General features: G+C 44.1%; 6 protein-coding genes across 6 annotated transcripts in view; 3 read left to right on the top strand and 3 right to left on the bottom strand.

Annotated features, from left to right (window-relative positions):
* Positions 1-19,734: 19,734 nt before the first annotated feature.
* On the top strand, positions 19,735-20,175 carry LOC311245316 (histone H2A, embryonic-like; the record flags this gene model as incomplete). The annotated part of the gene is made up of 1 exon (XM_084335152.1): positions 19,735-20,175. The coding sequence occupies one exon, from the start codon at positions 19,735-19,737 to the stop codon at positions 20,173-20,175; it is 441 nt and encodes a 146-aa protein (XP_084191278.1).
* An 11,471-nt stretch (positions 20,176-31,646) lies between these two features.
* On the top strand, positions 31,647-32,084 carry LOC311245315 (histone H2A, embryonic-like; the record flags this gene model as incomplete). The annotated part of the gene is made up of 1 exon (XM_084335151.1): positions 31,647-32,084. One exon carries the CDS (start codon positions 31,647-31,649, stop codon positions 32,082-32,084), a length of 438 nt encoding a protein of 145 aa, XP_084191277.1.
* Positions 32,085-43,113: 11,029 nt separating this feature from the next.
* On the top strand, positions 43,114-43,554 carry LOC311245314 (histone H2A, embryonic-like; the record flags this gene model as incomplete). Its single annotated transcript, XM_084335150.1, has 1 exon — positions 43,114-43,554. The coding sequence occupies one exon, from the start codon at positions 43,114-43,116 to the stop codon at positions 43,552-43,554; it is 441 nt and encodes a 146-aa protein (XP_084191276.1).
* A 10,091-nt stretch (positions 43,555-53,645) lies between these two features.
* Positions 53,646-89,536, bottom strand: trabd (TraB domain containing). Its single transcript, XM_084334868.1, has 10 exons — positions 89,511-89,536; positions 87,599-87,644; positions 82,901-82,967; positions 79,020-79,186; positions 76,584-76,724; positions 70,566-70,676; positions 67,567-67,706; positions 66,219-66,391; positions 59,424-59,520; positions 53,646-58,748 (listed from the first exon to the last, which is right to left on the bottom strand). Exons 2-10 carry the CDS (start codon positions 87,623-87,625, stop codon positions 58,574-58,576), a joined length of 1,098 nt encoding a protein of 365 aa, XP_084190994.1. The 5' UTR covers positions 87,626-87,644; positions 89,511-89,536; the 3' UTR covers positions 53,646-58,573.
* Positions 89,537-92,023: 2,487 nt separating this feature from the next.
* panx2 (pannexin 2) lies at positions 92,024-108,364 on the bottom strand (the record flags this gene model as incomplete). The annotated part of the gene is made up of 5 exons (XM_084334952.1): positions 92,024-92,343; positions 94,805-94,990; positions 95,987-96,122; positions 96,733-97,847; positions 108,136-108,364. The coding sequence occupies 5 exons, from the start codon at positions 108,362-108,364 to the stop codon at positions 92,024-92,026; spliced, it is 1,986 nt and encodes a 661-aa protein (XP_084191078.1).
* Positions 108,365-116,432: 8,068 nt separating this feature from the next.
* mlc1 (modulator of VRAC current 1) overlaps positions 116,433-131,941 on the bottom strand; it is a gene marked incomplete at its 5' end in the record, with an annotated part of 27,064 nt that continues 11,555 nt past the window's right edge. Inside the window, 6 exons of the mRNA XM_084334917.1 lie at positions 116,433-116,545; positions 125,454-125,612; positions 128,580-128,702; positions 129,897-129,953; positions 130,378-130,494; positions 131,901-131,941. The exon at positions 131,901-131,941 is cut by the window's right edge and continues 31 nt beyond it. Coding sequence (XP_084191043.1) covers positions 116,465-116,545; positions 125,454-125,612; positions 128,580-128,702; positions 129,897-129,953; positions 130,378-130,494; positions 131,901-131,941 — 578 coding nt within the window. The 3' untranslated portion in view covers positions 116,433-116,464. The remainder of the gene's footprint in view (positions 116,546-125,453; positions 125,613-128,579; positions 128,703-129,896; positions 129,954-130,377; positions 130,495-131,900) is intronic.

The following is a 131,941-nucleotide window of genomic DNA, read 5'->3' as shown; positions in this document are numbered from 1 at the left end:
GAGGAGATACACTTGGGTCCAAGCTGTTCCCTCGCAGTGTAAAGGTCTATATGACATGAGAGGAGATACACTTGGGTCCAAGCTGTTCCCTCGCAGTGTAAAGGTCTATATGACATGAGAGGAGATACACTTGGGTCCAAGCTGTTCCCTCACAGTGTAAAGGTCTATATGACATGAGAGGAGATACACTTGGGTCCAAGCTGTTCCCTCACAGTGTAATTCCGGTGAAAAGGTCTATATGTCAGGATTTCAACGAACCCATATGTTATGTAGTACGTACGTAGTATTTTGTATGTAGGTAGAGGTGTAGTAATAAGACTCAGGAAGCAGGTTACTCGTTATCCTTTTAGTTAAGCAGATTAGGTACAAGCATGGTATAGCAGGGTACAGCCTGTTCTAGCAAGGAAGGACTCTTCTTCTTCTCTCATCATCAAGCAACGTGTGCTCTTCTTCTCACTTCCTGTAAGCATAACATGGCATTGTATCAACTACGCCCCATAGTGGAGACTCTTGGGAAGTACAGCTTTCACATGCATTACAGAACACAACACCATACCCATTAGGGTTAGACATTTAGAATGCATTTCGATTATTAGAGAGAAAACAAGATTGTTTATAAAAAAAAAATACAACTTAGAGAGTGACAGGAAAAATTTGATGAAGATCAACAATCCTCCTGAACAATATTTGAGCGCATAACGTTGCGATATTTAACATGTGACAATGCTGACCTTAAACCCCCTGAACCACAACCAAAACGTTTGTGCTTAATTCAACCAATATATCTTGTAATGTGCATCCACCTCAAACACACAGTCACCCAGAACATGTAGCTCAATTCACACTAAAGGTTACTGATCTACTTGAAAACAAGCACCTTTTTTTTCTGGTGCTTGGAAGGGTTGCAGTTGTGTTGATGATGAATCTAGCATTGCAGCCTGACCTACTGTGTGACTGAGGAAGCCATCAAGCGTACCTACGCATGTACTACTGTATGCACGCTCACACCCACCAAGCAACCGACAGATGGACAGAGTGCAGTAATCATAGAGGGGCTCTTTCGGGGGCATCTAATACATAAGTAAACAGTACTATAAATAAATAGGACCATAGCCAATCTGTGAGCGAGGGATAATGACACTGAATCCTCCTTCAAGGACATCTTGGGGGCGCGTGGATTGATGTGGTTGCTGGCTAACTGACCCATCCTCTCCTCAAGCTCCCAGCTTTCTTGATTCCTCGCAGGCCGTGTCATTACCTCTGTTGTGGCGTTCGCTTTGTTGTGGTCATGTCAAAGAGGCTGGATATAGGTGATATACTGTAGGTGATCTTTTTTTACATGATATCTTGGACCCACCAACATCTTTTAAATTATACATTTATAATACAAAAAAATTGGGGGGAAAGCAATAATGTTATTCTGCACCTTTATTTATTATAATTTTTGTTTATTATCTTTTTCCTCCTTCTTTTTTTCCATTTTTCTCCCCTCCTAATGTTAGTCGTTATGCCAATTCTTAATCCCCTTCCTGGTCATTGCGCACTCTACCCCCTACCATCGGTCTGGGAGGGCGGAGACTATCACATGTGTGTGTACCCAGCCCACCGCTTCTTTTCACCTGGCAGCGCGGACTCTCACTGAGAGAGTGTAACGTGTGGAAGGTCACACTACCTCTCTTAGATCCTTCCCTCGCTGTGCAGGCGCCCCGACCGAACTGTAGGAGTCGCTGTCCACAACGACCCAGACCCACCCACCGGCTTCCCTCCCGCTGACTCTGCCAATCGAGCCAGTATGATGGCTGGCCAAGCCGGAAGCAACGCTGACAGCTGGATTCGATACCAGTGTCTCTTGCGTTGGTGACGAGCGCCTTGTCCGCTGCGCCACCCAGCCGCACCTATTCTGCACCTTTCTAAACGCTCTGTGGATGTATTATTATTATTATTATTTTTTTAGCGTTTATCGCTTTTTACTACTGGGCAGTCCAGTAGAGAGAGAGAGGAGGAACGGGAGACAGAGTGGGGGGAAGACATTCGGCAAATAACGACGGGTCCGGGAATCGAACCCGGGTCGGCCGTGCCGCGACTCAGCGCGTTATGTGGTTCGCCACTGAGGCGCCCATATTATTATTTTTAAAGTATTACTCTACATAAACATTGTATCTATAGCAAGTGGTGGGGCTGATCTCGGACAACGACGAGAAGGCCTACCGGGAGGAGGTTGAGGTACTGGAACGCTGGTGCCAGGCCAACAGCCTGCTCCTGAACATTGGTAAAACCAAGGAGCTGATCGTGGATTTTAGGAGAAGACAGCAGGGGACACACACACCACTGAGGATAAACGGGGCTACCGTGGACAGGGTGAGCAGCTTCAAGTACCTTGGGGTCCACATCTCAGAGGATCTGACATGGACAACACACATAGACTCAGTAGTAAAAAAAAGCAGCGCCTCTACCACCTGAGACAGTTAAGGAAGTTCAGAGTATCTGGGAAGATACTCCAGTCCTTCTACTCCGGAGCTGTAGAGAGCATCTTGACTGGAAACATCACTGCCTGGTATGGAAACAGCACGGCACAGGACAAGAAGGCCCTACAGAGAGTGGTGCGCTCAGCCGAGCGTACCACGGGTATTGCACTACCACCCCTGCAGGTCCTATATAACAAGAGGTGCAAATCCAGAGCCTGCAGAATAATGAAAAACCCTCAACACCCCAACAACAGCCTGTTCAAGCTGTTGCGGTCAGGCAAACGCCTGCGAACACCAGCAACTAGGACAGAGAGACTTCGACTCAGCTTCTTCCCCCAGGCCATCAGAGCCTTGAACACTGAACTCTCCACACACAAGCACACATGACCACACACAACAACAACAACACACACACAATGTACACGCTCACACACTAGCAGCCACTTTAACATGAGCACACACACACTCATGCTGCACACACTCACACTTATGGTCACTTTACAAAAGGAAAGGTCACTTTAAGAATATTATAGTATAACTTGAGATTGTATAATATAGCATTGTATAGCAGTGTAGTGTACATAAAGACCCAGTGCCTCATCCGTAGCTAACAGTGTATTGCACTATCACAGGACCTAGCATGTCCTACCATGCTCTGTAAAAACTCATGTACATATACCGATATGCCCTACTTTGATTACTGGTATTATTGCACAATGTCGTTCTATTGGATTCTTATTATATTCTTATTATTATTGTACTATGCACAATCGTTGCGGGCAAGACCCCCCGCATTTCATTGTATACTTGTATGCCGTGACAAATAAAACTCTTGACTTGACTTGATAAGAAAAAGTTAGTTAATTCTGTAACTAGGTTACCTACTTAAGTATGCTTTCTCTCTCGCTGTTTCTCCGATGTGCATCATCCTGTTCTCATACACACGCATACGCACATGCACACGCACATGCACACACACACACACACACACAACTGGAACATTGGCCTGTGCATCACATCTGTAGTGGGAGGAATTGTGGGACTATCTGGACTAAGATGCAAGATATTCAATCAATAATCATTATGGCCTCATCCAGGATTCATCTGTCCATCAGTTCATATGTCAGCTGTGCTGTCCAGCCATCACACGCCTTTCAACTGCATCTCCATCATCCATGTCATCTGCATTGGTCACAGTCTTGCATAGAGAATTTAAACTCTTACAGTAATTCTTTCAATCTTATACTAATGGTTTATTTCTGTTGTTTTCAAATTCCGTCGACTACATGATACATGATACACAGCATAAATATTCATATCATCTGTCCATCCCAGATCAAAATGTTTAATGTTGCATCACAGAAAACCAGGTCTAGACACAATGACAAAAACGATCATGTTTCCATGACAACCACACGGAAGATCTGTGATCATAGGACCAACACTATAGGAGCAGAATTCAGTTTGGACCACGCAGGCATGTTGGTGCTGTAGAAGGTCTTATGACAGCTATGAGTTGTTCATATCAGTTCAGTCACTAAACCTCTAGGCTATAAGGGTCTCCCTAAAAGCCTGGCATCTCGTGTTAGCCCCATACAGAGCCTTCTAAAAACATTATAAGGCTCTGGCCCCATAGAAATAGAATAATGTAACCTAACCCAAACCCATTATTCTATAACTATGGCCCGCCCCTTACTTTAACCTCATTGGACGTCACACCCCACCTTAACCACCCATTGGACATGATACATGAGATACTTGGTTTTTAGGGAATCCCTATAGGCTATAAACCATGGGTTGTCTAAATTACCACAAGATTAGACATGGGGACCAAAATATGTACTGCTGCGAGCATATGAACTAGGGATGTTCAATATTGGCTTTTTTACTGATATCCGTTATACCGATATTGTCCAACTCTTAATTTCCGATACCAACCGATGCGGCTGAGATAAATGTTTTGCAAAATTCAAAATATCTCATGTTTTCAGCAGTGAGGAGGAGGAGCCATGGAATGTTTGTTTCTTACAATGTGCATATTCAGTTCTACTTTGCTATAGATGAAAATGAGTGGACTGCAGCGGGAGTGCCTTCCTAATACCTGACGGATACAGGATAGACGTGTGTTACAGTGATTGTGATACTCAGGAACCTAAATTTGTTATGGTTTGACACCGACCCCAAACGCACGACACAAGAGAGTAGGAATTCAGAGTTGCCAAAAACAAGGGCTTGTTTATTGAGACTAAATAATGAGCACAGAATAGGCAAGTCAAACAAGACAGGTACACAAGCAAGGGGGAAAATGTTCTGTTGCTCTGCAGCTTCTCCCGTGGTGGTAGTAGGGGGTAGCAGATGCTGACGTCTGAGCCGCTCTGCAGACTTCTCTCGGCAGAATCTCCGAAGTGTTGCGGGACCGAGAGAGAGAGAGAGGGAGCGAGTCAACAAGGGTGCAGGTGGAACGAGCAGGAGAACAGGAGAGGTGACTTGTACCCAAATACAAAAGTTATCCAAGTGAACTAATCTTCGTGTAAATACACACAGTGAGCAAAGTTCCAAAACACAATCCCAAGTGAATATCTTCGTGTAAATACACACAGTGAGCACTGTTCCAAAACACAATCCCAAGTGAATATCTTCGGTGCAAAAATAGACACAGAGAGTGAAGTCCAAAAAACAATCCAATGTGAATAATATCTTCGGTGTGAAACAACACACAGTGGGAGATGTAAAGTCCCAAAAATTATCCCAGTGAGAACAACAAAAAGGCGATCGCTGGGTGAGTGACTGTCTGATAAAAAAGGTGGTAATCTTCAGTGTTATAGAAACACACGAAAACGGAATTTGATCAAGACAGTCAGTAAAAAACTCACCCAGACGTAGTGCGTAATGGTGCTGGAACAGCAGCGGAGCGAGCGCGTCGCCACGGGGAAAAGGTGTCCAAGAGGAAGGCTTCTTGGAATATCCTGGAGGTAAAGCACAGAGAGCAAACAGCAGCAGCAGCAGGAACGGAGAATGCAAACAGAGAAATATCAAAACGATCCAACAAAACTAGAGTGGAGAAGCGGGGTATAAATAATACGGGATTGATTGATTGACAAGCAGTGACAGCTGGGGAATGTGATTGAAAAGCGTGCGGACGGGAGAGAACCAATCAACGACGTCTCTGACGACGTCACTGGGAAGAAGCGTGTGAATGGGGGAATTGAAATGATTAACAGAAACAAATGAAAACAGAGCGAGGTGGTTTAAAGGAACAGAACGAGTGAGTGAGCAAGGACAGAAACCTCACAAAATTAATATGAAGTTATGTTTATGTGTGGTCTTCTGAATGGTTCTGTGTGTTTCTCTCCATATAGTAAGAAGCTATACTCTCAGAGTGAAGATGATGAAGAGACTCTCCCGTCAGAGGCTCAGAGCATGGAGCCAGTTCAGCCTCTACGGCACTGATGATGCGTGAGTGGACACATTATGCACACAAACATACATTACACACACACACACACAAACAAATACACACAGACATACATTACACACACAGACATTACACACACACACAAACATACATACATTACACACACAAACACTACATTACACCAGGCGCGGCTGGTTTGATTGATTGATTGATTGATTGATTGATTGATTGATTGATTGATTGATTGATTGATTGAAAACTTTATTAACAGATTGCAGAATGGGTACAGTACAGTACAGCTCAATACATACAATTGTTAAGGGGATGCAGACCAGAGAAAGACTTTCATCTTGTTTACATCAGGGTCCCCCATTTTCAATTCATCATAACATATATGACATACACGACATACAGATAGTCAGTACTGCTACATCTATACATTTATGACATACCACACAAAAGTGAAAGACGGCTGGCTTGACCGCAGTGGAATACTGCTCCGTCCAGTTATCAGCTTTCGCATGGAAGTTTTGCATGTTTTATGTGAGAAGACGCAATTGTGGGACTTGACTTTTGACAACCATGCACAGAGTTGACGGACCTATAGCCCTAGAATGACAAATATTATACAACGGCATGCAAATTTCTCGATTCTGATTGGCTGAAACAGTCATTTTACACGTGTTTATTGCGAACAGTCCACGCTGGCTGGTCCTAGGACCCGCCCACAACCGAATCACTTCACATCACTCCGCCGGATCACAAGAGGACGGACAATAATCTTTACAAATGGATATGTTGATAGCGACTAAACGACTAAATATCAAGCGATTCTGTCACAGCGAATGTCTTAGTCCTTTAAACAATGTTGGATGATGTAATTGATGGGTCTTGAACAGGGGTGCAGTGCTGGGCAAACGCGGTCAAACGACGTTTGGGCTTCGTCACTGAGGCCGAAGTGCGCGCATCCTATTATTATGCAAAGTCTAGGTGATAAGTGCCGCGTATACCCCGGCCCCGGCCGCTGGCTCAGTCTCCACCCACCCCCCCACACACACCCCCACACACACACACACACACACACACACACACACACACACACACACACACACACTCAGTGGCGGACTCAGGCTGTTTGAAGGGCAGGGGCGAAAATAAAAAAGGGCACCTACAGCACAACATGGGACCCCATCAGTAAGCAAAAAGCTATGATGCGTCATGTATGATGAAATAGTCTTCATCCGATTAACATTAGAATAACATAGACAATCCAGATTAATAGTATAACCACACCTCTATGATAAAAACACACAGGGAACAATACACCTTTAACATTTTTATTTCATAAAACAGTTTAACAGTTAAAGTTAATTCGAGTGCCGTTGAGCTTCTTACTTTCTCTCTCCTCCCCTTCTCTCCTCATGTCCTCTCCTCCTGTACTCCCCCTCTCCTCTCATTCTCTCCTCCTGTCCTCTCCTCCCCTTCTATCCTCCTATACTCCCCTACAAAATTACAAACATCTCAAAACAAACTGGTCAGACTACTGCTTGACCTTACTCCTAGAACCCACCTCACCCCTGCCCACTTTGACAACCTAGGATGGCTTAGAGTAGACGACAGAGTACAGCAACTTGCAATGGGCCTGGTCTACAAGATACACTACACGACCAAGGTACCCATGTACATGTCAAAATACTTCCCAAAGGTCAGTGAATACCACGATCACAACACCAGAGGGAGCTCCACAAATCATGTTAAACCCAGATTCGGCTCAAACAAGGCACTAAACACGTTTCGCAATTATGCCACATCAATGTGGAACGCCCTACCCAAAGCTGTAAAGGAATGTGAATCACTACCCACTTTCAAAAACACTCTCAAAAAACACCTAAGGGAGACTGCAACTCGAAACTGGCCCCTGTAAATGTCCGAACACAACCCCCTCCAATGTACAGTAAATTACCAAGTATGGTCTTGTCAATATTTCAATGTACAGTTTTGTTTGTACAGTTGTCAACAACAAAGCAGTCGGGGCAAGCCGAAAACGGTGGAAAGTGTGGTTATTTGAAGTTTGGATTTCTTTTTTTCACAACTGAGGGGTAGATTCAATTTTTAGAGACTAAAGTACAGAAAAAAGGTACCGTTGGGTACCGGTATCAATTCACAGGTACCGGTACCGTATCGGTTCAAATGTGAACAGTACCCATCCCTACTGAACACACAACTGCAGGGCAAGGGCATTTTTGCTCATGAAATGCATAGCCATGTGAAAGCCTTCATGACAAAGTTGCAATTAATTTCAAGGCAACTAGGCAGCAACAATCTCAAACACATGAAAACCCTGAAAGAAGTCAAACCATCAGCTGATCACCGGCACAGGTACTCATCCATGTTGGGAGCACTGCATGATGAATTTTCAAGGCGTTTTCAAGATTTCAAAAAGGTTGAGGATGAAATGCAGCTGGTTTCCTCTCCCTTTACCTGCAGTGTTGAGAGTGCACCCACTGATGTTCAGCTTGAACTCATTGACCTGCAGTCTGATTCACTACTGAAAGAGCACTTTAAGTCAGCATCACTGCTAGAGTTCTACTCTGCTTTCAAGGAGGAGAACTTTCCAAACATGAGGAGACATGCTCAGAAGATGTTGGTTCTCTTTGGATCCACCTATATGTGAACAGACATTCTCAGTCATGACGTTTACCAAGTCCAGGTACAGATCCTCTCTCACTGATGAACATCTGGCAGCTGTGCTTCGCATCTCCACCTCAGACATGCAACCTGACTTTGATGGACTTGTTAAAGCTCAACAGAGACTGGATTTATCACACTGAATGAAAAAAAAAAAAGAGCTGAAGAACACTAAAATGTGGAAATATAACAAGTGAAATGGGACACTTGATCTTTTTTTTTCTTTTTTTTGCACAGTTCTGAAAACATTAAATGCATTAATAGGCATGTAAAGTAAAAAAAGGCTACTGGGACACTTTTCTTTACACAGTTCAGTGACATGTCTTGTTTATTTTGGCTATAAGATGATGTGATGTCTTTAGAAAGCTAAGAAAATCCTTGTTTCAATAGTATATGAAACTCAAAATAATAACTTTATTTGTATAGCACTTTTTCATACATGCCCTTTGTTATTAATGTTTGACATTTTCTTTATCATTTTGGAAATAAATTCTATTTGAATAAATGATATTTTTGAAAGCTAACCTCACCTTTTAATTGCCAAATAATAACATACACTCTTACCAGGGGTCAAAACAAGGCCATTTACTGCTTTTTATATAGAAATAAAATGTATATTATGCATAATTGAGTTTGGAATTTTGGCCCGGCCCTCCAACGTATTTTCAGTTGCTCATTCGGCCCCCCGGGAAAAATAATTGCCCACCCCTGGTCTATCTGTATGTCATGTATGTCATATATGTTACGATGAATTGAAAATGGGGGACCCTGATGTAAACAAGACGAAAGTCTTTCTCTGGTCTGCATCCCCTTAACAATTGTATGTATTGAGCTGTACTGTACTGTACCCATTCTTCAATCTGTTAATAAAGTTTCTCTCCTCCTGTCCACTCCTTCTCTCCTGCTGTCCACTCCTTCTCTCCTCCTGTCCACTCCTTCTCTCCTCCTGTCCACTCCTTCTCTCCTGTCCACTCCTTCTCTCCTCCTGTCCACTCCTTCTCTCCTCCTGTCCTCTCCTCTCCTTCTCTCCTCCTGTCCTTTACTCTCCTTCTCTCATCCTGTCCTCTCCTCCTGTCCTCTCCTTCTCTTCCTCTCTTTCTCTCCCTCCCCCTCCCCATCTTCAGAATAGAGCAACAAAACTCAACAACAAAACTCAACAAATCTATCAGAGTGGTGGTCTATGCTGTGCTTCTGAACATGGGCTGGATCAGTGGGATATTTTAATGGCAACAGGAGAGCATTCAAGTTATTTGTTGTTGTGTCACCATCATCTCTCTCCATAGCATTATCAGCATTCTCTCTTTCCTCCACTTCTTCATAGTTTCTCTCCATACAATCATCTGCATTTTCTCCTTCCTCCACTTCTTCACCATTTCCTGTGTGAATATCTCCATCTTCATTGTCTGTACTGTCTTTATCTAAGGTGGAGCAAATAATATTAGTTTTATAATAGTAATATAATTGTACTGTATATAATATTTGTACTGTAGCCTACAATGTTCTATTATAAAATAATATGTCATATAGCACTACCACTAGCCTTCTTGCCTTGATTGGAATAAAAACGGTCTATGGTTGGTCAATTTAAATGTTTAAGACACATTTTTCTGTCCAAAATAAGCATTATTGACCATGTTAGCACCAGATTCTCAGTTATAATCCAAACTATGGCTCTGTGAGACAAGCAGCTTGTACATGTAGCTAGTAGTGAGGACTTACAAATACATAGGCTACCTGTATCCTTATCTCCTCCCTTACTATTATTGCTTTGGACCCAATTCTTCAAGGAGAAGCTGCGTCTCGCAGCATTTCTCAGATGCTTTTTAACATTCTTCCGATTTCTCTCTCTCCTTGGCATTCTGTAATCATAGAATATAGGCCAATGCTAAACCCACTTTTAAGTTTACTACCACTCTTAAATTAACTTTAAAAAGCAATCCACACTGAACTTTAAAGTGCTATGGGTATATTTTGTGCAAACTATCCTAAAGTAATGTGTACATTTTATTTCTAAATTGAGAACACAGGTTAGCATTATAGCATATAATCAGCTAAGCAAGGTACCTGTTTAGTTAGCTAGCTACAGTAGTAATAAAGCTAGCCTACACTAGCCTAGGCTAAAACATACTGCCATCAATAAAAACACTTGCAGTGTAGGCCTACATACATTAGTATTTAGTAATGCATAATTGGTAAAACAAACTCAATCTTTGCAACTTCAAAGAAAGCTTGCTGTATTACCTACCTACCTCACACAGCAGTAGGATGCAGGGTTACAGCCATCTGGCATCTGAACATTCAAGAGGGGGTGTGTCTAAAACTTAACCCTCCAGTCACCCTTGTCGCAATTCTCTGCAAATAGCCCTTTTTTCATGTGTGTTTGTGGATAGCGTTGGCTATATTTTATGTATATGCCAGGAAAGTATCTCAGTATCACATCTTTGACTCACGTTACAATAATCCATATTTAATTTTTTTTTCAAAAATCACTAAGCGTGTGGCATAAAATGGTCACGCCATCCACTAGGGCTGGGCAATTAATCGAAATAAAACCGCGATCTCGATTCATAGACCTATGCAATCTCATTTCTAAATTATGAAGATATTTTTTATTAAAAAAGATTAAAAAAAGTTAAGTGTTAACTAAAAGTTAACTTTTTTAAATGATGACGATTCTGACTTGAGTTATTTTGTATGTTACAATAGACTTTTAAGTTTAAACCAAGCACTTTCATATATGTTATGTTTAAGTTTAAGTCAAGCACTTTGATATGTTATGTTGTCTGTTTAAGAAAGAGTGCAATTAATTATTTGATTGAAAAAATAAGAATCGTGTGAGAGAATCGTGATCTCAATTCTTAGAGAGAAAAATCGTGATTCACATTTGAGCAAGAATCGCCCAGCCCTACAGTACCATCCACCCTAGTTGCAGAAATGAACAGGTTAATGCATGCGTGCGTGCGTGTGTGTGTCTGGCTTTGACCCCAGCCTGGCTGACTATTCTGCCCAGAGACCCAGATGCAGGTGCAGATGCAAGTTTCAAGTTTGTTTATTTGTTTATGCACCTGAAGTGAAACAAAACCCCCCACACTAAGCACTCCCTGGGCCATGCTCTAGGGCAGGGGTCAGCAACCTTTACTATCAAAAGAGCCATTAAAAGAACTATCAAAAGAGCCCCCCCCCCCCCCCTCCCACAAACTAAAATTCATCTGGAGCCGCAAAACCAATTTACCCTTAAAATGAAGATAACAGTGTATAACGTTTTATATATAGTTATCCCCAAGCATACCCCATATTTAGCATAAATGTTCACGTTTAACCATTAGAGGGGCACCAATAGGGCATGTCCTCTAATTTTCTCCACTCAAAAGGGCACTTTTGCGTGACATTATTTAACCGTCGGGGCACATGGTCAAGTTTAGACCATTGGAAGGGCACCAATGGGCACGTCCTCTAATTTCTTTCACTCAAAAGGGCACTTTTGCGTGATATTATTTAACCGTGGGGTACATGGTCAAGTTTAGACCATTGGAAGAGCACCAATAGGGCACACCTTCTAATTTTTCGCCACTCAAAAGGGCACTTTAGCGCGCATTTTTCAACCGTGGGGGCACCAATAGGGCACATCCTCTCATTTCTTTCACTCAAAAGGGCACTTAAGTGCGCGTTTTTCAACCGTGGGGGCACCAATACACATCGTCTAATTTCTTTCACTCAAAAGGGCACTTAAGCGCGCGTTTTTCAACTGTGGGGGCACAAATAGGGCACATCCTCTAATTTCTTTCACTCAAAAGGGCACTTAAGCGCGCGTTTTTCGACCGTAGGGGCATGAAGTAGATTCCCAAGCTAATACGGTTCTGCTCTGTACCAGAACCGGGAGCTGATGTACTCTGCGTTGTGTTTCAATAACTCTAAGGCTCTGGGAACTACTTATTAACTTCTCAGCGGTGCAGGCAGAAGAAAATCAGGAGGAAAAGGTTATATAACAACAGCTGTTTTAATCAAAGTTAAGCGTGTATACAAATTACAATAAAGAATGCTATAATTGTGATCAAAGACACTATGCCGTCTTGATCACAACCAGACTAATATTACAGTAGATAAAGAATGATAGTTGTTGATGAGCTTTGTTCTCTGGCTGAATGAACAAAGTATAGTTCTGTTTTCCCTCCAAAAGCGATGTCCTTTGTCCTTCCTTTGTCCTGCTGCCCTGCCCGCCTTGGTGTGTAGAGATGGTAGGTGTCGTTCCTGGTGAGTTGGGTTTTCAGAGTGTCTCTCGTTCCCACACCCAGATCTTTTAACCAAGGCCTAGCGTCCCTTTGTGATGACATCATAAGGCTGTGGTTATCCAATCACAGCCTCTCTACGTTTGAATGCAAACCGGAGCTGTCCTTACTCAGACAACCATATATACTTTCATTTGTTTAATTCAAGGTGCAACCATCATCTAACAATCTACCTAATACATTGCATTTATTCATTTCCTAATATCTATTTTTGATTACCATTAATTACATGAACCCAGAGATATCATATTTAAACACATTACTTGTACACATTCTGTTATTTTTAAGACTAGTTTCACCTTAAGTGAAACTAACCTTCTTTACCACAAAGTCGGCTGACTTTCAATAATTTGCTACCAAGTCTAATCATTCTGTTAGCTTACATCAATATTTTATACCGTTTTAGTATATCTTCAAAATTATTACCACAATGTAAACAGGCCTAATTATTCTTTCATATCAAAACTAATCTAAATGGGTTATCAGACCTTTGAAAATGTACTTAGTTTTTAGGGTACCAGGTGGCCACATCTGTGTCTCCTAAAAGGAGACACATATGTTTATTTAGGGCTTCCTGTCCTTTGTTCTTACCACCCCCTAAGGGGAAGTAAGTTACCTTCCTGATTAGCCACCGAACCATTGTTCCTTCAGCTGCCACTAGCTGCCACTATATGCAAATGACCTCCTGGAGTGAACCCAAGGTCTTGGTAAACACACACACTCTATGAAACTATATTTGATTGCCAATGGTTCCAGAACCCCCGTTATGATGATCTATGTTCAAAATCTACCACAGGCACCAATAGGGCACATCCTCTAATTTCTTTCACTCAAAAGGGCACTTAAGCGCGCGTTTTTCAACCGTGGGGGCACCAATAGGGCACATCCTCTAATTTCTTTCACTCAAAAGGGCACTTAAGCGCGCGTTTTTCAACCGTGGGGGCACCAATAGGGCACATCCTCTAATTTCTTTCACTCAAAAGGGCACTTTAGCGCACGTTTTTCAACCGTGGGGGCACCAATAGGGCACATCCTCTAATTTCTTTCACTCAAAAGGGCACTTAAGCGCGCATTTTTCGACCGTGGAGGCACCAGGGGGGCCCCCCCCTGAGTCCGCCAGTGCACACACTCCTGTCTGCAACGCGGGGGATAGTCAGACTGAGAGAGAGCTGGGTGCTGCGCTGTTCTAAGTGAGCATGGCCTATTGAGTTGATTGATTGATTGATTGATTGCTAATTTTATTACTGTACGCTTGGTTTCCAACTGGTTAAGTTTAGGCCCTCTACAGTAGGTTTAAAAAAATAAATAAAAAATAGGGCGAAGAAAACGTTTTTTTCCTATAGGGCAAAGAAAACGTTTTAATTTGTTTTACCTACTTTCCATAGAAGCATCTAAGAATGAAGTTCTATAGAAAGTAGGTCTGCATCCCCTTAACAATTGTGTGTATTGAGCCGTACTGTATTGTACCCATTCTGCATCTGGTAATAAAATTTTCAATCAATCATTCCAATAATACACAGTTGGATGTGTTAGTTGGTTGGATGCACTTCAAGCTGCTTCCACATGAGGCAACTTCTCTCAATCATTCCAATAATACACAGTTGGATGTGTTAGTTGGTTGGATGCACTTCCGATCTGCTTCCACATGGAGGCAAATTGTCTTTTTTGTAGTTGTGGGAACTACTTTTTCTGGCGGATGGTTTTTTCAATAAATCTTCGATTAATGTGTGTGTATTGTATAGCAATAAGGTTGGATGAATGTGGCAGTTGTATAAAAGCTTTACACCACTTGCAGTCGTGATTTGTGAACAATAAACCATGCCTAGGGGGGTCTAACAACCCCTAGGCATGGTTTATTGTTCACAAACCACTCCTGCGCGTGATGTAATGCTTAAATAATCCATTCTTTTTTGGAGTCCTTCAGCATTTTCATTTGTCGCGCTCTGTGTGAACTAATTAATTGCTGCGACTGGCGGTCAGCTCTTGTCATAGAATCAAAATCCTTTGAAAGTTCTGGCAGAAAATGTTTATTTTGTAAAATATCTGCTTATGCCTATCTTTTCCACAAGATTCACACGGACCACATTCTGTGTACGTTAACGGGGTTTTCCTCTCACTGGGCAAGCCTGTAGCAGCCATGAACCTGCAGCGTGTGTTATTGGATTGATTGATTGATTGATTGAAAATTTTATTAATGTCCGCCTTGTTTCGAACTGGTTATGCTTAGGCCCTCTTTCGAAGTCGGTTATGCTTAGAGTTTATCTTTAGAGCAGGGCGATAGACCACCAGCCCTTATTCCAAACTCTAAGCATAATCGACTTCGAAAGAGGGTGACTTCGAAAGAGGGCCTAAGCATAACCAGTTCGAAACAAGGCGGACATTAATAAAATGTTCAATCAATCAATCAATCAATCAATCCAATAACACACGCTCACTTAAAACAGTGCAGGTTCGTGGCTGCTACAGGCTTGCCCAGTGAGAGGATTCTCCGGCGCTGCAGCTGGACCCAATTGAGGCTGTGGGCAGAACAGGTGTCACAAATTAGACCATTACTACCTGCTTCTCATTAAGGCAGAGCACGAGGTACAAAAACAGGTGTCGTCACAAATTAGACAATTACTACCTGCTTTTCACAAAGGCAGAACACGGAGGTCTCTCTGCTTTTACTTTTTTTAAAGAAGAACCTATTTGGTGAGTGACAACTGTGTTTCTTGTAATGTTGTCTCAAGAATTATGTTTTTGTGTTGCCAAGTTATGACAAAATAAGAAATCGCCAAAATGGACTACGACACGCACATCCTATAATGCTTGATAAAAAAAAGTGGCAGAGTTGGAAGAGCGATATCCGCACAACCATTTCGTACATCATAATTGCTTGAAGGGGAATAGAATCAATTTGACAACTCGTGGATTAGCCTTTTCGGATGTGCTGTTTAATTTCCATTTCAGTGTTACCTTTAGAATGATTTTAAGTCTTTGTGTCGCTAAGGTTATGATACTACCATGTTAAAGTCATTGTAACAATTGTACCCTGTTTGAAACTGCTTATGGGTATTTACATATCTATGTTTGGTGGTGACTAAAGAATTCAAATGCCTAGCTGGCAGACCCCCTCGTTAAAATCTAGAGATGGTTCAGCCTGGTTTGCAGGGGTGTAAAGTACTTTGTTACAATACTTGAGTACTGTTTTGGGGAATTTGTACTTTACTCAAGAAGTATTAGGTTTGTGTACTTGTACTTTTACTCAATTACATTTCAGAGAAACACTTTACTCATTTAAAATGCAGACCTACAAAGTACAAATCTCGCAGGTCCAACTATTTTAATGAGTATTTGTTTCTCTGGCTGAACTAACGTTATTTATTTAAAAACAGCCAATCAAATCTCCATCAATGGAAAATGAACCCGCCCACATTGGCTGTCGAATCTACGTTCCATTACTTGTAAATCGTGTTGGGAGGACAATTGCCCTCTTTACTGTCTGGATATGATGAAACACCCATATTGATTCACACTGATGCACTTTGTTTTAATTTCTGATCCAGACTATGCAGACTCCTCTACTAGCTTATAGACTGGTAGGCCTACTGCCTGTGATCTCATCCACTCGTATCTGGACGTCTATTCTTTGCCCGTCTATCTAATTTGCTGACACAGCTGTCGGAGGCTGTACCCTCTCTATCTCTCTATGACTCTGGCTGTACCGTGCTCATTTTTAACCCATAAGGACCCACGGTGACACAGGTGTCACATGTTCTGGACATTTTCATATAAAGCTTTATCCTGGTGGGTCATGTGAAAGATCGAGTAGCCTCCAGCTGCAACGCGGAGTGAGCCCCTCACTAGACTCTGTGGCAGGCGCGCGCTGATTGGCGGAGAGTACGGAAGTTAGCGCTAGCGTCACTCCACATTGGGCCTAGCCCCTCCCCCTTGACCAAGCTCGGTGTGTATCTCGGGCGTACTGGGCCAATTATTTAAAAACCCATGCTGATTGGTGCTTGTGCAAGACTAGAACACAGGGATCTTTGCTTAACCTCCTGCTATTAGAAGAATAGACAGTCAGGAAAAGTACATTTACAAGTAGAAACTTTTTTACTTTTACTTACTCAAGTGTTTTTAGCCAGATACTCTGACTTTTACTTGAAGTATAATTTCTGGGTACTTTTTACACTCCTGCTGGTTTGTCACAAACCTGGAGTCCTTAGTACAAAAACCACTGACACCAGGTAAGGGGTTCGGTTCTTTAGATGCTGGGAAGCAGAAAATGTGGTCGCATTTGTGTAAGTCGATGGGCATGACTTAATATAATGACGAAATATTGACGAAATATTTTTTTATTTCAGTGTCACAGTATGACCTCAATCTCCAAAATAAGATATGTAAAATAAAAAGAATACTAAATTCAAAAGAAATTAACATTTTTTATTTTAAGTAATGGGGAGCCACAGCAGAGTGGCTAAGAGCTGCATGCGGTTTCGGAGCTGCAGGTGTCTGGCCCCTGTTCTAGCTAATACAACTGGAAGTAGTGTAAAGTGTGGCTGTTGACTTTGACAGGATAGATGAGGCATTACTGAGATTCACGTGTTGCCAGGCAGCAAAGCAACACTGTCAGCAGTAGAGAGAGTTCTGTTTTAGTTGCTAATTTCCTCTCTACTTGACTAACTGGATCGTTGTCTTTCTTTCAGCGGTGAAGGATTGTCAGCCATGCCTATGCTACCTGTCGTACCCGAGACCCACAGTCATGTACTGGCAGAATTTGACTGCCTTGATCCTCTTATCTCTGCTCTCCGCTTGGACTCTGGCAGACTCAAGGTGGGGTTAATTCTCACACGTTCATAATGATCTAAGGCAGTCTTCCATCATACTTTATAGACCTGCAATCTCACTCACTCATTCAGTCAGTCAATCACCTTTGACTGGTGTTTAGAGAATCTGCCCCGATGCCTCTGACACTGGGTGTCCTTGTTTCTAGTTTGACTGGTAGTTGGCTTGTATAAATATTGAGGTAAGGTGCCAGGTTGTATAAGTAAACACAGTAAAATATCTGTGAACACTTCATTCTCCCTTATTGGCAGTGTTGTCAAGATAAGATATTCCTTATTCCTTGGGGAAATTCGGAGCGTCATAGCAGCATGGGGGAGGGGAGGTACAGGTATGGGCAGAAAGAAAATAATAATAAACAGCGTAAACAAAGGTGCAGATGAGGGTCTGTATGCCCTATCGTTTATGATTTACGTTACAATACATTGATAATAAAAACAATCTAATCTGAATATATATATTATGAGTAACAGTAAACACAAGTATACACAAGGTGTAGGTGAGGGTCTGTACCCTAACTGGCATGATCTACATCATACGTTGTAGTCCGTGCAGGTTTTGGTGGTTAAGAGTCAGACACACTTAATGGTCAAACATTCCTAATAGTTCTCAAGTTCCAAAAAACATTCCATCACTCCCCATTGTCTTTGTATTACATGATGGTGCCTCCTTGTCGTTTCGGTCTGCGTCAGAACAATGTGTAAAAGCTGCCGTGTGGTGCCGTGGGATCTTTCTCAAACCAATCACGTCTAGGACGCCACTCAAACCAATCTCGTCTAGGACGCCACTGAGCACAAAAAGCACCTTGCAAAATAGCGTCTTGGGAGAAATGCATGTCTCTTCATCAAAGTTTTCCATCATGAGAGCGTAGCTTGCTGCTAGCTACAGTAGCTGACAGGATTATCGTTATTCACCCTAAAGTCAGAGATTTTGAAAATGTTAAGCACTATGCTGATTTTGAAGTACGCACCGTAAACATCCTATTGAGTTTATGGATGGGCGTGAGTACTCGCTGTTTCAACTGAACTCAAGTAGTTTATGAGGGTGCTTGTCTTTCTTTGGTTACCACTCAGATCAGTTCAGGCATTTTTAAGTTGAGTCACACGGCAAACATCCAGCGCCGTTATCATGCTGTACTGAAGATCACTTTACTTGTGTGTTGCAGTGTACCTGCTTGGCGGTGTCCAGGAAGTGGCTTGCATTAGGAACATCAGCAGGAGGACTACACCTCATTCAGATGGAGGGCTGGAAACAACGACTCATCCTAACTCACAAGGTACAACCTAAGTGTTTAATTCTGAAATACTGTACTCGTTACCAGTGTTAATTTGGTCAACTAAAATGATGACGAAAGATGTTCGTCAACGAAGGTTTTTTTCATGACGACAACGAGACGTGACGTCACGTTATTGAAGACCGTGTGACGCTAACGAGACTAAATAGTTTATTAAATATCGTTGACCACAACTGAGGACACAAAAATGTAATTTACAAAAACCAGGACGAAATTTCTCTTCATGTATGTTGATATTGTTGACTAAAACAAGACGAGACAAAATAATTATAACTTTTCTTAATGCCATCGTCCCGAGTCAGAGCAGTGTGACGGGGAGCTCTGTATTAGCATTAGCTGAAGAGCTATTTGAAAAGCTAGTTTTAGCTTAACGTTACCTTGGCTAAAGTTGGGACTATTCATAATCCAGCTGCAGACCTGCAAGCAAAGTACAGCAAGTTGGCAAAGGAGTATTCCAAGGTATCACTTTTTCACCAGTAACGTTACATTGTTTGTATTTCCATCTAGCTTGTGTTAACTAGTGGCTAACCTAGCTCACGCTAATGTGGCTAACTGATCGACCTCTCGCACACAATTAGGAAGTACTTTATTAATCCCAAGGGAAATTCGGCATCACAGATCGCTCACAATAAACATTTGATTTAGATACAGTCAAAGATGAATTCTAAAATATACATTAAAATTGAATGTGTGATATAGGCATATTTTTCAACTGCCAGAACTGAGATTTCCCCCCTTGTTTTTCACCTTTCCCAGAGACTGAAGATGTCTGGCCGTGGGAAGAAAACAGTCATCCAGACCAAAACCTCGACCAGCCGTTCTAAAAGGGCAGGACTTCAGTTCCCCGTGGGCCGCATCCACAGACTGCTCAAGAAGGGCAACTACGCTCAGCGTGTGGGAAATGGCGCTGCCATTTACATGGCCGCCGTCTTAGAGTACCTGACCGCGGAGATCCTGGAGCTGGCTGGGAACGCGTGCCGGGACAACAAGAAGAAGCGCATCGGTCCCCGACACATCCTGTTGGCGGTGAAGAACGACGAGGAGCTCAACAGACTTTTGAGCGGGGTCACATTCTCCGAGGGCGGCGTGATTCCTAACATCCAAGCTGCCCTCCTCCCCAAGAAGACGAAAAAGGGCTCGAGGGAGAATGCTGATGATGATGATGATGACGCTTCAGCCAAAGGCGCCCAGTCTCAAGAGTTCTAGCCTAATGATGATAATTTTTTAAACTTTTACAATAAAATTGAGTTTTATATGCAGCTTTGCTTCCTCCCTAATGATTTAGCCGTGTCCCTTTTCCAAAATGCCTGGGTATAATTGTTAAATTGGTTAAAATATTAACTTTATTCAGTTATAGGCTACTCGTAGCCCCTTTCGTGACTGCTGATGCACGTCTTGCTGTGAGGCGTGCATCAGCAGTCACGAAAGGGGCTAGGCTACTTGTAATGCATAACATCTAATATTGTACATCCTCCCCATCGCTTAAAGTAGAATTACCCTCTGGATCTCTTGTAGGGAAAATTGCTTTACTACAGTGTAGAAGGAGCTCACAGCCAGCTCTGCCAATATCGTCTGGCCAGAGAGGCATTATAGACCACTGCACTTCCGTGTTACATGGAGCTTGTGGGGATAAAATGATGACGTTGATTAGAGCCTTGACGTAAGTGGTTGTAGCTACACGTCTAGGCTCTAATCAACATTAATTCACGCGCTACCTCCCCATGGATGTAGGATGAATGAAGCCTTTAAACATGAATTTGATTTACTTGATGTCACTTATTAGATACAGTTTACAATTTCTCTCAACAACTAAACGCATCACTTCAGTAATATGTCAGAGAATACACGTGGCAGCGCTGGTGGACGGGGGGCAGCACAGTTTGCGGCCACCCTGCCCCAAATAAAACGCACAATTACTCTGTAGTATTTATATATTTTATACCCAGTTTAATCACCTCTGCATTGTATGTTACTATTGCACTTTACTGTTACATTTGCACTCAGGATGTTGGATGTTGTATTGTACTTATTGTTACATGCTGTGTAATAAGTGTTTTCACGGCACGTCATCAAACCGGAAGTCGGCCATTTTGGAGATACTGAACCTAAACAACGCAACCAAACTCTCAACTGTTCCTGGTCATTGTTGCTCAAAATGGTCAATTATTGCCGTGTTTTTGGCTGTATCGGTCGGACCGGGAAAAGCATTTGGAGTACTTCAGATTGCCAAAAGCTATTACAAATCAGGGATAAGAGTGGAAAAACTGAGGCAAACACCCCCTCCTCTGTCATCGATGAGCTGATACTGTGCATCGCTCACCCATCCACACACCATCTGGTTGTAGGCATCCAAACCTTTGTAAGATACCTCTTAACCTGCGCCCCCAAAAGTGGCAATTTTAGTTTTCATTTTTGAGGACTGCATACTTTTTTTGCAAACCAAAACAACATACTTATAGCACATGCATGAGCCTGGTCTATTTTTTTGAAAGATGACATTCTGAAGTTCCAGAAAGAAAATTCACTTTTAGTGCTAATGAAATAGAGTAACATAGGTCTGAACTTGAGTTGTAGAAAAACTTGTTATTCTGTAGTAGTTAGTAGTCCAGAGGTAGTATTTCCCCAGAAGGTGGTATGGCTTAGATCCATAGCCTGAAGCCTTATGTAGTACATGTCCAAATTTCATAAAGATCCATTCAGAAATGAGTGATTAGGAGTGATTTTGGTAAACTGTGTACAAAAGAAAAACTCAGTTTTCTCAGACTTCAATTCATTCTGCTGTTTTTCTCTTCCTGTTTTCGCTCGTTAGTTTTTCACCTAGATCCATGATTCATACATCCCCAGGTGTGGTATCATTGGAAAGCCACACTCATTGGCTACAACCCTCCACAATCATTTTCAAGATTGCCAAATGATTGACGGAACTAGAGCCCCAAGAGTCGGGAGGGGTATTTTGCACAATACTGTGTACTTTGCACAAGCCTTAAATACCGGCATGTAACTCGAGAACCGCCGAACGGATTTTGTCGGATTTCGTTGCTATCGACAGGTAACAAATAATTAAATTCAATGTTTTATTACAAAATATGCACACCCGAGCCAGTAGGGGTCGCCAAAGTGCCGGTGGGCAAATCGTCCTATGTTAAGAGGTGTCTTCATCTGTGTATGGGCTTGGTGAAAAAACTAGGTAGTTCACAATGTCAGGATAGGCAATAGAAGGCAGAATTGTCGGGTTGTAACTCCAAAATGAAGGAGCCAGCTCGTACGGATCTTCACCACCTATTAGTCTAAATGTATCAGAATATTGCGCCCTTTCCTGCCGACTAAGTTCTTCTCTGTAGGTTCTAGCAGCTTTCCTGAACTTTTCAGTGGTTTAGACATCCTAAAAATCTACTTAAATCAAACATTCAGCGTGCAATCCATTCTGATGTTTAAATCCCAGTATCTCCACAATGTCCACGCATCCGGGTTACTGACCAAATAGTGACGTTGGTGCAAACACTATACATTTGAATCTAATCTCATTTTGAGGTCAGTCGCAATTTCATGTTACCTGTTGAATGGGTCAGCAGGGTGCAGATGCAATGCTGACCCTCTCGCTGTTTTGCACACGCCTTCTAAGGAGCTGGCGGGCATGTATGCAAATTCAGGTGTACGAGGACGTGCTAGTAAGAATGAGTGACGTTCTTCATTCATGGGAACCCAGCTGCGATGATTTTGGGCACTTACAGAAACAGGATTTTTGTACATTTGTTACTACAAACTTTTTACCAAGATAATTACAAAGGTACTTAGGAACATGTTCGAGAATGAGGACCAATGTTAGGAAGATGAGTATGTGTTGAAGGCAGAGGTTCTGTGTAGGATTGTTAGTAACTGTCTAACTGCATATATAACTGTTTACACTAGTAACTGTCTAACTGCATATATAACTGTTTACACTAGTAACTGTCTGACTGCATATATAACTGTTTCCACTAGAGGGCACTCTAGGCGGAGACACTCAGGAACACCGCCAGGTGGCGAGTATAAATAGTGGTGTCTCCTCCCCCTTCTTTCTCTTTCCCCCAGTCTCTCAGTGAGAGAAGACCTGTAGTGTTACTGCTCTGCCATGTGAATAATAAACCACGCCAGTTAAGGCTCAAGATAGAAACCATGCCTCTTGACCACATTATTGTCGCCCTATAGCCGAATTCTGTTAACAGTATGACTGGTCATAACAGGTGTTATTTTTAAACATACAGTATATTAGATTAATAAGCACAGAAAAGACACATCATTAAATGGAGCCCATCTTGAAATAATACTGGTGATGATGAAAATAAAAGTTTGTGAACTGAAAAAAGTTGGCAATATAACTACATGTTTGTGTATTTGGAGGCATGATATTACAGAATTAACTGAATATAACAGTTATGTGTGAGTTTTGATGTTATAACAGAATTTGACGTTGATGTTTTTCCAGTACAAATTACAATGTGATATGATTTGTATCTGTATCTTTTTATCTCGTCCTTTTTTTTTTTTTTTTTAAGGAAGTAGGGATCAGAGGACAGGCCCAACGAAAGGCAATCAAAGAACTTGCCACTGCAGCAGAACGGAGCAGTCACTGGTTGTGGCTGAAACGTAGAGACGCATCATGGGCTGCTAAATGAACACGTGGTGCCACTGTGCGACACACACCCAGGCCTGATCAGCCTGTGGTGGGCCAACCTCGGCAGAGGGTGTATTGTGATAAATGGCCGAAACACCCAATGAGGTCGGGGAACACAACTGAAGATGTGTCGTACTGGTGATCATCACGTGATCATTGCCAAATTCCACCCCACTCCAACCTCATTCAATTGTTGTGCTGAATATTTAGGGATCTTTAACAACTAGTCCTATTAAGAATCCTGATGTCTGGTGTCAAAACCAGTGACCGCTGCGAAAGGGCAGCTGACAACCTGGGAAAGACCTGGTGACGGCCTGAAGAGACAGCTGACAGGAGGGAACAGACCCCAACGGGGCTGGCACGGGTTAGCTCCCTGTGTTGGCAGGAGCCTTTCACTACACAGTGATTTGGATCCACCCAACTATGGCTACGAAAAGTTTAAAACGAAAAACACCCCTTGAGTCTGCGAGAGCGGGGGCGGAAGATGACTCACCGGCGGACCACACGGTAACAGACCCTGGAACGGAAACGACAACGAATCAAATGATCAGCACAGTAGTTGACGGAGTAACCGCACTGGCAGGACACAAGCTACAAAGCTGCATCTGTGGCTGGAAAAAGATAACATCAGAGAGGGGTCTCAAGATCCACCAGGGCAGGAAAAAGTGCCTGAGAGAGCTTAGCGAGGGGCCTCGCATTGACCACTACTTCCTCAGAGGTAGGCCAAATCAGTCGAGTGAAGCCCAGCGGCAGGATATTCACCACAGTCCACAGGGTATCAGAACCCCAGACGAAGCTCAATCAGGCACAGATCCACCAACGGACATGAGTCCAGAGCCCATCCAGCCACAGACAGCAGTAGAGAGGAAGATGAACGGACGAAAGCCTCAAATCTTGTGGCCTAAATCCTGCCAGAAAAAGGAGTGGGAAACCACCGACACAGACCTTATCCATATTCTACAAGGTCTGAAAGGGTGCGTGGAAAGAAAGCTGGACAAGATTGGAGAAATTATTTACAGCTATGGAGCAGAGAGATTTGGGGTGAAAAGTCAGAACCTTAGGACACAGAAGGAACCATCAGCTCATCTCAAGTCCAGGAGACAACAAGAGATTGAAAGACTTGTGAAAGAAAGAAGGTGCCTGAGAAAGCAGTGGAAGAAGGCCACAGAAGTGGAAAGGAAAGGACTTGAGGCTCTACATGGGGACATCAAGCAGCGTCTTGCAACACTGCGAAGAGCAGAATGCTTGAGAAAGCAACACAAGAAGAAAGAGCGAATGAGGACCACCTTCTACAGAGATCCCTACAAGTTTGTCAAAGATCTCTTTGTCAAGGAGAAAACTGGGACCCTCAAAGTACCCATAAGGGAACTAGAGGATCACCTGAGGAAGACCTACTCTGACAATCAGAGGCATGTGCCAGCCAGCATTCCGAATGACATGCCACCAATACAACCACCTGAGCACCAGCTGGAAACAAGGCCCCCCAAATGGAGCGAAGTTGAGAGCACAGTAAAGCGGGCAAGAACAGCCTCAGCCCCTGGGCCCAACAGCGTTCCATATAAGCTCTATAAGAACACTCCGGGCGTCTTGAAGTACCTCTGGAAGCTAATGAAAGTGGCATGGGAAAAAGGAATTATACCAAAGGCATGGCGAAGGGCAGGAGGGATCCTGATTCCCAAAGAGAAGAACTCCTCAACCATCGACCAGTTCCGCCAGATCAGTCTTCTGAATGTGGAAGGAAAGATATTCTTCAGTGTTGTGGCCCAGAGGCTCTCAGTATTCTTGCAGAAGAACAACTTTGTCGACACCTCAGTGCAGAAGGCAGGGATAAGTGGTTTCTCAGGATGCCTGGAACACACAAGTGTCATCTGGCACCAGCTGCAGACGGCCAAGAAGGAGAAGAAAGACCTGCATGTGGTTTTCTTAGATCTTGCCAATGCCTTCGGATCAGTGCCTCATGAGATTTTGTGGACAGCGTTCAACTTCTTCCAAGTCCCAGAGGGCATCACAAGGCTGGTCAAAGCCTACTTCCAAGACCTCCAGTTTTGTGTTACAGCACAGGCCAGTACAACTGCCTGGCAGCACCTCGAGATAGGCATAATGGCGGGCTGCACCATCTCTCCACTGGCGTTTACCATGGCAATGGAGCTCATTATTCGAGCATCCCGATGGGTGGTTGGAGGGGAACGGTTGAAGAGCGGGCTGCGTCTTCCTCCAATCAGGGCGTACATGGATGACATGACGACAATAACAACAACAAAGGCATGCACCAAACGCCTGCTGGATAAACTCCAGGAAAACATCAAATGGGCACGAATGGAGATTAAACCAAGCAAATCCCGCAGTATCTCGATTGTCAAAGGCAAGCTCGCCAATGAGAGGTTCCACATTAACAACGAGCCAATACCAACTGTTCTGGAAAAGCCTATCAAAAGCCTTGGCCGCTGGTATAGCGCAGAACTCAAAGACTCGAAGCAGGTGGAACAACTCAGGCAGGATACAATCAGTGGCCTCAAGCAGATCAACAACACTGCTCTCCCTGGGAAGCTGAAGCTGTGGTGCTTTCAGTTTGGACTGCTGCCCCCCGTCTCATGTGGCCAATTGCCATCTATGAGGTCACTCTATCCCATGCCAATCGGCTGGAGAGACTGGTGAATGCACATGTGAGGAAGTGGCTTGGACTGCCGAGAGGCCTTAGCAGCATAGGCCTGTATGGCAACGGAGCCCTCTCCCTACCAATCTCAAGCCTGGTGGAGGAGTACAAATGTGCCAAATCAAGGCTGGAAATGACTCTCACAGAATCCCGGGATCCATTCGTCAGAGGTGCTGCTCCAACCCTAGCAACGGGGAGGAAATGGAAGCCATCTGCAGCAGTTGCAGTGGCAAAGACCGCCCTCAGACACCGGGATATAGTGGGGCATGTCCAACATGGCAGAGGGGGCCTTGGATTGGAAGCAACTACACCCACATGGCAAAAGGCTACTCCAACCGAACGGCGGCACATGGTGGTGGAGGAAGTGCGCCACCAGGAGGAAGCAGCCAGGTGTGCCAAGGCAGTCTCTCAAGCCCAGCAAGGCCGGTGAATGAAGTGGGAGGGCGTGGAGAGGAGGAAAATCACGTGGAACGAACTGTGGAGCATGGAGTCTAATAGGCTAAGCTTCATCATCAGAGCCACATATGATGTCCTGCCCTCACCAACCAACCTACATCTCTGGTATGGAGAGGACCCAGCCTGTCTCCAGTGTGCAGCCCCAGCAACCCTCAAACACATCTTAGTGGGTTGCAAGACCAGTCTAACTCAAGGAAGATACACCTGGCGCCATAACCAGGTACTGAAGTGCTTGGCTGCCGAACTTGAGAACAAGAGAGTAACCACCAACGCCATGCCTCTAAATGCCCAAACTACCTTCCCACGGAAAACAACCTTCATCCGGGAAGGGGAGAAACGGCGGACCAAGCCGTCACCTCCGAACTCAGGCCCACTGAACGCAGCCCGGGATTGGGAAATGCGGGTAGACCTCAGCCAGAGGCTTACCTTCCCATCTGAAATTGCAGTGACCAACCTGCGCCCAGACCTGGTCCTCTGGTCCAAATCTTGCCGGCGTATCTTCATCGTTGAGCTGACGGTCCCATGGGAGGAAGCCATCGATGAGGCATTTGAACGGAAGAGGCTGCGATATGACAACTTAGCAGCTGAAGCAGAGGGGCGGGGCTGGAACGTGAAGGTGTGGCCGGTGGAGTTGGGCTGCAGAGGCTTTGTAGCCAGATCCACCACAAGGCTCCTGAAGGAAGTAGGGATCAGAGGACAGGCCCAACGAAAGGCAATCAAATAACTTGCCACTGCAGCAGAACGGAGCAGTCACTGGTTGTGGCTGAAACGTAGAGACGTATCATGGGCTGCTAAATGAACACGTGGTGCCACTGTGCGACACACACCCAGGCCTGATCAGCCTGTGGTGGGCCAACCTCGGCAGAGGGTGTATTGTGATAAATGGCCGAAACACCCAATGAGGTCGGGGAACACAACTGAAGATGTGTCGTACTGGTGATCATCACGTGATCATTGCCAAACTCCACCCCACTCCAACCTCATTCAATTGTTGTGCTGAATATTTAGGGATCTTTAACAACTAGTCCTATTAAGAATCCTTAAAATGGCCATGGAACTATTTCATTCAAAATGTATGTATTTTATTTGACTTTTTTATTACCACTGCAATGATTCTTTTGATTAACTTAAAATAATGTATATATTGTGGACGGCGGTATAGTAAAAATCCATACCTTTGCATGGATGGTAAACCCTCATATTCGGTATACCTTCCAGCCCTAAAAGTAATGTTATTCAGTAATTGACTATTCACTTCACTGTGCCCTCACCCTTCTGTCAGATTACTTATAGCTGATTTCAGACAAATGATCACAGAAAAAAAATATATATTAGAAGAAATTAAACAATAAAATGTTAATTAATTACACATTATGACTTTTCAGTTGGTGGGTTTTATTTTCTTGAACTTCACTCATAATTTGTTATCTGTCAGATATGTTCTTCCAAACTCTAGTGTTAAACAATCAAGCACAGGCACACACACAGGTATGCACAGCACACAAAGATCAGCTCTTCTAAACTAAGAAAAAATCTACACCTACTGTACTACTACACCTGTTCCTCTTTATGTTAAAACTATAGTGTTCTTTACTACACCTGTTCCTCTTTATGTTAAAACTACCCTAGTGTTCTTTACTACACCTGTTCCTCTCATGTTAAAACTACCATGGTGTTATTTACACCTGTTCCTCTCATGTTAAAACTACCAGTGTTCTTTACTACACCTGTTCCTCGTTATGTTAAAACTACCCTAGTGTTCTTTACTACACCTGTTCCTCTCATGTTAAAACTACCCCAGTGTTCTTTACTACACCTGTTCCTCTCATGTTAAAACTACCATAGTGTTCTTTACTACACCTGTTCCTCTCATGTTAAAACTACCCTATAGTGTTCTTTACTACACCTGTTCCTCTCATGTTAAAACTATAGTGTTCTTTACTACACATGTTCCTCGTTATGTTAAAACTACCCTAGTGTTCTTTACTACACCTGTTCCTCTTTATGTTAAAACGACCCTAGTGTTCTTTACTACACCTGTTCCTCTCATGTTAAAACTATAGTGCTCCTTACTACACATGTTCCATGTTATGTTAAAATAATATAACTGCTCCGTCCAGTTATCAGCTTTCGCATGGAAGTTTTGCATGTTTTATGTGAGAAGACGCAATTGTGGGACTTGACTTTTGACAACCCTGCACAGAGTTGACGGACCTATAGCCCTAGAATGACTAATAATAATCCATTCTTTTTTGGAGTCCTTCAGCATTTTCATTTGTCGCGCTCTGTGTGAACTAATTAATTGCTGCGACTGGCGGTCAGCTCTTGTCATAGAATCAAAATCCTTTGAAAGTTCTGGCAGAAAATGTTTATTTTGTAAAATATCTGCTTATGCCTATCTTTTCCACAAGATTCACACGGACCACATTCTGTGTACGTTAACGGGGTTTTCCTCTCACTGGGCAAGCCTGTAGCAGCCATGAACCTGCACTGTTTTAAGTGAGCGTGTGTTATTGGATTGATTGATTGATTGACATTTTTATTAATGTCCGCCTTGTTTCGAACTGGTTATGCTTAGGCCCTCTTTCGAAGTCGGTTATGCTTAGAGTTTATCTTTAGAGCAGGGCGATAGACCACCAGCCCTTATTCCAAACTCTAAGCATAATCGACTTCGAAAGAGGGTGACTTTCGAAAGAGGGCCTAAGCATAACCAGTTCGAAACAAGGCGGACATTAATAAAATGTTCAATCAATCAATCAATCAATCAATCAATCAATCAATCAATCAATCAATCAATCCAATAACACACGATCACTTAAAACAGTGCAGGTTCGTGGCTGCTACAGGCTTGCCCAGTGAGAGGATTCTCCGGCGCTGCAGCTGGACCCAATTGAGGCTGTGGGCAGAACAGGTGTCACAAATTAGACCATTACTACCTGCTTCTCATTAAGGCAGAGCACGAGGTACAAAAACAGGTGTCGTCACAAATTAGACAATTACTACCTGCTTTTCACAAAGGCAGAACACGGAGGTCTCTCTGCTTTTACTTTTTTTAAAGAAGAACCTATTTGGTGAGTGACAACTGTGTTTCTTGTAATGTTGTCTCAAGAATTATGTTTTTGTGTTGCCAAGTTATGACAAAATAAGAAATCGCCAAAATGGACTACGACACGCACATCCTATAATGCTTGATAAAAAAAAGTGGCAGAGTTGGAAGAGCGATATCCGCACAACCATTTCGTACATCATAATTGCTTGAAGGGGAATAGAATCAATTTGACAACTCGTGGATTAGCCTTTTCGGATGTGCTGTTTAATTTCCATTTCAGTGTTACCTTTAGAATGATTTTAAGTCTTTGTGTCGCTAAGGTTATGATACTGCCATGTTAAAGTCATTGTAACAATTGTACCCTGTTTGAAACTGCTTATGGGTATTTACATATCTATGTTTGGTGGTGACTAAAGAATTCAAATGCCTAGCTGGCAGACCCCCTCGTTAAAATCTAGAGATGGTTCAGCCTGGTTTGCAGGGGTGTAAAGTACTTTGTTACAATACTTAAGTACTGTTTTGGGGAATTTGTACTTTACTCAAGAAGTATTAGGTTTGTGTACTTTTACTCAATTACATTTCAGAGAAACACTTTACTCATTTAAAATGCAGACCTACAAAGTACAAATCTCGCAGGTCCAACTATTTTAATGAGTATTTGTTTCTCTGGCTGAACTAACGTTATTTATTTAAAAACAGCCGATCAAATCTCCATCAATGGAAAATGAACCCGCCCACATTGGCTGTCGAATCTACGTTCCATTACTTGTAAATCGCGTTGGGAGGACAATTGCCCTCTTTACTGTCTGGATATGATGAAACACCCATATTGATTCACACTGATGCACTTTGTTTTAATTTCTGATCCAGACTATGCAGACTCCTCTACTAGCTTATAGACTGGTAGGCCTACTGCCTGTGATCTCATCCACTCATATCTGGACGTCTATTCTTTGCCCCTCTATCTAATTTGCTGACACAGCTGTCGGAGGCTGTACCCTCTCTATCTCTCTATGACTCTGGCTGTACCGTGCTCATTTTTAACCCATAAGGACCCACGGTGACACAGGTGTCACATGTACTTTACATGTTCTGGACATTTTCATATAAAGCTTTATCCTGGTGGGTCATGTGAAAGATCGAGTAGCCTCCAGCTGCAACACCGAGTGAGCCCCTCACTAGACTCTGTGGCAGGCGCGCGCTGATTGGCGGAGAGTACGGAAGTTAGCGCTAGCGTCACTCCACATTGGGCCTAGCCCCTTCCCCTTGACCAAGCTCGGTGTGTATCTCTGGCGTGCTGGGCCAATTATTTAAAAACCCATGCTGATTGGTGCTTGTGCAAGACTAGAACACAGGGATCTTTGATTAAACTCCTGCTATTAGAAGAATAGACAGTCAGGAAAAGTACATTTACAAGTAGAAACTTTTTTACTTTTACTTACTCGAGTGTTTTTAGCCAGATACTCTGACTTTTACTTGAGTAAAATTTAGACTGTACCCATACTTTCACTTAAGTATAATTTCTGGGTACTTTTTACACTCCTGCTGGTTTGTCACAAACCTGGAGTCCTTAGTACAAAAACCACTGACACCAGGTAAGAGGTTCGGTTCTTTAGATGCTGGAAGCAGAAAATGTGGTCGCATTTGTGTAAGTCGATGGGCATGACTTAATATAATGGAAGTACTTTATTAATCCCAAGGGAAATTCGGCACCACAGATTGCTCACAATAAACATTTGATTTAGATACAGTCAAAGATGAATTCTAAAATATACAGTAAAATTGAATGTGTGATATAGGCATATTTTTCAACTGCCAGAACTGAGATTTCCCCCCTTGTTTTTCACCTTTCCCAGAGACTGAAGATGTCTGGCCGTGGGAAGAAAACAGTCATCCAGACCAAAACCTCGACCAGCCGTTCTAAAAGGGCAGGACTTCAGTTCCCCGTGGGCCGCATCCACAGACTGCTCAAGAAGGGCAACTACGCTCAGCGTGTGGGAAATGGCGCTGCCATTTACATGGCCGCCGTCTTAGAGTACCTGACCGCGGAGATCCTGGAGCTGGCTGGGAACGCCTGCCGGGACAACAAGAAGAAGCGCGTCGGTCCCCGACACATCCTGTTGGCGGTGAAGAACGACGAGGAGCTCAACAGACTTTTGAGCGGGGTCACATTCTCCGAGGGCGGCGTGATTCCTAACATCCAAGCTGCCCTCCTCCCCAAGAAGACGAAAAAGGGCTCGAGGGAGAATGCTGATGATGATGATGACGCTTCAGCCAAAGGCGCCCAGTCTCAAGAGTTCTAGCCTAATGATGATAATTTTTTAAACTTTTACAATAAAATTGGGTTTTATATGCAGCTTTGCTTCCTCCCTAATGATTTAGCCGTGTCCCTTTTCCAAAATGCCTGGGTATAATTGTTAAATTGGTTAAAATATTAACTTTATTCAGTTATAGGCTACTCGTAGCCCCTTTCGTGACTGCTGATGCACGCCTTGCTGTGAGGCGTGCATCAGCAGTCACGAAAGGGGCTAGGCTATTTGTAATACATAACATCTAATATTGTACATCCTCCCCATCGCTTAAAGTAGAATTACCCTCTGGATCTCTTGTAGGGAAAATTGCTTTACTACAGTGTAGAAGGAGCTCACAGCCAGCTCTGCCAATATCGTCCGGCCAGAGAGGCATTATAGACCACTGCACTTACGTGTTACATGGAGCTTGTGGGGATAAAATGATGACGTTGATTAGAGCCTTGACGTAAGTGGTTGTAGCTACACGTCTAGGCTCTAATCAACATTAATTCACGCGCTACCTCCCCATGGATGTAGGATGAATGAAGCCTTTAAACATTAATTTGATTTACTTGATGTCACTTATTAGATACAGTTTACAATTTCTCAACAACTAAACGCATCACTTCAGTAATATGTCAGAGAATACACGTGGCAGCGCTGGTGGACGGGGGGCAGCACAGTTTGCAGCCACCCTGCCCCAAATAAAACGCACAATTACTCTGTAGTATTTATATATTTTATACCCAGTTTAATCACCTCTGCATTGTATGTTACTATTGCACTTTACTGTTACATTTCCTCTCATGTTAAAACTACCATGGTGTTATTTACACCTGTTCCTCTCGTTAAAACTACCAGTGTTCTTTACTACACCTGTTCCTCGTTATGTTAAAACTACCCTAGTGTTCTTTACTACACCTGTTCCTCTCATGTTAAAACTACCCCAGTGTTCTTTACTACAACTGTTCCTCTCATGTTAAAACTACCATAGTGTTCTTTACTACACCTGTTCCTCATGTTAAAACTACCCTATAGTGTTTGTAACTGAGGGGTTACAAAACCCTGACTGTATTAAAGATTGTGATAGATTAAACCACTGCTAGTTATGTACTTAGTATTACTTGCCAGACAGTACAACTAATTATGGCAGACACTCATAATAACACGGCACGGTGACAAAGAAATATCATTGAGGGTATTTATTATTATGCAGCAAATGGTACAGATATGAGAATTAAGGTCGCGCTTGTATGGCGAAGAATATGCATAAGTCAGTCAGTAGCAAAAGTCAGTGGGAATAGAATAATTCCTACGATGGGGTACTAGGCTAACGCCGCCTGGCGTAGGATGGCAATTATAGGGGGAAACGCTGGTACCGCTGGAGACGAGGGGTTTCCTCCCAGAGATGTAAGCTCTGGAGGAGAGAAGAATGTTCGGATACTCAGTCTGATCAATTGAAGAAGGGGGTTCACGTACAGAATCCAGTCCTTGTAATCCAAAGCTCAGCCACAAGCAATAACTGTAATCCAATTGCACGATAGCAATGATGATAGCCAGCTAGCCTCGGTCCACGAAGCCAGCCCGAAGTAGGTCCTCACGGTGGTTAAATCCAAACGACAGTGGGTATTAACAATGCTCTTCTCCAAGGGTAGTACGTTCCACAATCACTATAATCCAACCAATACTGGTTCTGCAATCGCCGCCGTCGGTTCCAATATGCACATGTCCAGTAGGTTCTCCGACTAGGCCCTCCTCGTGTACTGGCACCAATGTATTTAGTCCACACACACTGGCTAAGGTTCCACTAGCTAAACGAACGAACTGCTGGGTAATGCTGCACACGAACGAACTGCTGTTGGCACGATACACAATAAATTAACGACTCTTTACTTCACATTAAGCTAAGTCGAACTTGACGTTACTGCATTAAATCTGACACTTTTACTATTCACTTCGCACGTGGTTCTCAACGCTCTGTTAGACGAACTGCTTCTCACTACATTAGACTCACACTGAACTGTCACACTCCTGCTATTCGCACCTGCCACGATATATATACTTAAGTGGCTTTCTAGTGCCAAACATAACCACTTGCCCGGAATCAATGCGCTGCCAAGGGCATGTCCCGACTTGCCCAGACTCGCCCTTGAACCTGTCTGAGGACGAGACTGCCTGGCGCTGCCGTCAGGAGCATTATCCCATAAGGAAAGTGAATATTACTAGGATTTACACGCAGGCTTAAAGGGATATAACCTGTATATATAAATAATATACAAGGTCTATAAAACAATAAATGTAGATTCTCAGCTTTTAATCTGGCCCTTCACAACAGCCGCCTCCTAATTAGTCCGCACCTAATTAGTTAAGGGAGACAGATTAATAGTCCAGTCAACTGCTCAATATTTGTTGTGAGGAGTAGGGCAATCTACAAAGTCAGTGGGTCATGGTCGTCATCAGGGAAGTCAGGGAGCTTCGGCAACTATCAGCTTCGCCACGGGTCGGGTGTAAGTCCGCCCTTGGACTATGACTTCTGCCGCTCTGACCTTCCCATCGGCACCAGTAATCACTCTGCTTACGCGGCCGGCCGGCCACGTAGCTCGGGGTAGTGACTGGTCTATGATCATAACAACTGTGTCCACCTTCAGGTTGTCCCTGTCCTTTACCCACTTCTGACGGGCTGGAAGGGATGACAGGTAGCTTAGGAGGAAGCGGGCCCAAGACTGGTCGATCTGTGCTTGGTTGTGTCTCCACGTCCTCCGTCCGTTCCTCTTGTTCTTTCGGTACACCGTCTGAGGAGGGGCCGGGTCCGGCCGCCCCATCAAGAGGTAGCTTGGGGTACTGGGTTCGAGGTCAGCTACGTCGCTTGGCGTGCAGCTGAGGGGGGTGGAGTTCGGAACTCCCTCTTCTTGAGCCCACTGTTCTCTCACAGGCCTCTCGTCTAATGTCAATAGCCTCTCAACGGGCTGTACGAGAGAGTGGCCTGTGTCACTCACCTTTGTGTAAAGGCAGCGTGTGGACGTTGGTTGGCTGGAAGGCCCGGAGAGCGGGCCTTGGAGCGTCCAGCCCAGGCGGGTCTTGACCGCGACTGGGCATCCTTTGGGTCCGATGTGGGCCGCCTCGATTGGGACAATGAGGTCCGCGTGGTCTGAGCCTATGAGCAGGGTCGGTGTGGCGCCATCGATGAGCGGTATAGGTAGTCTGCGTAGGTGTGCGTACTTTGCCATCAGCTGTGGGATGGGGTAGTTGTAGCTTGACAGACCTATGTCATGGCTTGTAAATGCCTTAGTGATGCTGTACCGCTTCTCGGGCTGCTTGACCGCTGCTATTGTGAATGAGACGTTTTCGCCCTTTATGGTCTTTAGGTCTTGCTGAATAGTACGGATTGTCATTGTTTCTTTGGTACCCCGCAGGCCCAACTGGGCTGCGGCGGAAGCGAGGAGGAGAGTCTTTTCAGACCCATCGTCGAGGACGGCGTAAGTGTCCAGGACCTTGTCCTCGTAGCTCAGGAGCACTCTGACCACTTTGATGAGCACTCGGGGGCTCCCACTATACTTGGGGTCAATGTGGAGCACTCCTGTTGGTGGGTTGTCTTGTAGGGCTAGTCTTCGCATGTTATCCTCGCACAGGAATCGGCGGTGACCGGCTTCTGGGGGGTCAGACGCAATCCACTGCTCCATTTCGGCGATGGTCAGTCTCGGGAACACGTCGCACTGTGCCAGCCAGTGTCCTCTGCGGCAGTAAGTACAGGCGATCTTCCATACCTCTTTGGCCGGGGGGTTGTGACCTGTCTGTGGTGACGCCGACTCGTGGTAGTACGAGTAGCACCGTGACTCCCAGTGTCTGCTGCAACAGTCAGGACACCAGGGGGGGGGGGGTTCAGGACTGGTTTGTGGTGACACCGCCTCGGCCTGGTACATCACCGTGACGGGCCTACTTTGGTTTCCTGGCGGACGCTTGTTGCTCTCATGCAGGACTTCTAGATGGGCGCCGTCACACTTGCCGCATCTTTTCTTCAGGCGGCACTCGGCTGCCATGTGGCCGCGCGCGCAGCGGAAGCAGCGGCGTTTGTCCTTAAGCCACTGACCTATTTCGGCGGTGGTTAGGTCTTTGAAGGCGTCGCACTGTGACAGCTGGTGTTCACTGTCACAGTACTGACAGACAGCCTTCCACTTCTCCTTGACGTGGGTGTTGTGGCTCGTCTGCCGTGACTCAGCCTCGGCTTGGTGCATCACGGTCACGGACCGGCGGTTGTCGTTGAACCTTCTCGGTCCATCTTTAGGGTCAGAGCCACCCCACACGAACGTGTCTAATCGTAGACTGCTGACCTCCCTGGCGAGGAAATCAGCCAGGTCTAGGAGGGATGGTTCTGGGCCGTGGGGGTCACAGTGGTCTTTCTGCCGCCGAAAACGCTCTTGACGGGCTGGAGGGAGCTTCTCCAGTATCCGCTCCACGTTAGAATTTGCATATAGTTCATATCTCCCCTTCTCCTTTTGTGACCCCAGCATCCCCACAAGGGATTGCACCTTGATAGAGAGGTCATCTAGGGCTCTATTGTCTTTGGCTGGGGGGAGGCGGTCGATATCTCGTATTTCTTGGATCACGTAATCCCATATGCGTCCATAGCGCGCGTCGAGGGCCACCAGAGCATCTGAGTAGGGGGTTCTTGAGTTCGAATATGCCAGCGCTATGTTATGCGCTCTGGGCACTTTAAGATGCTTGAGGAGGATGGCATATTTATAAGACTCGTCGTGTACATCGGACATTATAGTCTCTAAACACATGCGTAGTTCCGTGTACTGTGCTCTGTCCTCACGCGTAAAGTCTGGGAACGTCGGTGTTCCAAGGTAAGATGCCATGAATGGCTGGGACACCGATGCGCATAGGGGGAGAGGCCTCCTGGGCGAGTCTCCCTGTATGGGTGGTCGTGGGTTAGTGCTGGGTGGGTACCAGAGGCCGGGCCCCCAGGTGCTGCTCCTCGGTGCTGACTGTGTATTAAACTCACCCATGGGTTGGGTCGGGGGTTTGTAACGCAGTGGCTCGGGGCTGAGGTCGGGGCTGTACTGGGCCTCCTGGTCCAAAATAGGTTCGTGCTGGTGGGCTTGATGTCCTCCCTCGTCCTCCGCTAGGTCCTGGAGTCTCCTGGTTAGTTTCTCGGCGACGTAGGCGGGATCTTCCCGTTGGCTGGGTCCCGTATAGACCGGTCGGGGAGGGGGCTCGGCGACGTAGACAGGTTCTTCCTGTTGGCTGGGTCCCGTATAGACCGGTCGGGGAGGGGGCTCGGCGACGTAAGCAGGTTCTTCCTGCTGGCTGGGTCCCGTGTAGATTTGTCGGAGAGGGGAAGGTGCCCTCGACCCGTGTCGTGATGATCTCCGGGAGCTCCGGGTGGAGGAGTGGGGAGTCATCCTTTGGAGTAATTGCTCCATCATCTGCGCCTGCAGGCGGTCCCGCTCCATGTCACGCTGTGCATGGGCGGCGTCGCGCTGTGCATTGGCGGCGTCGCGCTGTGCATTGGCGCGTTCTCGCTGAATGTTTTCTTCAGCCTGGAGGCGCCTCTCTTCCAGTCTGATGGTCATCGCTGTGTCAGCCTGGAGGCGACTCTCTTCTAGTCGGATGCGTTCTCTTTCGCTCTGTTGTTGCGCTTGGAGACGTTCGCGCTCCACTGCAGACTGTTCGCGCACACTCTGCTCTTGCGCCTGGAGACGTTCTCTTTCCACTGCGGAATGTTCGCGCTCACTCTGTTGTTGCGCTTGGAGCCTTTCTCTTTCGACTGCAGAATGTTCGCGCTCACTCTGTTGTTGCGCTTGGAGCCTTTCTCTTTCGACTGCAGAATGTTCGCGCTCACTCTGTTGTTGCGCTTGGAGACGTTCTCTTTCGGTTGATGCAGTTAGTGTGGCGATCAAGGCTTGTGCTAGTCGCTGGTCAGCCTCGCTGGGGGATGACACTGATGGAGGTGATCGGGCGCTGACAGGACTTGGTGGGGACCTGTTCTCTTGGCGCGCTCCGAGGTCCATCTCTTGAGCGCTGCTTCTTGATTTCTCCCGCGCCCGAGGTCCATCTCTAAGACGCGGTACTCTTCTCTTGGGTGCGCGCCGAGGTCTATCTCGGGTGCGCGCTCTTGGGTCTCTTGCGTTCCGGGGTCTATCCCGGTGGCGCTTTCTTTATCCTTGGGCGCTCCGGGGTCTATCCCGGTGGCGCTGTCTTGGGGTATAGTCACGTCATGTCCCGCTTGTTCCCCCCGTGAGCTAAGTCAGTTTCGTTTGAACCCACTGGGGTCTCTACTGGTGGGGCCGACAAGTCGATAGGATTGGGCATGCTTAAGCTATCAGTTTTATCCGTGCTTAACGTCTTTTTAGATAAGCTAGGAGGTAAAACGAAAGCGTAGTCCTCCGGGTGTGGAGGGGGCTGACGTTTGCGCCTAGGGCGCTCTAGTTTGGGAGAGCCGTCTGGAGAGTGTCCGCCGCTGGCCATATCAATATTAATATGATATTAAGATTACTGATACCCTCCGGCTCGAAGGACCAATTGTAACTGAGGGGTTACAAAACCCTGACTGTATTAAAGATTGTGATAGATTAAACCACTGCTAGTTATGTACTTAGTATTACTTGCCAGACAGTACAACTAATTATGGCAGACACTCATAATAACACGGCACGGTGACAAAGAAATATCATTGAGGGTATTTATTATTATGCAGCAAATGGTACAGATATGAGAATTAAGGTCGCGCTTGTATGGCGAAGAATATGCATAAGTCAGTCAGTAGCAAAAGTCAGTGGGAATAGAATAATTCCTACGATGGGGTACTAGGCTAACGCCGCCTGGCGTAGGATGGCAATTATAGGGGGAAACGCTGGTACCGCTGGAGACAAGGGGTTTCCTCCCAGAGATGTAAGCTCTGGAGGAGAGAAGAATGTTCGGATACTCAGTCTGATCAATTGAAGAAGAAGGGGGTTCACGTACAGAATCCAGTCCTTGTAATCCAAAGCTCAGCCACAAGCAATAACTGTAATCCAATTGCACGATAGCAATGATGATAGCCAGCTAGCCTCGGTCCACGAAGCCAGCCCGAAGTAGGTCCTCACGGTGGTTAAATCCAAACGACAGTGGGTATTAACAATGCTCTTCTCCAAGGGTAGTACGTTCCACAATCACTATAATCCAACCAATACTGGTTCTGCAATCGCCGCCGTCGGTTCCAATATGCACATGTCCAGTAGGTTCTCCGACTAGGCCCTCCTCGTGTACTGGCACCAATGTATTTAGTCCACGCACACTGGCTAAGGTTCCACTAGCTAAACGAACGAACTGCTGGGTAATGCTGCACACGAACGAACTGCTGTTGGCACGATACACAATAAATTAACGACTCTTTACTTCACATTAAGCTAAGTCGAACTTGACGTTACTGCATTAAATCTGACACTTTTACTATTCACTTCGCACGTGGTTCTCAACGCTCTGTTAGACGAACTGCTTCTCACTACATTAGAATCACACTGAACTGTCACACTCCTGCTATTCGCACCTGCCACGATATATATACTTAAGTGGCTTTCTAGTGCCAAACCTAACCACTTGCCCGGAATCAATGCGCTGCCAAGGGCATGTCCCGACTTGCCCAGACTCGCCCTTGAACCTGTCTGAGGACGAGACTGCCTGGCGCTGCCGTCAGGAGCATTATCCCATAAGGAAAGTGAATATTACTAGGATTTACGCGCAGGCTTAAAGGGATATAACCTGTATATATAAATAATATACAAGGTCTATAAAACAATAAATGTAGATTCTCAGCTTTTAATCTGGCCCTTCACAACAGTGTTCTTTACTACACCTGTTCCTCTCATGTTAAAACTATAGTGTTCTTTACTACACATGTTCCTCGTTATGTTAAAACTACCCTAGTGTTCTTTACTACACCTGTTCCTCTTTATGTTAAAACGACCCTAGTGTTCTTTACTACACCTGTTCCTCTCATGTTAAAACTATAGTGTTCTTTACTACACATGTTCCTCGTTATGTTAAAACTACCCTAGTGTTCTTTTACTACACCTGTTCCTCTTTATGTTAAAACAACCCCCTGTTAAAAAGACTTTCATCTTGTTTACATCAGGGTCCCCCATTTTCAATTCATCATAACATATATGACATACACGACATACAGATAGTCAGTACTGCTACATCTATACATTTATGACATACCACACAAAAGTGAAAGACGGCTGGCTTGACCGCAGTGGAATACTGCTCCGTCCAGTTATCAGCTTTCGCATGGAAGTTTTGCATGTTTTATGTGGGAAGACGCAATTGTAGGACTTGACTTTTGACAACCCTGCACAGAGTTGACGGACCTATAGCCCTAGAATGACTAATAATAATCCATTCTTTTTTGGAGTCCTTCAGCATTTTCATTTGTCGCGCTCTGTGTGAACTAATTAATTGCTGCGACTGGCGGTCAGCTCTTGTCATAGAATCAAAATCCTTTGAAAGTTCTGGCAGAAAATGTTTATTTTGTAAAATATCTGCTTATGCCTATCTTTTCCACAAGATTCACACGGACCACATTCTGTGTACGTTAACAGGGTTTTCCTCCTCACTGGGCAAGCCTGTAGCAGCCATGAACCTGCACTGTTTTAAGTGAGCGTGTGTTATTGGATTGATTGATTGATTGACATTTTTATTAATGTCCGCCTTGTTTCGAACTGGTTATGCTTAGGCCCTCTTTCGAAGTCGGTTATGCTTAGAGTTTATCTTTAGAGCAGGGCGATAGACCACCAGCCCTTATTCCAAACTCTAAGCATAATCGACTTCGAAAGAGGGTGACTTCGAAAGAGGGCCTAAGCATAACCAGTTCGAAACAAGGCGGACATTAATAAAATGTTCAATCAATCAATCAATCAATCAATCCAATAACACACGCTCACTTAAAACAGTGCAGGTTCGTGGCTGCTACAGGCTTGCCCAGTGAGAGGATTCTCCGGCGCTGCAGCTGGACCCAATTGAGGCTGTGGGCAGAACAGGTGTCACAAATTAGACCATTACTACCTGCTTCTCATTAAGGCAGAGCACGAGGTACAAAAACAGGTGTTGTCACAAATTAGACAATTACTACCTGCTTTTCACAAAGGCAGAACACGGAGGTCTCTCTGCTTTTACTTTTTTTAAAGAAGAACCTATTTGGTGAGTGACAACTGTGTTTCTTGTAATGTTGTCTCAAGAATTATGTTTTTGTGTTGCCAAGTTATGACAAAATAAGAAATCGCCAAAATGGACTACGACACGCACATCCTATAATGCTTGATAAAAAAAAGTGTCTGGCAGAGTTGGAAGAGCGATATCCGCACAACCATTTCGTACATCATAATTGCTTGAAGGGGAATAGAATCAATTTGACAACTCGTGGATTAGCCTTTTCGGATGTGCCGTTTAATTTCCATTTCAGTGTTACCTTTAGAATGATTTTAAGTCTTTGTGTCGCTAAGGTTATGATACTGCCATGTTAAAGTCATTGTAACAATTGTACCCTGTTTGAAACTCCTTATGGGTATTTACATATCTGTTTGGTGGTGACTAAAGAATTCAAATGCCTAGCTGGCAGACCCCCTCGTTAAAATCTAGAGATGGTTCAGCCTGGTTTGCAGGGGTGTAAAGTACTTTGTTACAATACTTAAGTACTGTTTTGGGGAATTTGTACTTTACTCAAGAAGTATTAGGTTTGTGTACTTGTACTTTTACTCAATTACATTTCAGAGAAAAACAACTTTACTCATTTAAAATGCAGACCTACAAAGTACAAATCTCGCAGGTCTAACTATTTTAATGAGTATTTGTTTCTCTGGCTGAACTAACGTTATTTATTTATTTAAAAACAGCCGATCAAATCTCCATCAATGGAAAATGAACCCGCCCACATTGGCTGTCGAATCTACGTTCCATTACTTGTAAATCGCGTTGGGAGGACAATTGCCCTCTTTACTGTCTGGATATGATGAAACACCCATATTGATTCACACTGATGCACTTTGTTTTAATTTCTGATCCAGACTATGCAGACTCCTCTACTAGCTTATAGACTGGTAGGCCTACTGCCTGTGATCTCATCCACTCATATCTGGACGTCTATTCTTTGCCCCTCTATCTAATTTGCTGACACAGCTGTCGGAGGCTGTACCCTCTCTATCTCTCTATGACTCTGGCTGTACCGTGCTCATTTTTAACCCATAAGGACCCACGGTGACACAGGTGTCACATGTACTTTACATGTTCTGGACATTTTCATATAAAGCTTTATCCTGGTGGGTCATGTGAAAGATCGAGTAGCCTCCAGCTGCAACGCGGAGTGAGCCCCTCACTAGACTCTGTGGCAGGCGCGCGCTGATTGGCGGAGAGTACGGAAGTTAGCGCTAGCGTCACTCCACATTGGGCCTAGCCCCTTCCCCTTGACCAAGCTCGGTGTGTATCTCGGGCGTGCTGGGCCAATTATTTAAAAACCCATGCTGATTGGTGCTTGTGCAAGACTAGAACACAGGGATCTTTGATTAAACTCCTGCTATTAGAAGACTAGACAGTCAGGAAAAGTACATTTACAAGTAGAAACCTTTTTACTTTTACTTACTCGAGTGTTTTTACTGCCAGATACTCTGACTTTTACTTGAGTAAAATTGACGGTACCCATACTTTCACTTAAGTATAATTTCTGGGTACTTTTTACACTCCTGCTGGTTTGTCACAAACCTGGAGTCCTTAGTACAAAAACCACTGACACCAGGTAAGAGGTTTGGTTCTTTAGATGCTGGAAGCAGAAAATGTGGTCGCATATGTGTAAGTCGATGGGCATGACTTAATATAATGGAAGTACTTTATTAATCCCAAGGGAAATTCGGCACCACAGATCGCTCACAATAAACATTTGATTTAGATACAGTCAAAGATGAATTCTAAAATATACAGTAAAATTGAATGTGTGATATAGGCATATTTTTCATCTGCCAGAACTGAGATTTCCCCCCTTGTTTTTCACCTTTCCCAGAGACTGAAGATGTCTGGCCGTGGGAAGAAAACAGTCATCAAGACCAAAACCTCGACCAGCCGTTCTAAAAGGGCAGGACTTCAGTTCCCCGTGGGCCGCATCCACAGACTGCTCAAGAAGGGCAACTACGCTCAGCGTGTGGGAAATGGCGCTGCCATTTACATGGCCGCCGTCTTAGAGTACCTGACCGCGGAGATCCTGGAGCTGGCTGGGAACGCCTGCCGGGACAACAAGAAGAAGCGCATCGGTCCCCGACACATCCTGTTGGCGGTGAAGAACGACGAGGAGCTCAACAGACTTTTGAGCGGGGTCACATTCTCCGAGGGCGGCGTGATTCCTAACATCCAAGCTGCCCTCCTCCCCAAGAAGACGAAAAAGGGCTCGAGGGAGAATGCTGATGATGATGATGATGACGCTTCAGCCAAAGGCGCCCAGTCTCAAGAGTTCTAGCCTAATGATGATAATTTTTTTTAACTTTTACAATAAAATTGGGTTTTATATGCAGCTTTGCTTCCTCCCTAATGATTTAGCCGTGTCCCTTTTCCAAAATGCCTGGGTATAATTGTTAAATTGGTTAAAATATTAACTTTATTCAGTTATAGGCTACTCGTAGCCCCTTTCGTGACTGCTGATGCACGTCTTGCTGTGAGGCGTGCATCAGCAGTCACGAAAGGGGCTAGGCTACTTGTAATACATAACATCTAATATTGTACATCCTCCCCATCGCTTAAAGTAGAATTACCCTCTGGATCTCTTGTAGGGAAAATTGCTTTACTACAGTGTAGAAGGAGCTCACAGCCAGCTCTGCCAATATCGTCCGGCCAGAGAGGCATTATAGACCACTGCACTTCCGTGTTACATGGAGCTTGTGGGGATAAAATGATGACGTTGATTAGAGCCTTGACGTAAGTGGTTGTAGCTACATGTCTAGGCTCTAATCAACATTAATTCACGCGCTACCTCCCCATGGATGTAGGATGAATGAAGCCTTTAAACATGAATTTGATTTACTTGATGTCACTTATTAGATGCAGTTTACAATTTCTCTCAACAACTAAACGCATCACTTCAGTAATATGTCAGAGAATACACGTGGCAGCACAGTTTGCGGCCACCCTGCCCCAAATAAAATGCACAATTACTCTGTAGTATTTATATATTTTATACCCAGTTTAATCACCTCTGCATTGTATGTTACTATTGCACTTTACTGTTACATTTGCACTCAGGATGTTGTTGTTGGATGTTGTATTGTTACATGCTGTATAAGTGTTTTCACGGCACGTCATCAAACCGGAAGTCGGCCATTTTGGAGATACTGAACCTAAACAACGCAACCAAACTCAACTGTTCCTGGTCATTGTTGCCCAAAATGGTCAATTATTGCCGTGTTTTTGGCTGTACTATCGGTCGGACCGGGAAAAGCATTTGGAGTACTTCAGACTGCCAAAAGCTATTACAAATCAGGGATAAGAGTGGAAAAACTGAGGCAAACACCCCCTCCTCTGTCATCGATGAGCTGATACTGTGCATCGCTCACCCATCCACACACCATCTGGTTGTAGGCATCCAAACCTTTGTAAGATACCTCTTAACCTGCGCCCCCAAAAGTGGCAATTTTAGTTTTCATTTGAGGACTGCATACTTTTTTGCAAACCAAAACAACATACTTATAGCACATGCATGAGCCTGGTCTCTTTTTTTGAAAGATGACATTCTGAAGTTCCAGAAAGAAAATTCACTTTTAGTGCTAATGAAATAGAGTAACATAGGTCTGAACTTGAGTTGTAGAAAAACTTGTTATTCTGTAGTAGTTAGTAGTCCAGAGGTAGTATTTCCCCAGAAGGTGGTATGGCTTAGATCCATAGCCTGAAGCCTTATGTAGTACATGTCCAAATTTCATAAAGATCCATTCAGAAATTAGTGATTAGGAGTGATTTTGGTAAACTGTGTACAAAAGAAAAACTCAGTTTTCTCAGACTTCAATTAATTCTGCTGTTTTTCTCTTCCTGTTATCGCTCGTTAGTTTTTCACCTAGATCCATGATTCATACATCCCCAGGTGGGGTATCATTGGAAAGCCACACTCATTGGCTACAACCCTCCACAATCATTTTCAAGATTGCCAAATGATTGACGGAACTAGAGCCCCAAGAGTCGGGAGGGGTATTTTGCACAATACCGTGTACTTTGCACAAGCCTTAAATACCGGCATGTAACTCGAGAACCGCCGAACGGATTTTGTCGGATTTCGTTGCTATCGACAGGCAACAAATAATTAAATTCAATGTTGTATTACAAAATATGCACACCCGAGCCAGTAGGGGTCGCCAAAGTGCCGGTGGGCAAATCGTCCTATGTTAAGAGGTGTCTTCATCTGTGTATGGGCTTGGTGAAAAAACTAGGTAGTTCACAATGTCAGGATAGGCAATAGAAGGCAGAATTGTCGGGTTGTAACTCCAAAATGAAGGAGCCAGCTCGTACGGATCTTCACCACCTATTAGTCTAAATGTATCAGAATATTGCGCCCTTTCCTGCCGACTAAGTTCTTCTCTGTAGGTTCTAGCAGCTTTCCTGAACTTTTCAGTGGTTTAGACATCCTAAAAATCTACTTAAATCAAACATTCAGCGTGCAATCCATTCTGATGTTTAAATCCCAGTATCTCCACAATGTCCACGCATCCGGGTTACTGACCAAATAGTGATGTTGGTGCAAACACTATACATTTGAATCTAATCTCATTTTGAGGTCAGTCGCAATTTCATGTTACCTGTTGAATGGGTCAGCAGGGTGCAGATGCAATGCTGACCCTCTCGCTGTTTTGCACACGCCTTCTAAGGAGCTGGCGGGCATGTATGCAAATTCAGGTGTACGAGAACGTGCTAGTAAGAATGAGTGACGTTCTTCATTCATGGGAACCCAGCTGCGATGATTTTGGGCACTTACAGAAACAGGATTTTTGTACATTTGTTACTACAAACTTTTTACCAAGATAATTACAAAGGTACTTAGGAACATGTTCGAGAATGAGGACCAATGTTAGGAAGATGAGTATGTGTTGAAGGCAGAGGTTCTGTGTAGGATTGTTAGTAACTGTCTAACTGCATATATAACTGTTTACACTAGTAACTGTCTAACTGCATATATAACTGTTTACACTAGTAACTGTCTGACTGCATATATAACTGTTTCCACTAGAGGGCGCTCTAGGCGGAGACACTCAGGAACACCGCCAGGTGGCGAGTATAAATAGTGGTGTCTCCTCCCCCTTCTTTATCTTTCCCCCAGTCTCTCAGTGAGAGAAGACCTGTAGTGTTACTGCTCTGCCATGTGAATAATAAACCACGCCAGTTAAGGCTCAAGATAGAAACCATGCCTCTTGACCACATTATTGTCGCCCTATAGCCGAATTCTGTTAACAGTATGACTGGTCATAACAGGTGTTATTTTTAAACATACAGTATATTAGATTAATAAGCACAGAAAAGACACATCATTAAATGGAGCCCATCTTCAAATAATACTGGTGATGATGAAAATAAAAGTTTGTGAACTGAAAAAAGTTGGCAATATAACTACATGTTTGTGTATTTGGAGGCATGATATTACAGAATTAACTGAATATAACAGTTATGTGTGAGTTTTGATGTTATAACAGAATTTGACGTTGATGTTTTTCCAGTACAAATTACAATGTGATATGATTTGTATCTGTATCTTTTTATCTCGTCTTTATTTTTAAAATGGCCATGGAACTATTTCATTCAAAATGTATGTATTTTATTTGACTTTTTTATTACCACTGCAATGATTCTTTTGATTAACTTAAAATAATGTATATATTGTGGACGGCGGTATAGTAAAAATCCATACCTTTGCATGGATGGTAAACCCTCATATTCGGTATACCTTCCAGCCCTAAAAGTAATGTTATTCAGTAATTGACTATTCACTTCACTGTGCCCTCACCCTTCTGTCAGATTACTTATAGCTGATTTCAGACAAATGATCACAGAAAAAAAATATATATTAGAAGAAATTAAACAATAAAATGTTAATTAATTACACATTATGACTTTTCAGTGGGTTTTATTTTCTTGAATTTCACTCATAATTTGTTATCTGTCAGATATGTTCTTCCAAACTCTAGTGTTAAACAATCAAGCACAGGCACACACACAGGTCCGCACAGCACACAAAGATCAGCTCTTCTAAACTAAGAAAAAATCTACACCTACTGTACTACTACACCTGTTCCTCTTTATGTTAAAACTATAGTGTTCTTTACTACACCTGTTCCTCTTTATGTTAAAACTACCCTAGTGTTCTTTACTACACCTGTTCCTCTCATGTTAAAACTACCAGTGTTCTTTACTACACCTGTTCCTCGTTATGTTAAAACTACCAGTGTTCTTTACTACACCTGTTCCTCTCATGTTAAAACTACCCTATAGTGTTCTTTACTACACCTGTTCCTCTCATGTTAAAACTATAGTGTTCTTTACTACACATGTTCCTCTCATGTTAAAACTACCCTATAGTGTTATTTACTACACCTGTTCCTCTCATGTTAAAACTATAGTGTTCTTTACTACACATGTTCCTCTCATGTTAAAACTATAGTGTTCGTTACTACACATGTTCCTCGTTATGTTAAAACTACCCTAGTGTTCTTTACTACACCTGTTCCTCTTTATGTTAAAACTACCCAGTGTTCTTTACTACACCTGTTCCTCTCATGTTAAAACTATAGTGTTCTTTACTACACCTGTTCCTCTCATGTTAAAACTACCAGTGTTCTTTACTACACATGTTCCTCGTTATGTTAAAACTACCCTAGTGTTCTTTACTACACCTGTTCCTCTCATGTTAAAACTACCCAGTGTTCTTTACTACACCTGTTCCTCTCATGTTAAAACTACCAGTGTTCTTTACTACACATGTTCCTCGTTATGTTAAAACTACCCTAGTGTTCTTTACTACACCTGTTCCTCTCATGTTAATTCTTCTAGGTCGGCTTGAGAATCATGTTGGCATTCGGGGTCTCGCACTAGCTTGGTTTAAATCCTATCTAACCGATAGAACACACTGCGTGGTCTATAATGATTTAACATCTGAGACCCTCCCAGTGCAATGTGGTGTCCCACAAGGCTCTGTCCTGGGCCCTTTGCTATTTTCGATTTACATGCTACCCCTCGGCGATATCATACGCAAATTTGGCATAAACTTTCATTTTTACGCTGATGACACCCAATTATATATACCTATTAAGCCAAATGATTCCTCCCAACTACAAAACCTTGAGGCCTGCTTGCTTTCCGTCAAAAAATGGATGTCGCAAAACTTTCTACTCCTTAATGCAGATAAAACTGAGATGTTAATTGTTGGCCCCCCAAACCACAGAGGCCTGTTTCAGGACATCTCCCTCAACTTTGATACCTGTCATGTATCCCAGAGCTCCACCATAAAAAACCTCGGAGTCATTTTTGATTCCTCCCTCTCATTTAATGCACATATAAAAAATGTCACCAAAATTGCATTCTTCCATCTTCGTAATATCGCAAAAATACGCCCCATTTTAACTCTGGCTGATGCTGAAACCCTGATTCATGCTTTTGTCTCATCACGTCTGGACTACTGTAATGCACTTTTTTCAGGCCTACCTAATTCAAGCATAAAAAATCTTCAACTCGTGCAAAATGCGGCTGCACGGATACTAACTAGAACTAGAAAATTTGATCACATCACACCAGTTTTGTCCGCGCTACATTGGCTTCCTATCCAAGCCCGCTCTGACTTTAAAGTGCTACTCCTCACCTACAAAATTTTAAATGGGCTTGCACCGCTCTATCTATCCGATCTCATCTCCCGATACTCGCCCGCTCGTGCTCTGCGCTCACAAAATGCGGGGCTTCTATCGACCCCTAGGGTTAAAAAGAAATCCGCCGGCCACAGAGCCTTTGTCTACCGCGCTCCCTACCTGTGGAACAAATTACCTGCCGTCATCAGGGGCGCCTGCTCTGTCGAAGCTTTTAAATCCCTGCTTAAGACTCATCTTTTCTCTCTCTCCTTCAACCTACCTTGATCTCACCTGGTCGGGGACTGACCTTTAGATTAATCTGTGTAGTTTAGTTATGGTACAGGCTACTACATGGTACCACTGGGTAGTTTACTATAGGGTAGTTTAGTTAGGGTACAGGGTACTACATGGTACCACATAGCTCTACATGGCACTACATGGAACTACATGGCACTACGGGGTACTACATGGTACCACAAGGCACCACAGGGTACTACATGGCACTACAGGGTAGTACAGGATACTACGGGGTACTACATGGCACTATGGGGTACTATAGGATACTACATGGCACTACGGGGTACTACATGGCACTACAGGGTACTGCATGTCTGCTCCTTTGCAGCACCACAAACATGGGAACTCTCTAACTCTTCCTCCCCCCCCCATCTCCCTCCCCCCCCCCTCCCTCCCCCTTCTCTCTGAGTTCAAGTTCAAGTTCAAGTTCTTTAATAGTTGTCATACAGAAGTACAGAATACTTTCATACAAAATGCTTCTTACTGTTACGCTCCAGAGACTGTGCTAGACAAGATAGTATCAAATAACATAATAACATAATATAGCATGAATTTAGAAGAAGAAAATGAGGTCACAGTGTTCGGTATAGACATATGTACAATGTTCTGAGTTACCATATAATATACAATACACAATACTATGCAGTGTACTAATGTACAGTACTATCTAGTGCAAAGCAGAAATGGGATGAGGTACAATTTTAGGTACAATTTACAGTAAGGTACCCGTCTCCTGGCGCTGACTAAGGTGATGGATGCCTCGGGGTCTTGGCCAAGCTTGTAGTGACTGCTCTACATGCACCTCCGAGGCCTTGGATCAGTTATTCACCGCCGTCTGTCTGTGGTCCTGTCAACTGATTAACAGACTGTTAACAGATTAACAGTCAACGCGGTTTCATTGCTATAGTGTTCTTTACTACACCTGTTCCTCTCATGTTAAAACTATAGTGTTCTTTACTACACATGTTCCTCTCATGTTAAAACTACCCTATAGTGTTCTTTACTACACCTGTTCCTCTCATGTTAAAACTATAGTGTTCTTTACTACACATGTTCCTCTCATGTTAAAACTATAGTGTTCTTTACTACACATGTTCCTCGTTATGTTAAAACTACCACCCTAGTGTTCTTTACTACACCTGTTCCTCTTTATGTTAAAACTACCCAGTGTTCTTTACTACACCTGTTCCTCTCATGTTAAAACTATAGTGTTCTTTACTACACATGTTCCTCGTTATGTTAAAACTACCCTAGTGTTCTTTACTACACCTGTTCCTCCTTATGTTAAAACTACCAGTGTTCTTTACTACACCTGTTCCTCTCATGTTAAAACTACCCAGTGTTCTTTACTACACCTGTTCCTCTCATGTTAAAACTACCAGTGTTCTTTACACCTGTTCCTCTCATGTTAAAACTACCCTAGTGTTCTTTACTACACCTGTTCCTCTCATGTTAAAACTACCAGTGTTCTTTACACCTGTTCCTCTCATGTTAAAACTACCCTAGTGTTCTTTACTACACCTGTTCCTCTCATGTTAAAACTACCAGTGTTCTTTACACCTGTTCCTCTCATGTTAAAACTACCCTAGTGTTCTTTACTACACCTGTTCCTCATTATGTTAAAACTACCCTAGTGTTCTTTACTACACCTGTTCCTCATTATGTTAAAACTACCCTAGTGTTCTTTACTACACCTGTTCCTCATTATGTTAAAACTACCCTAGTGTTCTTTACTACACCTGTTCCTCTCATGTTAAAACTACCAGTGTTCTTTACACCTGTTCCTCTCATGTTAAAACTACCAGTGTTCTTTACACCTGTTCCTCATGTTAAAACTACCCTAGTGTTCTTTACTACACCTGTTCCCCTCATGTTAAAACTACCCTAGTGTTCCCCTCATGTTAAAACTGGAGGCGTGTTTTTGCGGACCTCCCAAACTTTCAAACTTTTTAGATGAAGGAATGGGTACAATAGGAGACACGCCTCCAGTTTTTCAAAAGTTTTTGACACGCCTCAGCTTCTGAGCTGAAGGCGTGTTTCTGCGGACCTCCCAAACTTTCAAACTTTAGACTGTTTTCTTTATGCGTTTTTCTTTTTCTTTCTTTCTACCACAAGACGCGGCCACTGATGGGTCCATGGGACTTGGATAAGTCCTGTGGACCCAACTCTGGCCACTGACCACATGAGCGAACGGGTACATACGCACACAATACACGGCCACTGATGGATCCGTGGGACTTGGTAAAGCACTATGGACCCAACTATGACCACTGATAAAAACGTAACTACACTAGCATTATAAGACCTAAACATTGCTACCTACCATACAAGTGCATTGGTTTAGTGCATTTCCGGTTGCCACTGAGCGGAAATGTTTGTGCGGACCTGTTCTCCCAAACTGGTAAGCAAATGACTGTTTTTACGTTATTTTCATTTTTACGTTACTATTATTATTATTATTATTATTATTATTTTTTTAACATTGATCTTAACTGATCACTATGACTTTATTGCTTTTATCGTTATATATGCCTATAATTGTGTACAGCACTTTGAGCTACATGACATGTATGAAAGGTGCTTTATAAATACTTACTTACTTACTTACTTACTTTACTACACCTGTTCCCCTCATGTTAAAACTACCCTAGTGTTATTTACTACACCTGTTCCTCTTATGTGACGTTTTGATGATGTGGTTAATTCTGTGGGGGTTATATGCCTTAAGTGTAGCTTGTAGCTATTATCATATCCACAACCATTTTCATAAACGGAGAGCGGCCCGACGTGACTATCCCCGTACCACCAACCCGCGGGAATATTACTGCGGTCAAGCCAGCCGTCGTTCACTTTTGCGTGATCAAACCAGCCGCCCCTGCATTACACACATACAAAAACATACATTACACACACACAAACATACATTACACACAAACAGACAGACATGCATTACACACACATTCTCACCTTTGATGGATAAAATAATCTATTACTATTACTAAATCTAAAATATATTACTCAACTCAACATCAAAACTACTTAGCCAATCATTTAATACTTGAAAACATGTAGGGCCTACACTTGATTAGGCTAAACGTCATCCCTGGATCACTGTTGTGCTGCTTGGGAAGTATAATAGACGCCTTTCACATCTGGAAGTCGTCCACTGATGACGGGCTGCAGAGAACCAGGACGGCACTGAAGCCGAATCCCATCCTAAGCCTGAGGCGTAGCTGGAACCCTCGAGAAGACAGTCACCTGCTGATCCTACAGCATCCCCTCGGTCAAAATCATTAGAAATTATAAAAATGATCTTTATGAAGATCAGCTGTGTTGATTTAAGTGAAGTGGTTTTACAGGATGAGCCGCGGCCCGCACCACATCAATGACACTGGCCTTTATCCTTTCATTTGGGGTTAGGTTACCACTGCAAAGTCAGCCATTGTTGAGTCCGTTTGTAGAGGTGAAATCTTGTCACAGCGTGAACACTGAGAAAACTAACTACCGGGTATATCGTTTATCTTTAATTAAAAAGCTGCGTAGTTCCAACACAGAATTTCAGCTTTGACTGGATGGCTGTGGAGAGAGAGAGATGTTGTGGGGGATGGCTAGGGCCGCAAAGGGAGAGCTCTCCTGTTGTGAGGGCTGTAGTAAAAAGCGCCACAGAGGAGAGGCCGGCCTGGGTGACTGAAGTGATCAGGGCCGCGTCACTACAGACTCCACGCAGAACACACCTGCTGATGGCCTGGGTGACTGAAGTGATCAGGGCGTGTCACTGCAGACGCCACGCAGAACACACTGCTGACCCCACAGCATGACGCCCCCTGTCAATATCATTCGAAATTATTAAAAAAAATATATATATATCGATGGAGCAATATAGCTTTATGAACATTAGCTGTGTTGATTTAAAGTTACACGCCAACATTTTGGGAAATTCTCTAGAGACAAGATAGATACCAGTTTCCTCTCTGTGCGATCAGTAGAAAGCTACCTGGCTGCACGTTAGCCTAGTTTAGCACAATGAATAGAAGCGGACAAGGCCGGTTAGCCTAGGCATTGTCCAACTAACACCTCTCCCGAAGGCTAACCGGCCATGTCCGCTTCCATTCATTGTGCTAAGCTAGGCTAACGTGCAGCCAGATAGCTTTCTACTGAACGCACAGAGAGAAAACTGGTATCCATCTTCTTATCTCTCTCTGGAGAAGACGGTAAGCAAATTTCCCAAAATGTTGGCGTGTTCCTTTAAGTTAAGTGGTTTTACAGGATGAGCTGCACCACATCAATGACACTGGCCGTATCCTTTCATTTGGGGTTAGGTTACCACAGTCAGCCATCGTTGAGTCCCTCCAACCCTCAGACGAGCCCGGCGATAACGCAGGAGAGCGTTTGTAGAGGTGAAATCTTGTCACAGCATGAACACTGAGAAAACTAGCTATATAGTTTATCTTTAATTAAAAAGTTGCGTAGTTCAACACAGAATTTCAGCTTTGACATTTGATTGGTTAACAATAACAATACTGTAGCGACCCCGGTATCGGGTCATTGGTCAGCCGGGCTGTCACTCTGCTCTCTACCAACCCGGGGCTTGCAGGTTTTCATGCAGACCCGCGGGTTGGTGGAAGGGCCGACCCGGGGGCGGGTTAGGAAGTTGTCTGGTAAACGACTATGAGAGGTGATGATGCACCCAGATGTTGTACTGTGCCGGGTTTTGAAATAATAAATCAGTGATGTTTGAAACGGCAACATTTGTCGGCGAGTCATCCTCGAGCCGACATTACAATACCACGACACGATTCAGGGCATACAATTAGTAAGAGACAACAAATAGAGGCATTCAAGCAGTTTTCTCATGTCAAAACACTCCAACAATTAACACTTGGTAGAAGAGAAACGAGACATATTTGACCTCTGCATTATATTATATTAGGGAGAATACATTAATCCTCCATCTCCCTCATTCAAAGAGAAGTTTCCATTCATCATTGAAGCATAAAGATTACCAGACTTTTCCAGTAGCTTAGTAAGAGCAAAACCGTCTGCATAATTGGTCAGTTTACATTCTGAAAAATGTCATTACTTCGGTCACTCAAGTTCCCCATCAACTGACTTGCCCAGTAAAAAAAAAAAAAAAAAAAAATAAGATAAGATTGATTGAATATCTCCCATAACTTCCTCTGTAGGATGACAGTACCATATGGGCCCACTGCTTCAGTTCAGCCAAATTCTGGTAGAAGACTGGGTCTAGAAGTCAATACCATTATAACAATCCATGTTGGTTTACTAACCTGCGTTGATGAACATATCCCATAAAAATACCATTGTGTCATACCGACACATCCCAAGCAATACACAAAGTGTCAGGGACATGACACAATAGAAGGGGTATTTCAAGCAAGAGGACTGCCAGTGCCTACTTAACCAGACAACTGAAAAATAATGAAATATAATTGGAGATGTTTGGAATTAAGTGAAATTAAACTCCGATATTAGTTTTTCAATATTACGATTTCTCATTATTGCTATTTTCTAGTTACTGGCTCTGGTTGAGTAATCCTGATTCCTGTAATAGCCTCCTGGGGTTATTTCCCAAAGCAGGATTACAGTTAGCCAGACAACTATCCAAAAATATCACTATACTACAGTTAGTTCAGATCTCACATACCATTGAGTGCCAAAATTGCCTGATAATAAACAACCTAGCAACACTGTTTGTTAACTGCTACAAAAAAAAAAAAAAAAAACATGTATCAATAAAACACCTGGAAAAAAAACTGTGGTATAATAGCAGTAATACATTCAAGGATGTGCTATACCATGGTTTTTACACTGCTGTGCTGATCTATGACACTCACAGTATTGCACTCCCTCTCGTGTCTTATTGCTTATTATCAATATGTATGACCAAGGCGCTATAAATAACATTTCTATGTAATCCGTTTTTTAAAATACATCCACAGAGCTTTTAGGAAGGTTTGGAATAAAAGTATTGATTAATGAATCATCAAAAAAAAAAGTTTAAAGTCCAAAATAAATGTTGTTTACATGTTGCATGTATCCCCTCCCCTCCCTACATCCCATTTCCCCATGTGGAATGCACCGGATTGGATGAATTACATGCTGGTGCTCTAGTGCGACATCTAGTGGCTGAATGTTATCTATAGCACATTTAACCCTTTCACTACCACACTACCAAAGGGTTAACCCTTTCACAACCACACTACAGAAGGTTAACCCTTTCCCTACCACACTGGTAGTGAAAGGGTTAACCTTCTGTAGTGTGGTAGTGAAAGGGTTAATATTCAAATATAGTTTTACAGATTCAAAAACCAACAGTTAAAACCTTTTCAAAGTTATCTGGCTGGCTTGCTAATCCTGCTTTGTGAAATAGTGACACCCCACCCTCCAGTTTTACAACAGGAACAACAGATATTGCACTAGTAAGGGGCACAGGTCAATGTTGGTCATGCGAAAACTCCACCTGCAGCAGAGGAGGCCATACAGGGGTCAAAGGCCGCAGCAGTGATGCTGCAGTATTAAGGCTTGTACCTCCCAACCATGACCCGGTTCAACAGGTTCAGTTTACATCAGCAGATAAAGACATCGTCCACAACTGAACCCTCCACCAGGGGAAACCTGTTTCAGGATCCAGCGTCTACGCTTCGTTTGAAGGAAACCATCAAGAGACTGGGAAGCACTAAGGATGTGCGTATCATTAAAAAAGCATTTGCTGTCCTCAATGTTCAGATGTTCTCACATTGAGGTTTTTCCCCCTCGATGGCTTTCTGTACAAAGTGCATATTTTCTTCTTTCATGTCCAGTCAACTCGGGGAGAGCCAGTCGCATTTAAAGCGTACACTTAGAAGGTGCCTCGTTGGTTAAAAATACAATCAAACCATTCAAATGCTCCCAAAGGTTGAAATACTTCTCCCGAGGAGGCGTCTTTTAAACCAATCACATTTCAGATTCCAGTTCAATGTATAGGCGATCCTAGAAGGCGGTGATACACTGGCCAACTTCCTGGTAAACATCGTTAGGGAACGCTGGACAAACAGATGTCTCAACGGGTTTGTACAGGTTGCATGGCAACCCCATGTTGCGCAGATACATTCTATTGTATATTTTCTCCCTCTCCGACTCAGTTTCCTGTCGGCAAGCACATTACACCCGCCACGTCGTCCAACGTATCGCCACCCTAACATGTACTGTAGGCAGGACAACAGAACCTGTCTGTACTGTAGGCAGGACAACAGAACCTGTCTGTACTGTAGGCAGGACAACAGAACCTGTCTGTACTGTAGGCAGGACAACAGAACCCGTCTGTACTGTAGGCAGGACAACAGAACCTGTCTGTACTGTAGGCAGGACAACAGAACCTGTCTGTACTGTAGGCAGGACAACAGAACCTGTCTGTACTGTAGGCAGGACAACAGAACCTGTCTGTACTGTAGGCAGGACAACAGAACCTGTCTGTACTGTAGGCAGGACAACAGAACCTGTCTGTACTGTAGGCAGGACAACAGAACCTGTCTGTACTGTAGGCAGGACAACAGAACCTGTCTGTACTGTAGGCAGGACAACGGAACCTGTCTGTACTGTAGGCAGGACAACAGAACCTTTCTGAAGCAAATCTAAAAGAGGGCAGACAACTTAATCCACTAGGGGTGTAACGATGCATCGATTAATCGAAATGCATAGATTCTAATGTGACGATTCAACTGCTTCGATTTGAATATGTTAAAATCAATTATAATGGGAATTAATAAAAAAAAAAAAAAAATTGTATTGTTTTTATTGACCTATAGTCCATTCATGCTGAGTGAATCAATTCCCCCAGCCACATTTGTGTATTCAATTTTTTTTGTCGAATTAACTGATAGAAAATGTATCGAAAATGTATCGAAAATGTATCTAATCTAATCGTGGTCAAATGAAGAGATTTCATGATGCATTGAATCGTTGCCTGGATAATCGTAATAGAAATTAATCGTTGTGAGGTCGCATCGTTACACCCCTATAATCCACATACAGACCAACAGCAAAAAAAATAAAAATTGCCTAAATTATGGGGAATTCACTGAAAATATCTATAAATATAATTGACTCTTATGAGCTTGCATTTGACCATTTGGTTGTAGCGATGTGTGTAAAATGCATATTTCTTTAGCCTTTTCTGGACTTTCCTCATGAAACTTCCCAACGAGCCCTTAGAAACATCATAGGAGGCACTTTTCTGTTATCGAGGGCAGCAGGACCATACATGTCCCTTTGGGGGGAAGTAGTGCTTAAACAGAGCCTTTGGGAAATTCTGTCCATCAATGAATCTAGCCTCAGTTAATATAGTTGGTAAGCCAGGGAGAAAACTGTGTTTCCAATAAGATAACTCTTCTAGGATTGTAAGGGGGTGGGGGGGGTAAGTTGATTTGATTATCAACCGTCATGCATTCTTTACATTGTATAATGCATTTTAAACAAGCTTGCATAGTCCCAGGGTCATGAAACATGCTCTACAACACACGAGGGACAATGTCAGCTACCTGTTATTGAACAACAGAAGTCCGACAACCTGGAGACTGTGACTTTTATCCGGGGGAACTGATGCTTTGTATATTTTGGTACTACTTTGTCATTCAATGTTACTTGGTTTGACTTGGTAACAGAATCATTCACACTATGCATCTCCTTCCTGTAATAGGTAGAAATCTGTACCCAATCTCTGTAAAGTGCTGGGTTTCGATGAAATGGGCAGATAACATTCTGTTGGGGCACAAGGAGTCAAGAGAAAAGAGGAGACGGTTTGTCAAGAGAGTACGTGGAGGAGACGGTTTGACACAGAGAGGTGTTCTCAGAAAACATAACGGGCAGTTAAGACCGTGTTAAGACTGTGACGACGGCGTCTCACAACTAGCCACCAGATGGCGCTCATCAGGCCTAGGTCAAGAAAAGCATGCGCCTGCCTCTGAATCAACTTAAAACGTCTCTGTTAATAAAGTCAATAAAAGCTATGGGGGAGAGGAGAGGGGGGGAGGGGGGGGGGGGGAGAGGAGGGGGGAGGGGTGCAAAAGGATATAAAAAGAAAGATTGGCATCCGTAAACCATACAAAATCTGGTTTTGTTTCACCCCCAAACGACAAAAGAATATCAAGAGTACTGTCATGGTGTCTTTGGCAGCACCGCCCCGCCACAACAGCAGGGACATCCATACGAAGGTCCGGGTCCGCCACCCCTCACAAGTCCTCGCCAGTTCAGAGGCCGGGTTGGTACTACCCCGCCTGTAGTTAAGGCCACCGATGGTAGATGCATTGTTTTCATATTTTAAAGGGTCACATGTCAACAGATGGTTGGGGGAGTCGGGGAGCCAGAGAGCCGGGGTCAAGCGGGGGGCGGCGGCCGCAGATTGGACAGCAGCGATTGGACAGCAGGCAGCGCCAGTAGGACCCTCCCCACGCTCCCTCCGGCGCGATAACAGGCGTATCCCAGCATCCCCACCACGGTGCCCTTGAGCGCGATGCGTACGACCCAGCCGAAGCGCGACGGAGGCGCGACGCTTTGGGGAAAGAGTGGAGAGAAAGACCAAGAATAATTACACTTCAAAGGCACGATATGGAGCCATAATCCAAAACGTGAACAGATGATTAGCCCCGTCATTAAAAATAGAAAAGGAAAGAAACTGTGTTGGCGTCAAAACCTGGAGCTGTTCCATTGACTATAAATTGGAGAGTGAATTCATAAAGTATTTGTTCGACCGTGTATATCTAGATAAGCATTACTACAGAAGTATGAATTTGAGAATGTGCCTAGAACCCTGTAAAATCACACAGTCAGGCTCACATTCACAGGGTTCCTGCAGGTTTCGACAAGTTACAATTAAGACCCTTTTAAGACCACTAATTGAATTGTTGGGGGGGGGGGGGGGGGGGGGGGGGCTGATTTACAACTTACTTTGCAGCCCGGACATTTCCCCCGAACAATACAGAGAAGTTATTGTAACATAGAAGTAATTTCTTAATCCAATATATATATTTTTTAGACATATCAAAATTATATTTAAGACCTTTTTAAGACCCTGCAGGAGCCCTACATTCAAAAACTGCCCAGAGATCAAAAGACATCTCAAAAGAGCAGCATGGGGATTCTGTTTAAATGGTGGATTATCCCTTTTACAGACAATTTACATTCTAAAATAAAATTATCTTTGATTAAAAACAACAACAACACATACCTCATGATTTCATGAATGTCGAGCTCCTGGTCCCAGTTCCTCTCTATGCCGGGAACGTGACCCATGCCAACCACTCCCACCACCACAGCAGGGACCTCTGCAGAAGGAGAACAAGTATGGTTTCAATAATAATCTATACATTCACTTAGTCAGGTCCAGAAATATTTGGCCATCAACACAGTTTTCATAATTTCGGCTCTGTACACCACCACCACAATGGATTTTAAATGAAACAATCAAGATGCAGACTTTCAGCTTTAATTGGAGGGTATTTATCAGGTGAACAGTGTAGGAATTACAACAATTTTAAGGGACCGAAAGTTATTGACAATTGGCTGCTCAGCTGTTCCATGGCCAGGTGTGTGTTATTCCCTCGTTATTTCATTTACAAGGAGCAGATAAAAGGTCTAGAGTTCATTACATAAGTGTGCATTTGGAATCTGTTGCCGTCAACTCTCAATGAGGTCCAAAGAGCTGTCACTATCAGTGAAGCAAGCCATCATTATGCTGAAGAATGATAACAAACCCATCAGTGAGATAGAAAAAGCATTAGGTGTGGCCAAATAAACAGTTTGGTACATTCTTAAAAAGAAAGAACGCACTGGTGAGCTCAGCAACACAAAAAGACCCGGAAGACCATGGAAACCAACTGTGGTGGATGACGGAAGATTTCTTTCCCTGGTGAATAAAAACCCCTTCACAACAGTATCTGTATCTGTGTCAAAGTCAACAATCAAAAGACTTCACCAGAGTGAATTAGAAAAATCGCACATTTAACACTTTGACTGCCGGGAACCGTCTTTAGACGTCTTTGCTGGCCATGCTAAAGTTGCCGGAGGACGCGTTACGTCGTCCTTATATCAATATTTCAAAAATCTGCGATCGGATTCATATGTCCCCTCCGCTGGCTTGAGATCCACCAGCAGGACCCACTGAGCTCTCTGGCGGTTCAGGAGCGCCATCTGGTGGCCGATCGGCGCAATCGCCAAACAGGATGTGGCATAGAGGTTGTCCTAGACGTCCGTAGTACTTCCGGGCGCTCGCTATAGGTCATGGGACTCTGGCTCGTCACGCTACACGGTGATCGATTGGCAATAACTAGATAAACAACATGATTTGGACGTATATACCATTATACAAGCTGGAGATGGACCGGGTAAAAATATATCCCATAATGATAAGATTTCTACTCTACGATGATCGCCCAACGGCGCGCGGAGACTGGGGTGAGTTTCAGCGTGTAACGTTACCGTCTTCGATACTAACTGCTATTATCAACATTTGACCCACATTAGATGATTGGTATAACGCTGCCCACGGAATTATAAACGCCCGCTCGCCCATCCGGTCAACATCAGATGACGTGTAGTAACTTCTAGAAGTACGTCTAGTTGGAATTTTTTATATCGCGCTGATTGCCATCAAACTGTATTTCATCATCAATATAATGCATTTGGGGCTATATATCACGTTCTGGAGAAAGCTGCAGAAAGAGATGAAAACATACTTATACATTAGACCATTGTGTATTGTATATTATATGGTAACTCAGAACATTGTACATATGTCTATACCGAACACTGTGACCTCATTTTCTTCTTCTAAATTCATGCTATATTATGTTATTATGTTATTTGATACTATCTTGTCTAGCACAGTCTCTGGAGCGTAACAGTAAGAAGCATTTTGTATGAAAGTATTCTGTACTTCTGTATGACAACTATTAAAGAACTTGAACTTGAACTTGACCATACTTTACTATGAATATGTGAATGAAAAAGTTTAACGTTGCTACACAATGAACAATACATATAGGACTTTGAATGGGCCCTAATAATGGCAATGTAGCAATAGAATTTAAAAAGTTATAGCCCTGCAAAGAAGGGGACTTTCTCCATAGACAAATAGCGCTGGCAATCTATGGTATATCATGAATTTAACCTTAGGCAGCCAAAGTGTTAATGAAGCTGAATGAGCAGTTTTTGTTGACATTTCCCGTATATATCCAAATGTGTGATTTTTCACCATCGTAACGTTATTATTTTCACAGCTGGTAAAAGAATAATAATGTTGTGATACTAAACAAATAGTTCACATGCATGATTCAGGTGATAGTACCCTGCAGTGTGACAGAGTCTACCCAACTATAGGTGTGAAAGCCACCTTATACTGTATACCAAGGTTGGGTGGTGCTCACTGGCAGCAAGACATGAGTTGCATTGGCATCCGTTTCTATAAAGCCAATAAGCCATAATTGGAGATTGCCCTAAATGACATCACTTCATTATTGGAATGGCCCTCTGGACACCATTGTACACAATCCAATGATCGTCTTACACTTAAAGTACCTAGAATGTCTACTGAACTTGGTAGATGTGCCTTTGGCTTCCGTGTGCCCCTGACTTGTGAAATACCCTGCAGAATACATTGAAATTAGGTGTCTTGTGTCTATGGGTCGATTTAAAACCTTGGTGACCAAACGGGTCACCATTATTTCTATATGGTGTTTATTAGTTCTATAAATTAGTTTTAATGTCTGCCGTTTCTGAAATGATTGATGCAATGTGATGATCTATGAATGTAATTATTCGACAATGCTGTAAATGATTTTAATCACTCAGTGTATTTGAGAATAAATAAAGATTTAATGAATATCTTGTTCTTTCAGGTGCTACTGCAAGCTGTATGGTGGTGGTAGCAGTGCTTCACAGAACAGAGGTTTCTACTGTACACTTAGACTTCAGGCCTGGACCTGAATTATTCTGCTATATATATAAAAAATTTATGTTTTTTCCTTTCACACGTTTTCCACAATCCATGAGCACCTGTGCCTTCACTGCCTTACACTGTAATCATACCATCATTTCCCCAAGGGGATCAATAAAGGAATATCTTATTTTATCTTAACTGCCTACCTGTCTAGTCTACCCATATAACACCGTATGATAGCCATGTACAATAACACTGTATATACCATATATATATCTATATCTGTATGCATATATTCCTGTTTAAATATCTGTATACATGCCCACTCTGTGCACTGTACACACTGTATATACTACCATCTTGCTAAGAGGACATATGCTGAGAAACTGGAGACACAAATGGCACAAAACGACACAAGAGGCTTGTGGAGGGGACTGAAGACAATAACTGACTACAAAGTCAGCGCCCCCTCAATGGGGAGCGACGACGCCTCTCTAGCGGACAAACTCAACTCCTTCTACGCTCGGTTCGGTGTAGACAGTGTCGCCGCTAGCCCTCTGGCTAGTGACGTCACTGGCGCACCGGCTGTTGTGGAGGGGGGGGGGCAACCGCGGGGGGGCGGGGGCGCTCTCTCGTTGTCGGAACACAGTGTGAGAAGAGCATTTATGCAGGTGAACACCAGGAAGGCTGCAGGCCCAGATGGTATAACAGGACGCATACTTAAGTCCTGTGCAAACCAGCTTGCCCCGGTGTTCACCGCCATATTTAATCAATCCCTGGCGGAGTCAGTAGTCCCTGCCTGCTTCAAGATGTCTACCATCATCCCTGTACCGAAGAAACCCTCCCCAACATGTCCAAATGATTACAGACCGGTGGCACTCACCTCTGTGGTCATGAAATGTTTCGAGAGGCTGGTCAAGGACCACATTTGTGCCTCTCTCCCCAGTGATATGGACCCTATGCAATTTGCATACAGGACAAACAGGTCCACTGATGACGCGGTCTCCCAGGTACTGCACAGCACTCTCTCCCACCTTGACCGTCAGAAGGGGGGCTATGTGAGACTGTTGTTCATTGACTACAGCTCAGCGTTCAACACCATAGTCCCCACCAGACTGGTGGACAAGCTGATCGAGCTAGGCCTGAGCTCCGCCCTGAGCGCCTGGGTACTGGACTTTCTGAGTGAAAGACCCCAGGCGGTCAGGGTGGGGGGTCAGACCTCCAACACCATCACCCTGAGCATCGGGTCCCCCCAGGGCTGTGTTCTAAGCCCCCTGCTGTACTCACTCTACACACACGACTGTGCGGCCAAGTTCAGCTCCAACTCCATTGTGAAGTTCGCCGACGACACGGTGGTGGTGGGGCTGATCTCGGACAACGACGAGAAGGCCTACCGAGAGGAGGTTGAGGTACTGGAACGTTGGTGCCAGGACAACAGCCTGCTCCTGAACATTGGTAAAACCAAGGAGCTGATCGTGGATTATAGGAGAGGACAGCAGGAGACACACACACCACTGACGATTAACGGGGCTACCGTGGACAGGGTGAGCAGCTTCAAGTACCTGGGGGTCCACATCTCAGAGGACCTGACATGGTCAACACACATAAACACAGTAGTAAAGAAAGCGAAGCAGCGCCTCTACCACCTGAGACAGTTAAGGAAGTTCAGAGTATCGGGGAAGATACTCCAGTCCTTCTACTCAGGAGCTGTAGAGAGCATCTTGACCGGAAACATCACTGCCTGGTATGGGAACAGCACGGCACAGGACAAGAAGGCCCTACAGAGTGTGGTGCGCTCAGCCGAGCGTACCACGGGTATTGCGCTACCTCCCCTGCAGGCTCTATACAACAAGAGGTGCAAATCCAGAGCCTGCAGGATAATGAAAGACCCCCACCACCCCAATAACAGCCTGTTCCAGCTGCTGAGGTCAGGCAGACGCCTGCGAACTCCAGCTACTAGGACGGAGAGGCTTAGGCTAAGCTTCTTCCCCCAGGCCATCAGAGCCTTGAACAATGAACATTGAGAGACACAGAAACTGAACTATCCACACACAAGCACATACACGACACGCACGCTGAGCACGCTCACACACTAGCAGCCACTTTAACACTCATGCCGCACACACGCACACTTATGGCCAGAGGAAAGGCCACTTAAAGTAGTATAGCATCAGGAACAGTGTATTGCACTACTAAAGCTACCTAGCATGTCCTATATGCTCTGTAAATACTAATGTACAGATACCGAGATGGCACACCATGTACCTGTTTATTGCACTGTTTTATTGGATTCTATTAATATGTTGTACCACTGTATTTTATTGGATTCTATTATATGTTGTACCACTGTATTGCACATCGTCGCGGGCAAGACCAGCCGCATTTCATTGTATACCTGTATGCCGTGACAATTAAAACTCTTGACTTGACTTGACTTGACTTGATCTATATCTGTTTATATCCCATACCTACACTTATTAGTTATACCCAGGGGTGCAGTCGTAATATGGGCGAAGGCCAAACGCCCGCGCAAGCGCGCTCCCGCGCACGCGCATACATGTTCCCTCTGTTGCGCACAAAACAGATGATACACCTTGTCTCATCCTTCCAGTGAAGTCGGGAGATCAAGCAACCCCCCACCACACCTACAGGGCTTGTATTTGGTTGTCGGTATCCTATTATTATGCAAAGTCTAGGTGATAAGTGGCGCGACGAGTCATTTTATCACCTAGACTTTGCATAATAATAGGATGCGCGCACTTCGGCCTCAGTGACGAAGGCCAAACACCGTTTGACCGCGTTTGCCCAGCACTGCACCCCTGGTTATACCACTGGCCAGTATGGCTTACTACCATAGTCCATATATACCTGTATCACTGTATATACATCAGATTAGCACATTTACCCAATAGCCTTGTTCTATATATTCCATTTAATCACTGTGTTACACTGTATATTGTTATGCACTTTATTCGTACCTTGTACTCTGGTTAGATACCAACTGCTTTTCATTGTACTGTAGTTGTGCAAAACACATTTGAATCTAATCTAATTTAAACCTGTGGAGTAGTGTTGAAGTCCCGATGCACTCCCTGTGCTACTGTGCTCCTTTATACACACGCATGGCATGACCAAAAGTATTGTGGACACACCCGCTCGTCCAACATCTCATTCCAAAACCATGGGGATGAATATGGAGTTGCTGCTATACTCCTCTGGGGACGGCCTTCCACATGATGTTGGAAAACACTGCCATGGGAATTTGCTTCCATTCAGCCACAAGAGCATTACTGAGGTCAGGCAGGGATTTTGGGGGGCGATTATTCTCCCAGCGGGGTTGGGTGAGGTTGAGGTCAGCGAAGGGCCTTTTCCCCCCAAACTGTTGCCACGATGTTTGAAAGTGCAGCATGGTTTAGAACGTCACTGTAAGGTCTATAGTGAAGAGTTCCCTTCACTGGAACTAAGGGTTCTGCTCCCAAAACCATGAAAAACAGCCACAGACCATTAGGTGTCATGTAGAGTGCTTGGCATGATAAATAACACTTTCCCTGCCTACCACCGCAGAGACTCTGGGATCGAATCCAGCTGTCAGCGGCACCTCCGGCTTGATCAGTCGTCCCTACTAAACACAATTGGCAGTGTTAGCGGGTGGGAAGCCGGCTGGGGTATGTGTCCTGGTCGTTGTAAACTGCGACTCCTACTGTTCAGCAGGGAGGGGCTCTGGGGGAAATAGCGTGAGCCTCCCACGCGTTACGTTCCGACAGTGGGGCAATGTGCGCAATGACGAGGAAGGGAATTGGCATAACAACTAAATTGGGGAAGGGTGACAAATACAGAAAGCCCCCCCCCCCAACAAAAGACAATTTTCCCTTTGGTGGTGCTGGCTGGGAACCGTTGATTCTAAACAGAATATAAACTGCCTCTTTCTGGCTCACGAATAGCCATATTAAAAACCATAGGCATGGTCAACTAGGAAATGCTAGCAAAGGCAAACACGAAAACAAGAAACTCAGAGATGGCTTGGGTGTCGTTGAGGGGGGGGGGATATAATCAAGATTTGCAGCTGGATGGAGCTGCAATACCTACTCTGGGCATTAGGGGGCGCCTCCACACTGCGTGCGGCCTGGCGGAGTGTGTGCGTGAGGTAGATGTCTCTCTCGGCCACGATGGTCCGGTGGAGAGCGGGGAACTCGCCGATCATCTCCGACATGGTCTGCTCCAACAGGTCCTTCTGCTTGCACTTCTCCACGTCCTCTTTACTGTAACGCACAAGACGACCAACACGTTCAATCAGCACTCAAAGACCAACACGTTCAATCAGCACTCAAAGACCAACACGTTCAATCAACACTCAAAGACCAACACGTCCAATCAGCACGCAAAAACCAACACGTCCAATCAGCACTCAAAGACCAACATGTCCAATCAGCACTCAAAGACCAACACGTTCAATCAGCACTCAAAGACCAACACGTTCAATCAGCACTCAAAGACCAACACGTTCAATCAACACCCGGTTCACCTACCTCACCCATTTACTAAATGTAATTTCTTTTTAATTTCCCTTCAACCTTGATCCCTTGACAAACTTGTCATCAAAGAGAATCAAGCCTGCATTTTATATTCATTAATGAATATTGATCTCCTGACAGCGAGATATTGAGGAGTAAGTGAGGCAATGCAATGCATCAATACAAATTATTTAGCAGTTTGCACTGAATTCGGAAAATCTGCTTTTAGCTTCTGTGCCGCCGACACGTGGAACGTTTTGCAAAGCCCCTTAAAACCCAATACTTTAGTATCCAGTGGTCACTTTAAATCTATAATAGCCAACCATTTCAACTCTGTAATTATTTTAATTAATTTAAATAGTTTAATTGAATGACCTTTCCGTTTCTACATAGTTTTTTTTTATATTGGTGTCAAAGCTTGACATCATTGAGAGCTTGCTCTGAATGATCTTTTGAGATTAAATAATGATTGAATGAATCAAAATAAAGCATCTGCATAAATAACTTTACATTGAAATGACTCCCCGACCACCACCGTCTACACTACGAAACATTACGTGGGAAATAGGCTCAAGGACTTTCATCAAGCCAACAGACTCATGAACACTCTTTAGTCATTCAGATTCTATTGTATATATTTATGTATTTAGTATTTTAAGTACTTTACGTTGATTTTATTCTACTGTTGCACTTTTTATATCAACCACCGTCAGCACTGTCACCTTTTTCATACATCATTATTACGCTGGTTTTTTATTGGGTTTTTGTGTATTGTATTGTTCCATTGTGTATTTTATTGACATGCTTTAGGTCGAGGGGGCAAGACTCAAGAATCTTGCTCTTTTTTTGTATGAGAAATATGACAAAAATGCAACAATAAAGCTGAATGTGAAACAATGAAATGAGGCTAGCGGTTCCGGTACCTGATGGGGTCGGAGAGGAAGCAGAGGCCCCAGGCCAGGCGGGCCTTCTGCCACATGCTGAGGGCGGCGATGGCCCTCTTGAAGGTCACCGGGATGGGCCGATCCCCCAGGTGGAACTTACAGAAGGGCACCCTGCTCGCCTGGAACGCAAGGAGACGAGGGGGAGGAGAGCAAAACTGGCATAATGAGATGGATGTGAGGAGTAAGGTGAAAGATAAATATTATTCTAGTAAGTCTAGTATTCGATCATTCATTCATCCATCCATAACAGAGAAATGACTGTGATAGTTTTTTTTTGTAGTACAAACATTGAAGCTATAAAACTGGTTAATAAATAAATGACAACACAAATGCAGTGTGTGTGTTCTATACTTGTGAGAACCAACCCTTGACAGCCCACCCCTTCTTGTGAGGACATTTTGGGTTGCGAGGACCTTTTAGCTGCATGGTCCTCGCGCACACACAAAAAAAACGCTTGGATGACCTCACATTGTTAGCCCCTATTGAGCAGTGCAAGTTTCAGCAAGGGTCCTCAGAAGTATAACATTGTCAAATCGGTTCAGTCATTTGAGTGGGTTCCTGTTATCAGAACATGTTTTTTTGTTTAGTTTGTTTTTAACTTTTGGGCCTTGGGGGGGCAGGTGGCGCACGGAGATTACGTTCGACACCAACACCGGGAGACACTAGGATTCGCCTGTTCGAATCCAGCTCCCGGCGTTGCTATCAGCTTGGCTGTCCTCTCACGCTGATACAATTGGCTGTATCAGGGGGTGGGAAGCTGAAGGGTGGGTCCTGGGCGTTGTGGACAGCGACCCCTACAGTTCGGTCGGGGCGCCTGCTCAGCGAGGGTTGGATCTGAGGAGAGATAGTGTGGCCTCCCACACGCTACACTCTCCCCGGTGAGAACCTGCGCGGCCAGGTTGGCCTGCCCCAGGCTGCAGATGCGTCGGAGGAAAGCATGTGACAGTCTCCGGTCTCCCGGACCAACAGTAGGGGAAAGTACGCAACAACCAGGAAGGGTGGGATGGGAGAAAAATCGGGATTTTGGGCCTTGTTTCCCTGCCAGCCTGCCGACCCCATCCAGGAAAAGAAGACCCCCAGGCTCTCTGCTCATCGCGGCCGAGTCGGCTTCACAGAAGCACAGTGGGGGTCTTGTCTTCTCTGCCTGCCAACAGATCTTTGTGTTTCCCTGGCTAGGAAACATCCAATATGGAAACAGACAACGCTTGGATACCCAAGGCGGCTCTTGTCTAGTGACCAATATAATTTTATAATATAACGTATGAAGTATATCACGGCATACATACCTCATCCATACTGCACCTTATGTGTATACTACTTCATCAGAGCATATATTTAGCATTTTGTTTTTTAGATTATATATATTCTATTAGATTATATATATATATATATATATATATATATATATATTAGTGCTGTCAGGCGATTAAAAAAATTAATCTAATTAATTACAGGATTTGTAATTAATTAATCTAATTAATCACATTTTAATCGCATAACAATTTTATGCCTGATATTCTATATTATATAATCATATTTCAAATTGCATGTGTCCGGATGGCAGAATTCAGTACTGTATCTACAAAACCTTCTGTTTAATCATCTTCCATCTATTAATTTGCTAAGATTTTTCAGGTCTGGTCAATTTGAGCATGGTGTTATTCACAGTCAAAGATACAAAAAAATGTATTGATATTCTCATTTGGTTCATTACAATTTACTCAAAATAAATTTTTCATTCAATCAATCACCGCGCAGATTGATTGATTGAATGAAAATGTTATTAACAGATTGCAGAATGGGTACAATACAGTACGGCACACAATTGTTAAGGGGATGCAGACCAGGGTGCAACTTGCACCGTGCAATTCATTCTTTGTGGATCTAGCCCACAGTATTTCTGACACTGGGAATACATTCCCTGAGATTCATAGATGTCCCTAGAATCAGATACCAAGAACATGCAAATGGACCATATTAAAAAATAAAAAAATCTGTAAATGTGTATTCTACATTCTTATGGAATGAATGATACAAAAAAAATATTATTAAAAAAAAAAAAAAAAAAACGTTTTTTTTTGTAATTAATTTTGAGTTAATTTTCATAACGCGATACTTTGCTGTGTAATTAATTAATCTAATTAACGCGATAAACTGACAGCCCTAATATATATATATATATATATATATATATATATATAGTAAATATATTTATTGTAGGGCAAATATAACTGAGAGGTCATACATACCCTCATCTTGCACCTTGACCTTTTTACACTGCCTACTTGCCCATATGCGCATGTCCAGAGGTAATTATATTGTTATATTGTTTACACTGCCTATTTTTATTTCTCCACTGTACTATAATTCTATGACCTGTATCATGTATTCTACTACCTGTACCTCCCCCTCCCCCATGCTGCTATGACGCCTGAATTTCCCCAAGGGGATCAATAAAGGAATATCTTATCTTATCTTCTTCCATTGTACACACGCGACAATGGATGGTCCTCACAAACCTAGATAATCATGTGTGTGTGTTTATGTTTATTGTTATTTGCACTTACAAACATACATTCTGGAATAAAATAAGTAAAAGAAGAACAGTTAAAATGTGCAGGAATGGTCAAAAAGCCCAAGGGCTTATAAGCGACCTACCCTCTTAAACCTATATTATAGGATAACTACACAGAAAATCCCCCCCCCCCCCCCCCCCCCCCCCACATTATGCACAAACACACATGCGCATATCCCTCTCTCATACACACAGATACATACAATACAGCATTATACAACAATTATAATGTTGGAAAAAAAGACTACTCACAAATACACATGGATACTCTTTTTTAAGCTTGCTTTTAAATGTATTTAAAGTGGAACATGTTTCTGTTAGATTTTGTATATCATTCCACATCACTGCACCTTGATAAACAAATGAGAATTTGGCAACAAATATGTGTGTGTGTGTGTGTCACCTCTCTGAAGGCCTCTCTGAACTCTCCCCCAGGAGCCATGCCCAGCTGCTCCGTGATGTGAGCCGACACCTTGAGCAGCAGGATCTGCATCAGGCCCGACATCAGGCCGTTCTGACAGACACACATCAAGTCACGACACATTGATTTATAAAGTACCGGTACTTAATTTTTTTTTAAATAAATAAAGACATGTTGACCAAAGTGCTGTACAGACCAGGGCAGGTAGTAAAATCACAGGACAAGACAGAAAAAAACAGAAAGAGATCACATAGGCATCTATTTCTATACACATCGGCACAAATCAACTAATTAAAAACAACAGATCCTAGGCATAGGTAATAATTAGGTATTATTCACTTTTTTAACAGGGGGATTTTTTTCATACCATATCAGGGGGATCCAGAGGCTAGAGAAGTGTGTTTTGAGGCTGAACTTAAAGGAAAACTCCAACATTTTGGGAAATTAGCTTATTTAACATCTTCCCTGGAGTTAGACAAGAAGATACATACCTTTTTTGTCTCTGTGCATGCATTAGTCTTAGGGAACAGCCGCTCCGTTAGTGTAGCTTAGCTTCATCACTGGAAGTGGGTCAGACTTGTACCCTGACGTTCCCTACAGTCCCCTACAGTCACCAAATACACTCCAAATACAACTCCAAAACGTTCCTGTAAACATGTTGTGACCTGTGTATTTACCACGTGGAGAAATAAAAAATAATTGAATTAGACAATTACGCTTTCTAAGCAAATATACTCTGAACAATTTTTTGCCTAACCACTCCTCTCTGGGCGCAGTGATTTCAGTGCTACTTTCGTCGCTCTTTTATTTTGGAACTCCCCGACCGGAAGTTACCCTCGTTATCTGTTTGAGTGTCCGGTTGCTGGTTAGCTCCATTAGCGTGTATATCAAGACCAGCCATGGGAATACTGTTCTCTAAATTGGGGAGGCTTTTAATCGTCAAGGTAAGAGGATTTTAAGTCATGGTATCCATAAACTTCAATCGGTCCGGATCATTTGAATGAAATGAGAATGTAAACAAACACGGCGTCACGTTAGAAAGTAGCACTGAAATCACTGCACCCAGAGAGGAGTGGTTAGGCAAAAAATTGTTCAGAGTATATTTGCTTAGAAAACGTAATTGTCGAATTCAATAATTTTTTATTTCTCCACATGGTAAATACACAGGTCACAACATGTTTACAGGAACGTTTTGGAGTTGTATTTAGAGTGTATTTCGTGACTGTAGGGAACGTCAGGGTACAAGTCTGACCCACTTCCAGTGATGAAGCTAAGCTACGCTAACGGAGCGGCTGTTCCCTAAGCCTAATGCATGCACAGAGACAAAAAAGGTATGTATCTTCTTGTCTAACTCCAGGGAAGATGTTAAATAAGCAAATTTCCCAAAATGTTGGAGTTTTCCTTTAAAGGAATCAAGAAAGGGGGCAGATCTGACAAAGAGGCTTGATGGCTGACATCAACTTCAAACAGGATTAAAAAAGGTATCCAGTGGACTTTTTGACCACTAGAATGAACTTAATGTAATTGGAGCTATAGAGCACACAGTAGCAGAGAAAGTGTGTATCAACTGTGCACAGCAACACACACAAGCACGCCACAAGCACAGAGGTGAACACAGGATGAGTGCACTGGGAGTGTGGAAAAACACCCTTGTGCTTAAACTCCTTGGTCCATTCGAACTGGCTGTCAATCAAAAGGAGGTGGTTGGACTGAAAGTAGGGCTGGGCGATATGACCAAAAACGTTATCGCGATAAAATTATAAAATTATTTTCATATAATTCGATATCGATAATTATCGTCGATATAATGTCTGTCAAGTTTAATTAACTTCTAATATGCTGCTGCGAATGTCTCAAGTCGAGTTGATGTCGTCATCAGTCCTCGCATGTTAGCAGTTAGCCGACAAGCGGAGTATCTCATGACAATAAATATGACACTAAAATACTCTCTTCCGCCACAATATATTGAAACGACGTCCACTCCCACACTACTATAAACGTGGCCTCAGAATTCAAAACACACACATACTCGGCACGTAAATATATAAAACAGTGCCGTGCAAGCTAGTTAACCTAGCCAGCCTGTTGCTTCTACGCGGTGTATTCCATGACAATGTGCTAAATATCACACTAAAATACTCTCTTCCGCCACAATATATTGAAACGACTACCACTGTATACCACCACTACTATAAACGTGGCCTCAGAATTCACCACACACACATACTCGGCACGTAAAATTTTTAAAACAACGCCGTGCAAGCTAATTAGCCTAGCAAGCCTTGTTGTTGAGTGAGTCCTACCGCTCTGGGTCTCCTTCCGGGTCTCCGTCGATCTCGGCCATCTCCTTCACTGATTGGTTGTTAGCTGTTGTGCGTAGCACGTCATCACGTAAGGTTGGTTGTTGTTAGTGAGTGTGCTGAGCCAAGGCTGAACGGAGCCAAGCTTGGAAAATCGATATATCGAAACTTTGCGACCACGTTTCATGTTTATTTCGAGGAAATAATTTATCGCGATAGTTATCGTTTTATCGCCCAGCCCTAACTGAAAGTGACACTTAAAAAGATAGAAGCTGCACTGCTGTCAAGCAGCATGCTCTAGGTTAAAAAAAAAAAACCCTCTTGGTGCTTTACTTTGTACCAGGATTGGAAAAATGTGGTTTCAGAAATTAGAAAATGTAGGCGTTCATAAAGAATTTAGGGTTTAGTGGCTCGGGAGGTAGAGCAGTCGTCTGGTAATCCGGAAGTTCCCGGTTCGATTCCCCCTCCTCCCGGGCAGCGTGTCGATGTGTCCTTGAGCAAGACACTTAAACCCTAATTGCTCCTGATGAGCAGGTTGGCACCTTGCATGGTTGCCTCCGCCGTCGGTGTGTGAATGTGTGAGTGAATGGGACAAATGTGAGGAACAAATTGTAAAGCGTTTTGGATAAAAGCGCTATATATATGCAGCCATTTACCATTTAGAACTATAGGGACTGATCTATGAAAATCTTTTTTTAAATGGGACAATTTGATGTCTTATCTGTGGAACACATAAACTAGTCTAAATCTAATATTTACTATTTATTTTCCAGCACCTATTCCCTTGCATTTCTGGTGTGTGTACCACCAATATCCCCTTCTAGGGATGGGCGTGGGCAAATCGATTCCTCGATTACTCGCCGTTACAAGGAGCTTGAGTGGTTTACGAGGGACTCGAGTGGTTTATGAGGGAACTCGATTTTTATTAGACCTGCACAGTGCTGGAGGGGTTATTGCTGTTATTCTGTCACCCAGGCCATCTATCTGTCTGCACTGGCCATATCTTCTACAGTTCTGATTGGATGAACTGTCGCCCACAGGCCGACCGCAGGCCAAGGACCTGAATTATAGAATGTTCTTCAAATCGATCGATGATTGATTTCCATCGTTGTCCAGATACAGTATAAAGTTTTTATTTTTATTTTTTTACACCTTTTGAAGGCACTGGATAAATGAGACTTGGATTATACTCCACAAATTGTGAGAGCAGGTTTGTAAACAGATGTTTTGATAGTTCGGTATAGTTATCCAAAACCAAACCAAAATTATTTTAGATTCTACGTTTACTGTGGAGACGTGCAAGAAGACAAAAAAAATCACAGGATGAGTAATTGATATACAAATCATGATTTTTTTTGGTCAAGTGCTCATTTAACCAGATGGGTAGGGCTTTGTCCGTCTGTGTTGGTATGGAGTATTGGAGAGTTGGTATCTCTCCGAGTACCCGTCTAGGTTTCTATTTATTATAAATTATTTGGTTACCAGGTATGTCCACTAAAAGTGCTTGTTTTTGCCACTGAAACAGAAATCTCAGAAGTCTCGCTCTCTATCACGCGAGACGTGAGTTGTTGCAGGAAGTCAAGTCAAGAGTTTTATTTGTCACGGCATACAAGTATGACAACAGTAGAGAGAGTTGGAGAGGAGGCTTCTATGTTGTAACGTTTGTGCATTTCCAAATTGTGCCAAAACATGCCGCCCAATTTTGTAGCATTTTATTGGTAAGGACACACATTGAAGTTGTGGCTAGATACCTGTTAAAGTTACATTGACCCAAACACAGCTAATGTTACTACTACTACTAGCCAAAGAAGAGAAGACATGCTGTACCATGTTGTTCCATGAGAGGAGAGACCCGATGCAGACAGAGTGGAGGTAATGTGATTATCACAAAATTTGTGATAATCACATGACCTCCACTCTGTCCGCATCGTAACTGGTTACATTGTAATGGTAACTGCCTTTTTTTTTATTGACAATACACATTAAGTATTGGGTATATTGCTGACCATTGTTATTGCTGTTGCCATGCTCTTTAACCCTGCTAGGCCCTCGGTTGCAAAATTACAACATCCCTTTTAGCTATTTAAAGAAGATGTTTATTTTTAAGCACATTTACAGTCAATGGGAACTGTTGTTCAACCTCACAATGCTATTGGATAGTAAATGTGTTTATACGTCCCACCCTCTGGTCTCTGAAGTTGCTAATGTCTTTTTCATTTGGGCTTCATTAAGATGCATTCTAAAAATAGATTTCCCTAAGCGAGGATTTGATCATCCCTCGAGGGATTAATGCGATCACTCAATCTGGGAACACATTACTGGTGCCCTTCCCTGCCCGGCCTCCCCACACCCACTAAGTGCCTTGCCTGCCGCTAGCGGCGGAGTGAGTTAGTGACATTGGCCGTCATAGAGGTGCTTCGCAACTAAAAACCTTTACGAACTGGCCAGTAGATAGGTAGGATGTGTTCCTGGCTCCACAAAGAACAACAAATTGATTAATTATAGCTAATTGATTTAAGTTGTACTTTTATTATTCATCTCCTTGGGGGAAACTCATTTGGCGGCACGGTGGTGTAGTGGTTAACACGGTGGTGTAGTGGTTAACTTTAGAGTTGTTCCGATACCGATACCAGTATCGGAAATGCCTCCGATACCTGCCTAAAATGCTGGTATCGGTATCGGCGAGTACCCTCTAATTCTGCGCTCCGATACCATATGACGTCATTTATAAACAATACGTGCGGTATCCTCCTACTGAGAGTGAGCATTATAAAACAAACGTGTTTTAATCAACCGTGAATGAAAGTGTCAATGCTGTTTGTCATTTTAACAGCAGATACTTTCTTAAATGCCATCGTCCCGACAGCAGTGTGACAGGGAGCTCTGATGTATTCGCTTGCTGGTGTTATTAGCATTAGCTGAAGAGCTAACCGAAAAGCTAGTTTTAGCTTTAACGTTACCTTGGCTAAAGTTGGGGCTATTCATAATCCAGCAATAATGGCTGCAGATCTGCAAGCAAAGTACAGCAAATTGGCAAAGGAGTATGCCAAGGTAAATCACTTTTTCACCAGTAACGTTATATTGTCTTGTTTCCATCTAACCTAGCTCGCGTTAACTGCTAGCTCATGCTAACGTGGCTAACTGATCAACCTCTCCCACACATGCACGCAATTAATGACATAATGCGGACAGCCATGATACCGGTGACAATATTTAGCTTTTAGTGCCAAATGATAAGAGTCTGAGGCGGAGTCTCAAAAGAGAATGTTGAATATTTATTGTGCATTAAAAATCACAACAGAGCCTCTGCTACTACAGTAGCTAACCTAAACGGAGCCGACTGGATAGGAAGTGCAACAACGTGTAACCTCCGTGCGGAATCAATGTCACAACATATTATACAACTATATTATTGTCATTTTAACAACCATTTTATTCCACAGAGATAATGATTATATATAACGTGAGCATCTCTCTTTATTTTGGCACTACCAAAGTTGTCATTTCAGAGCTCTAGACTGCAAGTAAAATGGTTGCATTATGCAACATTTTTGGGGGGGGAAGTGCAGTTCATATTTGACTTAGTGGCACTTGTGCAAGTGGGGGTGAAATCGAATGGTATTTTGACATATTGCACTGGAATTGTTCATCTTTCTATGGCCATGCGTGTCTGACTTCAGCCCCCCCCCCCACTCCTCACCTGTTTGATGGCCTGCTGGACCTTGTCCAGGTTGATCTCCTTGGCCTCCTTCAGCAGCGTCTTCTCGTCCATCTTCAACATGGACACCCTGTACTGGCACAGCTCCACCACTACCACGTCTGGCTGCACCGCACGGATCGTCTGCGCAGGAGAGCGAGGAGAAGAGAGAGGACAGGAATCACAAATTATAGGCAGCGTGTGTTTGTATGGAGAGAGTGAGAGGGAGGGAGAGAGGGAGAGAGGGAGAGGGAGAGAGGGAGAGAGAGAGAGAGAGAGAGAGAGAGAGAGAGAGAGAGAAGATCAAGATAAAGGATGAAGTGAAGTGGGGCGGCTAGGTGGTGTAGTGGGCAAGGCACTCGCCACCAGTGTGGAGACGCTAGGATTCGCGTGTTCGAATCCAGCGCTCCACATTGTTTTCAGTTTAGCTGGTCGTCCGCAGTAATACACATTGGCCATATTACGGGGAGGGAAACTGAAGGGTGGGGATCGGGCGTTGTGAACAAGCGACTCCTACAAGTCGGTTGGTGCGCCTGCGCAGTAGAATCAGGAAGTGTCGGGGGCAGCGTGAGCCTCCCACGCGTTACTCCTCGACACTGAGAGATCGAGCTGCGCAGGTGAAAAGATGCGACTGCTGTTACCTCAAGTACCGGAGGGGACTTGTGCTATGTATGACTTAGTCCACATTGCAGCCGGCTTGTGGGAGGCAAGAAACAGCGTTCGTGACAGGGGAGGGTTGAATTGGATGATACGAAATTGGGATGGGAGAAAATATAGAAAAAATGGGAGAAAAAGTGGATAAAAAAAAAAGGATGAAGTGAAGTGGATAGGCTGTCGTGGAAAATAGCAGCCACATTTCTGCTACAAAAGAGGAACGCCACTTTAAACACAGTAGACCTCAACACATCATCACTCTTAACCCCTTAAGCCCGACAGGCTTGACCTTACGTTCAGGGCCGAGATTCATATCATGCCATAAATCGATCAATACAGAACGTATTAATTAATGTTAATACATTCCCTGAGGTCCATAGATGCCCCTAGATACAAATAACATGAAAATGGCCTTGTAGAAGTGGGGCAATCTTCCATTTACTTATGTATTTTAGGCGTATTTAGGTTATGGTCAATGTTTGATGACCACTTATCGTGCTCATGAATATTAATTAAAAACATGACTTAAACACACTCTTGCATATCAAGGCAAATCTCCACAATTTCACCAACAGCTCTCTGATTATAAGTAACCAGCAGTAATTTACATGCCAAAAACAAAGCAGAAGCAGCAAGAGTACTAAACACTTAAGCTGGGACAACAACAATAATTACACATGTGAACACAACAGCCCTTCAGAACCCCAACCCTGTCTGCTTGCTTGCCTACATGTATGATAGTGTGTACCTAATACGTCTTATCATTGTGTGTACATGTCTGCTTATGTTTGTACATAATGCAAATGCATGTGCTATACATCTGCTAATGTATGTGCTGCCATATATAGCTCTCATGTCTGTTTGTCTGCATAGAGTATTTGTGCTTATGTTTGTACATGTCTGCTAACATATGTCGTCAATGTGCTCTTTAGCTATTAGCAAAACTTTTACTCATATTTTGCATAATGTGTTTTTAACCTGTTCTTATTTAACTGTTTGCATGCTATATATATTAGGCTTTTATTTTTAGCGGCTTTTTAACACCAGGCCCATGGACAACAGTTGAACATTTGCTTTGGCTAACACTGTCTCACATTAAAGCCCAACCTCCAGGTTAAACCCTACTGATCAATTATGGGTAGTTTACATCATTGGTATATAATTTCATTAAGGTGTGTTGTCCCTGTTCAAATGAAGTCTAAACTAAACTCTGGAAGACCTCCTGCATTGCCAAAGAAGGGACGCCCAAGCGCTTTGAACGACTACAGGCCAGTCGCTCTGACATCACACATCATGAACACAGTCCTGCAACACCTGGGTGAGTGACTCCTTGGACCCCGTGCAGTGACTGACTCTCGTCATTCACTACTGTTATCACTATTATCACTCTCACCACTGTTGGATCTTGCGTGTGATTTATTGTGCCTCAATCAAAGTTGGCAATTTGTTCATGTTGGTCCGCTATTATATAGAATATGCTGTTTTAGCGGATTTGTGCTGCAGATATTAACCCTTTGTCGTGTGGCAGTGAAAGTGTTAACCTTCTGTATTGTTGTCACAGTGAAAGGGTTAACCATTTGGTAGTGTGGTCGTGAAAGGGTTCAAATGTGCCACACGCTGCTCTGCTAGAAGGTCAATGATGGAGAGTCACTCACGCATTCGTGCTTCAACAACAGGGAGTCAGCCACCCAGTCAGCCACCCAGTCAGTCAGGTAGGGACATTCGCTCTTCTAGGCCGAACCCCGGGGTCCAACAAAAGAATCACTGAATGTGTCAGTTGCTCACCGTGGCCACATCCTGCTTGCTGCTGTCACTGAAATGGGCGGTGCCCACCAGGTAGAGCAGGCTGCCGTCGGGGGCCGTCAGCCGGGTGACCGTCTCGGGGAGCTCTGGGGACGACTGGCGCCGCTGGGCTCTCACCTGCCACAGCAGCTCCACCGCCTCGCTGTCCGCTGCGCAGAGAGAGAGAGGACACGGAGAGAGAGGACGCAGAGAAAGAGAGGACACGGAGACAGAGGACATGGAGAGAGAGAGAGGACACGGAGAGGACATGGAGAGAGAGGACACGGAGAGAGAGGACACGGAGAGAGAGGACATGGAGAGAGAGAGGACACAGAGAGAGAGGACACGGAGAGAGGACATGGAGAGAGAGAGAGGACACAGAGAGAGGACACGGAGAGAGAGGACGCGGAGAGAGAGGACACGGGGACAGAGGACGCGGAGACAGGAGCGTTAGCAAGGGATGGAGAGGAGACGAGACACAAAGAGACAGGAGCATTAGCAAGGGATGGAGAGGAGACGAGACACAAGAGACAGGAGGATTAGCAAGGGACGGAGAGTGAGACAACACACAAAGAGACAGGAGGATTAGCAAGGGACGGAGAGTGAGAGTGTGGGTAGTAGGGTTAGTAGCTTCTGTCTGATTGTGTAGGTACTGAGGGTAGTAGGGTTAGTAGCTTCTGTCTGATTGTGTAGGTACTGAGGGTAGTAGGGTTAGTAGCTTCTGTCTGATTGTGTAGGTACTGAGGGTAGTAGGGTTAGTAGCTTCTGTCTGATTGTGTAGGTACTGAGGGTAGTAGGGTTAGTAGCTTCTGTCTGATTGTGTAGGTACTGAGGGTAGTAGGGTTAGTAGCTTCTGTCTGATTGTGTAGGTACTGAGGGTAGTAGGGTTAGTAGCTTCTGTCTGATTGTGTAGGTACTGAGGGTAGTAGGGTTAGTAGCTTCTGTCTGATTGTGTAGGTACTGAGGGTAGTAGGGTTAGTAGCTTCTGTCTGATTGTGTAGGTACTGAGGGTAGTAGGGTTAGTAGCTTCTGTCTGATTGTGTAGGTACTGAGGGTAGTAGGGTTAGTAGCTTCTGTCTGATTGTGTCGGTACTGAGGGTAGTAGGGTTAGTAGCTTCTGTCTGATTGTGTCGGTACTGAGGGTAGTAGGGTTAGTAGCTTCTGTCTGATTGTGTCGGTTCTGAGGGTAGTAGGGTTAGTAGCTTCTGTCTGATTGTGTAGGTACTGAGGGTAGTATGGTTAGTAGCTTCTGTCCGATTGTGTAGGTACTGAGGGTAGTAGGGTTAGTAGCTTCTGTCTGATTGTGTCGGTACTGAGGGTAGTAGGGTTAGTAGCTTCTGTCTGATTGTGTAGGTACTGAGGGTAGTTGGGTTAGTAGCTTCTGGCCGATTGTGTAGGTACTGAGGGTAGTAGGGTTAGTAGCTTCTGTCTGATTGTGTAGGTACTGAGGGTAGTATGGTTAGTAGCTTCTGTCTGATTGTGTAGGTACTGAGGGTAGTAGGGTTAGTAGCTTCTGTCAGATTGTGTCGGTACTGAGGGTAGTAGGGTTAGTAGCTTCTGTCTGATTGTGTACTGTAGGTTAAGATAATTGTTCAGACACAACCAAGGAGAAAGAGAAAAACGTCCTTAGTTTACCATTAGTGACAGAGGACAAAGATAACACTTGGTTCTTACAAACCTTCGACTGGAAAAACTGCATTCTTGCCGTCTCATGCCAGATAGGATAATGCTGATTGATAACGCACCTTATGCTGTGGGTATGGGCCGCACTACATGGTAACGATGGAGCACTAAACAAACTGACAGTCTCACACCCTGGAGATGAGAGGCTAACAGCAACAATCTTGTCAGTGTTGGGGAGTAGCTTCACTACACGTAATTAAACTAAGTGTACAGTAAGTTTCACTACATTTCGCAGTAGCTTGCTGGTATCAACCCAATATAAATGACCAGTCATTTTAGTAGTTAATTACATTTTTCTTTACATTTTGAGGTGCAGTTAACTACTGGAACTACAATTCTGGCTGTCCTAAAAAAGAAAATAATTACATTATTATGATTGTTTATTTTAAATTTATTAATTTGACCACTGCCTCTCCTCTCTTGAGTGAATCTCCACCCCTCATGACCCTGTCAGTGTCATAACAAGAGGGTCTGCTCCGACAACTAAGCTGACGGACTCACTCTTTAGACTAGACCATTATTATAGTCGCATTGGTAAATGGTCTAAGAAAGGTGATCATTCAAGATAAATAAGTTTATAAAAAATTATATAATTACATTACTTCTTACTTACATTCTGGGAAGAACTCAGATATGGTTATTTGATGTTGGTTTATGTCTGGCAGGCAGATATATATCGATTAGTATGCTTACTTAGTTTTCACTTTCAATTGAAAAGTATTTTATAAAAAAAGTCATTGTGTCATAGATACTGCAGATGGAGTCGAAATTATGTAATTATTATGGTAACTGACTGTTGTGATCATGAATGCATGAAAGGGGGCCCCTGATGGGGGTCGTTTCTGATGCTTTGATGGCCAGTAACGGCATTCGTTTTGAACACTACACACGCTGATCAGATGGATCGCTATGAAAACATTGCAGGATCAAGCTGGAATTGACGTCAGATAGTCCTTACCTTTGATCGGGGCTATTCCAAAAAGAATATTCCAATTGTTTGATGTCCATCTGGTCCATCTGATGTCCATCTGGTCCACGACATAATCCGGCACAACACATGCATCGAGTGTCCCGGAGACTTTTCAATGTGATCGAGTGAACCTCTAGGCTTCCCTGTACTAACATTCTCCGCCCAGTGGTATTTAAATGTAACACACGGTCTAGAACAGGGTTTACTGCACTCTCGATACTGCCACCTAGCAGGAGCTGGTCGGTACTGCACCCTCGGGGTCCCAGTATGCCTTTTAACGGCAACATACAGGTCTGTGACATTGAATAGAATATTAAAATCGGACAAAATAACATATATATTGAACGTGGTTGGCGTTCAAAGGTTTTCGAGCAAACGCGTATATAAACGTTGTTGGCGCAGATTGAGTTAACACATTGACTGCCGTTCACGTAGATCTATGTTTCTGTCGCCCGAAGGTTGAGTGCCGGAAACGTAGATCTACGTTTCTGTCACGATATTCCTTTTATTATCTATTGCCATTCATAATTCAGCGGGCACCTTGTGCATACTGTCTAAATCACATTGCATGCGTGCACGAGGAAGGATAATAGTGATGATCTAGCGTTGATTTCAGGAAGATCCGATAATCAGGCGAAAAATGACAACATGTTTATTGAATTACACAAAAACGCTGTTTTCGTGTCTTTTCCCTGGAATTGCTCAGAAGCGGCCGGACTATGTTCATATTCAAAACGGTATAAAACGGAAATGTACGGCTGAAAAAATTATCAGTTTTTTGCACGTTGACCAGAAGCAGCTCAATGAGACTCTACGGCGTTATCAGACCCATAGCTATACTATAAAATATAGGTTTAGCTCTACAAAGTACAACTACGTTTACATGGGGTTAATGGACGTGGTCACTTCTCGGAAGGGGCGTGGCACTCAATGTGTTAAGCATCGCTGTGCATTGTTATTGCTGCCACTCTTCATGCATCTAGAAATAGATTTGCATGAATGAGTACTCGATCACTACTCGATCTCACTACTAGAGTAATTTGTGCGAGTAAATCAAATTTAAAATAAAATGTATTTGTATAGCCCGAGATCACATGGAATAGCCCCCATGGGATGTACAAGTATTCTTGTACAAGTCAAGAAGAAACATCACAATAGGTTCCTACTCGATCTAGGAAAACATCCCTAATATGTACACAGTACAAACAAAACCAAACAGTCACACACTTACAGAGGCCTGGGGGAAGACTTGGCAGCTCATCTTCAGAGGGGTCCTCTGATGGGCCGACTGACTCGTCCTGACAGAGTACAGCAAACAATAAGAGGCCTATCCAGCCTGACGAGAAAATGCTAATGCATGTCGTGTTTGTTTGTTTGTTTGTTTGTTTGTTTGTTTGTTTGTTTGTTTGTTTGTTTGTTTGTTTGTGTTTGTGTGTGTGTGTGTGTGTGTGTGTGTGTGTGTGTGTGTGTGTGTGTGTGTGTGTGTGTGTGTGTGTGTGTGTGTGTGTGTGTGTGTGTGTGTGTGTGTGTGTGTGTGTGTGTGTGTGTGTGTGTGTGTGTGTGTGTGTGTGTGTGTGTGTGTGTGTGTGTGTGTTCAAGAGCTAAGCGCTTGCCAACTCTAATTGTGACACTCAGACATTAGCATTTTGCACAGGTCTAGCCTACTGCTTAAGGCAAATTATAGCAAGTTGAGTCTTCCAGAGATGGTGATGGGAGGTGCCCACTTGATAACCCTGGTGATGTGCTGGCTCTCACTGCCTATCAATTAGGGATAACCCTAACCCTAACCCGGGGCCGATCACGTGATTTTCCGAAGATCGGGATTGACAAAAAAAATTAAAATAAAAAAATCTGAATTTTTATTTTATTCAACAAACATGACCATGTTCACGTCTTAAACTCATACTGAGGCCTTAGTTTTGGTTTTAAATTGCATATCATCATTCATTTATTTATTGTCACACAGAGCAGACGAATTTTGCCAAAACAAACCAATAGTATCCAGCTGCAGAACGGCAGACCAGCCACACTCTCAGACCCAAATTACATTTTTTTTATTTTTTATTTTTTTATCCCAATTTCTCACATTACATTCACCCTGAATGTTGACGTTATCCAGGTGAAAAGTTAACTTCATTCAAGCGAGGCATTGCAATCTTTGACATAAATCATTTGATGTATAATTAAATCAAAGGAAATGCGTTTGGGTCTGAGAGTGTGGCTGGTCTGCCGTTCTGCAGCTGGATACTATTGGTAAGGCCTCAGTATGAGTTTAAGACGTCATGTTTGTTGAAAATATATATATATTTTTTTTGATCGGATCGGGAAATATCGGTATCGGTAGATACTCAAAATCACATGATCGGGATCGGATCGGGAGCAAAAAAACGTGATCGGGACATCCCTACTATCAATCTACATGTTTGGTTGTGGTGGCCACTGGAGGCCATGTGGTATGTATGTAGCATCAGCATTGTCAATAGCTGGAGCTCACGTTTGAACCATTTCCTCCTGCACCCACCCCGGCCTTACCCTAAACCGGGTTTGTATAGTACCCCCCCCCCCCCCCCCCCCCCACACACATGCATATATTAATATTATATATTATGACCTTTTTATTCCCCTCCCCTCAATTAGCATAGGTGTTTGGCAATGGGTTTGAGTTTCTTTATTGAACACTTATCCTTATCAAGTATCTTGTGTTTTATTATAAAGCATTTTGCATCAACAATTCAATGGCTTTAATTATTTAATTTATGATCACTTATATAACTTGGCAATGACAAAGTCAAGGTAGGATAAGAATGAACAAGCACAATATTAAAATGCTCTTCACAACACAGGGCTGTGCTGCTACATATGTTGATAGACAAGCTGCCTCATGTGTAGCCCCGCCTACTTCTGATAGACAAACTGCCTCATGTGTAGCCCCGCCTACTTATATGATACACAAGCTGCCTCGTGTGTTCACCCCGCCTACTTATATGATACACAAGCTGCCTCGTGTGTTCGCCCCGCCTACTTATATTATACACAAGCTGCCTCGTGTGTTCGCCCCGCCTACTTATATTATACACAAACTGCCTCATGTGTAGCCCCGCCTACTTATATGATACACAAGCTGCCTCGTGTGTTCACCCCGCCTACTTATATGATACACAAGCTGCCTCGTGTGTTCGCCCCGCCTACTTATATGATACACAAGCTGCCTCGTGTGTTCGCCCCGCCTACTTATATGATACACAAGCTGCCTCATGTGTAACCCCGCCTACTTCTATGATACACAAGGTGCCTCGTGCGCCTACTCCTGTGAGAACAGGACAGCTGTCAAAGCATTCGATTGACCTCAATGCAATCACTCACTAACACACAGGTGGAAATTTCCCCAAGGGGATCAATAAAGGAATATCTTATCTTATCTTAAAGTAACTAATTACAATTTCTCAAGTTACTGTAATTGAGCATTTTTTTTTCAAGTAACACTACATTTTTGAGTACTTTTAAAAGTATGTAGCCTACTTCTATTTGAGTCATTTTTTTTTATCAAATCTTTTTTATTTATTTATTTTTTCATCATGAAACAAAACATATCACAATACAATAATAATAATAATAATAATAATAATAATAATAATAATAATAATAATAATAATAATAATAATAATAATAATAATAATAATAATACATAAAAAGACATCCCAGGACAATAACTTAACACAACAAGACAATAATTGAGAGGGCGGCTACGTGGCGTAGTGGGCAAGGCACTCGCCACGAAATGCTGGAGACGCTGGGCTCGTCAGTTCGAGCCCAGCGCTCCACATTTGCTTTCAGTTTAGCTGGTCGTCCGTACTAATACACATTGGCCGTATTAGGGGGTGGGAAACTGATGGGTGGGGATCGGGCGTTGTGGACAGCGACTCCTACAGGTCGGTTGGTGCGCCTGCGCAGTAGAATCAGGAAGTGTCGGGGGCAGCGTGAGCCTCCCACGCGTTACTCCTCGCCACTGAGAGATCGAGCTGCGCAGGTGAAAAGATGCGACTGCTGTTACCTCAAGTACCGGAGGGGACTTGTTCTATGTATGACTTAGTCCACATTGCAGCCGGCTTGTGGGAGGCAAGAAACAGCGTCCGTGACAGGGGAGGGTTGAATTGGATGATACGAAATTGGGATGGGAGAAAATATAGAAAATGGGAGAAAAAGTGGATAAAAAAAAAAAGACAATAATTGAGACAGACTGTACAGTGATCATCCCAATCATTGAGTAATTTCTTAAGATTTGTACTACTACTTTGAGTACTACCTACCTCAACCTATAGTATACCCATATAAGTACAAGTATAAGTTATCATATAATTTATATGATATATCACTGTATGATAGTCATGTACAATAACACTGTATATACTGTATATATATTTATTTATCCATGTATCTATATGGATGAATATATCTGGGTGGTTGATGTGAACTCAAATCCAAAGTAAAATCTAAAATGTATGTCAAATGACATATAGTTGAATTACTTAAGGGGGAGGGAGGGAGGGAGGAAGGGAGGTTGGAAGGAAGGGAGGGAGGTTGGCGATTCTGCTTATTTGCTAGCTAATTAACTATCTAGCTGCTAGACCTGATTATTCTAGCCATATGATTCAGTGGGTAGTTCCTAGTGATTAGCTGTAGAACTCTGATGAGTTTGCACCGCTTTATAGAACCTACTATAGCCTACGTACACTGGTGTGACGGCCATTTCCACCAGTGTGATGCTGATTTCATGTCACACTATAGAACAGTGCTGTCTACTGTACTTTCTGGATGAAGAAGGACCCTTCTCAGTAATGGGATGCCCAAATGAATGCCTGTTCTATATTCACAGAATGGTGCCACACTAGGTGGACATCAGATTTGTGGACAAAAAGTAATGTGTCATAACTATTTGGAGTGGGGACATGAAGGCTAAATAACCTATAGTCTCATAAAGTAAACACTGTTGAATGTATTTGGTCTTATATATTTTATTTAATTACAGTTGTTTGAAGATCAGCAATGTTACCATGGACAGTCACACCAGTGAACAACGGTCATGTTTCAAACTAAATATTAACTCGTGAATTACAGATGTATTTGTTTAAGAAGATTAAGTTGTTGAGATTTAAATAAAAGATTACCAATGATTATTTATGTGTCACCGTAAAACACAAGAGTGGAGCGTCACGTCAACCAACCATCTGCATTTATTCCTGTTTACATACAGTACCTGTATACCCACTCTGTGCACTTTACATGCACTTTATATTATAACTATATATATCCCATAGTACTACCTACTCTTATTAATTATACAAGCTGGCCAGTATGGCTTAGTACCATTACCATAGTGTATTTATACTTGTAGTTATATGCTGTACATAATAATACTGTAACATATATCAGATTAGCACATGACGGCAACTGTAGTCATCCCCCATCCCCACCGGTCCTGCAACTGTGATTCCGGAAAAGCTCTCCGTCCTCCCTCCCCCCCACCGCCCCCTCCCCTCAGGGTGCTCCGAGATACACAGACTCAAGGCTAGTTTAACATGTCTCAACAAATGTGCATGTTTGTATTAATTAATGATTGTGCCATTATTGCTATCAAATGTAATGATTGTGAAATATTTCTGTAATGAGTTGTATGTGTATGTATCAAGCATCCTTGACTTCCAGGGACAACGATGTAAATAAGTCATTGGCTTTTTCGTTCCCATCCTTGACAAAAGCAAATATGTGATGTAATGATCTGTATATATGTTTTGTTGTCTAAATAAATACCTATCACTACCTACCTACCCATAAACTTCACGTACCGTAAGTATCAGTACTAACCTACTTGAGTGATATAACATTAGGCACACACACACACACACATGTAGGTAATGTAATGTTAACTTACCTCCGAGTTGTTGTCTTCTTGGTCCATAATTCTTGCACCGAGAGCTCTAAGGATGAGAGATATGAGAAGCAGGAAGAAGAAGACACCCGTCTACTCTAGTGGATACTGTTTCCTTTCCACTTCACATTGTACATCTAGCTGCTGGCGTTAGCTTGGTTTGGCAATCATTTAGTCTACTGTAACTCATGTGACGTCGTGCACACTCACTGTGATGTTTGTGTAGCAGAGGGATATTAATCATTTAGTCTACTGTAACTCAGGTGACGTGGTGCACACTCACTGTAATGTTTGTGTAGCAGAGGGATTAATCATTTAGTCTACTGTAACTCATGTGACGTGGTGCACACTCACTGTAATGTTTGTGTAGCAGAGGGATATTAATAATTTAATCTACTGTAACTCATGTGACGTGGTGCACACTCACTGTAATGTTTGTGTAGCAGAGGGATTAATCATTTAGTCTACTGTAACTCATGTGACGTGGTGCACACTCACTGTAATGTTTGTGTAGCAGAGGGATTAATCATTTAGTCTACTGTAACTCATGTGACGTGGTGCACACTCACTGTAATGTTTGTGTAGCAGAGGGATTAATCATTTAGTCTACTGTAACTCATGTGACGTGGTGCACACTCACTGTAATGTTTGTGTAGTCTACTGTAACTCATGTGACGTGGTGCACACTCACTGTAATGTTTGTGTAGCAGAGGGATATTAATAATTTAATCTACTGTAACTCATGTGACGTTGTGCACACTCACTGTAATGTTTGTGTAGCAGAGGGATTAATCATTGAGTCTACTGTAACTCATGTGACGTGGTGCACACTCACTGTAATGTTTGTGTCGTCTACTGTAACTCATGTGACGTGGTGCACACTCACTGTAATGTTTGTGTAGTCTACTGTAACTCATGTGACGTGGTGCACACTCACTGTAATGTTTGTGTAGTCTACTGTAACTCATGTGACGTGGTGCACACTCACTGTAATGTTTGTGTCGTCTACTGTAACTCATGTGACGTGGTGCACACTCACTGTAATGTTTGTGTCGTCTACTGTAACTCATGTGACGTGGTGCACACTCACTGTAATGTTTGTGTCGTCTACTGTAACTCATGTGACGTGGTGCACACTCACTGTAATGTTTGTGTCGTCTACTGTAACTCATGTGACGTGGTGCACACTCACTGTAATGTTTGTGTCGTCTACTGTAACTCATGTGACGTGGTGCACACTCACTGTAATGTTTGTGTCGTCTACTGTAACTCATGTGACGTGGTGCACACTCACTGTAATGTTTGTGTAGTCTACTGTAACTCATGTGACGTGGTGCACACTCACTGTAATGTTTGTGTAGTCTACTGTAACTCATGTGACGTGGTGCACACTCACTGTAATGTTTGTGTAGTCTACTGTAACTCATGTGACGTGGTGCACACTCACTGTGATGTTTGTGTAGCAGAGTGATTCATCTGAGAGCCACGTAGCATTACGGCCACAATAGCCAGTAGCAACTGACAGCTAAGGTTAGCTAGGAAGTTTGCAAAGCAAGTCAAATTGGCAAAAGTGACAACCACCATAGCAGGTCTGCTAACGAACGTTACCTAACGTTAGATGCCGATAGGCATATAGTCATCTGAGCATTTAAACTAGTGTTTACTGTTAGCTAGAGTTTTGCTAGGCGGAAGTCATTTGGTTTAGCTAGCTGTTAGCTGTTTGGCGTTAGCTAACGTTAGCTGTAGCTCGTGCAAATAAACCAGCTAATGTTGACGTTTGAAATCATAGCGCTACTCTGTTATTTCAGAAGGAAAGTTCACTCAAGTCACCACTCTCAAACACAATGCGATACATGATGAAGATATATCAGGTACATTACATATTACTAGGTGATGTAAAACAAACATCACTTACAGAGCAAAGCCAGCCCGTCTGTCAGTCTGCTCCTTTGAAACTAGCTGCTAGCGCACACATACACGTCTGTCTGACAGCCGCGGTGCATTCTGGTGCTTGTAGTCATTGATTGACAGACGTTTTGCCTGAGTGATTGATTGATTGAACATTTTATTAACAGATTGCAGAATGGGTACAGTACAGCTCAATACACACAATTGTTAAGGGGATGCAGACCAGAGAAAGACTTTCGTCTTGTTTACATCAGGGTCCCCCATTTTCATCATCAACGTTTGCTTTGGAAATAACAATCTAAACGTACGCAATTTATTTTTGAACAAAATGTTTTATTTAGCATCACTACGTCATATATATTAGACAAAACCTCTGGCCCTTCCACTACATGGTGTGCCTATATTAGTCTCGTGACACGTGTGTGTAGGTTATGTGTCTGACAACTTCAGTGTGAAAATCTTTCATGAAGGTTTACCCAGAAGATGTGATTGAGCAGAACTGTTATGTACATAACACGCTCTTGTACAATTGTGCTACAGGTCATAAAGTGCTTTTGGATGCATTTGGTGTGCTTGAGTACTAAGTAGTCAAACAAGCAGTGGGGCAGTGAGCCAACCAGTTCATGGAGTAATATTCCTCCCAGTTGTGTAATGGTTGAATGTGGATATACTGCTGCTGAAGTGTGTATAAGGTATCCCTAACCCACCAATATTTGTAAATAGTTATTGGTTGATAGGTAGGCTAGGCTAGATACACTCTGCCTCATAGAGGTGGATTCAGCACAGCCTGCATAGGCAGGTTAGGTTGGTGCAGCCATAGTATTTGTCACATTGGGTATCAACACTGAAAACTGCACCTGCCCTGTACACAGTAAACGGAGGTCGGTGTAGAAGTTATGAAAGGTAGACACACATGGCCTTGTACACTGACACACCTGTGCTATCATATCTTAAATACTTTTTATAAATAAGAATAACAACTCTACCATAGCTACTAGTCTACTTTTCATTCATTCACTTTTTTTGGATGGTTGATGTCAGCACAATGGGAAACATGGCAAAATGACTGACCATAACATTCGATCACATTCAGTGGTAATGGATGATATTTATCTTAGTGTTGTCGAGGTTTTATATATGTATTTTCTTCCCCCACATCTGTCCTATAACCATTCCAAACCACAGTTGTATTCATCCCAAACAGAAGAAAAACCATCCCACATCCAAAAAAACATCATGAACTAATCTACTGGACCATCCCTTAATCTATTTTGTACCATCCTAAACACAATTTATTTACCGTCATCAGGACATTGGGATGCCATTAACTTCAAGCCTTGATTATAACATGTAAAACATTATCAGTGTTGACTCTTCAGTGTTCACAAAACGATTCTAGGTGTCAACACTTCATTGACGTCACGTAGGCCTAACTAAGTCTCGTACTCCTTACCGGTGATTCCAGCTCCAATCATTACATCCAAATTGAAAGTCTTCAAAAGAAAACATTAGACCAGGTTTTCTAAAGACACCCTGGTACCTACAGTATATTAAACCTACACTTGTCAGTTCCTTTGGCCAATATGCACATTGCACATGTTGACACTTGATGTGTTTCTTGTGTCGATGTTGCAGTTATTTTTCATGCTTTTGACACAGATCACATTCAGCCCCCCCCCCCCCCCCCCCTTCTGTTGCAGGACACATGTTGACCTTTTTTCATCTGTAATTAAGTGCACCAACGGTGTAAGAGCCTAGAGTTGACACTGGGTCTCTAATTAGTAGTGAGATGGCAGTGGTGAATCTATGAAACCTATGTGTTTTAAGAAAATATTTTAAACACCCCACAAACACCGAATCATGTACAGTATGTACTGTTCTAAGCGCATACAATTATTGCCACAAATATATTGTGATCTTTTGCATAATTCTTCAGTGCAGATCTCCAAAATTGTATTGCGTGAGCTACCTGTCTACTTGGCTATGGGCATAAAGGGACTATAAGCAATATCATATGTGCTCTAACATACATTGAGGTTGAAGCCTTAAAGCTGTCCTTTCTGCAGGTTTGAAACGTTGTTTTTGGAAAGCTTCACAACGCCTTTTAGGTGTAATGCTTCAAACCTGCACTGTAGGCAACCTGTTGAATCATATCACTGCTGGTTTCGTTGGAAAGGTGGTTGGCTGCACACGTTCATCCTGAGACATGGACGTGACATCATTCCCTGCCTCACTACATCATCGTCTGTTATCAGTTCCGCTCATCTCTGTGTCCCCCGTGAACCTTCATTTATAAACGAACCACTCGATTTCTTCACAAACTGTAACCTGGGATCTCTGTCGCATCCCGTCGCTGTTTCTTACGGCTCGGCTCTCGCTCGTCGTTCAAACCCAGTCCGCCCACCAGAGTGGAGGTGTGCGAGGTGTTCAGTGGGAGGTGAGTGGCGTGGTGATTATGTGAGCAGTGAGTGCAGTGTTAGGAGGGCAAAAAAAGTGGAGTGGGGTATCCACCGTTCCCGCTTAGCATTCCCCGGCGGCGATCATCTCTCCGGGTCTCTCCGCCAGTCTGTCTCTGTGGCCGGCCTCCTCCTCGTCCTCCTCGAAGAGGGTGTGGTGCATGCTGCTCAACAGCTGGTGGCCGGGGTTCTTGGCGAAGGGCGCCGGTTGGGTCTCCGGGTCCTCCGGCCGCAGGAGCGGGTCATCGGGGAGAGGCGAGGGCTTGGGGCTGGGAAGGTCTCCGCTGGAGGGCGGGTTGGGACTGACACCGTTCACGTAGGACGTGGCGCGCAGGGTCTCTGTTGAAAAGGCAGCGCTGGTGGACTCTGGGCTGTCTTTCTTTCCTGAAGAGTGAAATACAGTAAGGAGAGAGAGAGAGAAAGAGAGAGAGATATATAAACCCTCTATCTCTAGGAGAACCTGAGGATGAATGCTGTAAGGACTGGTTGCCTAGGTGACGGAAATTCCTTCCTGAGGTACGGTCGGAAGGTGTGACTTCTTGGTCTTTGGGCATTGCTCACACAAGGAATGTGATAAAATTCCTATGAACTCACAGCAGCCACCTGAAGAGAGTCTGTGCTCTAAATGGAGACACTCAAAGCTCAGCAGAAATTCTTGACCATCTTTAAGTCCTTTATTTTAAACCTATAACCGTGTCCTTGTTTAGTCTGTTTGGTATGTTGCTATTTTCTGAAAAAGCCATACCTGGCTGTTACCCATTGGCTTGGAATTCACTAGCGCTGACAACATGCCTTTCTGTGACAGTATAAAAGACCTGTGTATTTTCCAGTTCGACACACAACTCCTCTGGCTCTCAGGCTCTCAGGCTCTCAGGCTCTCAGGCTCTCAGGCTCTCAGGCTGAGTGTATTGGTGTCCACAGCTGTGTATTCCTTAATATAATTTATTCACTCTGGAATACAAACCCTGAAAGACTAATCCTCTTCCTCATCTTTTTTAAGGTCTCAATTAAAGAACACGACAGAGGGCTGCACGATTCTTGCTAAAATTTTAATCACGATTTTTCTCTCTAAGGCCATGGTTAGACTAGGTGTTTTTGTTTTTGTTTTGTTGCTGAATGAATACGTTTGCTGTCCCAGTTAAATAGAAATGCCATTTTGGCAGGAAAACGCGTTGCCCTACTGACAACGCTGAAAAGGTGTTTTCGTTTTGGATACTCGCCAAAACTTGCCGACAACGTGTCATGTAATCTGCGCGGAGCCGGTGTTGCTCAACGCCCATGCGCAGTAGATACCGACATCTGCGTGCCCTCACCAACGTCCGGTGACGACAAAGCTGTCCCAAATAGCTGCAGCTACCATGTGTTGTCAAGTTATTGTTATAAGGACCCCAGTCCAAGCTACAACAGTCTGCATTCCCTTAACAATTGTTTGTATTCAGTTTGGCTGGTCGTCCGCAGTAATACACATTGGCCGTATTACGGGGAGGGAAAAACTGAAGGGTGGGGATCGAACGTTGTGAACAAGCGACTCCTACAAGTCGGTTGGTGCGCCTGCGCAGTAGAATCAGGAAGTGTCGGGGGCAGCGTGAGCCTCCCACGCGTTACTCCTCGACACCGAGAGATCGAGCTGCGCAGGTGAAAAGATGCGACTGCTGTTACCTCAAGTACCGGAGGGGACTTGTGCTATGTATGACTTAGTCCTCACTGCAGCCGGCTTGTGGGAGGCAAGAAACAGCGTTCGTGACAGGGGAGGGTTGAATTGGATGATACGAAATTGGGATGGGAGAAAATATAGAAAATGGGAGAAAAAGTGGATCAAAAAAAAAAACAATTGTTTGTATTGAGCCGTATTGTATTGTACCCATTCTGCAATATGTTAAATAAAGTTTACATCCATTCATTCTGCTAGCATTAACGATTGCATGAGCAGCTGGCTAACGTGAGCTAACGTTAGCTATCAGACCCTGTTAGCTCAGAGCTCCTCTTTCAATCTTAACAAGCATTAAACAAAATGGCCCAGTCATCTATTCACCTTTGTTTAATACATGAGGCGTTGTCTAATGTTATCTAGCTACTGATAGCTCCTGATATCATCAGTTTGGTGCTGGCTGGCTAACGTGAGCTAACGTTAGCTGCTAGCCACAATGCTATACTGTTGTACTTGCATATTCCATTCACGTTAGCATGTAGCTAACAACATCGGAGATCTTTTTGTGAGACTAAACTATCCGCTCTTGGTGGTCAATTGTGTTGATGTTAGTTTTGTTTCATCAACAAATAAGAGGCAGAACACACAGTGAATGTATCCGTTTTGTTTATTGCACTTTTATTGCACTTTCTTTGCTGAAAAATAAGTGCTACATTGGCTAAATAGCTCACGGAGGCATTTAAATATGGTGGCTTGTTGATTTTTTTGCAGGAAGTGTATTGGCACATCCAAGGTAACTACCTCCCCGCGCATGCTCAGTGCTGAATTCGAGACGCGATCCGTTGTGGTCTGACCACGCCTCGTTCTGACAAAACGAAAGTGCTCAGATCGCAAAACAAATGTCTAACTCGGCTGTCACTACGTTGCGCTCTGGAAAGCGAAACTCATCTTGAAAACTAAACGAAAACACCCTGTGTGTAACCGACGCCTAAGAATTGAGATCACAATTCTCTCACACGATTCTTATTTTTCGCCATCATTTAAAAAAGTAAAGTAAAAAGTAAATTCTTTTATATAAAAAAAAGATTAGTAAAAAAAAATCGCCATAATTTAGAAATGAGATTGCATAGGTCTATGAATCGAGATCGCAATTTTTTTCTCTCGATTAATCGTGCAGCCCTACGACAGAGGGCTTACCTGTGATCGACGCAGACACGTGGACAATAGTGTGCGTGCCTTCAATGAACACGGAGCCTATGGTGTGGTCCGCGGGCAGCGGCTCCGTGGCGGTGACCTCCACCTTGGGCTTCCTGAGTGTCAGCATGTACGGGTGGACGTCCAGCGAGAAGTTGCGTGGATGTTTCTTCTCCATCCCACTTATATCTGCGGGTGACACGTGACAGGTCCACTTTAAGGTGAGAGGAGGCACACGTTCTGACGCAAAAACAATGGCTAACACCCCTTTCCTAACAATGCAATATCAATTCAATCGCTAGTTTTATGGAACCGCCGCTCATTAAAGGAACACGCCAACATTTGGGGAAATTAGCTTATCGTCTTCTCCAGAGAGAGACAAGAAGATAGATACCAGTTTCCTCTCTGTGCGTTCAATAGAAAGCTATCTAGTTGCACGTTAGCCTAGCTTGGAATGGAAGCGGACAGTGCCAGTTAGCCTTCGGGAGAGGTGTTTGTTAGTTGGACAATGCCTAGGCTAACCGGCACTGTCCGCTTCCAGTCATTGTGCTAAGCTAGGCTAACATGCAGCCAGATAGCTTTCTACTGAACGCACAGAGAGGAAACTGGTATCTATCTTCGTGTCTCTCTCTGGAGAAGACGATAAGCTAATTTCCCCAAATGTTGGCGTGTTCCTTTAATATGAATGCAGTTGATTTGGAAAATGTTATTAAAAGGTTTTACAAGCTACCAATTACTTCACACTGGAAGAACTTGAACTACAGCAAAGCTACCTTCAAGAGAAATACAGTTTGGTTCAATTCCACATAATGAAATTAATCAAATGCAAATATTGTATTCTCACAGCGTTTTTGTTCCTTTTGTTTGTAATTCCAGTAGTTAACTGTACCTCAAAATAGCTATAAATTAACAACTACAGTCACCATGCACATTTTTATTTTGTTCAACTACCAGCAAGCAACTGCAACACTTTGTTAAACCAATAGTTTAATTACATCTCCAATACTGAAAAAGTGCATCCCTAATATGCATGGCAACAGAGGCACCCAAGGAAACTATAAAAGAAGGAAGGGTCATCACGTCACACTGTGCCACGTGTGTGGTTTCCAATGTAGACACTTTCAGTTCGGCCAACATTGAGTTGAATGGGATCACATTGTCTCCGTGCCTCTGAGCGCCGTGTACCTTTAGTGGGAGGATGCTGTGTGCTCTTGCTGTCCACCAGTGGCGCGTTGAAGCTGTCGGACACCGTTTTCCGCCTGACCAGCTTGGATTTGTCCGGCTTGGCGCTGCCCTCCAGACGTGTCATCGTCAGGGGCTCCTTCGGGGACGGACAGAAATAGAGATGGTCACGTCACCGCGCTGCAACCGCCCCGAGCACGAGTCTTCCATAGTATAGCTGTAATATAACAATGTTAAGTTGTGATTAAGGCAAAGTGTCCTCTGTGTTTTGTGTTAGTCCTAATTGAGAACGAACACTGTCCCATTTCTTGCTGAGAGGCTCATTTGCCCCGAGGGTGTGTTCAGCTGGAAACACCCCGCTAGGTCACCTCAGTAAATGTTGATATCAATCACTGTGCCCCACTGAGCACATCCCCGCCGTAAGTGGTGCTCTGCGGTGTTTTAGGGCTACTGCTGTTGCCTTGGCTGATGTTTAATTGAATGATATTTCAGATTAAGTATGAAAAGAAGCAGTAAATGTAAAAAGTAAGTGTGAACTTGATTAGATATATAGATGTGAATAGTGTGTGTTGTGTTTGACGTCTGTGCAAGGTTAGAATGGATGTCCCTGGGGAACGGGCTTAATTTGATCAAGTAATTTTCATATTGAATTATCGGTAGGCCTATAACCGTAATTACATTTCACAAAACGTGTACGGTATATATCCATCCACGTAGCCATGGAAACAGCACTAACGAGGCCCGCCTACCTTGAACGGCTGAGGCAGCGGATTGGAGGACGGGATCCACTTCATTTTCTTCCGGGGTCGCTTGATGTTCAGCGGCTCCCCCGCCAGCTCGCCCATCCCCAGGGCGGAGGGGTCCATGTCGAGGTCGTGCGTCTGCATCCCACAGTCCCTCACGGTGGGCGTGGCGTCGTGGTTGGACTGGGCCAGGGCGGCCAGCAGCTGCCGCACCACGTTGTCGTACATGAGGTCGCTCTCGTTGGTGATGAAGTCGAGCCTGTTGAGGGACTTGATGTGGTCCCGGTTCTCGTTGCAGAACATGGCCAGGATGTTGATGTCGCAGAACTGGGACTTCTGCCAGCGCCGGCGCGTCTTGATGCCCACCTTGTGCAGCTTGTTGAACACGAAGTTGGACTTGCGCACCACGAACAGGTGCAGCAGGTTGATCAGGATGATGAGGTTCATGGTGCACAGCAGGGAGAGGTCCACCGCCGCCATGATGCGCTGCAGCTGCACGGCGGGCAGCTTGCAGTTGACGCTGAGCCTCAGCTCCGGGTAGCTGCTGGTGTCCGGGGGCTCGCCCAGGGCGCAGGTGAACTCGTTCTGCCGCTGGCGGTAGTAGTAGGCGCTCAGGTAGGAGATGGGGATGGAGCTGAGGCAGACGATGGCCAGGTGGCGTCCCAGGTAAAGCTTGGCCAGGAAGTTACTCTGGCCCCGTCTCTCCAGGTACTTCTCGAACAGGTTCTGCTCGGGGCACTTCTCCTTCTCGGCGTTCTCGATGATCTCCCTCCTCTCGCGCTCGGTGATGCCGGGACCTTTGGACTGGATCTGCTTCTCGATCTTCGGGGCGCGGCCCTCGGCCGCCCGGTGGTAGCAGTTGTCGATCTCGTGGAGCAGGAAGTTGAGCTCCGAGGTGAGGCGGGTGGAGGCGAGGAACTCCCAGCCCAGGGCGGGGATGTACATGATGCCGGCGAAGGCCAGCAGCGCGTAGGGCAGGAACTTGTGTTCAAACAGCGAAGGTCGGAGGTCGGGTTCCACCCCTGGCGACGCGTCCCGCAGCTCTGTCCAACAGTAGCCTCTGGCGTACAGGGCCTGGTCCCTGGTGAAGTTGTGCGGCGTGTAACAGTATATGGACTCCTCTGAGAGGTGGGGGGGGGGGATGGACGCAGTCATTGTTAGTCTAGGTGAGCAGACATGGCTTTTAACACGATGGATGATAATGAACACCATAATGTAATCTATTGTGCATTGGTCTGAAAGAATAAACATTCCACCTTAAACGTTGAACCTTTCTCTAAAGGTCAGAATTGTTTGAACATTTCTACGAATGCGTACGTTTCTTTCCAATGCTGTTGTTGTGTTGTTGTTTTAGAAGTTATCAAAAATCCATGTAGATCTATTTTTTATCTATTTCTTTTCTCTGTATCTGTGAGAATTCCTCTCATTCATTTGTCTCTACGGCACGCCGGGCTGCATTGTCCCTGAAAGCACTCAGGGTGCTTGTTCAGGGGAGAAGAGCGTCACTGTACAGTATCAGACAGAGGAGGAAATAAAAACAGTCCTCCAGCCAAACATGAATTCTATCAATCGTCTGGTTGTTAGTTTCAGAGGTGGAGTGGCTCCTTCGTCGAGCATCACGGGTCTCGAGTCGCATCACCCCCCCCCCCCCCCCCCCCCCCCGAGGTGCACTGGTGACTTTGATGCTAATAGGTGTTGGACGAAGCACTTAGAACACAGAGCACTGGCTGCAGCGGTCTAGTATTAGAGAGGGGGGGGGGGGAGCTTTGGAACACAGAGCACTGGCTGCAATGGTCTAGTATTAGAGAGGGGGGGGGAGCTTTGGAACACAGAGCACTGGCTGCAATGGTCTAGTATTAGAGAGGGGGGGGGGGAGCTTTGGAACACAGAGCATTGGCTGCAGCGGTCTAGTATTAGAGAGGGGGGGGGGAGCTTTGGAACACAGAGCACTGGCTGCAGCGGTCTAGTATTAGAGAGGGGGGGGGGCTTTGGAACACAGAGCACTGGCTGCAATGGTCTAGTATTAGAGAGGGGGGGGGGCTTTGGAACACAGAGCACTGGCTGCAATGGTCTAGTATTAGAGAGGGGGGGGAGCTTTGGAACACAGAGCACTGGCTGCAGCTGTCAGTGGTGGAACAAGTACACAGTTCCTTTACTTAAGTAAAAGTAGAAATACCCAGATAAATGAGTACTCTGGTAAAAGTAAAAGTCCTCCATTCAAATTCTACTTAAGTAAAAGTATAGAAGCATTTTCTATTGAATGGACCTAAGTATCTGAAGTAAAAGTATGCATTCTACATAACGTTTGTGTATTCCTCGATCCATTGACCTCTAAAAGATATGTTAAAGTGTTATGTGGTCCAGTTATGCTGCTCTTATTAAAGGTTATGTTAAAGTGGTATGTGGTCCAGTTATGCTGCTCTGATTACTTCCTCTTGAAGTTGACAGGCTTCAAATGTGAAAGTGCATAATCTTCATACTGTAAATATTTGCCATGTTTTCTATGCAAAATCTTTTTCTTCAAAGTAACTAGTAACTGATGAGTTCAGATAAATGTAGTGGAGTAAAAAGTACAATATGTCCTTTGAAATGTAGTGGAGTAAAAGTAGAATAGAATAGAATAGAAAACGTTATTGCCATTTCAACCATGGTTGATTGGGATTTGTCTTGGTGCCACATACAGTACAGACATTATAAAAACATACAATAAAAAACACAAGAATACATGCAATACAATGCCCCACAATAAAAGTTTTACACAAACAATTAAAAAGAAAAAATGTAACAGTACCTAAAATAAATTGCTCAGTGTTCCAGTTTAAAGTGCATATTGCCTTAAAGTGCCTGTCGGCTGGTGCTAGCCCTTGTTGTGCAAAGTGCCTGAACATTTGTACTTGAGTTCAGGTGACGGACAGCCTCGGGATATGTACTGTTTTTAAAACGGCATGTCCTGCACCTGAGACTTTGGAGTCTTCTGCCAGAGGGAAGGGGGTTAAAGAGGTCGTAAGCAGGGTGAGAAGAGAAGGGTCCCTGATCACCTTCTCCCCTTTCCGCCTGATTTGTGTGGCATAAATGGAGGCCACAGAGGGGAGCTCACAGCCGATGATTTTTGACGCTGTGCGTACAGTTCTTTCTAAATGTCCCCTATCATGGACGGTGGTGTTTCCGTACCACACAGTCATTGAGAAGGTAAGGACACTCTCCACAGTGGCTCTGTAAAAGCTGAGCATCGCCTCCCTGGACACACCAAACTTTTTAAGCTGGCGCAGGGAGTGAAGCCTCTGGTGGGCTTTGCTAATTATGAGGCTGGTGTTAACTTCCCATTTTAAATGATCACATATGGTGATGCAGAGGAATTTAAAACTGTCTACCCTCTCCACCTGCTGGCCGTTTATGTACAGAGGAGGGTGAACTGCCTCCCCGCACCGGAAGTCAACTATAATTTCCTTTGTCTTAGAGATGTTTAAAAGCAGGTCGTTCTCCTTGCACCATACAGCAAAGCTATCGACTTCAGCTCTATAGGCCGATTCATCCCCGTTCTTAATTAGTCCCACTACTGTTGTGTCAAGTATGAAGTTCCCTAAAATGAAAATACTCATGTAAAGTACAAGTAGCTAAAATCTTTACTTAAGTACAGTACTTGAGTAAAAGTACTTAGTTACTTTCCGCCACTGGCAGCGGTCTGGTATCAGAGAGGGGGGAACGCTTTGGGATGAACTGAAGTTTGGAGGCTAACCGTATAGGCTATTATGTTTTGTAATCGGTCCGCTGTGGGTTGGAGGACAACTGCCAATGACAGTAATACTTAAGAGGCACATTTGGTGTTAATCTTGCAGTGAGTCGCCCACGGATAATGGCATCCTCATATCTCTGTGTGCTTTGGACATAATAGGGAACTAAGGGTGAAAATAGGAAGAAAGAGCTTAGCTGTCTCATGCGTGGTGCCTTTCACCAAAAAACAATGATGATTGATTTTGCACATAACCTCACACACATTCCAAAACTCAAAATGGTTTTTCACACATTAATTTAGTGTGAGTTTGAATATGGCCACCACAATCCTTGTGTGGTGTTGATTACAGCACCATGAAATGATAAGGTAGCAGTCCCTAGAAGACAAGGTATTGCTATTTTTTCATAATTTCATGGTGCTGTAATTAATACAACACAAGGATTCAATGTCCCAGATGACATCACTGGTGGCCACAGTCAAACTAATTTGCTCTCAACATTAGCGACTGTCAAACTAAATGAATGTGTGCAAAACTGTTTAGAGTTTTTGGATGTGTGGTGAAGTGCCCCTTTAAGTTCGATTCTCAGTTACAGCTGGGTGGTGCTGCTATGCAGACAGCCTGAGTCAGCAATGAGCTAATAACCCTCCCACCTCCCTCCCTCCCTCTCTCTCTCTCTCTCTCTCTCTCTCTCTCTCTCTCTCTCTCTCTCTCTCTCTCTCTCTCTCTCTCTCTCTCTCTCTCTCTCTCTCTCTCTCTCTCTCTCTCTCTCTCTCTCTTCCACCCACCTATCTCTTCCTCGGTTCCAATTCTTCCTCCCCTCTTCTCTCCTAACCTTGTTCCCAGTTTTATCTCCGTGAGATAAAGCCTGGTAAAGAACTACGGCCGAAAGTGTCTATGGGGTAGACTTTCCGGTGTATGTACTTCCCCTGGAAGCTGCCTCTGAACGGACCAAACTTTTCCCGAATCCTGTCGGCAAACAAGCTAGAACGTCCCGGTTATGTAGTAAATTCTTCAGGCAAAGCCGTTGCAGTGGCTTAAACGTTTCTATAATTGTTTTGTCGAAACCGGAAAGCCTGTAGCCGGTACTTCCTGTACTTCCGTTTGCACACTTTAGGAGGCATAGCTTTACCAGCCTACTTCTCTCCCTGCCTTCTCTCACTCTTTCACTCCCTCTACCTTCTATCCCAGCTCTTTCTTTCTTTTCCCCTCCCTTGTGTCCCTCCTCCATTCACCCTGTTAGCCCTGCCTAATCTCATACTGATCTCTCTCTCTCTCGCGCTCACACACGCACGCATGCACGCACGCACGCACGCACGCACACACACACACACACAGGAACACTGCTTTCCCCCAGTAAACCACAGTGCCCAAGCATACCATACTAGGAAGTATATTTCATTCCTCCTGAAATAAAATTATTTGTTTGCCTATGAGTTGTTGCTGCTTCAGAGGGGAAAGAAAACCCTTCTAATCAGAAACCATTGCCGTGTCATTGCAGTGTATTGGAACACACCAACTTTGTCCTTGGGAACTGCAACTATAAGTCAATGACAGGCCATGCTATTCTGAAGACTAGTTCAAACAAAGGGCTGTTTTTATTTGTTTTCAACAGCCAATGGGCTTGCAGTTATCTACACAGTCCATATCTCTATGTGAATCTGAATGTTATAAATCACCTGCAGTCGGTAACAGTTAATAAACAGAAGATGTGAGCGTGCTGTCTTCTGGAAAATTAGACCACATCATGTCACATCACATCACACCACATCACACCACGTCACATCACATCACACCACACCACATCACACCACATCACATCACACCACATCACATCACATCACATCACACCACATCACATCACATCACATCAAATCACACCACATCACATCACACCACACCACATCACATCACATGAAATCACACCACATCACATCACACCACACCACATCACATCACATGAAATCACATCACATCACACCACATCACATCACATCACACCACACCACATCACACCACATCACATCACATCACATCAAATCACACCACATCACACCACACCACATCACATCACATGAAATCAAATCACATCACATCACACCACATCACACCACACCACACCACATCACATCACATCACACCACACCACCTCACACCACACCACCTCACATCACATCACACCACCTCACACCACATCACATCACATCACACCACACCACCTCACACCACACCACCTCACACCACATCACATCACATGAAATCACATCACATCACACCACACCACATCACACCTCATCACACTACGTCACATCACATCACACCACATCACACCACACCACATCACATCACACCACACCACATCACACCACACCACATCACATCGCACTACATCACATCCCATCAAATCACATCACACCACACCACATCACATCACCTCACATCACCTCACATCACATCACATCACACCACACCACATCACATCAAATCACATCACATCACACCACACCACATCACATCACATGAAATCACATCACATCACACCACATAACACCACATCACATCACACCACATCACATCACATCACATCACACCACATCACACCACCTCACATCACATCACACCACATCACATCACACCACACCACCTCACACCACATCACACCACCTCACATCACACCACCTCACATCACATCACATCACACCACATCACATCACATCACAATACCTTGACATCTGGCTTGAATAAATACAAGGCAAAATATAGATGTTCTTGTTGACAAGCTGCAACAAATAAAATGGCTTCTTCTACAGAAACAAAACCTGCTTCTCTTTAGGAGAAAAGGACTGTTGAAGCAGTTTTGCTGTCGGTTCACAAGGACGTCATTTATAGAAATGCTTCTCCGTCCACTCGTAAACCCGGTCATTCTGCCCTCCAATTTATTACTGGTGATATGACACTCACCACTGTCTCCTCTGTGATAAGGTGGGTTGGTCTTCCCTGGCAGAGTGGTGTAATGATGGCCATTATCAGAAAGCTACCATCTTATATTGTAATGATGCTAGATTTATAACTAGACTTCTCGTCTCGTCACGTCTCGTCACGTCTCCTCTTGTCTCGTCTCGTCTCGTCACGTCTCGTCACGTCTCGTCTCGTCACGTCACGTCTCGTCACATCTCGTCACGTCTTGTCTCCTCTCGTCTCGTCACGTCTCGTCACGTCTCGTCTCGTCACGTCTCGTCTCGTCACGTCTCGGCATGTCTTGTCTCCTCTCGTCTCGTCTCGTCTCGTCACGTCTCGTCTCGTCACATCTCCTCTTGTCACATCTTGTCACGTCTCGTCTCGTCACGTCTCGTCACGTCTTGTCTCCTCTCCTCTCGTCACGTCTCGTCACGTCTTGTCTCCTCTCGTCTCCTCTCGTCACGTCTCGTCACGTCTCCTCTCGTCTCCTCTCGTCACGTCTCCTCTCGTCTCGTCACGTCTCCTCTTATCACGTCTCCTCTCGTCTCGTCACGTCTCGTCACGTCTCATCTCGTCTCGTCTCGTCTCGTCACGTCTCGTCTCGTCTCGTCACGTCTCGTCTCGTCACGTCACGTCTCCTCTCGTCTCGTCTCATCTCATCTTGTCTCGTCTCCTCTCGTCTTGTCTTGTCTCGTCACGTCACGTCTCATCTCGTCACGTCTCGTCTCGTCTCGTCACGTCTCGTCTCGTCTCATCACGTCTCGTCTCGTCACGTCTCGTCTCCTCTCATCTCGTCTCGTCACGTCTCGTCTCGTCTTGTCACGTCTCCTCTCGTCACGTCTCGTCACGTCTCGTCTCGTCTCGTCTCGTCTCGTCTTGTCTCCTCTCCTCTCATCTCGTCACGTCTCCTCTCGTCACGTCTCGTCACGTCTCGTCTCGTCTCGTCACGTCTCCTCTCGTCTCGTCTCGTCACGTCTCGTCACGTCTCGTCTCCTCTCATCACGTCTCCTCTCGTCTCGTCTCGTCACGTCACGTCTCGTCTCGTCTCCTCTCGTCTCGTCTCATCTCGTCACGTCTCGTCACGTCTCGTCACGTCTCCTCTCGTCACATCACACCACATCACATCACACCACACCACATCACATCACACCACACCACATCACATCACATCACACCACATCACATCACATCACACCACATCACATCACACCACATCACACCACCTCACATCACATCACACCACATCACACCACACCACACCACACCACACCACATCACATGAAATCACATCACACCACACCACATCACACCACATCACATCACATCACATCACATCACACCACCTCACATCACATCACACCACATCACATCACACCACACCACCTCACACCACACCACCTCACATCACATCACATCACATCACACCACCTCACACCACACCACCTCACACCACATCACACCACCTCACATCACACCACCTCACATCACACCACATCACACCACCTCACATCACACCACCTCACATCACATCACATCACACCACATCACACCACCTCACATCACACCACCTCACATCACACCACCTCACATCACACCACATCACATCACATCACACCACCTCACATCACACCACCTCACATCACACCACCTCACATCACACCACATCACACCACCTCACATCACACCACCTCACATCACACCACATCACACCACCTCACATCACACCACCTCACATCACATCACATCACACCACATCACACCACCTCACATCACACCACCTCACATCACATCACATCACATCACACCACATCACATCACATCACAATACCTTGACATCTGGCTTGAATAAATACAAGGCAAAATATAGATGTTCTTGTTGACAAGCTGCAACAAATAAAATGGCTTCTTCTACAGAAACAAAACCTGCTTCTCTTTAGGAGAAAAGGACGCAGTTTTGCTGTCGGTTCACAAGGACGTCATTTATAGAAATGCTTCTCCGTCCACTCGTAAACCCGGTCATTCTGCCCTCCAATTTATTACTGGTGATATGACACTCACCACTGTCTCCTCTGTGATAAGGTGGGTTGGTCTTCCCTGGCAGAGTGGTGTAATGATGGCCATTATCAGAAAGCTACCATCTTATATTGTAATGATGCTAGTTTTATAACTAGACTTCTCGTCTCGTCACGTCTCGTCTCGTCACGTCTCCTCTTGTCTCGTCTCGTCTCGTCACGTCTCGTCTCGTCACGTCTCGTCACGTCTCGTCTCGTCACGTCGCGTCTCGTCACATCTCGTCACGTCTTGTCTCCTCTCGTCTCGTCACGTCTCGTCGCGTCGCGTCTCGTCATGTCTTGTCTCGTCACGTCTCGTCACGTCTCGTCTCGTCACATCTCCTCTCGTTACGTCTCGTCATGTCTTGTCTCCTCTCGTCTGGTCACATCTCCTCTCGTTACGTCTCGTCACGTCTTGTCTCCTCTCGTCTCGTCACGTCTCGTCTCGTCACATCTCCTCTCGTCACGTCTCGTCACGTCTTGTCTCCTCTCCTCTCGTCACGTCTCGTCACGTCTTGTCTCCTCTCCTCTTGTCTCGTCACGTCTCGTCACGTCTCGTCACGTCTCCTCTCGTCTCCTCTCGTCTCGTCTCCTCTCGTCTCGTCACGTCTCCTCTTATCACGTCTCCTCTTGTCTCGTCACATCTTGTCTCGTCTCCTCTCGTCACGTCTCGTCACGTCTCATCTCATCTCGTCTCGTCACGTCACGTCTCCTCTCGACTCGTCTCATCTCATCTTGTCTCGTCTCCTCTTGTCTTGTCTCGTCACGTCACGTCTCGTCTCGTCTCGTCTCATCTCGTCTCCTCTCATCTCGTCTCGTCTCGTCTCGTCTCGTCTCGCCTCGTCACGTCACGTCGCCTCTCGTCACGTCACGTCACGTCTCCTCTCGTCACGTCTCGTCACGTCTCGTCTCGTCTCGTCTCCTCTCGTCTTGTCTCCTCTCCTCTCATCTCGTCTCGTCTCCTCTCGTCACGTCTCATCACGTCTCCTCTCGTCTCGTCTCGTCACGTCTCGTCTCCTCTCGTCACGTCTCCTCTCGTCACGTCTCGTCACGTCTCCTCTCGTCTCGTCACGTCTCGTCTCCTCTCGTCACGTCTCGTCACATCTCGTCACGTCTCGTCACGTCTCCTCTCGTCATGTCTCCTCTCGTCTCCTCTCGTCTCGTGTCGTCTCCTCTCCTCTCGTCTCCTCTCATCACGTCTCCTCTCGTCTCCTCTCCTCTCCTCTCGTCACGTCTCATCTCGTCACGTCTCGTCTTGTCTCCTCTCCTCTCGTCACGTCTCCTCTCCTCTCCTCTCCTCTCGTCACGTCTCATCTCGTCACGTCTCGTCACGTCTCGTCTCGTCTTCTCTCGTCACGTCTCCTCTCGTCACGTCTCGTCTCGTCTCCTCTCGTCTCCTCTCGTCACGTCTCCTCTCCTCTCGTCTCGTCTCCTCTCCTCTCGTCTCCTCTCGTCACGTCTCCTCTCCTCTCGTCTCGTCTCCTCTCCTCTCGTCACGTCTCGTCATATCACGTCTTGTCTCGTCACGTCTCGTCTCGTCACGTCTCGTCACGTCTCCTCTCGTCACGTCTCCTCTCCTCTCGTCTCGTCTCCTCTCGTCACGTCACGTCTCGTCACGTCTCCTCTCGTCTCGTCTCCTCTCGTCACGTCTCCACTCGTCTTGTCTCGTCTCCTCTCGTCACGTCTCGTCACGTCTCCTCTCGTCTCCTCTCGTCTCCTCTCGTCTTGTCTCGTCACGTCTCGTCACGTCTCGTCACGTCTCCTCTCGTCACGTCTCATCACGTCTCGTCTCGTCTCCTCTCATCTCGTCTCCTCTCGTCTCCTCTCGTCACGTCTCGTCACGTCATGTCTCGTTACGTCTCGTCTTCTCTCGTCACGTCTTGTCATATCACATCTCGTCTCGTCACGTCTTCTCTCGTCACGTCTTGTCATGTCACGTCTCGTCTCATCATATCACGTCTCATCTCGTCACGTCTCCTCTTGTCACGTCTCCTCTCGTCACGTCTCGTCACGTCACGTCTCCTCTTGTCACGTCTCGTCTCGTCATATCACATCTCGTCTCGTCACGTCTCCTCTTGTCACGTCTCCTCTCGTCACGTCTCGTCTCGTCGCGTCTCCTCTTGTCACGTCTCGTCTCGTCATATCACGTCTGGTCACGTCACGTCTCCTCTTGTCACGTCTCCTCTTGTCACCTCTCCTCTTGTCACGTCTTGTCTCGGCTCGTCATATCACGTCTCGTCACGTCACGTCTCCTCTTGTCACGTCTCCTCTTGTCACGTCTCCTCTTGTCACGTCTCGTCATATCACGTCTCGTCACGTCACGTCTCCTCTTGTCACGTCTCGTCTCGTCTCGTCATATCACGTCTCGTCACGTCACGTCTCCTCTTGTCACGTCTCGTCTCGTCATATCACGTCTCGTCACGTCACGTCTCCTCTTGTCACGTCTCGTCTTGTCACGTCTCGTCTCGTCATATCACGTCACGTCACGTCACGTCTCCTCTCGTCACGTCTCGTCACGTCTCACCTCATCTGGGAACTTAAAATGGGCTCTTCTTTGGACTTCAATAACACACTAAACACTAAACGTTCCCAAGTGAGAGGAGTGAGAACGTGATGCTAGTAAACCACTGAAGTTTTCATCCTCTCCCTCACAGCGCCACGCGTCTCACCTGCAAAGTTGCGCGTGAAGACGAGGGTGACGAGCAGGATGGGGATGATGACGGTCCCTATGGTGACGACCCGGTCGAAGGGGAGCTCCAGCTTCAGCTGGACCATGAGGCCGGCCAGCACCCCGCCCTTCTCGTCCAGAGAGGAGCCGGGTAGGATGAGCTCCTTCAGCTTCTCCCCAGCCAGCAGAGCCGTGGCCATGTCTAGGTTCTGATCGAGGATGTTCTGCATGCGGGACCCTCTCCGGGCTGGGGGGAGACCTGCGGCCCCTGGCTGCGGCTACACACTCCACCACTCTTGTCCGATTCACCCGCGACCCCCCGCAGAACCACCCCTCCTGCGACTGGATTGTCCCCCCGCTGTCGTTACACAGTCCACCGCTCAGTCTAAAAGAGACACATGCAAGCGCACGCACCCACGCATGCACACAGGCGCACACACACATGCACGCACATAGACGTGTGGCTGACGTCAGCCCCTGTCACAGCGCACGAGGAATGACGGGGACATGAGGCCTGTCTTCCTTGGGAGTTGTGGTAGCTTAACGTTTTCTCCCCCTCAGCTGTCCAACCTCAGTGTAGGAAAGGAAAAAACGTAGTTCAACGCAGCGTTCTTCACCCCAGGCGTCCCGTGGGCATCCCTGGACCTTGTACGTCTGTCCCCTGTACGTCTGACCTCGGCCCAAAGTGCTTAACCGTATGTCGGCTTGACGAATGAGCTTTGTTTAGGTAGGTGTCCTTCTGGTCCTCGGAGAGAGAGAGAGTGCGACTGCGGCGTGTCGGGAGTGCAAACGTGGTCTTCGGTCAGCGGCAGCTCCTCCTCCAGACCTGGTGAAAGACAGAAAGATTATCTCTCTCTCTTCAGAAGTGCAAGGAGAAAGGGGGGAAAAACAGGCAGAGTATAAATATAAACCACTTTACACCTTTCTCAGCCTCTCGCCCTGAGTCTCTCTCCCTGTGTCTCTCTCCCTATGTCTCTCTCCCTGTCTCTCTCCTTATATCTCTCTCCCTATGTCTCTCTCCCTATGTCTCTCTCCCTGAGTCTCTCTCCCTGTGTCTCTCTCCCTATGTCTCTCTCCCTATGTCTCTCTCCCTGAGTCTCTCTCCCTGGCTCTCTCCTTATATCTCTCTCCCTATGTCTCTCTCCCTATGTCTCTCTCCCTGAGTCTCTCTCCCTATGTCTCTCTCCCTGTGTCTCTCTCCCTGTGTCTCTCTCCCTGGCTCTCTCCTTATATCTCTCTCCCTATGTCTCTCTCCCTGAGTCTCTCTCCCTATGTCTCTCTCCCTGTGTCTCTCTCCCTGTGTCTCTCTCCCTGGCTCTCTCCTTATATCTCTCTCCCTATGTCTCTCTCCCTATGTCTCTCTCCCTGAGTCTCTCTCCCTGTGTCTCTCTCCCTATGTCTCTCTCCCTGGCTCTCTCCTTATATCTCTCTCCCTATGTCTCTCTCCCTATGTCTCTCTCCCTGAGTCTCTCTCCCTGTGTCTCTCTCCCTATGTCTCTCTCCCTATGTCTCTCTCCCTATGTCTCTCTCCCTGAGTCTCTCTCCATGTGTCTCTCTACCCGAGTCTCTCTCCCTGTGTCTCTCTCCATGTGTCTCTCTACCCGAGTCTCTCTCCCTGTGGCTCTCTCCCTGTGGCTCTCTCCCTGTGTCTCTCTCCCTGTGTCTCTCTCCCTGTGTCTCTCTCCATGTGTCTCTCTACCCGAGTCTCTCTCCATGTGTCTCTCTCCCTGTGTCTTTCTCCCTGTGTCTCTCTCCCTGTGTCTCTCTTCCTGTGTCTCTCTCCCTGTGTCTCTCTCCCTGTGTCTCTCTCCCTGTGTCTCTCTACCCGAGTCTCTCTCCCTGTGGCTCTCTCCTGTCATACCGGGCAGCCCGTGTGGGTGGGTGCTGCTGCCGTTAATACTGGCTCTGTGACCAGTGGAGCGTGAAACTGTGGTCACATCTGAGACGGGGACTTTTGCCTTTGATCGAGCAAGGACATCGAAGAGCCAATTTACTACACCCGCTGCGATGAGAACGATAACCCCTCTGCACTGCAGAGAGCTCACAGTGAAGTTTAACCTTGAGATTTCAACCTTGGGGGGAGGGGGCCGGATGGCGGTTATAGATGCATAGAAGACATAGAAACTATCGCAGTCTTTCCCAATGAAACCAAAATGACTGGTCGTTGTTTTTCGCTTGAGAAACTACCGCAAACGCAGCTTTGTATACTACATGGAAGCCAGTGTGAAAGCCATGCAGCATGGCCTGTAAAGAGATGCTGTTTTTTTGCACTCTATCAAAGAGTAAACATCAGCTGCCTACGAGGTGAAAGACCAGATCAATCTCTCACATGCACTCTTTGCAGTACCGGCTTACAAAAATAATTATGGACTAAAATCATTTTTCCACACAAACACCAACATTTTGGAACGAGATCTCATTCCACATCAGAGCAATAACCTCCCATCTCACACTTCAAACAGGCCTACAAACAACATCTGATGCTAGAAAACATCTGTAATCACTGATCCGACTCTTTCCTAGGTCTTAATCTTGTTGATACTGTCGATTTGTATTGACTGCTATGACTGCATGTTTGTCCTTGCTGTCCACAATGCCTATAATGCAATGTCTTTGGCAGGATTATTTGATTGTATATGTAGTGCAACTGCCTATTTGTTTTGTATTTAAATGATTGTTTCATGTGCTGCAGAACAGGGACCTGCTGATTTTTTTTGTAACTGAGTCAGGACAGTTTAAATGTACATTGTGAAATGTTTTTTTTTTTACCGTTTCCTGTATAAATAAAGTATAAATTTAAATAATATATTCTAAATAATTTTAATCCTTGTGGTGTAAATGTTGGGGTCGAAGGGGTTTTCCAACCTCAGTATCGCTGCTGTGGGTGGAAACGTGAAATGGGGTAAAACCTTTGAAGATTTTTATAAAACATTTTCTAAGTGATAATGGGTTCTCCTTTGAGAAAGGCCTGGGAACCTCTGAGTTATTTAGACATATTATTGGCATGATATCTGTTCATGCCAGAATATTTCCAAACATATTTTGTACAGGGGGCTGAGTCGCGTGAAGTGAACGATACAATTATGGAATTTGGAAAAGGGCAGAAGTGAACAATTCAGAGGGCTTGGTCCAGGCTAGACTTGAATTGGTGAATTTAAATCAATTTAACTTCAAATGTGTATCTGTGACTGTGTGTGTATAGGAACGTGTGTGTGTGTGTATAGGAACGTGTGCGTGTGTGTGTGTGTGTGTGTGTGTGTGTGTGTGTGTGTGTGTGTGTGTGTGTGTGTGTGTGTGTGTGTGTGTGTGTGTGTGTGTGTGTGTGTGTGTGTGTGTGTGTGTGTGTGTACACGTGCTACTGCATGGTGCAGAGGTGGACTCGGTGCAGATTCTGCATGCTCAACTTCACATGAAGGTTGTGTGAATGTCCTTTGGGAGGAGAGTGAATACCATCCCTTCTCATTACCTACCCTCCCTCCCTTCTCTCTGTGTCTATCTCTGTCTGTCCCTCCCTCTGTCTCTCTGTCTCTCTCTCCCTCTGCCTCTCTCTCTCTCTCTCTCTCTCTCTCTCTCTCTCTTTCCCTCTCACTGGGATGACTTGAATATTCAGTCACAACATGATTTGGCATTTTCTCTGTTGTTTCGAAGTATTCAAGAACAGCAGAAGTCTCTCTTGTGTTTATAACATTACTGACTGTTCCAATGGATTACATTACTGACTGTTTCAACAATTGTGTTATGGTGGATCACATTACTGAGTGTTCCAAAGTATTACATTACTGACTGTTTCAACAATACTGAGTGTTATGATGCATCACATTACTGAGTGTTCCAAAGTATCACATTACTGACTGTTTCAACAATACTGAGTATTCCGATGCATCACATTACTGAGTGTTCCAACAGATTATATTACTGTGTTCCAACGGATTACATTTCCAATACATATAATGTGAAGCAATCATCTTTAATGAATGACATTTCTAAACTGTGGTCATCTTCCCATACTGATTAATTTCACCACCTAAATGTATTCATCGCCATGTGACTGTCAAGGTAAGTTTGCCCAAAAGCTAGACTTTCTTAAAATAAGGTCAAAGGAGGCGGAAAAAAAATACCCACTTTGCATCATCTCAATTTAAAGGTACAGTATCTCATTTATCACACCGCTCCATGGGCAGCTCTGGTGACTCTCGGTCCTCCTTGGCAATGTTCCAGCCGAACAGATGATAAACCACAGTTGGCCGGAGCTACAAGTGTTCAGAGAGGAACGCACAGTTTCTGGGGTAGCTAGTTCTGACTGTAACTTTGCTATGGCGAGTACAGTGGGTCGGTCAACAGATAGATGCAGCTATGTACATGGTACACTAAGAGTCTTTCAATTCATTATGAATGAGGAGATGAATAACGAGGGCAGCGCTGCGAGTTGGTATTTCACTCGACTGTCACCCATAATATCCTCAACGACTGTGGTCACGATGAGAAATAAATTAAATACCGATCACCGCGGCATCCATGGTTACAACAGCGTTTACACAGCGGGTCTGTTGACGTTGACACTCGAAACCAGCAGAACAGTTCAGCCTTCCTGAAATAATGTTACCCGCCTCAAACAAAGACGTCGGACTGTGCACCGTGTACCGGTAGCTCGCCTCCCCACAAACCGTGTGCATGCTGCCGATTCAGCACCAGAGCAGTGGACAGCTCCCGTAAGCAGCTGTGGGCAGAGTGTGCTTGTTGTAAGAGAGAGAGAGGGAGGGAGATAGAGAGAGAGAGAGAGAGAGAGAGAGAGAGGGGGGGGGGGATATTCTCTTATCGGACTGTCTCAGTGATATTCAATATTTGTATCAGCCTACCTACCTGTTCACACACCACCAGTGACGATTTCAAGACATTCACAGTCTATAGCCTATCTGGCGCAAACATAGCATCTCGAAGGCAAGAGAGATTAAATTGTAGCATATACTCACCAGTCTTGGTGTATATTAACCCCGGCGCTGGAAGAGTTAATCTGCAGTGCGGGCCGAGTGGTTACAGCAGCAGCGTGTATCCGGGCTCACACCGGTTTGTTCCGCCTCTACCCCACAGCACCCCCCCCCCCTCCCCGCCTCTCCCCTCTCTAGACCAGGGATGAGGAGAGAACACAACACCCCCCCCCCCATCCCCGCCTCTCCCCTCTCTGGACCAGGGATGCTGATGAGAGAACAATACAACATTAGGATTCAAGTGTTCCCCACGTCGTCACTCTTTGTACCAGATTTAAACGAGATTATTATCGTGACTCACGAGATTAATTGATCCCCGTGCGCTGCTGCGGCTGCTGGAAAAAGAACTGTGCGTTTGATATGATGATGACTATGCTATTATATACCGTATAATAATAACAATATTACATACCAACCATTCACTCAAATAAGTTTACTCCGCGCGGCTCCCGTTCAGCTCACAACCAAACTACTATACAATGACACCACGCGTCTCTTCTCGTGGATAGGTCCGTTGAAGCTGGAATTCGTCACAATTAAACTGTCAGCTGTGCCTTATTTCCCACAGTCATCTTTTTGTTCGGAGATGGTTTGTGGATATTATGCTCAAAGGCAAAGCACAACAAGGACATGGCGCCACGAAGTATACGGGATCACCTATATATCATCTATATGTCATTCAAATTCGGTCTCATGGCACATCGAACACATGGATGGGGCGTGGTGGCACATATCTCTTTATCGAGACTTTCCTTGTTGTTGTTGTTGTTGTTGTTGTTGTTGTTGTTGTTGTTGTTGTTGTTGTTTTACACTATAGAGCCTACACTATAATGTTGGGGTGCATTGTCTGGTGAGGGAGCTGATGATTCGTATTGCTCAACGAACAATAACACTATGCAACAACCATCAAATGCACTCACAACAACACACACATCCACACACACACACTCACTTTAAACAAACAACACACTGCAGCACCCACTCTCCACACGTTAGAACACCTAAACACACTTTATATTTATTGGTAAAGGATTTGCACTACAACCCATACCTCAGTACACCTTACTGTAAATTGTACCTAAATTGTACCTCATCCCATTTCTGCTTTGCACTATATAGTATATTGTATATTAGTATATTGCATAGTATATTGTATTGTATGGTAACTCAGTTACTTACTTCTATTCTGCATCGAACATTGTACATATGTATATACTGAACACTGTGTCTACGTACGTGACTTCTATTTTTACTTCTATTTTTACATGCTATACTATTTTATTTCATACTTATGTTTTGTCTAGCACAGTCTCTGGAGCGTAACAGAAAGAAGCATTTTGTATAAAAGTATTCTGTACTTCTGTATGACAACTATTAAAGAAACTTGAAACTTGAATCTGACACGGGGTCGCTATAATACCCAAGGTATGTATTTGCAAAGATTCTCTGGCTACACACTACACTGCGCCTCGGCTCCCTGCAGCCAGGGATATGCCTCTCAGGAGGGTCTCTGCCACTGCATTGATCCCCGTTGAGAATATGTCGTTGTCCTGACCTTAAGACATTCTGTTTCCCTGCAGTTCTGTCAAGGTTACAGTACGACGCAAAAAAAAGACAGACACTTTACTCCTTTCAGGTGTGTGATATCTGAACATTTGAATGATGATGTAATGATGATATAGGTAATTGGAACCTATGGCGTTCTTGAATTATCCTAAAGATTCCGAAAATATACACTTGGTCAAACTTCATTCAGGCTGCTGCTGCTGCCAGTGACTGACTACCTACAGAAATCACTCAAACTGGTCACCTTTATGCAAATCAGCATTCAAGCACGCTCTTATGAACATTCTCACTGATTCCTGCAACTGTTTCTGCAACCCAGTAACATCCCCAACTCTCTGTCTGTCATGGTGCCCCCCTCACTGCTATATTGTTTGTTGTATATATATTGTAATAACATAGGCCTATTGTATGTCGGAAATGCTTAACCTGAATTCTTTTTCAGCCCCCCTTTTCAGATTTGCCTGCATTAAATAAAGGTAAAATAAAATAAATAAATAAATAAATACAATTCCGAATGGTCACTGTACTATTGATTTGCACTAGCACTATTGCACTTGGGACATTGATTGATATTATATTATTGATATTATTATTTCGACATTGATATGACATTTGACATTGATATTATATTATTGATATTATTATTTTGTACATGCTATATTCAGTATGTTTGTATGCCAGTGGTGATGCTCTAAACTCAATTTTGTTGTACCAACAATGACAATAAAGATTCTATTCTATTCTATTCTATTCCAAAGAAATCTACACGTGACCCGACAGTGAATTGGGTTAATTGCTAAATGAATGCACTGCGTTCACTCTCTGCTTTCCGTGATGCTGGAAGAACCTCCCGACCCGACCTTACCGGACCATGACGTTCAGAAGTTGAAATGTTGACTCTTTGTGAGTGTTTCTTCGTGCTGTGCATGTTCTGTACACAAGCGTGGAGTTGACTCTGTGTGAGTGTTTCTTCGTGCTGTGCATGTTCTGTACACAAGCGTGGAGTTGAGGCTTTGTGTGCAAACACACTGAGGTCATGAGCAGCCATGAAACGACGACACATGGTAACCATCAACCACTTTATTTCTCTAAGTAAGACAGAAATTCAATCAAGACTGGCTCTACACAAACGATTAGGCCTAATAGTGGAAAAATCAAATAAAAAAATACTGTTGTTTACACTTTGTCAATATAAATATCTGTGGCAATTCGAGGCTACTCTCCTAACCTATACTGCGGACACTGGTCAGATCCTTACACATACAGTCCTAAAATACAATAGAGCATATAGGCCTGTGGAGTGTGCGTACTGCACAGTAAGCAGAGTGTTAAAGCAAGTCAAACTCACAAGTCAAACCTCAGAGTGTACTACGACTATGCTTGCACCTCATGGTACCAAAGCACCTCAAAGGCGCTAAAAACAAGATTACAAACATCACAAAACAAACTGGTCAGACTACTACTTGACCTTGGAACAAGACTGGGAGATTGTTTGAGGGGGGAGGGGATCATTATTCCACAAACACATTGTGCTTATATATCATCACCTATATATATATATATAAACAAAGTCCAATTATATTTCCCATTCTCAAACCTCAACCTCATCTCTCCCTTTTTACTTTATTCTCTCTCTCTCACATACTCTCTCTCTCTCTCCTTTCGGAACCAATACCTACACCCCTTGTTCCTCGCCTCTGTTTAAAGAGTCTCTGACTGTCACACACAATCCTCTCACTCTATAATACGTCTCTCTCCTTGTCCGTTCTCTCAGTCTGTTTATTGAGCCATTTGCACCACCACCGCTTTCCAGGCCTTGTCTTTGTCAAAGTCCCGCAGTGTTCCGTTGACAGCTTGATGCTGAGGGTGAGAGATGGGGGAGACGGGGGGACGGGGGGACGGGGGGACGGGGGGGGGGGGGGGGCGGGGAGTATCAAATCAAATCAAATTTATTTATAAGGCCCGACAACACACGTCAATGTCCCCATGGGCCGTACACGTCCTCCCCAAACAAGTCAAGAAGAAACATCACATCAAATCAAGAACAAAACAAGAACACCACAAGGTCCAAAAAAAAAGTTGAGGAGAATCATAAGTGAAATGTGTAAATAAGTGAGATAAGTAAAGCCTTTTGGACAAAATAAAACGGTACAAGTGTTTTGAATAGGCTTGAACTGCCGACACACACAGTTGTCAGCAATAGGCTAATGTGAACATTATACATTAACTGAGGGGAGGCATCCACCCTCTGTTGTCTTTTTACCGTGAATGAAGACGACACATTTAAACTCGCAGTTTTTTGAGGTAAGCGAATAGAAGTCGTCTGAAAACGTTTTGGAGTCGTACGCGATCCTTCGTCTAAAAGATTGAAATGATCAAAGGAGGTCTGATGTTTTCATGTTTCACAAAATGAGTGACAGACATATACATAACCAGTTTGTTCTCACACATCAGTGACATTTTGTGCTCAGCTCTGGTGTGTCTCGCAACTGAGCATGGAAATGAATGTGTGGGCACAAGTGTTTATAGGAGAGAGAGCAAGCGAGAAGGATAGTTACATTTCGTACTGGTTCCTCCGTCTTGCTTCGCCTATTGGACTGTTGCTAAAGTTCTGTACAACAAGTCAGCAGGAAAGGTACATCTCTGGCAGCTAAGGCTAAGTGATATTGTTCATCAAACAGTGTCGAACTTCAGTGCTACACTTTGAGTGCACAGTAGCATCTAGACATATTTACACAGTAGGTAGTAGTATAGGCACATAGTAGATAGTGGTGTAGACATAGTAGCAAAGTACAGTACATAATACAGTAAGACAGTTATATTGATTGGAGTGTTGATGACCTCACAGGGGACCATATAGGAGTGGGTCTCAGGTGGCCAGAAGATGTAAAGCGTAGGGGTCTTGAGGGTGTGTAGTTAAAGACCGTTGACCGGAGGTAGCCGTTCCCCTTGTTGCACGGTATGCCAGGTCAAGAATCTTGAAGTGGATTCGTACTGGCAACGGGAAGCCAGTGCAGCTCTCTAAGAAGTGTTCCTGGCACCTGGCCCACTGAAATAATTTCACTCAATGCACCACCTATCACTGACCAGGACCAGACCCTCTGGTTTGCATAATAAGCAGGTGTGGAAGCTGCTAATCGCTGCGTCTTTCATGCTGAGAGCTCGCTCACTAGCATCTAGACCAGGGGTTTTCAAACTTTTTTATACCACGACCCCATTTTATTTCGGATTTTTTTTGGCGACCCCACACTTAATGTATCACGTAATTTCAACATGGAATTAAGGAATATCAAAATAAAAGCACACGTTGTTGAACTTGATCATGCATATTTATTAGAAAATGTAATTACAGCACTATGTTATCAATACATATTTATAAAACGAGGCATATTTAGCCAAAATATGTTGCCAGAACATTATAAAATAAATTATAATAAATAATATATCGTTTTTTTTAAATGTATTTTACTTTCCAATGCGCTGTCACCTACCCACGGCCCGTAGTTTGAGACCCGTAGTTTGAGAACCGCTGATCTAGACGCTGTATAAGAAGAGGCTTCTCATTGATGAAGACAGCCCACCGGAGAGTGAAATTACATGCCCCACCCCACCACCCCTCCCACAACCGAACGGTACGGTGGGAGACTATTTTCATGGCACTCCGGTGAAGCGGCAATCTCTTCCGTGTGCTCACTCATCCTCCATCGACCCATCTTTAGCCAAGGCTTGTAGGTACGGACATGGCTGGGATATCAGCGATGGCTGCTGTCAGCCTCCAGGATACGCAGGTAGAGGGGCTCGTTAGGCAGCAAAAAGAGAGTGGCGGCTGTGGACAAAACTCTGGTTTCTCTTCTCTGTCCCGACTCCATCTGGCATCTAGACAAGAAACCAAGACCTAAACAGTTTCTCCAGGCTTTTCCCTACATGTGGCACAGAACACCACTGCTGCGAACAACGTTGCTCTTCTCATCACCTACCTGTCTTCTCATCGCCTACCTGTCTTCTGCGGCGGCAGGTAAAGAGCAACTTAATCCGGAGAAAATGGAACTCCTTTGCCCAATCCACGGATGCTATCCTCCACCTCATTCAGGTGCAGGCTACAGCTGCTGGGAATGCAATGGCTATCTCCACCCTTATGCAGCGATGCATTTGGCTGTCCCAATCTAAGCTGGAAGAGCAAAGGAAGAGACCCCTCCCCTCAACCCCCCACATCAACGTGTTGGAGCTCGGAGCAGTGCTATAGACTGCCTTGTGACAGGTCGGCATGTTCCGGTCAGAACAGACAGCGGGTTGCGGAAGCGGTAGTGGATTTCTTTGAGAGCAAAGACATCACTCATTGCGCCCTGTGGTTTTGCAACAGGCTGAGCAACAACCCCCCACTGGGTGTGTGGATGCCTTCTCCCTGTTGCCGTGGCCACTGGCCAGACAGGCTCCCCCATCAACCTGATGAGTCAGCCGTTGGAGAGGGAGCACTGAGAGGAAGCACTGAACTGTAATTCTGCCTGCTCTGGACCAGGGGTCAGCGTGATACAGCTACCGGCAGCTCCTCCGTGGCCCACGGTCTCAGGGAGCTCCGTCTCAGACACATGGTAGAGGACGCCATCTTCCTATCCTCAGGCAGCGACTGGTTTCTGAGAGGTTGAAAGGAGATCAAAAGTGATGAAACCCGACATCATCAGAACCGTTCAGAATGATTGCGCTCCATCCACTACCTGTTTATGCAGGGTAGTGGTTATTGTTCCAAACTTGGCGTGACGCCAGGTTCTCTGGATCCAGTATCCTGTTCTCTGGAATTTCTCCTCTCCTTTTCTCCAGTCTCTGTTAGACAACCTGTCTATCTCGACTGTGAAAGTATTTATGTGCCTCACCGGGGTTTTGACGATAAAGCAATTTTCAGCCATGGCTGTCAAAATGGATAAACAAGAGCGCAAGGGGGGTACGGAGAAGTCGCGGGTCCAAAAAAGTTAAGAAAAAAAAGTTAATCTAGAGGCGGATGCTCCGCCAAATGTGCAAAAATAACAGACAAGTTTGCTGCAGGGGCTGCAGTAGCTTCAACATCTTCTACAAGAGCAGACATCTTGCTGCCAGTGTTGTAGCACTTGAGTCTGAGTCCTGGACTGATTTTCAGGACTTGTGACTTGACTTGGACTTGAGCACTGATGACTCGGACTTGGACTTGGACTCGAGCTTTGATTGCATTCGGACTTGTTAATTGATAAATACAGTTATTTATATATAAAGAAATTGTAATAGGCCCTAATCATTTGGCATAATATATTGATGGCTAGTGAATTTGTTTGGCTATTGTGTCACAAAGTAAATAAACTCCCTTTGAAATGGTGACCGCTGACTTGGACTCCGACTAGGGTAATGGGGACTCGACTCAGGCTCTTCTTTGGTGACTCGGACTCGGACTCGAACACTGGGGACTCGAGACTCGACTCGGACTCGAGATTTAGTGACTCGACTACAACACTGCTTGCAGCAACAGGCGGAAGTTGAGAACTGGAGAATAGCATAGGAGCAGGCACGTGGAAGGGAAGCAGAGGAGGGAAGGAGTGAGAAAGAGTGAGCAGGAGGAGAGTGTACAGTAGTTGAATCACTCAGGGGGAATAGTATAATAGATACGCATAATTATTTATCAAGGGGACCGCAAGGATGGTAGTGGGTGGTATCCGACTGATTGCGCTGGGCCGGTCTGGGCCATAAATGCCAGGGGCGATTTCTTTTAGGTCCCAGTCCAGCTCTGTGTGTCATAGTGAAGCAGCTGGAGGCCGACCCCACCACCCCTCCCACAACCGAACGGTACGGTGGGAGACTATTTTCATGGCACTCCGGTGAAGCGGCAATCTCTTCCGTGTGCTCACTCATCCTCCATCGACCCATCTTTAGCCAAGGCTTGTAGGTACGGACATGGCTGGGATATCAGCGATGGCTGCTGTCAGCCTCCAGGATACGCAGGTAGAGGGGCTCGTTAGGCAGCAAAAAGAGAGTGGCGGCTGTGGACAAAACTCTGGTTTCTCTTCTCTGTCCCGACTCCATCTGGCATCTAGACAAGAAACCAAGACCTAAACAGTTTCTCCAGGCTTTTCCCTACATGTGGCACAGAACACCACTGCTGCGAACAACGTTGCTCTTCTCATCACCTACCTGTCTTCTCATCGCCTACCTGTCTTCTGCGGCGGCAGGTAAAGAGCAACTTAATCCGGAGAAAATGGAACTCCTTTGCCCAATCCACGGATGCTATCCTCCACCTCATTCAGGTGCAGGCTACAGCTGCTGGGAATGCAATGGCTATCTCCACCCTTATGCAGCGATGCATTTGGCTGTCCCAATCTAAGCTGGAAGAGCAAAGGAAGAGACCCCTCCCCTCAACCCCCCACATCAACGTGTTGGAGCTCGGAGCAGTGCTATAGACTGCCTTGTGACAGGTCGGCATGTTCCGGTCAGAACAGACAGCGGGTTGCGGAAGCGGTAGTGGATTTCTTTGAGAGCAAAGACATCACTCATTGCGCCCTGTGGTTTTGCAACAGGCTGAGCAACAACCCCCCACTGGGTGTGTGGATGCCTTCTCCCTGTTGCCGTGGCCACTGGCCAGACAGGCTCCCCCATCAACCTGATGAGTCAGCCGTTGGAGAGGGAGCACTGAGAGGAAGCACTGAACTGTAATTCTGCCTGCTCTGGACCAGGGGTCAGCGTGATACAGCTACCGGCAGCTCCTCCGTGGCCCACGGTCTCAGGGAGCTCCGTCTCAGACACATGGTAGAGGACGCCATCTTCCTATCCTCAGGCAGCGACTGGTTTCTGAGAGGTTGAAAGGAGATCAAAAGTGATGAAACCCGACATCATCAGAACCGTTCAGAATGATTGCGCTCCATCCACTACCTGTTTATGCAGGGTAGTGGTTATTGTTCCAAACTTGGCGTGACGCCAGGTTCTCTGGATCCAGTATCCTGTTCTCTGGAATTTCTCCTCTCCTTTTCTCCAGTCTCTGTTAGACAACCTGTCTATCTCGACTGTGAAAGTATTTATGTGCCTCACCGGGGTTTTGACGATAAAGCAATTTTCAGCCATGGCTGTCAAAATGGATAAACAAGAGCGCAAGGGGGGTACGGAGAAGTCGCGGGTCCAAAAAAGTTAAGAAAAAAAAGTTAATCTAGAGGCGGATGCTCCGCCAAATGTGCAAAAATAACAGACAAGTTTGCTGCAGGGGCTGCAGTAGCTTCAACATCTTCTACAAGAGCAGACATCTTGCTGCCAGTGTTGTAGCACTTGAGTCTGAGTCCTGGACTGATTTTCAGGACTTGTGACTTGACTTGGACTTGAGCACTGATGACTCGGACTTGGACTTGGACTCGAGCTTTGATTGCATTCGGACTTGTTAATTGATAAATACAGTTATTTATATATAAAGAAATTGTAATAGGCCCTAATCATTTGGCATAATATATTGATGGCTAGTGAATTTGTTTGGCTATTGTGTCACAAAGTAAATAAACTCCCTTTGAAATGGTGACCGCTGACTTGGACTCCGACTAGGGTAATGGGGACTCGACTCAGGCTCTTCTTTGGTGACTCGGACTCGGACTCGAACACTGGGGACTCGAGACTCGACTCGGACTCGAGATTTAGTGACTCGACTACAACACTGCTTGCAGCAACAGGCGGAAGTTGAGAACTGGAGAATAGCATAGGAGCAGGCACGTGGAAGGGAAGCAGAGGAGGGAAGGAGTGAGAAAGAGTGAGCAGGAGGAGAGTGTACAGTAGTTGAATCACTCAGGGGGAATAGTATAATAGATACGCATAATTATTTATCAAGGGGACCGCAAGGATGGTAGTGGGTGGTATCCGACTGATTGCGCTGGGCCGGTCTGGGCCATAAATGCCAGGGGCGATTTCTTTTAGGTCCCAGTCCAGCTCTGTGTGTCATAGTGAAGCAGCTGGAGGCCGAGCTCTGTCAAAAAACACCTGTCACACAATGTGGCTGTGCGAAGGCGTCTCAGGCAGGACATACTCTTATCTGTGGGAGTCAGGGCACGTTCCACATCTTCTCTCCCAGGGGTTTCAGTGGAAGACATATCGATGGCTGAAACGCAAAACCTCCGATCTGATTTGTCACGTTGGATTATGAGAAACCTCCTATCTGCACCTGTTTAGTCTGTCTGCTGCAAGATATTTCCCAAAAGCCAAAAGCAGTGTATTGTATACGGAGGTGTAGTCTGACGCCACTTTAGTTTCCCGCACGGTCCACCCGTATAGGGATTTATCATTGGGTAAATGTATTATCGGCTATTGTGATAATTCTGCCTCATGAACATTGGCAAGCTTTCCAATTTTGCACAAAATGAGTTCCCTTCTATCACTAACATTATTGTTTAAGCATTTTTGAAATTATACGTAATTATATAAATACGCCAATTGTTTCATGTTGAGCTATAGATTGTGGATGAATACACACAGAAAGGTACACCATGCCAATGTTCATGGTTTATTGTTTTAAACTAGACGATTTAGAAATGTGTCCATTGGAAATAAATGGCTATTTCTAGCAAGGTGGATTGGCCGGAAAGAATGACGTACTGTAACCACTACACCTCCCTATTGGGTATCCTTAAAAAAAATTGCATTCTGCAAGAAAACAACACTTTTCTTTAGTTTTCTAGAAAATGTTAAAATGTTTGATAGGAGGTTTTGCGTTTCAGCCATCGATATGAGCATCATAGTCCTCCCCTTGTCCCTTTATCAGGTTTTACTTGTTGGACATGTCTGGGAGTTCTCTCTCTCCCATTCTGTCCTCACCTCACGGAGTCTTCCCCTCATCTACTCAGCTCTGGCTAGCTGCAACGTTTCCCAGGCTCCTCATTTCACCAGTAGGGAATTTATTTGTGCAATTACTCACTGGAATGCCTGTTCTCTCTTGTGCATGTTACAATTCATAACCCCTTTACTGATTTCCGAGGCATTCAAACCTTTTTATCCTAAACACTTCTCTGTTCTATAGGCTTACGGACGCTAGTGCTGGAATCAGTGCTTTTTACACACGAGGAAGGTGGTCTTCTTTATTTAGTCTGTTACAATGCGTAACCTAGACTATTTGGCTATCCTTCTTATTCCTTATATAGACATTTTCTATGCCTTTACTAGACTATGGCAGTGTGTGAAGTACGGGGGGCTCGGGGGGTCAGAGACCACTTGATCGACACTTGAGACCCCCTGAAAGCCTCAACAGCAAACATTTGGGGGATCTCTGGAACAATAAAAAATAAATACATTTGTCACTAAAAGATTTATTTGAAATATGATGTCCAGTATTCATTACTCAAACTACAAAACTACACATGTACAGAAAAAACAAGAACTTTCGTACTGTCTTTTACTATGATGCACTTTGCCACTAAATAATCTTCCTTGCCTATATTACTACCTAGTACTACTATGCTAATAATGTCTTTACTACTATGCACTCAAGACTGCAGCACCCAAGTTTAAACACTGTTTGATGAACATCGTTACTCAGCTGAAAGAGTTGTACCCTTCCTGCTGACTTGTCGTACAGAACCTGTAAGTTGCTTTGGATAGACGTGTTCAGCTAAATGACTAAATGTAAAATGTAAATGTCAAATTGCCATTGAATACCCGGTTGTTTCAGGCAAGGCCTCCCATGGGTGGCGCTGTTGCAAACGGTCCCCATGTTGTGTAGGAAATCTAACCGTTACCTGTACAATTGAAAAGGCCACCTAAGTACACCCACATTCATTAATATGGGAGGTGTAGTTCGGTAGAAAATAGTTCCTACATGAAACTGTTCACAACAAGGTCTGTGGATTATCTTGAATAACCGGGTCATGATTTCTGGAAAGAAACATTGCTTTGAGTTTTTCAATTGTATTGTTTTGGTGCTTTTCGCGCCAAGCCGAGTGCCATTCAGCTCGTTCATTGAATTGGAGAAGCGCTATTTACGGCAGCTATCTCAGAAACTAGGCAAATCACACAGAAACTATCTCGACCCACACACACTCACTCACTCAGTCAGAGAGAGAGCGTGAGAAAGAGAGATATAAATAAGAGGTTTTATTTGAACAAGTGTGTGGACCACCCTGGCTACACTTATCAAACAAGAGGGAAGACTGTCAGGTTTTAAACTGTGGATACCAAACAGAATTGGTAAAGACAACTTTGAACTGTTACACAGTAATCCAGAACTATTTTATTGCACTGTAAAAAACTGTGATTTTATAGTATGTCTGCACTTTATGTGCTCATTTCATCATTCATGTCTTTTCTATTCTACTAAAACTGAATCAAACCATAAACAAGGTGGCCTGTTGGGATGTTAGATCCTAATGTGAAAAACTGTGATTTTATATGTCTGCTCATTTTACCCTTGCTATTATTTTACTTATTTTTACTTTTATCTCTACGCCACACTATCCGCTGGGTGCATACTCTAACCTCATTCTTTTGTTTTATCCCACTTTATGCTTTGCTCTTGCTGCTTGTTTTACACTGATTTTATGTCTTATTTCTTACTGATGTAAAGCACTTTGAACGGCAATCCCTTGTATGAAAGGTGCTATACAAATAAAGTTATTATAATAATAATAATAATAATAATAATAATAATAATAATAATAATAATAATAATAATAATAATAATAATAATAATAATAATAATAATAATAATAATAATAATAATAATAATAATAATAATAATTATTATTATTATTATTATTATTATTATTATTACTACTACTACACCTCCCTGTACCTCTGAGTGGTGGGACAGGGTCTGCATGTCGTCCCACTCCGGAGCCCCCATGCGGAGCTGGCTCTTATAGGAGGCGCAGTGCACCACGGTGGCCAGAGTGAGCACTGCTTGTACCAGCAGCAGCACCATGAGGATGAGCAGCAGGATGTCATAGGACTGCTGGGGATGGTACACACACACACACACACACACACACACACACACACACACACGCACGCGCACACGCACACGCATGCACGCGCACGCACACACACACACACACACACACACGCACACGCATGCACGCACACGCACGCACACACACACACACACACACACACACACACACACACACACACACACACACACACACACACACACACACACACGCACCAGGTTTGGGAGCAATTCATCTTCAATTCAATCAATGAAAACAATTTAAATAGAAATTGCTGTTTGCCTGCTGATGATGGGACATTTTCTGTACATGTCAATATGTTGTAGGACAACCTTTTCATGCAAACAGGCAATAATTGTGTTAGCTGGATCCTATCATATTGATCCTATAGTACTGAATACAATTTGTGACTTGTGCATATCACTAAATGTCAAATCACTTATCTTTATTAGCATTCCTCATTCTTACAGTAAATAGTAAATGCTGGCTGTATTTATATAGCGCTTTTATCCAAAGCGCTTTCAAATGTGTTCCTCACATTTTACCCACTCACTCACACATTCACACACTGATGGCAGAGGCAACCATGCAAGGTGCCAACCTGCACATCGGGAGAAATTAGGGGTTAAGTGTCTTGCTCAAGGACATTTCGACACGGTGCCCGGGAGGAGCGGGAATCGAACCGGGAACCTCTGGATTACCAGACAACTGCTCTACCTCCTGAGCCACTGTCATACATACTAGCATAACGCTTGCAGCTAGTATGTACCCTTGGTTTCAACAAGGAATGCTAGTAAAGCTACAGTACATGTAACGTGCCATTTCTGGGACATTATGTGTAAATCTTTTCTTTTCCTCCAGTGTCAAGCAAGAAACATTAACAACTGGAATTCTAAATGTCAAAGTACTCCTTTATGGCAGTAACTAAAAGGGTGTATACTGGGTATCAAGGGTACTACGACTATGCTTGCACCTCATGGTACCAAAGCACCTCAAAGGCACTAAAAACTAAATTACAAACATCACAAAACAAACTGGTCAGACTACTGCTTGACCTTACTACTAGAACCCACCTTACCCCTGCCCACTTTGACAACCTAGGATGGCTTAGAGTAGCCGACAGAGTACAGCAACTTGCAATGGGCCTGGTCTACACGATACACAACACCACTAAGGTACCCATGTACATGTCAAAATACTTCCCAAAGGTCAGTGAATACCACGAGCACAACACCAGAGGGAGCTCCACAAATCATGTTCAACCAAGATTCGGCTCAAACAAGGGACTAAACGCGTTTCACAATTAGCAACAACAATGTGGAACGCCCTACCCACAGCTGTAAAGGAATGTGAATCACTACCCACCTTCAAAACCTCTCTAAAAGAGCACCTACGGGAGATTGCAATCCGAAACTGGCCCCTGTAAATATCCAAACTCAACCCCCTCCAATGTACAGCCCCCCCCCCCACCCCACCTACTCAACCCACCCACCCAACCATCTCCAATGTACAGTTTCCTAATTACCTAACTAAAAAGCTTATACCAGTGTACTTTCACCTAATCACCTAACTAAAAAGCTTATACCAGTGTAGGCTCACCTAATTACCTAACTAAAAAGCATATACCAGTGTACTTTCACCTAATTACCTAACTAAAAAGCATATACCAGGGTCCTTTCACCTAATTACCTAACTAAAAAGCATATACCAGGGTCCTTTCACCTAATTACCTAACTAAAAAGCATATACCAGGGTCCTTTCACCTGATTACCTAACTAAAAAGCTTATAACAGTGTACTCTCACCTAATTACCTAAAGCTTATACCAGTGTACTCTCACCTAATTACCTAACTAAAAAAAGCTTATACCAGTGTAGGCTCACCTAATTACCTAACAAAAAAAAGCGTATAACAGTGTAATCTCACCTAATTACCTAACTAAAAAAAGCTTATACCAGTGTAGGCTCACCTAATTACCTAACTAAAAAAAAGCGTATAACAGTGTAGGCTCACCTAATCACCTAACTAAAAAAAGCGTATAACAGTGTACTCTCACCTAATCACCTAACTAAAAAAAGCGTATAACAGTGTTTGATTGATTGATTGAAAAGTTTATTAACAGATTGCAGAATGGGTACAGTACAGTACAGCTCAATACATACAATTGTTAAGGGGATGCAGACCAGAGAAAGACTTTCGACTTGTTTACATCAGGGTCCCCCATTTTCAATTCATCATAACATATATGACATACATGACATACAGATAGACAGTACTGCTACATCTATACATTTATGACATATCAGATTTGCAAATACAGTACTGTTTGTGATACAAAAGTGTCCAGAAAAGGAGTGTATATACATTTGGCATAGAAACTGTACATTGGAGGAGGTTGGTTGGGTGGGGTGGGGTTGGGTGGGTTGGGTGAGGGCTGTGAGGCTTTGGAGGTGGGGGGGGGGGGGGGGGGGTTGGGAAGGGGACACACACACATTTTACACTGTACATTGGAATATTGACAAAGCCTTACTTGGTCATTTACTGTACAACTAGGTTAGGACATTTGTAGGGGCCAGTTTCGAATTGCAGTCTCACGTAGGTGTTTTTTGAGAGTGTTTTTGAAGGTGGGTAGTGATTCACATTCCTTTACAGCTTTAGGCAGGGCGTTCCACATTGATGTGGCATAATTGCGAAACGTGTTTAGGAATCTGGGTTTTACATGATTTGTGGAGCTCCCTCTGGTGTTGTGATCGTGTACTCTCACCTAATTACCTAAAGCTTATACCAGTGTACTCTCACCTAATTACCTAACTAAAAAAAGCTTATACCAGTGTAGGCTCACCTAATTACCTAACTAAAAAAAGCTTATACCAGTGTAGGCTCACCTAATTACCTAACTAAAAAAAGCGTATACCAGTGTACTCTCACCTAATTACCTAACTAAAAAACAATGTACCTGGCTGCTCTCACCTTGGCTATGGGCACATCCTGTAGGAAGATCTCTGCGACGCTGAACACGCTGCAGGAGAGGAAGCCTGAGGCTGAGAAGAGCAAGGGGGAGGTCACACTGCTGATGGCGAGGAGCACCTCCACCTGGGAGAGGAGAAGACAGGGGTGATGAGGAGGGGATGAGAAGAGATGGAGAAACAGGGAGACCATGAAGAGGAAGTAGGTTCAGGGGAAAAAGAGGAAAATGACAGGATATTGAGTTACAAAGGAGGCTCATAGGGATGAATCAAATGGATTGCCTTAGATATATCTCTCCATGACCTCTCCATGAACCTAACCTCAGGTGAATAGTGACACAAATGTTCTTCCACACACAAACAATATATACCTTTTGTGTAAAAATACAGAAATAAGCTAATATTTAATTAAAAATATTTAACATTTGCATATTCGTCCGAAGAGTATTAATACTTATTATATTAAGTTAATTAATTCAGTGGATTAGGTTGATCTTTCTGTGTGATGATTAGTTGGCCATTTATGGATGGGTTTGAAAAGAGGAGGTTTGCGTATATAGGGAATATGTAATTTTGAGAAACATGTCTGTAAAAGGTTTGCCTGTAGCTTTGGACGTATAAATGAAGTATTTATGGGTGTTTTGATTATTGTTTTATATGTTTTGCGAAACAGAGTTGTTGTAGTTGTAGAAGCAAATCTTTACTTGTGGTGCATTGCCTTTGTACAGAATGAAAGTGTTAATCTTAAACCATTACAACTCTGTACAGATATGATTAGCACTACACTCAGTAGTAGTAATGTGTATATTTGGTACCCAGTTTAACCACCTGTACATTGTATATTACTGTTGCACCTTTACTGCTACATTTGCACTCTGGTTGGATGTCAAACTTCTTTCGTTGTAGCTATACTGTACTTGTGCTCGACAATACCTTTGATTTTAATCTAATCTAATCTAATCTAATCTAATCTAATCTAATCTAATCTAATCAAATCTATCTAATCTAAATCAGTATACATGTAGCACCACAACCATTCTGGCTTGGTTTGTTTCAATTTTTTTGGACTCAGGACGTTTCATTCCTTGTGAAATATGATCAATAAACTGTTGATACAAACAGGATGTGATTTTGTGGAATAGTTTAAAATGCCTTTTCATTTGCTTTGTTTTAATTTGCTTTGTTTGCTATTCACATCAGAGCGGAACTTAAACAGAGCTATGGAGCGATCCGAAAATTGCAAAGGGATTCTTTTTCAGTCAGCAAGTGCTGACATTCAGTAACTCTCGGGACTTGAGTTGAATGGATGCGGTTGACTCACCAGACATCTGCTGGGGTATTCTGACACGACATGGCTGGCAATCGCACTGGGAAAACACTGCAATACATCAAGGATAAAACATGAGAGATTAGATTCATCTGATGATGGGAATAGCTGCAGCTTTCAAACAGCTTCATCATGCTGTATGTGTTCAGTCATTCTGAACAATGACGGCCCATTAAAGGCCAAATCAGTGATCCAGACGTAAAAAACAAATGAGTAGTGTAAAAAGTATATAGAGTAATATTTTACAGTTTTTAAATTGTAGTTCCTGTGTTTTGTGGCTGTAAAATAGTTTGTTTAACGTGGTCATGTTTGTAAACATTAGTACACATATTTCATGGTGGTTTCAAAAAGCTTTTTTCCCATCCACAGATCAACATCTTCAAGAATGTGTATCCTACATTTATATGGTAATAAAAATGGTAATAAATCCCAGTTGTATCTCTGATGAATGGTAATGTGCACAGTAGGAACATACAGCCACTAGGATCCAGAAGAAGGTGACAGACAGGTAGGGTCCTGGCAGCAAGGCGTCCATGTTGAGAGCAATGATGCCTCCGAATACAGCAGAGATTCCCACTATTATCTCAATCACCTGTGAATGAAAGAACACAGACACACGAAGGCTGCTCCAGCACAGAATGGTACATGACAGTATGTATATGACAATGTATTTCATTATATTTGACAGAATGTATGTCATTTTATTTAATTAAATTATATTGTATTATATATTTAATTATATTTCATTATATTTCATTATATATTTCATTATATGTAATTATACTCAACAAGTTTGTTCTTAGTACAATGAGGCTTTTGAATGGACAAGCTTGTATCTGATATTCTCTTTAAACTATAGTTCTAGAATTCCAAGAGTCCTGGGAAAACGAAAAAATGCCTCAGAACCTCGAACTAATTAGAAATCAACATTGATGCGGCAAGAATTTACATATGCTTAAATGGTATTGTCTAATTTCTCTTACTGTGTCACCACCTGGTCCCAAGCCAGTAGTACAAGTATGAAACCCCTACTACACAAACCTTACAAATAAACAAATAAACCAAACACATACCATCACTGCAATATCATTAAGACATAAACGTCTCCTTAGTTTTGACATTTCTTATTATAATTCTCTTTTATATTTGTTCACTCCTAATCTTGCACCTCCACATTAAGCAACTTATTGTACCTTGCAATGCAAACAGCAGGCCAACAAGAGCTACCACTATCCAGCCTCAGTCCACTAGAGGGGACTGTCCTCAAGCCACAATTATGTCCACAAAACCTGCCTTTTCAATTACAGCATCAACGTTGTGGAACACTCTACCAACTGGTGCAATAACACTCTTTCACTGTTCATAATAATAATAATAATACAAAATATATATATATATATATATACATATATATACACATATTATACATATATACACAGTATAATATAATAATATAATATAATATATATATATATTTATTTTATTAAAGGCACATCAATCATGTTTATAATGATTTGCTATTGTATTGTAGATTTAGAATTTTGGTGCAGTATATATTTTATTGTTCGCTGTCCCTGTCAAAAATAAATAAATAAATACATATATATATATATTTGCTGGACCTTGTCGAATGATGACCTGTCCCTAGACTTTTGGGGGCCCTAGGCAATACATGTTTAAATCAGATCTCCCCACCAGAGGATGCAGCCGTTTCAACATATTCAGTTGAAATTATATTTGACATGATTGACATTTCGAGGGGCCCTCTGATTGGCTGGTTGAAATTATATTAGACGTGATGATTGATGTTTCTAGGAGCTCTCTAATTGGTCTGTTGAAATAATGTTTGACATAATGATTGATGTTTCTAGGAGTCCTCCGATTGGCTGACTGAACCTCCCTTACAACCAATCAAATAACTAAGAGGGGTCCTTGATTAAATAATCCCATTGCTATTTGAGAGTGTGGTGACGTCTCATTCAACAAAGCCTTACTCACAGAATATGCTTTTAGGAGCCGGGTGGGGAAGACGGCCGGGG

This window comes from Notolepis coatsorum (assembly GCF_963971535.1).
Source record: "Notolepis coatsorum genome assembly, chromosome: 18".
Lineage (NCBI taxonomy): Eukaryota > Metazoa > Chordata > Actinopteri > Aulopiformes > Paralepididae > Notolepis > Notolepis coatsorum.
This window is presented reverse-complemented; position numbering and strand designations above follow the sequence as displayed.

Excerpts from the sequence above, each read along its gene's own strand:
- trabd (XM_084334868.1), bottom strand. The coding sequence starts at position 87,625 with ATGGACCAAGAAGACAACAACTCGGAG. Across the intron at positions 67,707-70,565 it reads TCAGAGAGGCCTTCAGAGAG|GCGAGCAGGGTGCCCTTCTG; the intron begins GTGACACACACA and ends CTTGCGTTCCAG. Across the intron at positions 59,521-66,218 it reads GGCGCCCCCTAATGCCCAGA|AGGTCCCTGCTGTGGTGGTG; the intron begins GTAGGTATTGCA and ends CTCCTTCTGCAG.